The sequence below is a fragment of the Archocentrus centrarchus genome, chromosome 13, assembly GCF_007364275.1.
Source record: "Archocentrus centrarchus isolate MPI-CPG fArcCen1 chromosome 13, fArcCen1, whole genome shotgun sequence".
NCBI classification, from domain to species: Eukaryota; Metazoa; Chordata; class Actinopteri; order Cichliformes; family Cichlidae; genus Archocentrus; species Archocentrus centrarchus.
In genome coordinates this window covers 10981568-11124040 of record NC_044358.1, presented here as the reverse complement: position 1 = coordinate 11124040, position 142473 = coordinate 10981568, and the positions used below count along the sequence as shown (strand labels likewise).

At 44.4% G+C, this 142473-nt stretch overlaps 9 protein-coding genes across 11 annotated transcripts; 6 read left to right on the top strand and 3 right to left on the bottom strand.

Moving 5' to 3' along the window:
* The first annotated feature begins 5634 nt into the window (after window positions 1-5634).
* Window positions 5635-6567, top strand: LOC115790134 (putative gustatory receptor clone PTE03). Its single transcript, XM_030743806.1, has one exon. The coding sequence runs from the start codon at window positions 5635-5637 to the stop codon at window positions 6565-6567; it is 933 nt and encodes a 310-aa protein (XP_030599666.1).
* A 28504-nt stretch (window positions 6568-35071) lies between these two features.
* Window positions 35072-36004, top strand: LOC115790130 (putative gustatory receptor clone PTE03). The gene has a single exon (XM_030743801.1). It carries the CDS (start codon window positions 35072-35074, stop codon window positions 36002-36004), a length of 933 nt encoding a protein of 310 aa, XP_030599661.1.
* An 11351-nt stretch (window positions 36005-47355) lies between these two features.
* On the top strand, window positions 47356-48279 carry LOC115790129 (olfactory receptor-like protein DTMT). Its single transcript, XM_030743800.1, has one exon. The coding sequence runs from the start codon at window positions 47356-47358 to the stop codon at window positions 48277-48279; it is 924 nt and encodes a 307-aa protein (XP_030599660.1).
* Window positions 48280-53611: 5332 nt separating this feature from the next.
* Window positions 53612-66229, bottom strand: pgm2l1 (phosphoglucomutase 2-like 1). Its single transcript, XM_030745165.1, has 14 exons — window positions 65848-66229; window positions 61796-61963; window positions 61619-61725; window positions 60274-60358; window positions 59514-59597; window positions 58462-58658; window positions 57515-57704; window positions 57340-57437; window positions 57065-57245; window positions 56880-56973; window positions 56673-56802; window positions 55158-55347; window positions 54865-54998; window positions 53612-54762 (listed from the first exon to the last, which is right to left on the bottom strand). Exons 1-14 carry the CDS (start codon window positions 65956-65958, stop codon window positions 54660-54662), a joined length of 1872 nt encoding a protein of 623 aa, XP_030601025.1. The 5' UTR covers window positions 65959-66229; the 3' UTR covers window positions 53612-54659.
* A 1127-nt stretch (window positions 66230-67356) lies between these two features.
* Window positions 67357-70992, bottom strand: lipt2 (lipoyl(octanoyl) transferase 2). 2 transcript variants are annotated; one of them, XM_030743477.1, is made up of 4 exons: window positions 70911-70992; window positions 69732-70046; window positions 69520-69649; window positions 67357-68597 (listed from the first exon to the last, which is right to left on the bottom strand). In XM_030743477.1, the coding sequence occupies exons 2-4, from the start codon at window positions 70038-70040 to the stop codon at window positions 68437-68439; spliced, it is 600 nt and encodes a 199-aa protein (XP_030599337.1). In that variant the 5' UTR covers window positions 70041-70046; window positions 70911-70992; the 3' UTR covers window positions 67357-68436. The 2 variants fall into 2 exon arrangements, with proteins under 2 accessions (XP_030599337.1, XP_030599336.1); XM_030743476.1 differs by having other exon boundaries at window positions 67369-68669; window positions 69523-69649.
* Window positions 70993-71906: 914 nt separating this feature from the next.
* On the top strand, window positions 71907-80536 carry rnf169 (ring finger protein 169). 2 transcript variants are annotated; one of them, XR_004020832.1, is made up of 7 exons: window positions 71907-72221; window positions 73540-73610; window positions 73962-74048; window positions 74148-74248; window positions 74345-74438; window positions 76007-79844; window positions 80006-80123. XR_004020832.1 is itself a non-coding variant. In XM_030745075.1 (6 exons), the coding sequence occupies exons 1-6, from the start codon at window positions 71927-71929 to the stop codon at window positions 77126-77128; spliced, it is 1770 nt and encodes a 589-aa protein (XP_030600935.1). In that variant the 5' UTR covers window positions 71907-71926; the 3' UTR covers window positions 77129-80536. The 2 variants fall into 2 exon arrangements, 1 of the variants encoding a protein (XP_030600935.1); XM_030745075.1 differs by having other exon boundaries at window positions 76007-80536.
* Window positions 80537-81550: 1014 nt separating this feature from the next.
* On the top strand, window positions 81551-85019 carry spcs2 (signal peptidase complex subunit 2). Its single transcript, XM_030745292.1, has 5 exons — window positions 81551-81598; window positions 82669-82752; window positions 83432-83592; window positions 84160-84294; window positions 84648-85019. The coding sequence occupies exons 1-5, from the start codon at window positions 81551-81553 to the stop codon at window positions 84832-84834; spliced, it is 615 nt and encodes a 204-aa protein (XP_030601152.1). The 3' UTR covers window positions 84835-85019.
* Window positions 85020-89558: 4539 nt separating this feature from the next.
* Window positions 89559-112933, top strand: abcg1 (ATP-binding cassette, sub-family G (WHITE), member 1). Its single transcript, XM_030744052.1, has 15 exons — window positions 89559-89670; window positions 94478-94724; window positions 101380-101497; window positions 101930-102062; window positions 102144-102194; window positions 102282-102427; window positions 105428-105551; window positions 108476-108590; window positions 108665-108810; window positions 108995-109096; window positions 109754-109922; window positions 110786-110886; window positions 111776-111934; window positions 112022-112140; window positions 112275-112933. Exons 1-15 carry the CDS (start codon window positions 89608-89610, stop codon window positions 112501-112503), a joined length of 2022 nt encoding a protein of 673 aa, XP_030599912.1. The 5' UTR covers window positions 89559-89607; the 3' UTR covers window positions 112504-112933.
* A 10173-nt stretch (window positions 112934-123106) lies between these two features.
* LOC115790128 (olfactory receptor 1038-like) lies at window positions 123107-124054 on the bottom strand. Its single transcript, XM_030743799.1, has one exon. It carries the CDS (start codon window positions 124052-124054, stop codon window positions 123107-123109), a length of 948 nt encoding a protein of 315 aa, XP_030599659.1.
* Window positions 124055-142473: the final 18419 nt, after the last annotated feature.

The window sequence follows — 142473 nt, the reverse complement described above, 5'->3', positions numbered from 1 at the left end:
GTAAGGATCTGGCTCTTTCTCTGCCCCCTCATCGGCCTTATGATTGTGCTATTGACTTGCAGCCAGATGCTCAGTTTCCTTCAAGCCATTTGTATAGTCTATCTAAACCCGAACATGAAGCAATGGAGAAATATATCTGATTCCCTTGCAGAAGGTATAATCAGGCCATCTTCGTCCCCCTTAGGGGCTGGCCTTTTCTTTGTAGAGGAAAAAGACATTACGACCTTGGATCAACTTCCAAGGGTTAAACAAGATCAACTTCCAAGGGTTAAACAAGATCACAATCAAAAACAAATATCCACTGCCTTTATTGTCATTCGCTTTTGAACTTCTGCAAGGAGCTACAGTGTTTTCCAAGCTGGATCTCCGCAACGCATATCATCTTGTCAGGATCAGGGACGGAGATGAGTGGAAAACTGCTTTGAACACACATTTGGGACATTATGAGTATGTGGTCATGCCGTTCGGATTAACCAATGCACCCGCAGTATTTCAAGCCTTGGTGAATGATGTCCTCTGGGATTTCTTTAATCTGTTTGTTTTTGTTTACCTGGATGACATTCTCATCTTTTCTAAGTCTTTGCAGGAGCATGAAGTCCATGTCCGCCAGGTTTTCCAATGCATGCTGGAGAACAAGCTGTTGGTTAAAGGAGAGAAATGTGAGTTTCATGTGGAGTCAGTTTCTTTTCTTGGTTTCATTGTGGAAAATGGACAGATGAGAGCAGATCCCGCTAAGGTTCAGGCAGTTGTCAACTGGCCAGTACCACCCAACAGGAAACAACTGCAATGGTTTCTAGGCTTTGCAAACTTTTACTGTCGCTTTATTTGGGATTTCAGCAAGATTGTCTTACCTTTAACCAGTCTGACCTCTCCTAAAATTCCATTTCAGTGGAATGCTGATGCCCAAGAAGCCTTTGAGATCCTTAAGAATAATTTTGCCTCAGCTCCCGTTCTCATTCAGCCCGATCTTGCCAAGCCAACAAAAAACAGAACTTCACCAAAAGAACTCAACCCTGGGCCACTGGCACAGGATCATGACGTATCATCACACAAACTGGAGTTACCTGTTACTTGATTTTGCTTTGGACTTTTTCATGAAGTGGGACATTTTTCCTTGATGTGAGACCTTTGATAGTTATCGGTCAGGGGTGGTCCCACTGTCCTGACTGCCTCCAGTTTCCTGACAACTTGTGCTTTTTCATACACCCTAAAGCCCGATGGCCCTGCTCTCCTAATGCAAAGCAGTGGTTACAATTCAGATCAGCTAAGGCAACACATTTTGGGCAGATGTTCTACCTTGGTGCCTTTCTTTTCATGTTTCTTCCTTTTAGACATGTTAAGCTGTGTGCCCTTCTGCTCAGGGGTTGGGACTAGTGCTGTTAGTGCTTTAAAGCTTTCCATGGCTTGCGTTAATGCTTCCTCCTGGGCACCGTGTCTTTGAATTGTGTTGTCATTATTAACATAGTTAATGTTCACAACACTTGTTTTTCTTTGTGTTCTTTATTTGTGGTGTATACTTGGGTTAACTTTTGGGCTGAGCAGTGGCCAAGTCTGCGTTTCTGCTCACTTTCTTCTGTTGTTGTCCTGATAACTTGGTGTAACCTCATCAGTAACCTTTGGATCACTTTAGTGGGGACTTCTGTTTAGGAGCCTGTGGGTGAATTATGACAAAATATCTCATATAGTGGAAAAGGAATGTATTTAACACACACAAGAAAAAGAAATATGTACAAAAAACAGACACAGTTCCCGTTTTAAATCTTAGTGTCTGTTTTGTGTCTTTGATTAAGTCGTTGCAAAAGTTCCAAAATATATCAGAATGTCATAGTTCCAGGGACAGAAGAAAAACAAACACATTTCTCCTACTGGCTTGCCAGGTTCTACAGGTGAAACCAATCCAGGGGGGAAAAACTTGACCACTGAGTTAAAGTAGCTGCTTTCATGAAGTTTGAAGATGTATAAGTGCCCGTTAGTGATGTGTCGTTCTGTGTCCAGGCTTCGAAGTGTGTATCGAGTAACTGAGGGAGACTTTTGTGAAGTGCATATCGAGGCTTGTGTCGGTGATGTTCAAAGCCTCGCAAGCCGGCCGTACCATGTGACTGATTTGGGAAACGATTCGCGGGTTCAGTGTGCGATTCAAATTATAAGGGGCAGGGAAACGCTATGGATCCCCCCTCACAGTTTGTGGTATTGGGGACTATTGGCTTGCAATGTATTTGAGCTGATCTTGTTTTGGTGATGTAACCAACTAAGAGGAGATTTTCCCTGTCTGGGAACATCTTCAGCTGATGTCTCCTAATAAGGTGTGCGCATAGTAATAAATTATTACCACAGCTTTATCTGTGCCCTGTGCAGGAGTGCGGCTATATACTTTCTGAGGTGTTTGCAAATTTTTTGCCTGACCCTCATCACTGTCAGCCAAAGCCTTGGTGTGATTGTAATCAGTCTGCGTGTTTTACAATGACTGTCCACTTGATGGCGTATTAGAGTAAATGAAGCACCGTGAAGCTTCGACCCATGGGTTCACTGATTGAATGGAAAGCTTCAATGCTTCATGAAGCTTCATCTCACCAACACTAGTGCCCGTTTCTCCGGCTTACTCCACATGTGCTACACAGCCATCAGCATGGACAGGAAGTGACAGAGCAGACGCTTAGGCTTATCACTCCACCTGTTGGTGGAGTGGCGAATGACAGCCTTCCTCAGATCACATGGGTTACACTATATTTCTTCATCACAGTCAGCCGGTAAGAGTTATCAGGGCCCAAACCTGGAGCCAAGACTGGGGAGGTGGTTTAAGGGGGAGCATCTGATGGCCTTAGCCCAACTGATCAACACCAGGTGATGAGTTGAATCAGGTGTTAGAGGAGGAACAGCTTATGTTCAAAATTTTTAATGACAGACTTTCTAGGTGTAGCCAAGTGGCAGAAGGTTTCCATTTTGTTAGGTTCAGGAGCATATGTGCTTTTTATGGATGATGCAGTTCTGCTGGCTTCATCAGGTGGTAGCCACCAGCTCGCACTGGAGCTCATAGCTCAGGTCTTCTACTGGAGGCCTGGGAGCTTGAGAGTCCTGTGCAGTATCTTAGCTGTTACTAGGACTGTGTTGTTCTGGGCAAAGATCTCGGATGTCATTCTGTCTGTATCTGGAAGTCCCACAGGATCCTGTCTTGGTCATTCTCAACCACGAGTCGGGGTGCATCCCATTATGACTCCTGGACTTCCACCTTTCTTGAAATAAGACAAAATATCTAGTGTTTATTTTGTCTTATTTCAAGAAATCTTACCAAGTGTAATTATCTTACTGCACTGGGAGTTTATGGCCGCTTTTTCCACCGACGATGATCCGGTGTCAGTGGCCAGTATTTGAACCGTTAGGCGGGTTTTCCACCACGAACGCACTCGGTGCTCGGCCAAAAAACGGGTTCAACTAGGGCCTCACAAGCTAGCTGGTCTGGAACCAAGAACGCATGACGAAAGTGGCAGAAGGGCGTGACTCTGCCGTCTCAACATCAAGTTTTCTACCATATTACATGTGTATTACATGAGAAAAGTGAAGCGATTTTCACGGCTGTGAATTAGGTTGGGCTCTAAGGCTGAACTTGCTGCTTTGTATCAGTTCATATCACAGATAAAAGGACACAAAGTGCGTACTTGTCGTCTTGCTCTAATCGCTGTCTGTGTTTCCCTCTGTGCTGCACACAGATGCTGCAGTAGTTTGGTTTGGACCCTAAAATGTATTTGCAGCACAAGAAAGGAGAGCGTGTTCTCCCACGTTTGCACTCTTCGGCTTCCGTGTCCAGACGAGGACCCGCCCACACTCATACGTAAAGGAGCAGTTCACAGAAATACGGTGGAAACGCGGGCCCGTTAAGCTTTTCGCCGGTTCTTTTGGGAACAGCACAGGCACCGGCACTGGAACCCCGACGGTGGAAAAGGGGTATATTTGACTTACTTTGGAAAGATTCAGACTATAATCAAGAGTAAATATCTAGTTTTTAGACAAAACAAGATTAATAATTTTACACATTCAGCTCTGGTTTAGTATATCACTTTCAAAACAAGATCAAAAATACTATTTTGGCTAAGTATAAGATTGTGAGACTTACTTAGATAGTTGATTTTTGTATTGTATCAATCTTATGATTAGAGCTAGTTCCTGTGGTGCCATGATTAGTGCCTCTGTACTTTCTTCCAGCCCAGTTTTGTCCACAATTACACATCGCAAGTATCATTCATGTTTAAGAGTACTTTCAGTACATACTCTTACTTCCTGATATGTGTAGAAATAAGCTGTAATATACAGAATAGATGAAAATACAAAATGAAAGCTACAGGGCCCTGACTGCACAGTTGGTCTTCCAACTGTTGACAGTATGGTTTTTTGTTTTGTTTTTTTTCTATTGTCTGACATGTTTGTGAGGGGGCGTGGCCTCAGTCTGCTCTGTGATGTCAGCAGACATCTCTCTCCACCTGTCCATCTGTTCCACAGGTGTATAAGAGCTGCTGCCTGTGTGGATCAGAAACACCTTCACGCTTCCCTCTGAAGCTGATGTTTCCTGTCATGTGCTGTTGTCTCTTACAGGATGACTGCTGCTTTCATTTGACTCTGTGTATGTTCATTTGTCTTGTTGATGTTACTTGTGACGTTTGTCTCAAAGTACACTTGAGGTTCGTGTTGATGAGGAATCACTGTGCTGATGAACTGAAGTAGTTTTTCTCACTTTTGAAACTGATTTGATTTTGGTGCTCTGACTGATTGATGTTTGATGATGAAACAGATTCTGACAGCAGTGATGATGGATCTGGTTCTGCTTTAACTTCAGTCAGAACAGTCTGACAGTCTCAGAGGGTTTCTGCTGTTTTTCTAATGAGTCGCTTGTGTACAGCTTTAATGCACGGATGTAAAGTGTTTTTCACTCTGCAGGTTTCTGACATTTAAAGATGCTCATCTGTTTACTCTTTTATTTTTAACTATTGAAGCTTTATTTTACGTGTCCTGAGCTGAATCCCTCTTTCACCACCTGATAGTTTAATTACAGAGTAATTTTCAACTAAGTCACTCATAGGATTAAAATCAACTCTTTTTCTTTTAAATCAGTAATTATAGATGTTTTTGTGGAGATGTTAAAATTATATGTTTGTGTTAGCTCACCTGGAATGATTTTTTTTTCATTAGCAAAGAAAACCATGACAAACTGAGGTTAGGCCCTTTTGTCCTTCATGTTTCTGTGTGTCTGATGGTAAGGTGGCACTTGAGTTCATGTTTACACTTTGTCTGCTCATCTATTTTTCCTCTGAGAGCTTCTTGAAGTGTCCAACACAGATTTTAATGAAGCTGAAGTCAGAAAACGTAAAGAACCTCTTTATTGTTGCTGTTGGTCACTTTTATCCAGTACGAGCTTCTCGGGGTATCTACAACTCATTGCTGTTCATTGTGTGAACTTTTTTAGTCTTTCTGAAGTGAAACAAATACAAATTCCTGTTCTTCACTGTAAGATTTGCTGCCTTTTGTCTGTTTTACTTCCCTATAGACAGAATCTGTTGTCAGATTGTTGCTCTCGTTAGGTAATCATTGTTTTGCTGAATATAGACATGATGAAGAGTTAATGATTCTTTAGCAGCTTTTTACAGGATGGAGAATAACTCAGAGATTGTGTTTGTGCTTCAGGGTCTGAACGATTCACTGACAAACCGTCAGATCTACTTTGCCGTCGCTCTGATGTCGTACCTTATCACCGTGTCTGTAAATCTGACCCTCATCATCACCATCAGCCTGGATAAAACGCTCCATGAGCCGATCTACATCTTCCTGTGCAGCCTTTGTTTTAATGGCATCTGCGGGGCTTCGAGTTTCTACCCAAAGCTGCTTCATGACCTTCTGACCAACTCTCATGTCATCACGTACAGTGCCTGTTTGGGCCAGATCTTTGTCATTTATACTTACATTTTCTCGGAGGTCACCGGTCTCACCGTCATGGCGTATGATCGCTACATCGCCATCTGCAAGCCACTGCAATACAGGATGCTGATGACAGCGCAGAAGGTGGCACAGCTTCTGCTGCTCACCTGGTGCTTCTCACTTCTTGAGACGGCTGTGGGCATTCTCCTGACCTCAAGGCTGCCACTCTGTGGCCGCCACATCCCCATGATTTTCTGCACTAACTGGGAGGTGGTGAAGCTCTCGTGCTCTGACTCGACCCTCAACAATGTCTACAGTTTCATACTTGTGTTTTCACACCTGTCACAGACTGGACTCATCATGGTTTCCTATGCATACCTAGTGCGAGCTGCCATCCGATCTTGTGCAGACCGCAGGAAGTTTGTTCAGACATGTCTGCCGCACCTCATCACACTGCTAGTCTTTGCTTTATCGCTGATGTTTGACATCATGTACTCTCGTTACGGTGGTGGTGGCACAGTGGAGGTGCTTCGAAATGCACTGGCTGCAGAGTTCCTGGTGGTCCCACCACTCATCAATCCCATCATCTATGGCATGAACCTGCAGCTGATCAGGTCCAGGATGCTCCACAGGATAGAGAAATTAATAAAAAATAAACCATGTTAGAAACAATATTCCACATATCTGCACATGAATATATAGAATTTGTTGCTGCTCCACAGGAAAGAGACATTCAAAACAAAATCATGTTAATGAACTCAAATATAAGATATATGTAGGAGGATGAAATTATTCTTCAGTCTTCTCTTTAAATCACTTGTAATATGGTTAGAGTGCAGTTAAAAGAAATACTATCCTTTTTTTCTAAAATGGTTTTTCTTCTCAGGCCTTTCAATGAAAGATTGAGTTTGAGTATTTTAGTGTCCTTTGATCAATTCTTTTCTTATAGAACACATTTTATTTACCTTACACTTTTGTCCAATAAAATGCTTTAATTGAAGATGGAAACAAAAATATTAAACACAAACTTTAAATATATTCAATTCAATTTTCAATTCACTTTTATTTACTTAGCACCAAATCACAACGAACTGTCACCTCAAGGTGCTTTATCCTATTATTTTTATCCTCTACTATTAAATTGGGGAGGATCACCATCGTCGGGGACTTCATGTTGATAATTCATCTGACAGTACTGTTACAGTACTGAGTATAGGTGAAGTTGGTTTCAGTGACCATGCCTCTGCCTCTTTTTTTTTTTTGAACATTCTTTATTTAAGAGTATGTGTTATTATGAACCCAACATATGTGCATCTGTACATATTTACCTGCATACACATAATACAACAGAAAAAAGAAAACAAACACACAAAAAAAAAAAAAAAAAAAAAGGAGGGAAAAAAAAAAAAAAAAGGGGGGGGGGGGGGGGGTTAGTGTCTCAGCAAACAATTAACATGCATTTCAGCAACTGAAATCGATCAAAATGGTCCTTGTGGACTCACATGAGGGGTGGGTGAACCCACCCGGCGTCTTCCATAGAGAAGAGGAAGAACAAAACCCACAAAAGGGACTGACACAACTTCTTAGAACCTACATCTTCATCTGTGAGACCATCCAAAGTGGGAGATGGCTGGGGTCCATACTCTTAGAAAGACGTCCATTTTTACTTGAAGTGTTGCCGTTATCTTTTCCATTGTATACACCCCTTTCAGTCTTTCTTGCCATTGTTTAAGGGTGGGGGGCAAAGGCTTGAACCAGGACAGAGTTATCATTTTCCTTGCAACCAGTAGAAGAATCTGTAGTAACTGAACTTCCTTTTTCCCAATATTTCCTCCTGGGGTCAAGCCCAATATGTAATGCAGTGGGTTCAGCGGTAGTGTGAACTTAAAAATTTTTTGAACTTCTGTCTGCACTCCCTGCCAGAATGAGGTCAATGCTGGGCAGTCCCAGAAAATATGAGTGTGATCCCCTATCTGGTTACAATTCCTCCAACACAAATTGTAGCATTCCTGTCGTATTTTGAGATACTAAAGGGCGAATTAAAGAATCTCATTTTCAATTTCCAATCAAATTCCTTCCACCCTGGGCTATGGGTGATCTTATGACCATTTTCACAAACCCTCTCCCACTCTTCGTCTTCAATAACAATGTTCATTTCCAGTTCCCACTTTTGTTTTATATCTAAGGAATTGTCAGAGAAATGCATCTGTAAGTGTCTATATATATTAGACACAATCTTCCTCTTGCTATTTTCCTCTACGCATTTTACCATAAACTTTTCCAGGGGTATTATATTTTGTTTCAAAGTAGGCCATTCCTTGTGTGATAAGAGAAAGTTTCTTAATTGTAAATATCTATAAAAATCTTTAGAGCATAATCCATATTTGTCTTGTAGCTGCTTAAATGACTTAAGGGTTTCTCCATTGAATAACTGGTTGATTCTTATTAATCCCTGCTGTGCCCATCTCTGGTATCCTGTATCCAGTTTGTTTGGAAAAAAGTCAATAATCTTGGCTATTTTCACTATGCGTGATATTGTTAAAGGTGCTCCTATTTTTTCCTCACCAAGGACCAAACCCTGTGCGTACAGATAATCCACTCATTTTCAACTTTTAAATCTTTCCATTTCTTTCCCTCCATAAATGGGATCCCTTCAAGAGGTACCAACTGGCACGCATTATTCTCCAGGCCAATCCAGTTCGTCTCCTCATCTTGTACAAGCCATTCGACCACAACACGAAGTTGTGCTGCCCAGTAATACAACTTCAAATTAGGCAAACCGAGACCACCTCTTTCTCTTGGGCTGAATAGTAGTTTCTGCCTAATCCTTGGCTTCCTCCTCTGCCAAATAAAGTTATTAATCATTTTATCTAAAGTTTTAAAAGCAGAGGCAGGTATCCAAATAGGGAGTGCCTGAAATAGATACATTAATCGTGGGAGTAAATTCATTCTCACTGTTTCTATTCTGCCCAATAAGGACAGAGGAAGAATCTCCCATCTGGTTAGGTCCGACTTTATTTGTGTGATTAGTCTACCATAATTTCCATTAAATAGTTGCGAGGTTTGTGGTGTAATCATCACACCCAAGTATTTAAACCCCCTTTTGGGCCAATTAAAAGTGGCCTCTTTATCTAAACTTTTTGGCCATTTGCCCACCAGCATCATAGCCTCTGACTTGGTTTCATTGATCTTGTAGCCTGAGATTTCTCCAATATCTCTTAAACCAGTCATGAGCCTGGGGATCGAACTCAGAGGGTTAGAAATATACAAAATAATGTCATCCGCGTATAATGAAATTTTATGAGTGACTCCTCCTGCTGTTACTCCATGAATTCTAGAGTCTGTCCGTATGCTTTCCGCCAGGGGCTCGATACTAATTGCAAATAGTAGAGGCGAAAGAGGACATCCCTGCCTAGTCCCTCTTTTTAAACTAAAATTCTTTGAGGAATATCCATTCACCCGTACTTTGGATGTGGGTCCAGAATATAACACAGTAATCCAATTAATAAAATCTCTATGAAATCCCATTTTTTCTAGTGTGTGTCTCAGGTACTGCCAGTCAACCCTATCAAATGCTTTTTCAGCATCAAGGCTGAGAAGCATTGAAGGATCCTGTTTTTGTTTTGCCACAGAGATCACATTTAAGGTTCTCCTAATATTATTTATCCCTAGACGTCCCGTTATAAATCCTGTTTGGTCCGGTTTAATTATTGTGTGGATACATTTTTGAATTCGATTTGCCAATATTGTAGTCAGAATTTTTAAATCACAGTTAAGCAAACTTATTGGTCTGTAGGATGAACAATTTGTGGGGTCTTTGCCTTCCTTGGGAATTATAGATATTATTGCTTCTGACCAAGACTTTGGGGGATCCTTATTTGTGAGGGCATAATTAAATACCCTTTGTAATAGGGGTGTGACTTCTGTTTTAAAATACTTATAAAATTCCCCAGGGAACCCATCTGCTCCTGGCACTTTGTTGTTTTTTAAATTTGTTATGGCTTCCTCAATTTCCTTTTTTGTGATTGGATCCCTCATTGCTCTAGCGTCATTTTCCATTAATTTTGGTAACGTAATTTTACCCAGTTCCTTCTTAATCTTCTCTATTTTATTGTCTATCTCCTCTGATTCATAAAGCATCTCATAGTAAGCTGAAAAAGCTTCTGCTATGTCTTTAGGATGGGACAGTGTTTTCTTTGTAAAAGGATGCATTATCTTTTCCACTGTGCGATCTGCCTGTTTCTTACGCAACTGAAATGCTAATAGCCTGCTAGCCCTATTACCTGATTCATAGTACTTTTGGTTAGCAAACCGTAATGCACCCTCAGCCTTATATGTCAACAAGTTATTTAGCGTTTGCCTGTATTCGCTGAGAGATTTTAAAATAGTTTCATCATTTGTCTTTTTACGTTCTTCCTCCAATTGCTGAATGCGGTTTTCTAATTCTACTTATTTTTTATTGCGTTCTCTTTTAATTTGGGATGACAGAGAAATGAGCTTGCCCCTCATTACCGCCTTTGCAGCTTCCCAAAGAGTAGACACTGATACTTCCCCATTATCATTTTTTTCCATATACTCGTTCCAATCTTTTTTAATTCTTTGAACTACTTCTGGGCAGTTCAGAAGCGAAACATTCATTCTCCACTGTTTTGGTTGTTTATCATTTTCTAAGTTTATTGTCATGACAACTGGACTGTGGTCTGATATTGTTATTGGTTTGATGTGACAATTTATGACTTTATGTACATCTCTCCTTAAGACAAAAAAGAGATCTATTCTGGAATAACTTCCGTGAACCTTTGAAAAAAAGGTGTAATCACGCTCCCTGGGGTGACTTTGACGCCATACATCTATCAGCCCCAATTCTTCAATCAAACTAGGCAATATTTTAGCCTTCTGGGGCACTGGTCTTTGTTCACAAGGATGTTTGTCCATTCTGTGGTTCATCACACAGTTAAAATCACCTCCTGCTATTATAAATCCCTCCGCTTTGGTTGTCAAAAGGGCTGAAATATCCTTAAAGAAGCTAGGATCATCTTCATTAGGCGCATAGATGTTTAAGAGGGACATTTTCACCCCTCTAATTGTACCCACAGCCAAGATGTAGCGTCCCTTTTTGTCTTCATACATGTCTTCTAAGGCAAAACCTAGTGATCTGTGACACAAAATGGCAACTCCTCTCTTTCTACCCCTTTCACATGAAGCACTATAAACCTGCCCCACCCACTCCCTTCTGAGTTTTTTATGTTCTGTCTCATTAAGGTGGGTTTCCTGAAGCATTGCAATAGAACAATTCAATCTTTTCAGCTGGGTCAGAATTTTCTTTCTCTTCACGGGACTATTTATTCCGTTTATATTATAAGTGATTACTGTTAATGTATCCATTTTTGTAGCTTATCCCTTGTAACTGTACTTAATTATAATCAGAGTGAAGTCAAAAGTTGCAATTACATAGAAAATATTGTTTGCTGAGAGACACAAAATGGTAAAGAAACAAAAAAGTTTTCCTGAACATGAAAAACAACTGTGAGCTTCCAATAACCCGGTGGTTTGCCCCTGAAATGAGGTGAACACAAACACAACCCTACAACTAAAGTCAGGGGGTCCCCACCCCCGATCTTCTTTGGGCAGAGAGATGGGGCTCTCTGGGTGGTGTGCACAAAGTGCCTGGGCGATGGTCCTCCAAGATGTCCCCAAGGTATCCTCACACCGCCATAATCGTAAAATTTGCTTCATCCAGTCCTCCTCTTCCTCCCTTCCCCACCGTCCCGTAGCTTATTTTTCAACACTTCTTTTATAGCCTGAATCTATATGTTGAAGTCAATATTTTATGATAAATGACACTCCCTTGCATGTCTAGTCTTATTTACTATTATTCTATTGTTATTGTCTATTATCTTCCTTACTGTTCATCACAAATTTATCTTCTATTTACCTCTCATGCACTTCTAGACTTGATATGGCGATCTCATTCACAGGAAGGGGCTCTCTTCTCTCTGTTATCACCTTGGATAATGGCTCTGATCTCAGCAGGGTTCAGCTGTTGGCTCTTTCTCTTCTTTCCCTGAGTTGTCCATCCGTCTCGTGTCAACTCCTGTTCCAGTATCTCTCCGTCCTCCAAAGATGATTCAATGCCGAGTTCTTTCAGTGTAGAATGCGCTGCTGAAAGTGAGGGGAATAATTTTGTGCCCTCGTTCAGGAAGAGTTTCAGCTGGGCTGGGTATGGTGACTGGGCCCTGATGTTCTTTTCTTTTAGCTTTTTTATTACTTCTCTGACTTTTTCCTTTTCTTCTGCAAGTCCGGTGAGTAGTCATGGTCGAAATAAATCGTGTGCTCTTGGTACCGTATGTTTTTTTGCTTCCAAGCTTGTGAAAGCACTTTTTGTTTTACACTAAAGTCCAAAAACCGGGCTATGATGGATCTTGGTGGCGCCGCTGCGGCTTTAGGCTTCGGACCTGGTGCTCTGTGTGCTCTTTCTAATTTAATAACAACTTCTTCTCGGAACTCTAAAGAGGTGCTCAGGAGGTCTGTGATAAAGTTTATCATGTCTTCCTTTTCCGCTCCCTCTGGAACGCCATACAGCCTGATGTTATTACGGCGGAGTCTGTTTTCCATGTCGTCACATTTAGCCGTGAGGAGAGCTTCTCTTTCCAGCAAATATCCCAGTGCTCTCTCCTGCCGTATGCTTCTGTCCTCCGTTGCACTTACTCTGTCCTCCGCTTCAGTCACTCTTCTGTCCAGCCCCTCCATTCGTTTCTTCAAGTCCTCCATAGATGACTCTACCCGGTGTAAAGAGCTCTTCAGCTCCCGAAATGAGTCAGTGTTTTCCTGCCGAAGTTTTCTTAATTCCATTAGCATCGCTGTTTCCCCGCTGGCGTCTCCCATAGCTTTCAACGGTGTAGCTTCGGCTAACGTTAGCTGCTTGGAGCCTGTTATAACGTCGTCTTTTCTACCTGCCTTCATGTCGTTCTTTTCTGACTTCTGACTAGAACTCCGTATTCTTGAGCCCTTTCCCTTCAGTTTGGTACTCATTTATCACTTTTCATTACTTTGTCGGCTATATGTTGGTGGGTCTGGTGGAACTGCAAGTTTATGCGTCCGTCCTCTTCATATCCTTCCCGGAAGTTGCCTCTGCCTCTTTTAATGCTTCTTCTACTTCAGAGTCTTTTATTGGAGTTTGTGCTAAATGCTGGCGCTTTATTGACGACTCTGTTATTGCAAAGTTTTCTTCCCTTGCTGGGAGGACAGTTCATTCAAATGTGTATGATCCTGTTCCCGCTGCCAAGGTCTCCATCAGGAACATAAAATCCAGGCATTCTGCTTTGAACAAGTCACCAAGGATATAAACTTTATTCAATTCAATTCAATTCAATTTTATTTACATAGCACCAAATCACAACAGTTGCCTCAAGGCGCTTTGTATTGTGGGTAAAGACCCTACAATAATACAGAGAAAACCCAACAGTCACAATGACCCCCTATGAGCAGCACTTGGCAAGAGTGGGAAGGAAAAACTCCCTTTTAACAGGAAGAAACCTCCAGCAGAACCAGGTTCAGGGAGGGGGGGGGGTCATCTGCTGAGACCAGCTGGGGCTGAGGGGAGAGAGACAGGACAAAAGACATGCTGTGGAAGAGAGCCAGAGATTAATAACAATTAATGATTAAATGCAGGGTGGAGTATAAACAAAGTAAATAAGGTCAATGAAAAGAAACAGTGCATTATGGGAACCTCCCAGCAGCCTAGGCCTAAGGGATTGTTCAGGATCACCTGATCCAGCCCTAACTATAAGCTTGATCAAAAAGGAAAGTTTTAAGCCTAATCTTAAAAATAGAGAGGGTGTCTGTCTCCTGAATCCAAGCTGGGAGCTGGTTCCACAGAAGAGGCGCCTGAAAGCTGAAGGCTCTGCCTCCCATTCTACTCTTAAGTATCCTAGGAACCACAAGTAAGCCAGCAGTCTGAGAGGGAAGTGCTCTATTGGGGTGATATGGTACTATGAGGTCTTTGACATAAGATGGGGCCTGATTATTCAAGACCTTGTATGTGAGGAGAAGAATTTTAAATTCTATTCTAGATTTAACAGGGAGCCAATGAAGAGAAGCCAATATGGGAGAAATCTGCTCTCTCTTTCTAGTCCCTGTCAGTACTCTAGCTGCAGCATTTTGGATCAGCTGAAGGCTTTTCAGGGAGCTTTTAGGACAGCCTGATAATAACGAATCACAATAGTCCACCCTAGAAGTAATAAATGCATGAATTAGCTTTTCAGCATCACTCTGAGAAAGGACGTTTCTAATTTTAGAAATATTGCACAAATGCAAAAAAGCGGTCATACGTATTTGTTTAATATGTGCATTGAAGGACATATCCTGGTCAAAAATGACTCCAAGATTTCTCACAGTGTTACTGGAGGCCAAAGTAATGCCATCCAGAGTAAGTATCTGGTTAGACACCATGTTTCTAAGATTTGTGGGGCCGAGTACAAGAAGTTCAGTTTTATCTGAATATAGAAGCAGGAAATTAGAGGTCATCCAGGCCTTAATGTCTTTAAGACATTCCTGCAGTTTAACTAATTGATGTGCGTCATCTGGCTTCATTGATAGGTAAAGCTGAGTATCATCTGCATAACAATGAAAATGTATGCAATGCTTTCTAATAATACTGCCTAAGGGAAGCGTGTATAATGTAAATAGAATTGGTCCTAGCACAGAACCCTGTGGAACTCCATAATTAACCTTAGTGTGTGAAGAAGACTCTCCATTTACATGAACAAATCAGAGTCTATTAGACAAATATGAGTGAGCGTTCAGCAGAACGATCCATGTCGCTGGCAGGTGACGGCTTGCAGGATCTGCTCACGCAGTGTGAGGTGCTTGGCTAGTTGAGTTGGGAAGGTCCGGTCAGAGTGCCACAAGGGCAGTGGTGCACGGGACAGCGATGACGCACAGGCCGGGACCAGCTCACAGACTGGTACCGACCGGAGAAGCCCCGCTCAACCCCAGCATATCCGGACACACTCAACCATAGTGTTTTCACTTGTTGTTTCCTCAGCCTGGTCTGTGCACCAGCTCTAGATCCTTGTTTCTTCTCCAGCCTTGGTGCTTTGCTAGCAGTAAATACTCAGGCGCATCCAAATTTGGAGGGAAAACCTCTACCTACCAGGCCCAGTTAGCACAAGCATCCTCCATATATTTCTTTATGCAGAATAACGTGTGGTGTGAAAACAGTCTTAGAAGTGGAACATTATTTCTAGCTGGCTTAAAAGCTGAAGAGAAGTCTTTATTATACTCTGGCTCAGAAAACACAGTCTCTTTCATAGCCATTTTATTAGCAACAGTGTCAATATACTGAGTCTTAAATTTCTACTCGTTGCAAGAGTCTCACAGGGAAAAACAGCACTCACAAATTGTCCAACGTCATCACACATGAGCATGAAGGCAGTTCTGATCAGTGCCTGAACAGACTGTGCAGTGTAGCCAAGCTAAGGGCTGTGCAGGATTCACAGAAGCGGCGGGCGATGGCTGCCAATGTTGCCGCCGAGAGCTGTGCTTCCTTCCATAGACATATATACGTAGACGCCTCGTTGACTGGATTGGCCCGCTGATGTTACGTAACTGTGTGTCCGCCATATTGGAGGAGGCCAAGCTGCGCTGTGAACTAATACAAGTGAATGGACTGAACTTCATAAAGTGCCTTTCTTAAAGCGTTATTTAAGTTAATGCATTCATTCACACATTCAAATATCCACTAATATACACTGGGAAACTTTTAGGCACAAAAAAAAATGTTGTTTTCAAAATGTCAGAATGGCCAAATACGATCAAAAACAATTCGTCAGTCTTACCTGTGAAAGGTAATCCCATGTGATCCCGTTTTGACAGTAAAATGGTTCGAACTACTCCATACAGCACCAGAGTGCAGCATGTCTCTCGTGTTACGTTGGCCGCTTTTGCCTCCTCCAATATGGCGGCGACGTTGACGTACGAGTCAGCGCTCAATGTGGCGTCTACGTGTATATATGTCTATGCTTCCTCCTGACATGCCCTCGTTCGTGCCAGAGGAAGCAGGACGTGCAGTGGCGACAGGCTCCTCGTCCACATCCCACATTCAAGCCAAAATTGTCGCGGGCGAAGAGCAGGCTGGTGACAATGATGTGGGCAGTGTGATCTGCTGCGACGCCCAGGAGGAACATCCACCCACTCTAATCTCTGACACAACAGGCAGGCCACTTTTCCACCGATGGGGTTCCGGTGCCGGTATTTGAACCGTTCAGCGTTTTTTCCACTGCGAACGCACTCGGTGCTCAGATGAAAAATGAGTTGAACTCGGGCCCCACAAGCTAGCTGGTCTCGAACCAAGAATGTGTGATGAAAGCGGCAGAAGGTCGTGACTCTGCCATCTCAACATCAAGTTTTCTACCATATTACATGTGTATTACATGAGAAAGGTGAAGCGATTTTCACGGCTGTGAATTAGGTTGGGCTCTAAGGCTGAACTTGCTGCTTTGTATCAGTTCATATCACAGATAAAAGGACACAAAGTGCGTACTTGTCGTCTTGCTCTAATCGCTGTCTGTGTTTCCCTCTGTGCTGCACACAGATGCTGCAGTAGTTTGGTTTGGACAGTAAAACGTATTTGCAGCACAGAAACGGGAGCGTGTTTTCCCACGTTTGTGCGCTTCGGCTTCCGTGTCCAGACGAGGACCCGCCCACACTCATACATAAAGGAGCAGTTCACAGAAACGTGGTGGGAACGCGGGCCCGTTCTTAAGTGTTTCGCCGGTTCATTGAAAGCAGCACCAGCACTGGCACGAGCCCCGGCACCTCGGTGGTGGAAAAGTAGCAGCAGAGAAGCGGCAGCTGTCAGAGGCAGTTGCTGTGGGGAGGCTCAGACTCGAGGCTGAGGTGGAAGGGGTCGCTGGGGCCTGTTCCAGCCAGGGTTATAATAGTTAACGAAAACGAATTAAATAATGAAAATTGAAATTGAGAAAACATTTTTGTTAGCTAAAATAAATAAAGATGATAATTAAAAGGAAAAAATGATAACTAACTGAAACTATATTGTGATTTTACAAAACTAACTGAAGTTAAACATGAAATGACCTTTGTTTTCCTGTTTGTAATTTTATTTAAAAACCTTGTGAATGATATGAAATAATTTTTTCCGCTCTAGGAGTTTTAGCTGGGAGCACCATCGGGCAACTGCGTGTATGTGCTCACCTCGCTGGTCCACAAGGTTATGGCAGTGGTCTGATGAAAAAATGTACGGAGCACTTTTCAAGCGGAAAACTGAATAACCTGTTCAGCTCTTGTGAGCAGTTGGTTAGCAGATCTGAGCGAGCGGGAAGGGGAGTGTAGGTGCAGCAACTCCGTGAGGTAGGGTGGTTCAAGGCCATTTAAGGACTTAAAAACAAATAATAGAATTTTAAAATGAACTCTAAAATAAACAGGAAGCCAGCGCAGTGAAGATAAAACCGGAGTGATGTGTTCCTTCTTACGTGTTCCAGTCGATAGCCATGCAGCAGCATTTTGTACCAGCTGAAGATGAATCAGTGAGGGCTGGTACAGTAATCCAGCCTGGTTGTAACAAAGGTGTGGATAACTGTATTAAAGTGATCTCTCGACAAGATATTTTTTATCTTGGCGAGCTGTCTCATGTGAAAGAAACTAGATTTCATTAATCAGAAATCTTGCTCGCTAACCATGTGTCGAGGCCCTTACGCATAAAAGGCAGCCGTATGGAAACTTGTTGGTGCCGGGCTGACCTTAAACAGAAGGATAGAGAGGACTTTTGTGATAGTATAGGATGAACCCAAGGTTGTATTTTTCCTTTTGTAGAAGAGACTTAACAGCAAGATTTCTGTCAGTTCCAGTAAAATCTTCTGACTCCTCATCTTTATTGCCTTGTCTGACATGGACTGCTTTGAAAATGTCTAAATCCCTCTAATTTCATAACCAATCACATTTCTTGGAGACGAGTGACGTGAGAGCGCAGTTCGCAATGTGTTTGGTTTCACCGCAGTGCCGATACGGCCCATTTGTCACTGTCGTTTTTCCCCCCCTTGTGTCGAGGCCATAAATCGAATGCGTGAAGTGTCATTGTCATGGCCGGGGAGGAAACGGACGAGGAAGGACCAACATGAAGGACTCCAGAAGCAAACATAACTAAAAGGGGATTTATTTCAACGGGGAAACACAAATACAAAAACCTTGGAAGGGAGGCACAGGGAGACGAAGGGCAGGCACAGGGAACACAGGAACATGCGGGCACAAAACATCAACGACGCAACAAAGAACACATGGAAACTGAGGGCTTAAATACACAATGGGTAATCAGGGGAAGAGGAAACAGCAGGGAACAACAGGTGAGGCAAATGAAACTAATTACACAGGGGAAGCAAAGCTAAACACAAAGCACAAGGAAATCACATTGGCAAAATAAAACAGGAAGTGATAAACCAAGGAACACGCAGACAAGTCACAACACTGGGAACATGACAAACATACAGGGAGGACAAACTCAGGAAATAAACTATTAACACAAAACGCTGGGCCAACGGCCCAGGACATGACAGTACCCCCCCTCAAAGGCCGGCTCCCGACGGCCAAAACCAGAAACAAAACCAGACAAGGGCGGGAGGCGGGGGACCAGGAAGGAGGGCCCGAAACCAAAACAAAAAACCAGGCAGGGAGCAAACAGGAAGAAGGCCCAGGAACGAAACCAACACACAGGGGACAAAACAAAAACACTGGGGAAGCGCAGGGGCAAGATCTAGAACACGAGGGCAAGGAAGCAGCAATCAAAAGGAACAGAACAAACAAAAGCAACGGCACAAGGATGAACAACAGTCCAAAAACAAGAACAAAACACAGGGATGAGAAGGAAAAAAAAACAAAAAAAAAAACAGGATGAAACAAAAAGCGACGGCACAAGGCCGGAGAGCCCCAATGTCCACACCAAGGGTCAGAAACAATGAACAGAACAGGAGCCAAGACAAAAACAAAACAGCAAACGGCAGGGGAAAAACAGTCCACAGTTCAGGGGAGTCCATGGGAAATCCAGAACAAAAAATACAGTTCAGGGGGCCGCACAGGCCAAGGGGCCACAAAGCAGAGTCTGGATGAGGGAGGCCAACCGCGCTTCCAGCGGCGGCGACGACGACGTGGAGGAGACACTGGAGGCCGGCCGCGCTCCCAGCGGCGGCGGCGACGACGTGGAGGAGACACTGGAGGCCGACCGCGCTCCCAGCGGCGGCGGCGACGTGGAGGAGGAGGAGACACTGGAGGCCGACCGCGCTCCCAGCGGCGGCGACGACGACGTGGAGGAGACACTGGAGGCCGCCGCGCTCCCAGCGGCGGCGGCGACGACGTGGAGGAGACACTGGAGGCCGACCGCGCTCCCAGCGGCGGCGGCGACGTGGAGGAGGAGGAGACACTGGAGGCCGACCGCGCTCCCAGCGGCGGCGACGTGGAGGAGACACTGGAGGCCGACCGCGCTCCCAGCGGCGGCGACGTGGAGGAGACAGGACTGGGGGGCGACCGCGCTCCCAGCGGTGGCGACGTGGAGGAGCAGACACTGGAGGCCGACCGCAGGGCATGCGGCGGCGGAGACGGGCGACCCCGGGCTCTGGTGGGGAACCCTCGGGCGGCGTGGAGCGCTCGGACTGAGCGGGGCCCTCTGGCGCGGAGCGCTCGGACTGAGCGGGGCCCTCTGGCGCGGAGCGCTCGGACTGAGCGGAGACCCCCACCGGCTCGGACTGAGCGGGGCCCTCTGGCGCGGAGCACTCAGACTGAGCGGAGACCCCCACCGGCTCGGACTGAGCGGGGCCCTCTGGCTCGGAGCACTCGGACTGAGCGGAGACCCCCACCGGCTCGGACTGAGCGGGACCCTCTGGCTCGGAGCGCTCGGACTGAGCGGAGACCCCCAACGGCTCGGACTGAGCGGAGGCTAGAGCGGAAGCTGACTGAGGACGAGGGAGAGCGGGCAGCAGCACTGCTGAAGGCCAAGATGCTGTAGAGGACCGCAGTGCCGGCTGGGTGGTCGTCATCCTGGGCAGCAGGGGCTGCTCAGGGGACAGTTTGGGTGTGTCAAACGACGGCTGCGTGGAAGCAGGCCGGGAGACGACTGGCTGCGTGGAAGCAGGCCGGGAGACGACTGGCTGCGTGGAAGCAGGCCGGGAGACGACTGGCTGCGTGGAAGCCGGCCGGGAGCAAGAGAGAGCGGGCTGTGAGCTAGAGAGAGCAGACCGCGAGGAAGCAGACTGCGAGCCAGAGAGAGCAGACTGCGTGGAAGCAGACCGAGAGCTAGGGAGAGCAGACTGCGTGGAAGCAGACCGAGAGCTAGGGAGATCTGGCTGCGTTGAAACAGACCGAGAGCTAGGGAGATCTGGCTGCATGGAAACAGACCAAGAGCTAGGGAGATCTGACTGCGTGGAAACAGACCGAGAGCTAGGGAGATCTGGCTGCGTGGAAACAGACCGAGAGCTAGGGAGATCTGGCTGCGTGGAAACAGACCGAGAGCTAGGGAGATCTGGCTGCGTGGAAACAGACCGAGAGCTAGGGAGAGCTGGCTGCGTGGGAGCAGGCTGAGAGCTAGCTGACACTGGGGCCTGAGAGGGAGCTGACACTACTGGAGCTACAGAGGGAGCAGGTGCTGAGGGAACTGGGACCAAAACCGAAGGAACTAAGACAGGGGCTGAGGGAACTGACTGAGAGGGCACTGAAACAGCTGACACTGGGGACCGAGGAAGAGCTACTGGAACTGACTGAGAGGGCACAGAAACCGCTGACACTGGGGACCGAGGAAGCGCTACTGGAACTGACTGAGAGGGCACAGAAACCGCTGACACTGGGAACCGAGGAAGAGCTACTGGAACTGACTGAGAGGGCACAGAAACCGCTGACACTGGGGACCGAGGAAGAGCTACTGGAGCTGACTGAAGGCGAGGGAGAGCGACTGGAGCTAGAGCTGACTGAGACCCTGCTGCTGCAGCTAACACAGAAAACCGATGCGAAGGCTTGGACCTGGTTGCCCCCACCCGCGGAACAGGAACGGGTGCAGAGGTCAGCCCGTCCGTGGCTGCCCCCACCCGCGGAACAGGTACGGGTGCAGGGGGAGCTGGAGCCAAGGGAGCGGGAGCAGGGTGAGCAGAGGGAGCTGGAGCTAACTGAGGGGTCTGAGACTGCGACTGAGGAGGAGCTGGAGCTACAGCTGACTGGGAACACTGCGACTGAGGAGGAGCTGGAGCTACAGCTGACTGGGAACACTGCGACTGAGGAGGAGCTGGAGCTACAGCTGACTGGGAACACTGCGACTGAGGAGGAGCTGGAGCTACAGCTGACTGGGAACACTGCGACTGAGGAGGAGCTGGAGCTACAGCTGACTGGGAACACTGCGACTGAGGAGGAGCTGGAGCTACAGCTGACGGGGAACACTGCGACTGAGGAGGAGCTGGAGCTACAGCTGACTGGGAACACTGCGACTGAGGAGGAGCTGGAGCTACAGCTGACTGGGAACACTGCGACTGAGGAGGAGCTGGAGCTACAGCTGACTGGGAACACTGCGACTGAGGAGGAGCTGGAGCTACAGCTGACTGGGAACACTGCGACTGAGGAGGAGCTGGAGCTACAGCTGACTGGGAACACCGCGACTGAGGGGGAGCTGGAGCTACGGCTGACTGGGGAGACTGCGACTGAGCTGGCGCTACAGCTGACTGGGGAGACGAGAAGGCTGGAGCTACAGCTGAGGTCTGTGGCGCTGGCTGTGGATGAAGGGTGGTGATGACAAAGTCTTTCACGAGCCCATGCAGAGAGTCCAGCAGCCAAGGATGGTCACACACTAGCCCTTGCAGTTTGGCTGTGATAGCTTTTTGCTCAATCTTGCATGGGTCAGACAGCAGCTCAAAGACCAACGAGTCCACCCACCGAATGATGGTCTGCTTTGCCACCTCAGGGAGGGGAAAAGCAGCGGGGTCCTGTGAACGTTTGTCCTTGTTAGTGGTTTGTTTTGTTCTGTTGGGCCGAGATGCATGAGTTTCTGCCTCCAAAATGTCCACCATCAGGGGAGAATCGATTATCTCTACATCGGCGGGTAGCCAAGAGAGATCTGGCTGGCAGCTGGTGGTGTGAGAAAGCCCCTTATCCCAAACGGTTGTGATACTGGAGTCAGTCTTACTCACAGAGACGGTAGTTTGCGCATGACACGGTGACAATATCCGCGGCGTTATACCGCTCGGGTCTGGGGGGGCCCCCCGCCGATGCTGCCGGGAACTCCCCCTCCTCCGTGGCCGCCGCGACTGCAGTGGAAGGGGGAAGCCAGTGAGTGGAGCCGCAGATGAAGGACGCTGACGGGCACTGTTCTGAAATGCTGGGCCCCCCCAGCGCCAGACGAGTGCCGTTGAAGTAGCCGGAGCTAGCCAGGTCTTTAGTATGGTTGCGTCGTTCTGTCATGGCCGGGGAGGAAACGGACGAGGAAGGACCAACATGAAGGACTCCAGAAGCAAACATAACTAAAAGGGGATTTATTTCAATGGGGAAACACAAATACAAAAACCTTGGAAGGGAGGCACAGGGAGACGAAGGGCAGGCACAGGGAACACAGGAACATGCGAGCACAAAACATCAACGACGCAACAAAGAACACATGGAAACTGAGGGCTTAAATACACAATGGGTAATCAGGGGAAGAGGAAACAGCAGGGAACAACAGGTGAGGCAAATGAAACTAATTACACAGGGGAAGCAAAGCTAAACACAAAGCACAAGGAAATCACATTGGCAAAATAAAACAGGAAGTGATAAACCAAGGAACACGCAGACAAGTCACAACACTGGGAACATGACAAACATACAGGGAGGACAAACTCAGGAAATAAACTATTAACACAAAACGCTGGGCCAACGGCCCAGGACATGACAGTCATATAATATAGGAAAGTCAAACACAGCTGAAATGATGCTTTTCTTCATGCTGAAAGTGGTTGCAGACTGCAGCCTGTAGCATACGCTCCGCTCACTGGTCAGTTATCCAGCAACAAAAGTAGAACATTTTTCAACTTTGTTGTGTCACGTCGTTTCGTCGTGTGTGCACGTGTTCGTGTACGAGCTCGAAATTTCACATGCACGAATGTCGCCGATCGCTTTGCTGGAGGAGGGCAAGCGATTGTCGCCTCATCGCACAAGCTCCATAGGAAATGAACGGAGAGCGAGTGACGTCACTCCCCGTGTGTCGAGCCCCTTACTCCAGGCTGCCTGGAACGAAGAGAGAGGAGGAACGAGGCCGCAGGAGCTGGAACAGACCCTCCGGGCCAGCAACAGGTACCAACCAGGTGTAACGAGTTTCCCATGAGCAGCAGAGAGGAAAGCAGCCAGAAGCCACTCCATGTGTAGGATGAGATATAGTTCCTCCAGTTGGCCCAGCAAGATGTGTTAAGGATGCCTTTAGCCGTACCAGTCTACCGGTGCTTCTCCCACGGGAACGGTGGTGCCTCCTCCGGGCAAGCAGAGCCCGTGCTCAGCAAAGGTAATCCAGAATCTCTGATAGGAACAGCGATAAGATTTTATGGTCACCATGAAAAGACTTCACTTCTGCTAGAAGTCAGAAATCCAGGAGCGTCTGACGATCATAGACCAGTAAGGCATTGACGTAGATATTTTGGGTAATAAGCGTCGATAGCAGCACCAGTGCAAGCAGGGTAGGTAGCAACAGGCAGCAAACCAAGCCTCCCGCCGCCATCTTGACAAAAAAAAAACTGCCAAAAAACTGAGCACAAAGAGTGAGGACCAAAAAAAGCCCCAGCCGGCACCGCATATAAAACACCAACACGTGACCACAAGGTAATTAACACACACAATCCAGCTACACAAGCAGAAATGCGGACATGTCATTCGCCACTTTCGTAGGTTGTGGACATCGGCCAGGCAAAGACCCTGTAAATCTAATTAGCGAGCATCTAACAAAGCTAGCTCTCTGAGCAGCTACGAACAGCATCATGTGGTGGATAAGATCAGGATGCAGCTGGATTTGAGCTTTGTTTCCTTCAAAGAGTTCAGTTTGTTATTGTCAAACATTTGCTGCTTTCTGATGTTATACACCACATGTAGGTGTCATTAATCTGCTGCACTGACACTGGTTCTGTTAACTGTAATTTCCCCATTGTGGGACTAATAAAGGTATTCGTTTACTGGGAGTTTATTAGGTTTTGGTGTTTATGCTTTCCTTTGTGCGTCTCCCTGTTGATGTTCATGTGTGTCCTTAATATTACACACATTAACACATAATGCTGCTATCTTGTCAACAGTTGGTTGTTGAATACAAGTTTGCAACAGTATGTATTGTCAAGATTTTAATTACACAACAGTCACTCTTGCACTTTGAATCTTGAACCTGACAAAGTATGAAAAAAAATGAGCAAAACCAATCTGAAAAGTAACTAAAAATAACTGAATTAGAGGGAAAAAAAAAGTAAAAATGAACTAAAACTAAACTATAATGTAAAATCCTAAAATATTATAACCCTGGTTCAGCAGGCGGGCCCACCCAGGGCCAGGCAAGTGCCGCTGAACTGTGACTGACACCCAGGGGCAAGCCACGGCTCCCATCCCAACATCTCCAGCTCGTAGAAATCGCAGTCCATGGGGTCCATTTATGGTTGCATTGTACTGTTACAGTTAGGCTGTGTGGCAGGCAGGGCTGGATCCCAATGCATGATGCAAGGACATTATGGAACTCAAACAGCTTTATTGCTGAAACTCCTTTGACAATGGCCAAAATAGAAAATCCTCAAACCAAGATCAGACATTAAACCATAATGTGACACACTCGAAAACTAAAAGGGAAGGCGTACACACAGCAGGCAGGGCCCACAGACAACAACACAACAAAGAACAGAGGAAAACCGAGGGCTTAAATACACACAAAGAAATTAGCGAGAATGGTGACAGCGGGGAACAACAGGTGAACCAAATGAAACTAATAACACAAGGGAAGCAAAACCAAACACAAAGCACAGGAAATACAGGACTGAAGTGACAAAACAAGACACAAACTCAGACTTGACACAACATGAGGAATAGACGCACAAGAGACAAAGACAAAGAGACAGACACTGGAACGCAGAGATGCAGGAAGACAAGAACAGGATACAATAACTATGACTAAAAGCAGAATTCAAAACTATAACAAACTGAGAATCTAAACTATAATAAAAACTAAGAAACACAACTGGAGATATAACAAAAAACAGAACTTCACCAAAAGAAGTCAACACTGGGCCACTGGCCCAGGATCATGACATATCGTCACACAAGCTGGAGTTGGACAAACAAACACATTTCTCCAACTGGCTTGCCAGGTTCTACAGGTGAAACCAATCCAGGGGGAAAAACTTGACCACTGAGTTAAAGTAGCTGCTTTCGTGAAGTTTGAAGATGTGTAAGTGCTTGTTTCTCCTGCTTACGCTACATGTGCTACACAGCCATCAGCAGTGGCGAATGATGGCCTCTTCCTCAGATCACACGGGTTACACTATATTTCTTTATCACAGTCAGCTGGTAAGAGTTAGCAGGGCCCAAACCTGGAGCCAAGACTGGGGAGGTGGTTTGAGGAGGAGCATCTGATGGCCAAGCCTTAGCCCAATCAGGTGGTAGGGGAGGAACAGATTCTGTTCAAAATTTTTATGGACAGACTTTCTAGGTGTAGCCAAGTGGCAGAAGGTTTCCATTTTGTTAGGTTCAGGAGCTCATATGTGCTTTTTATGGATGATGCAGTTCTGTTGGCTTCACCAGGTGGTGGCCAGCAGCTCGCACTGGAGCTCATAACTCAGGTCTTCTACCGGAGGCTTGGGAGCTTGAGGGTCCTGTGCAGTATCTTAGCTGTTACTAGGACTGTGCTGTTCTGGACAGAGATGTCAGGTGATCTTTTCCTGGAATCAGTTGGAGCCACTCTCCCAGTGTGGGGGATCACTGCCCCGAGAATTCCGATTCCCAGAGGGATCACTGTTACCTCTACCTTCCACGTCCTCTCTAGCTCTTCTCTCAGGCTTTGGGCTTCTTGTGTGTGTTGCCCTCTTAAAAAGACAGGATTCCATCTTCAGTTCAGCAACTTTTTTTATTCCCGATTCTCTGAATGATTCCACAAAGCAGGCACAAACATGAGCACAGATGAACGAGAGAAAGTAACAAAAAAAAAACATTCCCCAGAGGTCGCGCCGCTCACCAACCTCGCGATAGTTGATGACATCACATCCTGAACTGTGACCCCATAGTAGCAACATTAATCACAGTAATATTTGGCATAACATCAAAATTAAATAGAAATGTAAAATATTTACCTATTGTTTAAATCTGTTACTGCCAACTAAATAATTGAAAATACAAATAAGATTAAAAGGGATCTTTCAAGGTCGCAACACCCTCCCCCACTAAAAAAAAATGTTGCCGAACATTTTCTTAATTTCTTAACTGAACATTTGATGCAAAGGTACATAAACAGGTGAGTATCATACACATCACATTTTTTCTCTTTTACAGGATGATGAGGCTGTGCTATCTTAACAGTCCATTCTTCATTTTTTTTTCTTTCTAATGGTCTCTCATGGCCACAATACAGGATCAAATGTCTACAGTCCATAAGTATTGTAAGGTGCATAGTCCATAGAAGCATTGGTGGGCCCCCCAAATCTTCACAAATGGGACAAGGAAATTACCATTTACACCCAGAACTGTGTATTCACACATTTCATAGCCATGTGTTCTGCATGCCTATCAGTAAGTGTACACATTACTAGTTCTCACTTTACAGTATGTACCACACTACTGCCTTAACTCCAACATGTTAGCTTAGTTCCCCATTTTCTGTACTTATTATTGAAATAAATGTTCAGAAAACCTGTTTTTATATTCTGTGATGCATTTGAATTACCACATCCCCGTGAACTATAACTGTATAACAAATCACAAATAGACTAACTTGTAGTTGTCTTGTATATGTGTGTGTGAGCCTCTATTCAATGTAAAAAGGATACATGGATTATGGTCTGGTTAGCAGGCCATGGCTGGTTCTGGAGGACTCCCTCATACTAACAGGGCAGGTTTCCAGCGGTTGAAAGGTCGGCTTCCCCAGCTGATCATAGGTGTAGACACGCCTGGGCTGTCGGACTCTTTTAGGCCTTTCTCTCCCTGTTTCAGCATCACTCTGTTCATCCTCAAGTTCCATAGATGGCGCTTCATGTTGTTCCTCCACATGTTCCTCTTCAGAGTGCTCCTCAGGTATGAACACCTCCTCAGGTTCACCTCTGAGCATTTCACTCCGGGGGCAAAACTCTTTTGCTTCTATATTGAGGGGTGGATTTGCCCGCCTCACTGCTGCTCACATGTGATTTTCCTCATCACTGGAACTGCCTGCATCAGTGGGGTAAGTGTGCTTGGCTTTATGCCGTCTCCTTGTTCTCTGCTTTGTTTTGTCTCCATTGCTTTTCTCTTTCAGGCTGGGCTCCTCTTGCACCTCAACCAGGTAAGGACACGGCAGGAGTAGGTTTCGGTGTAACACCCGTTGTCTCCCTGTTCCTTGCAATGGCTCAACTACATACACAGGGCTATCAGGTCCTTTCCTTCCCTTGACAACATAAATCAGATCTTCCCAGTAGCTGCGTAGTTTTCCAGTGCCACCTCTAGGCGTCAGGTTTCTCACCAGGACATGGTCACCTGACCCCAGGGTAGAACTCCATGCGTTCTGATTGTAGGTTTTCTGTCCTTTTCGTGCATTTTTTTTCATATTCTGCATCGCAATCGCATAGGCCTCCTGCATGGCTTCTCTCCACTTCTCTGCATAGCCAGTCTGTGACTGGTTTCTTTCCCTTCCCTTCCTGGGGAACATCAGGTCCACTGGTAGTGTTGGTTCACGACCAAAGAGAAGAAAGAATGGAGAAAACCCTGTTGCCTCATGCACAGTTGAGTTATAAGCATGAACCACTTTGTTCAGGTGCTCCTTCCACCTTGCCTTCTGAGACTCTTCCAGTGTGCGCAGCATTCCTAGCAGCGTCCTATTGAAGCGCTCTGCAGGATTAGCCTGGGGGTGATATGGAGAAGTGCGGGAGTGGCGGATACCACAGTAGCTTTGGAGTTTGTGAAAGAGAGTGTTTTCAAACTCTTTTCCCTGGTCGTGGTGTATCTTGGATGGGAAACCAAAACGCATGATAAAGTCATCAAAAAGCTTTTTGGCTGCAGTCTTCCCAGACTTGTCTCTCGTTGCATATGCCTGTGCATATTTTGTAAAATGATCAACAACGACCAGTATGTATTCTTCACCTCCCTTACACCTGTCCAGATGTAAGTAGTCAATGCAGATCATCTCAAACGGTGCGGAGGTCTCTATACTCTGTATAGCTGTTCTGGTTATTCTGTGAGGCTTCTTTCTCTTTATGCAGCAACACACATTTGTGACATAGTGCTCCATCTCCTGTCTCATCTTAGGCCAGAAGAAGCGTTCTCTTGCCAGTGCTACCATTTTATCTGCACCTAAGTGTCCCATCTCCTCATGCAGGAGTTTGTACACAACTGGCTTCAGACAATCAGGAACAACTAGCTGTTTTCGTGTCGCCGTCTCCCTTCTGAGGATACCATCACCATCCATGTGTAGGCGGGGCCACTCTCTGAGAAGCTGTCTGACACCTTCATTCTCTGCCAGTTTGTCTTTATGTTTCATGTGGGCGTGTGTCCTTTTTAAGGCCACCACTCTGTTTATGATGAGGTCTGTGTTTTGAGCTGTCCTCATGTCCTCTGCTGCAAGAGGCTGAAGTGGCTCAGTGATGCTGCACCCTTCTGACAGCACATCTTCGTTACAGGTAACAGCTGATATCCAATTCACCTCACCTATTTTGTCCAGGTGCGGAGCTTTCGTGATGCATTCAGCAGCTTCCTGTGGGCATTCCTCCGTACATTCTTGAATGAGCTCCTCGATGGGCTTTGGTCTGCGTGACAAGAAGTCTGCATCTCTATTTGCTGTTCCAGGCCTGTATTTCAATGTGAACCTATAGTCTGCCAACTCTGCAACCCAGCGATGTCCTGCTGCATTGAGTTTTGCTGACTTGGTGACATAGGTCAGAGGGTTATTGTCACTGTAGACTGTAAAGTGAGGTGCGTGGAAGAGGTAGTCACGGAACCGTTCTGTGATAGCCCATTTCAGCGCGAGGAATTCCAGTTTACCAGAATGTAGCTTGTAATTTCTTTCTGCTGCTGTTAAGGTTCTTGATCCATATGCTATCACTCTGAGTACCCCCTCTTGCCGTTGGTACAAAACCGCACCTAAGCCATCTTCAGAAGCATCTACGTGAAGCACAAAGGGCTTCTCCAAATCTGGGTATGCCATAACAGGTGGGTTGGTCAGCTGATCCACAATTTGGTTCAGTATCTCTTTGTGGGAGGAGGTCCACTGAACTGGATGGGAAGGTGGTAACTGGGCTGATTTGCAGCTACACCCCTTTTTCTTTTGGTTTTGCTTCACCTCAGATTTTGGCTTGGCTAACAGTTCATAAAGGGGCTTGGCTGTCCTGGAGAAATCTGGGATGTAGGATCTATAATAGCTAAGGAAACCCATTAGTTTTCTCACCTCTCGCACAGTGGTTGGTGTCTCGTGCTTCAGTGCTTGAACTGCTTCTGTTTCTTTAGGATTCATCCTGTATCCCTCTGCAGAAATCACACGACCCACATAACAGACCTCACTTTTGAAAAAGTCACATTTTTTTGGTCTCAGCTTTATGCCACACTCTCGCTGCCTCCTGAGCACCTGTCTTACATTTTGGATGTGTTGATCGAAGTCAGGACTAAAGACCAATACATCATCCAAATACGGGACACACACTTCATCTCTGAGGTCTCCCAAGCATCCTTCCATATAGCGTTGGAAACAGGCAGGGGCATTCGTAAGCCCGAATGGGATCCTCACCCACTCGTAGAGTCCCCATGGCGTTATGAATGCAGTGCAGGGTCTGCTTTTCTCACTCATGAAGCCCTGATGGTATGCTTTTCCCTGGTCCAGCACCGTGAACCAGGAGTTGCCTCCCAGGTTTTCCAGAATCTCTTGTATCCTCGGGATGGGATGACGGTCAGGCAGTGTTTTCCCATTCAGTAGTCTGTAGTCTATACATAGCCGCAGACTCCCATCCTTCTTCCTGACACATACCACAGGTGAAGAGTATGAAGAACAGGATTTCTGGATCCAGCCTCGGTGGAGTAGGTCCTGTATGTGCGCTTTAACTTCCTGATAGAGATGTCTGGGGATCGCATTATATGTTCTTTGAACAGGCACATTGTCTTTTAGCTGTATCTCCATCTCCAAATCTTTAATGCACCCTGTATCCCAGTCATCCTTAGCAAAAACATCACACTCTTCCCTGAGCATCTGCTGTACCTGCTGTCGTTGGTCCTCAGATAGATGGCTCAGGTCCACGGGTGGGTCCCATGGCTCACCTCGTAGCTCTCCACTTGACTGCTGTGTGGGTGGAGCAGCACAGCTGTGTGGTGTCTGCGAAGTCTGTTCATCAGCCAGTTTTGTCTGCAATGGGTAGATGGCATCCACACTGTACAACAGGCCAAGTGTGGTGCGACTGTGTAGCACAATGTCATTATCAGTCAGATTCTCAACAGTCACTTCAATGTTTTCATGATCTCCTGGAGGGAGCTTAATCAGCTGTGCTCTAATGGCAAGACCAGATGGCCAGGGTGCTTCAAGGTTTGGCTCTAGCACTACGTGTGATGCACCCACCATACTCTTGTTTAGTCGGCCACACTGCACCCCCATCGCTTTGTTACGGGGGATGGTCACTGGTTGTCTACCCACTCTGGCTACATGGGGCTGATTTTCAAGCTTTGGCTTTTTCAAAACAGATAAAACAGCCTTTGCAGTTCTGTGACCTACCTCCAGTGCTGAGCAAAGTCTCTTAACCATATGACCGGATCGCATGCAGTCTTCATGTGTGTCATTGGTCAGGGCTAATTCCTCAATCACATTAAAGCCGATTATTGGGCGTTCCATATCGTGGCTTGCCACCAGGATGGGGACCAGGACAGGTTTGTCGCTCATTCCAGCTACAGCATCTTTAGCTAAAGTCACTTCAATCCCCATCCATCCCTGATATGGGATGTCAGTTCCATTTGCCGCTGAAAGCTCTAACGATCCATCTTCAAGCAGCTCAGTCACCGGTCTGACTTCCACATCTGGCAAATGTTTTCTTTTCCAGCCCATTCCCACTACTGATACCTGTGAGCCCGTGTCCCACAGTATTGTAGTGTCCACTCCTCCTAGGGAGGCTCGAACTAGACACCTCCTCCCCACCAGTTTTGCAGTTTGCAATTGTTTACCAGTGAGAGGTGCTCCTAGACTGAGAAGATCTGCTTTCTCTGCGCTTTCAGTGGGACAGTGCAGGATTTCAATTTTGCTTGTGCTGGCTCTTACGTTTTTCATTCGGCAACCTGCTGCCCAGTGCTCAGTACTGCCGCACTTGTAGCAATGAGCACACCTTCCATCAGGATTGGACTGTTGACATTTTTGACATTTTCGGCTGTTCCCAGTCTTAGGCTGGGTTCTGTATTTTCCGTTTGGCTCTCCATTCGCTCTTTGTTGAGACTGCGGGCTCTGCTGAAGGGTTGCAATGTGTGTTGTGAGGTTCTGAATAGCTTCACATATGGCTCTGTTACCTTGATCCACTTTGTCCATGAGTGTATCACGTTTATTTGCTTCCCCACCTTTGTTCTTGTTGGGTTTAGACACATGTTCGCATTCAGCTCCTTCATTTTCCTCATTAATTGCTGCCACACTGATCATTTTGGTTTTCGGTGTGGTTAACAGCTTGTTTCTCCTTTCCATTTCCAGACTGTATGCAGCAGTCATTTTCTCCAGAAGAGCTTCATCAGTCACTTTGGGGGTTTGTAAGTGTGGTTTCATGTCTGTTCGAATGGTGTCATCACGAAGACCAGTCATCACTGTTTGAAGGAACTGGTTTTGAATTAGTTCTGCACTGTACTTCAGACCAGACTTGACTCTTTCTGAGGCAAGGACAGTTTGTTGTCTCATGTCCATGGCTCGCATCAGAAACTGTATGGGCGTCTCTTTAGGTTCCTGAACTGCACGTGTGAGGGAATGATACAGCTCAGTGGAATCTTTTTCAATGTAGTGGGTCCGCAGGATTTGTCTGAGGGCTTGCAGCGTCAGGTCTATCCTACTCTCTAAATAACTTTTTAGTTTTGTTCCAGGAGCTATTGCTTGAATAACAGCTTCGACAACTTCTCCCTCATCATATCCTTTTTTCAGTGCCTTTTGAATCTGTCTTTCCAGACTTGAGTATGTTAATTTGTCCCTTTGATTTGGTTCCCCAATCTGTCCAGTTATTTTTAACTCTCTTCTATACAGCGGGTGGACAAAAGAGACATTTTGGCTAGCTATAGCAGCTGTTGCATTCATGGTCAAGTCACTCTCCCTTTGTCCCTCTACATCACTGGGTGCAATTTCATTTTCGGCCACAGGGTGGCGCTTCTGGATGACATTTTGAGGCAAGGGTACTTCACTGTACTCACATTTCTCTTTTAATTCGTCGATTTGGTCATTGAGTTTCAGCAAAACAGACATTCCTTCATCTTCTCTTGAGGTAATATCTTCTCCCTCTATATACTGAAGAATACACCTTCTCAACTTACGTGCTACGTCGCTGTCACGTTCATCTACAGTTAGGCTGAGGGCTGTACACACATCCTTCAGGTCCTGTGCTTTCAGACTCAACAACTTTTCTTCTATCTCAGCCACCAGGCTTTCCCAGTCAGATGACATCTGTTGCACTTCGGCCATGATCAAAACGTTTTACCTTCTTCCTCGGGGCTCTTGGAGTCTGTAGCCTTGGTTAGCAGCTAGTGCTAGCTCGCACCGAGTCCGCATCTGTCGCTCTCTCTCGTCTTGCTTCGCGGTGAAGAAAACACTTCAACCGGGCGGAAACACCAAGTTTATGTTGCCCTCTTAAAAAGACAGGATTCCATCTTCAGTTCAGCAACTTTTTTTATTCCCGATTCTCTGAATGATTCCACAAAGCAGGCACAAACATGAGCACAGATGAACGAGAGAAAGTAACAAAAAAAAAACATTCCCCAGAGGTCGCGCCGCTCACCAACCTCGCGATAGTTGATGACATCACATCCTGAACTGTGACCCCATAGTAGCAACATTAATCACAGTAATATTTGGCATAACATCAAAATTAAATAGAAATGTAAAATATTTACCTATTGTTTAAATCTGTTACTGCCAACTAAATTATTGAAAATACAAATAAGATTAAAAGGGATCTTTCAAGGTCGCAACATGTGCCGTCTTCTTGATGTTGCCATCACTTGGTATTGCAACATCTATCACTACAGCTTTCTTCCTCTGCTTGTCCACCACTCTGGATGGTTAGCCATCGCTAGTTTGTCCACCTGTATCTGGAAGTCCCACAGCATCCTATCTTGGTCATTCTCAACCACCAGTGGGGGTGTATCCCATTATGACTCCTGGACTTCCAGGCCATACTCAGCACAGATGTTCCTGTATACTATGCCAGGCACTTGGTTGTGGCATTCCATGTATGCCCTGCCTATTAGCATCTTGCACCCTGCTGTTATATGCTGGATAGTCTCAGGGGCATCTCTGCACAACCTGCACCTGGAGTCGTATCTGGTGTGGTAGACCCCAGCCTCTATCAATCTTATGCTTAGAGCTTGTACCTGTGCAGCCACGATTAGTGCCTCTGTGCTTTCTTCCAGCCCAGCTTTGTTCAGAATTACACATTGTAAGTATTATTCATGTAGCAAGTACTTTCAGGACATATTCTTACTTCCTGATATCTGTAGGAATAAATTCTAAAATACAGAATTGTTACAATAAATGCTTCAGGGCCCTGATTGCACAGTTGGTCTTCCAGCATTTGACAATACTGTTTTTCTATTGTCTGACATGTTTGTGAGGGGGCGTGGCCTCAGCTTGCTCTGTGATGTCAGCAGACATCTCTCTCCACCTGTCCATCTGTTCCTCAGGTGTATAAGAGCTGCTGCCTGTGTGGATCAGAAACACCTTCACGCTTCCCTCTGAAGCTGATGTTTCCTGTCATGTGCTGTTGTCTCTTACAGGATGACTGCTGCTTTCATTTGACTCTGTGTATGTTCATTTGTCTTGTTGATGTTACTTGTGACGTTTGTCTCAAAGTACACTTGAGGTTCGTGTTGATGAGGAATCACTGTGCTGATGAACTGAAGTAGTTTTTCTCACTTTTGAAACTGATTTGATTTTGGTGCTCTGACTGATTGATGTTTGATGATGAAACAGATTCTGACAGCAGTGATGATGGATCTGGTTCTGCTTTAACTTCAGTCAGAACAGTCTGACAGTCTCAGAGGGTTTCTGCTGTTTTTCTAATGAGTCGCTTGTGTACAGCTTTAATGCGCGGATGTAAAGTGTTTCTCACTCTGCAGGTTTCTGACATTTAAAGATGCTCATCTGTTTATTCTTTTATTTTTAACTATTGAAGCTTTATTTTACGTGTCCTGAGCTGAATCCCTCTTTTACCACCTGATAGTTTAATTACAGAGTAATTTTCAACTAAGTCACTCATAGGATTAAAATCAACTCTTTTTCTTTTAAATCAGTAATTACAGATGTTTGTGTGGAGATGTTAAAGTTATATGTTTGTGTTAGCTCACCTGGAATGATTTTTTTTTTTCATTAGAAAAGAAAACCATGACAAACTGAGGTTAGGCCCTTTTGTCCTTCATGTTTCTGTGTGTCTGATGGTAAGGTGGCACTTGAGTTCATGTTTACACTTTGTCTGCTCATCTATTTTTCCTCTGAGAGCTTCTTGAAGTGTCCAACACAGATTTTAATGAAGCTGAAGTCAGAAAACATGAAGCACCTCTTTAAGTATCTTTAAGTATGAAAAGTATCTACAACTCATTGCTGTTCATTGTGTGAACTTTTTTAGTCTTTCTGAAGTGAAACAAATACAAATTCCTGTTCTTCACTGTAAGATTTGCTGCCTTTTGTCTGTTTTACTTCCCTATAGACAGAATCTGTTGTCAGATTGTTGCTCTCGTTAGGTAATCATTGTTTTGCTGAATATAGACATGATGAAGAGTTAATGATTCTTTAGCAGCTTTTTACAGGATGGAGAATAACTCAGAGATTGTGTTTGTGCTTCAGGGTCTGAACGATTCACTGAAAAACCGTCAGATCTACTTTGCCGTCGCTCTGATGTCGTACCTTATCACCGTGTCTGTAAATCTGACCCTCATCATCACCATCAGCCTGGATAAAATGCTCCATGAGCCGATCTACATCTTCCTGTGCAGCCTTTGTTTTAATGGCATCTGCGGGGCATCGAGTTTCTACCCAAAGCTGCTTCATGACCTTCTGACCAACTCTCATGTCATCACGTACAGTGCATGTTTGGGCCAGATGTTTGTCATTTATACTTACATTTTCTCGGAGTTCACCGGTCTCACCGTCATGGCGTATGATCGCTACATCGCCATCTGCAAGCCACTGCAATACAGGATGCTGATGACAGCGCAGAAGGTGGCACAGCTTCTGCTGCTCACCTGGTGCTTCTCACTTCTGGAGACGGCTGTGGGCATTCTCCTGACCTCAAGGATTCCACTTTGTGGCCGCCACATCCCCAAGTTCTTCTGCACTCACTGGGAGGTGGTGAAGCTCTCGTGCTCTGACTCGACCCTCAACAATGTCTACGGTTTGATCCTCATATTTTCACTCATCTTGGAGACTGGACTCATCATGGTTTCCTATGCCCAACTGGTTCGAGCTGCTATCCGGTCTTGTGCAGACCGCAGGAAGATTGTGCAGACATGTTTGCCGCACCTCATCACGCTACTAATCTTTGCAATGTCACTGATTTTTGTCAGCATGTCCTCTCGTTACAGTGGTGGTGGCACGATGGGGGTGCTGCAAAATGCAGTGGCTGCAGAGTTCCTGGTGGTCCCACCCCTCATCAATCCCATCATCTACGGCATGAACCTGCAGCTGATCAGGTCCAGGATGCTCCACAGGATAGAGAAATTAATAAAAAATAAACCATGTTAGAAACAATATTCCACATATCTGCACATGAATATATAGAATTTGTTGCTGCTCCACAGGAAAGAGACATTCAAAACAAAATCATGTTAATGAACTCAAATATAAGATATATGTAGGAGGATGAAATTATTCTTCAGTCTTCTCTTTAAATCACTTGTAATATGGTTAGAGTGCAGTTAAAAGAAATACTATCCTTTTTTTCTAAAATGGTTTTTCTTCTCAGGCCTTTGAATATTTGAATATTTTGGTGTCCTTTGATTAATGAGTGAAATAATTTTTATAATTATTTTCTTATAGAATACATTTCATTCACCTTACACTTTTGTCCACAGGATTTTGTCACAGGATAGCAAAAATAAGGACAAACTAAACCATGTTCGAAACAATATTCCAAATATCTGCACATATAGAATCTGTCGCTTGGACACAGGATGTTTAGCACCAAAAACACTCAAGTTTCAGTTTGCAGTTTGAGTTCTAGTAGCCCCTCCAAATTAAAATCTACAGCATGAACCTGCAGCAGATCATGTCCAGGATGCTCCATGGGATCGAGACATTCATGCAAAATGAAACCATGTTAATGAAATCAAATACAAATAAGATATGTTTATATGTAGGAGGATGACCTTATTCTCCAGTCTCCTCTTTAAATCAACTGTAACTTTGTTAGAGGGCAGTTAAAAGAACTATTCTTCTTCTAAAATGTTGTTTTTGCTTCTCAGGCCTTTCAATGAAAGCTTGAGTTTGAATATTGAAGTAAGGGGTGTAAATAAGCTGCACAGTAGACATACCATAATTATAACAATTTAAATAGAACTATAGCATCAAGCAGCATATCACATCAATAATCTTCACAATAAGGTGAAGGTGTTGAAATAACATTGCACAGGAGACAGAAATAAAACCACATAGTAGAAGAACAACAAAACCACATGCTGGATGAGTTATTGGAAAAGAATGTGTGTTTTGGTCTGATGTTTTGTGCCTACAGGACCCAGATGAGGACGTTAACTGGTGGCAGCGAAAGGCAGAAGAAGGAACTGATAAGCATGCTACACGTCTCCCACCGTACAAGGCAACATCTTGCATGTTTCAATAACTGTGTAACAGGGTTGTTGAACCCTGTGTATAAAAAGTGGACTGAGACAGAGAGCGGTGTCAGACTTGTGTGAAGCTGCACCGACTGACTGTACTCTGTAACACTTCGTGTGACGTGTGTGGATATTAAACATTTCCTTGATTGTGATCCAGCATCTGACTGGTGAATTTTTCCCAATTAACAAACACGCAGGGGCTCAGGGTGATTCAGGAAGTATGTTTTGTCCCTTCAATATTTAGAGTCCTTTGATCAATGGGTCAAAGAATTTTAAATTGACTTAAATTATATTCGATTAAATTTTCAATTCAGTTTTATTTTTATAGCATCCAAGTCACAACAAACAGTCACCTCAAGGTGCTTTATATTGCAAGACCCCAGCAGAGATTAATAATAAATAATGATCAAATGCAGAGTGGTGTATAAACAGAGTAAACAGAGGTGAGTGATGAACAATCACTGTGTATCATCGGAATCCCCCAGCTGTCATGGTCCCTTCCTGGCTCTCCCTCTCGAGGGGTGGAGCTAGATCCTCATCATCTGACTCACCTGGGAGTAAAGAGACACACCTGTTCTGGCTCATCTGGTCTCTTACTTAAGCTGGCTGGTGGTGGTTAGTCTTCACTGGATCATTGCCATAAACAGTATCTGGAGAAAGGAGTCAAGAATGTTTCAGATGGGATATGTTGATGTGAGCTTTAGACCAGAGGAACATCACGGGAGAGAGTCAGAGTGGGGTTTCTTGTGAACTAAACTGGACCCCAAGAGAAAAGAAGGCTTTCCTGTTTTCCCCCTCGTCCCCTGCACATTGTAAATAAACACTGTCAAATTCTAACCTTGGAGTTCTGCTTGTTAGAGTCCACTAGCTCCCAGCCATAACAGAACGATCCAGCCAAAGAATGGACTCAGCAGACCCAGACCCAGTTCGTCAGGCACTGGCCATCCTGGAAGAGAGATTGGAAAAACACAACCATATGCTATGGCTTATCACTAACCAAATGGGCACAACAACGCAGAAATTCACAGAAATAAAAGGTATGCTTGAGGCTACAGTCTCTGCAGGAACAACCAGCTCTGTCTCTCTGCCACCTCAGCTCCCGCCAGACCCGGTTGGCCCGTGTTTGCCTGTTGAGGCCTCTGAGCAGACGCTCCCCACACCTGATTTCTCAGACTTTTCATCTGATTTAGTGCTCGGTTCAGATAAAATAATTATAGTGGGTGATTTTAACATCCATGTAGATGCAAGGGAACTGGCTTCTCTCAAAATGTAAAGGAGCCCACCCACCACTTTAATCATACTCTGGATCTTGTCCTGACATATGGCATAGAAACTGAAGACTTAACAGTATTCCCTGAAAGCCCCCTCCTGTCTGACCATTTCTAAGTAACATTTACATTTACTTTAATGGATTACACAGCAGTGGGGAATAAGTTTTATTACAGTAGAAGTCTTTGTGAAAGTGCTGTAACTAAGTTTAAGGATCTAATTCCTTCATTATTATGCTCTTCAGTGCCATGTGCCAACACAGTGCAGAGCAGCTACCTAAACTCTGCTCCCAGTGAGGTCGATTATCTCGTCAATAGTTTTACATCCTCACTGCGTATAACTTTGGATACTGTGGCTCCTCTGAAAAGGAAAGCTTCAAATCAGAAGTGCCTGACTCCGTGGTATAATTCACAAACGCACAGCTTAAAGCAGATAACCCGTAAGCTGGAGAGGGAATGGCGTCTCACTAAATTAGAAGATGCTCATTGAAGTTAACTTCAATAGTTACTTCCTCCAAACCAGCGACATGTTTATTAGAGCCCATTCCTACTAGACTGTTCAAAGAAGTCTTTCCAATTATTGATGCTTCTATCTTTAAAATGATCAATCTCTCTTTATTAGTTGGCTGTGTACCACAGGCCTTCAAGGTGGCTGTAATTAAACCTCTACTTAAAAAGCCATTACTGACCCAGCTGTCTTAGCTAATTATAGGCCAATCTCCAACCTTCCTTTTCTCTCAAAGACTCTTGAAAGAGTAGTTGTAAAACAGCTAACTGATCATCTGCAGAGGAACGGTTTATTTGAAGAGTTTCAGTCAGGTTTCAGAATTCATCACAGTACAGAAACAGCATTAGTGAAGGTTACCAATGATCTTCTCACAGCCTCTGACAGTGGACTCATCTCTGTGCTTGTCCTGTTGGACCTCAGTGCAGCTTTTGATACTGTTGATCATAACATTTATTACAGAGATTAGAGCATACTATAGGTATTAAAGGTACTGCACTGCAGTGGTTTGAATCATATTTGTCTAATAGACTTTGTTCATGTAAATGGGGAGTCTTCTTCACACACTAAAGTTAATTTTGGAGTTCCACAGGGTTCTGTGCTAGGACCAATTCTATTTACATTATACATGCTTCCCTTAGGCAGTATTATTAGAAAGCATTGCATACATTTTCATTGTTATGCAGATGATACTCAGCTTTACCTATCAATGAAGCCAGATGATGCATATCAATTAGTTAAACTGCAGGAATGTCTTAAAGATATTAAGGCCTGGATGACCTCTAATTTCCTGCTTCTAAATTCAGATAAAACTGAAATTCTTGTACTCGGCCCCACAAATCTTAGAAACATGGTGTCAAACCAGATACTTACTCTGGGTGGCATTACTTTGGCCTCCAGTAACACTGTGAGAAATCTTGGAGTCATTTTTGACCTGGATTTTTCCTTCAATGCACATATTAAACAAATATGTAGGACCACTTTTTTGCATTTGCGCAATATTTCTAAAATTAGAAACATCCTTTCTCAGAGTGATGCTGAAAACCTAATTCATGCATTTATTACTTCTAGGCTGGACTATTGTAATTCATTATTATCAGGCTGTCCTAAAAGCTCCCTGAAAAGCCTTCAGCTGATCCAAAATGCTGCAGCTAGAGTACTGACAGGGACTAGAAAGAGTGAGCAGATTTCTCCCATATTGGCTTCTCTTCACTGGCTCCCTGTTAAATCTAGAATAGAATTTAAAATCCTTCTCCTCACATACAAAGTCTTGAATAACCAGGCCCCATCTTATCTCAAAGACCTCAAAGATTGGCAGAGGGTGAGTGCTTCTATTGTGGCGTGAAAGTGAACTATGTGAAATCTTGTCAAAAACTGCCAAAAGATCGGGCCCGCCAGTTATGTTGGGGATACTGGTGGGCCAGGTCCATCCATCCATCCATCCATCCATTTTCTTCCGCTTATCCGGGGCCGGGTCGCGGGGGCAGAAGCCTAAGCAGAGAGGCCCAGGCTTCCCTCTCCCCAGCCACCTCCTCCAGCTCATCCGGAGGGACCCCAAGGCGTTCCCAGGCCAGCCGAGATACATAATCTCTCCAGCGTGTCCTGGGTCTACCACGGGGCCTCTTCCCGACGGGACATGCCCGGAACACCTCACCCAGGAGGCAGCCAGGAGGCATCCTAATCAGATGCCCGAGCCACCTCAACTGGCTCCTTTCGATGTGGAGGAGCAGCGGCTCTACTCTGAGCCCCTCCTGGATGGCCGCACTCCTCACCTTATCTCTAAGGGAGAGGCCAGCCACCCTTCGAAGGAAACTCATTTCTGCCGCTTGTATTCGCGATCTTGTTCTTTCGGTCACTACCCAAAGCTCGTGACCATAGGTGAGGGTAGGAATCGCCGTGAATCCGCCACTCCGTGAATCGCCACCTTATCGTGGTGGAGGGGTTTGTGTGTCCCAGTGATCCCAGGAGCTATGTTGTCTGGGGGCTTGTCCCCCTGGTAGGGTCTCCCATGGCAAACTGGTCCTGGGTGAGGGTCCAGACAAAGAGCGGTTCAGAAGACCCTTATGAGCGAAAAAACAAGGGAACAGTTTACCCTGCCCGGGATAGGGTTACCGGGGCCCCACCCTGGAGCCAGGCCTGGGGAGGGAGCTCGAGGGAGAGCGTCTGGTGGCCAGGCATTAGCCCGTGGTGCTTGGCCGGGCGCAGCCCGAAGAGGTTACATGGGCCCGCCCTCCTGCAGGCCCACCACCTGCAGGAGGTGTCGTAGGGGTCGGGTGCAGTGTGTGTCGGGCGGTGGCCGAGGGCGGAGGCCCTGGCGGACCGATCCCCGGCTATCGAAACTGGCTATTGGGTGGGCCAGGTCATAGACAATAATTTCCTACCCAGATTGATGGTTTCTGCAAAAAATAAACAGTCAAAACACATCACATCAAGTCCAAGCGTTGATTGATTCTGGAGCTGAACAAAGTTTCATTGATTATTCCCTGGACAAGCATTTAAGTCTCCCTTTGGAAAAATGAATGGAATCACTCAAAGTCACTACTTTAACTGGAACCCAGCTTCCAGATACAACCTTCAAGACTCAACCCATCTCACTCACTCTCTCTGGTAATCATTCTGAACACATTGTACTCTACCTGTTTGAATCACCACATACACCCATAGTCCTTGGACACCCTTGACTCAGCGTATATAACCCTCACATTGATTGGATTCATAATTGTATATCTGGGTGGAATCTTTGGTGCCACCGGTATTGTTTAAAGGCTGCTATTCCTCAATTGAAACCACCTCTGAAACCCTCATCTGAGTCACCTGATCTGACTTCTGTTCCAGCAGTGTATCATGACCTGGTAGCAGTGTTCAGTAAGGATCTGGCTCTTTCTCTGCCCCCTCATCGGCCTTATGATTGTGCTATTGACTTGCAGCCAGATGCTCAGTTTCCTTCAAGCCATTTGTATAGTCTATCTAAACCTGAACATGAAGCAATGGAGAAATATATCTGATTCCCTTGCAGAAGGTATAATCAGGCCATCTTCATCCCCCTTAGGGGCTGGCCTTTTCTTTGTAGAGGAAAAAGATAAGACATTACGACCTTGGATCAACTTCCAAGGGTTAAACAAGATCACAATCAAAAACAAATATCCACTGCCTTTATTGTCATTCGCTTTTGAACTTCTGCAAGGAGCTACAGTGTTTTCCAAGCTGGATCTCCGCAACGCATATCATCTTGTCAGGATCAGGGACAGAGATGAGTGGAAAACTGCTTTGAACACACATTTGGGACATTATGAGTATCTGGTCATGCCGTTCGGATTAACCAATGCACCCGCAGTATTTCAAGCCTTGGTGAATGATGTCCTCTGGGATTTCTTTAATCTGTTTGTGTTTGTTTACCTGGATGACATTCTCATCTTTTCTAAGTCTTTGCAGGAGCATGAAGTCCATGTCCGCCAGGTTTTCCAACGCATGCTGGAGAACAAGCTGTTGGTTAAAGGAGAGAAATGTGAGTTTCATGTGGAGTTTCTTTTCTTGGTTTCATTGTGGAAAATGGACAGATGAAAGCAGATCCCGCTAAGGTTCAGGCAGTTGTCAACTGGCCAGTACCACCCAACAGGAAACAACTGCAATGGTTTCTAGGCTTTGCAAACTTTTACTGTCGCTTTATTTGGGATTTCAGCAAGATTGTCTTACCTTTAACCAGTCTGACCTCTCCTAAAATTCCATTTCAGTGGAATGCTGATGCCCAAGAAGCCTTTGAGATCCTTAAGAATCGTTTTGCCTCAGCTCCCGTTCTCATTCAGCCCGATCTTGCCAAGCCAACAAAAAACAGAACTTTACCTAAAGAACTCAACCCTGGGCCACTGGCACAGGATCATGACGTATCATCACACAAACTGGAGTTACCTGTTACTTGATTTTGCTTTGGACTTTTTCTTGAAGTGGGACATTTTTCCTTGATGTGAGACCTTTGATAGTTATCGGTCAGGGGTGGTCCCACTGTCCTGACTGCCTCCAGTTTCCTGACAACTTGTGCTTTTTCATACACCCTAAAGCCCGATGGCCCTGCTCTCCTAATGCAAAGCAGTGGTTACAATTCAGATCAGCTAAGGCAACACATTTTGGGCAGATGTTCTACCTTGGTGCCTTTCTTTTCATGTTTTCATCCTTTTAGACATGTTAAGCTGTGTGCCCTTCTGCTCAGGGGTTGGGACTAGTGCTGTTAGTGCTTTAAAGCTTTCCATGGCTTGCGTTAATGCTTCCTCCTGGGCACTGTGTCTTTGAATTGTGTTGTCATTATTAACATAGTTAATGTTCACAACACTTGTTTTTCTCTGTGTTCTTTATTTGTGGTGTATACTTGGGTTAACTTTTGGGCTGAGCAGTGGCCAAGTCTGCGTTTCTGCTCACTTTCTTCTGTTGTTGTCCTGATAACTTGGTGTAACCTCATCAGTAACCTTTGGATCACTTTAGTGGGGACTTCTGTTTAGGAGCCTGTGGGTGAATTATGACAAAATATCTCATATAGTGGAAAAGGAATGTATTTAACACACACAAGAAAAAGAAATATGTACAAAAAACAGACACAGTTCCCGTTTTAAATCTTAGTGTCTGTTTTGTGTCTTTGATTAAGTCGTTGCAAAAGTTCCAAAATATATCAGAATGTCATAGTTCCAGGGACAGAAGAAAAACAAACACATTTCTCCTACTGGCTTGCCAGGTTCTACAGGTGAAACCAATCCAGGGGGGAAAAACTTGACCACTGAGTTAAAGTAGCTGCTTTCATGAAGTTTGAAGATGTATAAGTGCCCGTTAGTGATGTGTCGTTCTGTGTCGAGGCTTCGAAGTGTGTATCGAGTAACTGAGGGAGACTTTTGTGAAGTGCATATCGAGGCTTGTGTCGGTGATGTTCAAAGCCTCACAAGCCGGCCGTACCATGTGACTGATTTGGGAAACGATTCGCGGGTTCAGTGTGCGATTCAAAATATAAGGGGCAGGGAAACGCTATGGATCCCCCCTCACAGTTTGTGGTATTGGGGACTATTGGCTTGCAATGTATTTGAGCTGATCTTGTTTTGGTGATGTAACCAACTAAGAGGAGATTTTCCCTGTCTGGGAACATCTTCAGCTGATCTCTCCTAATAAGGTGTGCGCATAGTAATAAATTATTACCACAGCTTTATCTGTGCCCTGTGCAGGAGTGCGGCTATATACTTTCTGAGGTGTTTGCAAATTTTTAGCCTGACCCTCATCACTGTCAGCCAAAGCCTTGGTGTGATTGTAATCAGTCTGCGTGTTTTACGTTGACTGTCCACTTGATGGCGTATTAGAGTAAATGAAGCACCGTGAAGCTTCGACCCATGGGTTCACTGATTGAATGGAAAGCTTCAATGCTTCATGAAGCTTCATCTCACCAACACTAGTGCCCGTTTCTCCGGCTTACTCCACATGTGCTACACAGCCATCAGCATGGACAGGAAGTGACAGAGCAGACGCTTAGGCTTATCACTCCACCTGTTGGTGGAGTGGCGAATGACAGCCTTCCTCAGATCACATGGGTTACACTATATTTCTTCATCACAGTCAGCCGGTAAGAGTTATCAGGGCCCAAACCTGGAGCCAAGACTGGGGAGGTGGTTTAAGGGGGAGCATCTGATGGCCTTAGCCCAACTGATCAACACCAGGTGATGAGTTGAATCAGGTGTTAGAGGAGGAACAGCTTATGTTCAAAATTTTTAATGACAGACTTTCTAGGTGTAGCCAATTGGCAGAAGGTTTCCATTTTGTTAGGTTCAGGAGCATATGTGCTTTTTATGGATGATGCAGTTCTGCTGGCTTCATCAGGTGGTAGCCACCAGCTCGCACTGGAGCTCATAGCTCAGGTCTTCTACCGGAGGCCTGGGAGCTTGAGAGTCCTGTGCAGTATCTTAGCTGTTACTAGGACTGTGTTGTTCTGGGCAAAGATCTCGGATGTCATTCTGTCTGTATCTGGAAGTCCCACAGGATCCTGTCTTGGTCATTCTCAACCACGAGTCGGGGTGTATCCCATTATGACTCCTGGACTTCCACCTTTCTTGAAATAAGACAAAATATCTAGTGTTTATTTTGTCTTATTTCAAGAAATCTTACCAAGTGTAATTATCTTACTGCACTGGGAGTTTATGGCCGCTTTTCCACCGACGATGATCCGGTGTCAGTGGCCAGTATTTTAACCGTTATGTGGGTTTTCCACCACGAACGCACTCGGTGCTCGGCCAAAAAACAGGTTCAACTAGGGCCTCACAAGCTAGCTGGTCTGGAACCAAGAACGCATGACGAAAGCGGCAGAAGGGCGTGACTCTGCCATCTCAACATCAAGTTTTCTACCATATTACATGTGTATTACATGAGAAAAGTGAAGCGATTTTCACGGCTGTGAATTAGGTTGGGCTCTAAGGCTGAACTCGCTGCTTTGTATCAGTTCATATCACAGATAAAAGGACACAAAGTGCGTACTTGTCGTCTTGCTCTAATCGCTGTCTGTGTTTCCCTCTGTGCTGCACACAGATGCTGCAGTAGTTTGGTTTGGACCCTAAAATGTATTTGCAGCACAAGAAAGGGGAGCGTGTTCTCCCACGTTTGTGCGCTTCGGCTTCCGTGTCCAGACGAGGACCCGCCCACACTCATACGTAAAGGAGCAGTTCACAGAAATATGGTGGAAACGCGGGCCCGTTAAGCTTTTCGCCGGTTCTTTTGGGAACAGCACGGGCACCAGCACTGGAACCCCGACGGTGGAAAAGGGGTATATTTGACTTACTTTGGAAAGATTCAGACTATAATCAAGAGTAAATATCTAGTTTTTAGACAAAACAAGATTAATAATTTTACACATGCAGCTCTGGTTTAGTATATCACTTTCAAAACAAGATCAAAAATACTTTTTTGGCTAAGTATAAGATTGTGAGACTTACTTAGATAGTTGATTTTTGTATTGTATCAATCTTATGATTAGAGCTAGTTCCTGTGGTGCCATGATTAGTGCCTCTGTACTTTCTTCCAGCCCAGTTTTGTCCACAATTACACATCGCAAGTATCATTCATGTTTAAGAGTACTTTCAGTACATACTCTTACTTCCTGATATGTGTAGAAATAAGCTGTAATATACAGAATAGATGAAAATACAAAATGAAAGCTACAGGGCCCTGACTGCACAGTTGGTCTTCCAACTGTTGACAGTATGGTTTTTTGTTTTGTTTTTTTCTATTGTCTGACATGTTTGTGAGGGGGCGTGGCCTCAGCTTGCTCTGTGATGTCAGCAGACATCTCTCTCCACCTGTCCATCTGTTCCTCAGGTGTATAAGAGCTGCTGCCTGTGTGGATCAGAAACACCTTCACACTTCCCTCTGAAGCTGATGTTTCCTGTCATGTGCTGTTGTCTCTTACAGGATGACTGCTGCTTTCATTTGACTCTGTGTATGTTCATTTGTCTTGTTGATGTTACTTGTGACGCTTGTCTCAAAGTACACTTGAGGTTCGTGTTGATGAGGAATCACTCTGCTGATGAACTGAAGTAGTTTTTCTCACTTTTGAAACTGATTTGATTTTGGTGCTCTGACTGATTGATGTTTGATGATGAAACAGATTCTGACAGCAGTGATGATGGATCTGGTTCTGCTTTAACTTCAGTCAGAACAGTCTGACAGTCTCAGAGGGTTTCTGCTGTTTTTCTAATGAGTCGCTTGTGTACAGCTTTAATGTAGGGATGTAAAGTGTTTCTCACTCTGCGGGTTTCTGACATTTAAAGATGCTCATCTGTTTACTCTTTTATTTTTAACTATTGAAGCTTTATTTTGAGTGTTAAAGGCATTAATGCTGCGCACAGAGTTTAGAGTTCTGAGCTGAATCCCTCTTTCACCACCTGATAGTTTAATTACAGAGTAATTTTCAACTAAGTCACTCATAGGATTAAAATCAACTCTTTTTCTTTTAAATCAGTAATTATAGATGTTTGTGTGGAGATGTTAAAATTATATGTTTGTGTTAGCTCACCTGGAATGATTTTTTTTTCATTAGAAAAGCAAACCATGACAAACTGAGGTTAGGCCCTTTTGTCCTTCATGTTTCTGTGTGTCTGATGGTAAGGTGGCACTTGAGTTCATGTTTACACTTTGTCTGCACATCTATTTTTCCTCTGAGAGCTTTTTGAAGTGTCCAACACAGATTTTAATGAAGCTGAAGTCAGAAAACGTAAAGAACCTCTTTAAGTATCTTTAAGTATGAAAAGTATCTACAACTCATTGCTGTTCATTGTGTGAACTTTTTTAGTCTTTCTGAAGTGAAACAAATACAAATTCCTGTTCTTCACTGTAAGATTTGCTGCCTTTTGTCTGTTTTACTTCCCTATAGACAGAATCTGTTGTCAGATTGTTGCTCTCGTTAGGTAATCATTGTTTTGCTGAATATAGACATGATGAAGAGTTAATGATTCTTTAGCAGCTTTTTACAGGATGGAGAATAACTCAGAGATTGTGTTTGTGCTTCAGGGTCTGAACGATTCACTGACAAACCGTCAGATCTACTTTGCCGTCGCTCTGATGTCGTACCTTATCACCGTGTCTGTAAATCTGACCCTCATCATCACCATCAGCCTGGATAAAATGCTCCATGAGCCGATCTACATCTTCCTGTGCAGCCTTTGTTTTAATGGCATCTGCGGGGCATCGAGTTTCTACCCAAAGCTGCTTCATGACCTTCTGACCAACTCTCATGTCATCACGTACAGTGCATGTTTGGGCCAGATGTTTGTCACTTATAGTTACATTTTTTCTGAGTTCACTGGTCTCACCGTCATGGCGTATGATCGCTACATCGCCATCTGCAAGCCACTGCAGTACCGGGTGCTAATGACAGCACAGAAGGTGGCACAGCTTCTGCTGCTCACCTGGTGCTTCTCACTTCTTGAGACGGCTGTGGGCACTATCCTGACTGCCAGGCTGCCACTCTGTGGCCGCCACATCCCCAAGATCTTCTGCACTAACTGGGAGGTGGTGAAGCTCTCGTGCTCTGACTCGACCCTTAACAATATCTACGGTTTCATACTTACGTTTTCGCTCATTTTGGAGACTTTACTCATCATGGTTTCTTATGCCCATCTGGTCCGAGCTGCTATCCGATCTTGTGCAGACCGCAAGAAGCTCATGCAGACGTGCCTGCCACACCTCATCACACTGCTAGTCTTCACCACCTCAGTGGTGTTTGATGTCATGTACTCTCGTTACGGTGGTGGTGGCACAATGAAGGCACTGCAGAATGTGCTGGCTGCACAGTTCCTGGTGGTCCCGCCCCTCCTCAACCCCATCATCTACGGCATGAACCTGCAGCAGATCAGGTCCAGGATGTTCCACAGGATAGAGACATTCAGGAGAAACTAAACCAAATTTGAAACATTACAGATATTGGCACTTGAATATATAGAATCTCTCACATAGACACATGATTTTTAGTACCAGCAACATTCAAATTTCAATTTGTAGTTTGAGTTCTAGTAGCCCCTCCAAATTAAAATCTATGGCACAAACCTGCAGCAGATCATGTCCAGGATACATCACAGGATAGAGACATTCAGGAGAAACTAAACCATGTCAATGAAATCAAACACAAATAAGATATGTTTATATGTAGGAGGGTGACGTTATTCTCTTCAAATCAACTGGTTAGAGTGTAGGTAAAAGAAATAAATCCCATCCTTGTACTGAAACTGTTTTTAAGTTGTTGTTTCTCCAGGCCTATAACATGTTTCTGGAAGAGCATACGTAGGCTGCCATGACAGACGGCTACTTCCGCTGTACGGTTTTATACTTCCGGTTACCCAAAGTCAGAGCCAGAGTTAATGACAAAATTCGGTTACTTTGTGCTGTAACAGGCGGCTTTATTAGTTGGAACATGAGCTCAGATTGTCGGTTGTCACTACATCAGTCTGTACATTATTTCAAATGATTTTATTCTGTAAATTTGTTCTTTTTCCCCAAAATTATACTACCCAGTTGCACATCCTATTACCGTATTTTTCCTTATGTTTTCCTTTAATGTACAGCCTCTTATTTTTTAAAATTACTTCATTTATAGTGTGACACTACAGCATACAGCCTACACAAAGCTTAAACAATGCCTGCCTTCATGTAAACACGTAGCAGTTAGCAGGATGACAGCTGCGTGTCTCCTCGATCACAGCCTTCAGCCAGTCCAGTGTTTCTGTTTCAGTGATCTGAACACTCTGATATCCAGATCAGTGATTTACCTTCCACAGAACAGCTGATCAGCGATACAGGAACAGCTGACTGTCTCCACCACTCCAGACAGTTACACAGGCTGTCAGGTTATTTTTTCAGAGACATATAGTGACATGATGAATACCATACCAAGCCACAGCTAAGTACGTTTGGAGTTGGTTACAAAAAAAAAAGCATTGTAATTGCTCATGGAAACACACCTTTGTCTTTTAATGAGTATAGCCTACTCATTAAATTTGTGTTACAATTGTACAAATCTGGACAGCTGGAGTAGTCTCTTCTTTCTTTTAGGACAAGTATTTGTAAAAACAAACAAACAAACAAACAAAAAAAACACAACAAAAAACAAACAAACAAAAAATTTTCTTGACAAGTGTGGTTGAGCTTGGGGGGGCCCTGATGGCCAGGGGGCCATATGCAGCCACATATGTTGCCTATGCCTTAAGACAATCCACCACATAACAACAGGGCATACCAAGTGGCTGACATAGTATGCAGGAACGTTTGTACCGAGTATGGCCTGGAAGTTAAAATGGGATACAGCCCCAGGGGTTGTTGAGAATGACTGAGCTAAGATCTGGTTGGATTTCCAGATACAGACGGACAAACTGGTGATGGCTAACAAACCAGACATAGTAGTGGTGGACAAGCGGCGGAAGAAAGCCGTTGTGATAGATGTAGCAATACCAAGCAATAGTAACATCAAGAATGAGGAACACAAGAAGCTCGATAAATACAAAGGCATGAGAGAAGAGCTAGAGAGGATGTGGAAGGTGAAGGTAACCATGGTCCACGTGGTAATCGAAACACTTGGGCCAGTGACCCGCAAACTGGGAGAGTGGCTCCTTTAATGGCTTTCAGTTAGCAGCTGTTCCTTGTCAAGAGTTCATTTCTTAAATTTCTTGCCCTCTTTATGTGTGTACGACCATCAGTTGTGTTGGGAAGAGGTAGAGTTGGTGTACAGTGAATAGCACTATTTCAGTAATCCATATTATGGCAAAAACTACTCAAGTAAAGAAAAATGACCATGTAATGTCCATCATGAGTTTGTCTGTTTGTGTGTTGATAACACTGAAGTACTTGCCTGATGAGAGAAGCTTGAACAAATGATGTCCAAGTTGTTTAGAGACTGTGGATTTGCTTGTCCCTCTACATGCAGTGATGTTCCAAAATTGGCAGCTCTGTGCCAACAATATTTGTGCTTCTTTCATAACACACCAACATGCTGGAGACTTGGTGCAGATACCTTGAAGGTCCTGTTGTACCTTACCCAAAACTGCTGGTGTTGTCATCCCAGGAACAGTGATGGTGATCTCCAGGATCCTTGAACTAGGTACTCTCCAAATCCTCTGTATAGATATATTATTGAAGTCTATAATGATCTAAAGCAGATAACCCGTAAGCTGGAGAGGGAATGGTGTCACTAAATTAGAAGATGCTTTATTTTTTTTTTTCCTGCTCTCGATGGAGACAGACACATTTTTCTCTTCTCCCCAGCCTTCCTATCTACCCCTGCTTTTTGCTGCTTTGCTGCTTAGAGCGTCCCTTTACACATCCCGAACTGGAAGTTAAATTATGGATCTGGTCAGCTGGTCTCTCAACACTATTGATGATCAAATTCTCATCACGAGGAGATTGGGAGAAGGGGAACCCTCTTTCCTCTGGCCCGGCTACACACCCAGCTGGTTATGTTATGGATTCCCGTGGGGATGGAAGATAACGTTCCTGGCTGCACTGTGTGGACGTGGCATTTATATTGATACCAGAATTTTTCCTGAATTGGACCTGGGGATACCTGGTTTCTGGGCAGCTGTTCAGGCCCTAGTAAGGCTGCCTATGAGGGATGCAGAAACAGTACGAACTCAATCAGACTCAGTGGAGCTGAATCGAAGTGGATTACATCTGGAGGAGTGTTGGAGTCTCTGTTCTACAGAAAACTTTAAGGTCTGTCAGTAAATAGTTATGACGGCCTGAACCAAAACAATTGCAGTATTTGGAGTTTGGCTCCCAGGCGGCCTTGGATGCTGTCTGTCTAAATCGTCTCCTGGAGATGTTTGTAAACAGATGCTCTTCACCCCCCCCCCCCCCCCCCCCCCCCCCCGCCCCGCCCTGCCCTGTGACCTGTATGAACTGGTATCCTGGCAACCAAGGCTGACTGTACCATCTTATCATGAACATCATCATGAACTGCTGGTCTGGAAGCTGTGTGTCCATCACAGCATCCTGCTCGTCTCCGCTGGCAGCCCCTCCCCTACCCACCCTAGTGCTCTCCAGGCTTTAAATGTGCTGCTGCTTTGCTGAGGTGTTTTTTTGGAACCTCGTAAGGTGTTCATAATGAACACAGTACCAGATGAGTTTTTTTTAACCTACCTATCCCAGTGTATCTCTTTCTGTTTTCCTGCTAAAGGTAGCACCGGTTAAACGGCTGCACGACCTCAGACACCTGTCCCCCTGTTTGTGTTTGCCTCTGTGTTTGTATTTCTTGGATGGGTGTTCTGTTAACTGTAATTTCCCCATTGTGGGACTAATAAAGGTATTCGTATCATATTCGTATCATTTAGCCTGGAAAAAGAGTTTGTTGCTCTATAAAAAAGCCCTCCATAAAGCTAGGACATCTTACTATTCATCATTAATTAAAGAAAATAAGAACAACCCCAGGTTTGTTTTCAGCACTGTAGCCAGGCTGACAAAGAGTCAGAGCTCTGTAGAGCCGAGTATTCCTTTCACGTTAACTAGTAGTGACTTCATGGATTTCTTTACAAATAAAATTTTAGACATTAGAGAAAAAATTATTCATAACCATCTCAAAGATTATTCTTCATGTTCGGCTGCTTTCAGCACTGCTGGTATTTGTTTAGACTCTTTTGCTCCAGTTGATCTTTCAGAGTTAACTTCAATAGTTACTTCCTCCAAACCAGCAACATGTTTGTTAGATCCCATTCCTACTAGACTGTTCAAAGAAGTCTTTCCAATTATTGATGCTTCAATCTTAAAAATGATCAATCAGTCTTTATTAGTTGGCTATGTACCACAGACCTTCAAGGTGGCTGTTATTAAACCTCTACTTAAAAAGCCATCAGTGACCCAGCTGTCTTAGCTAATTATAGGCCAATCTCCAACCTTTCTTTTTCTCTCAAAGACTCTTGAAAGAGTAGTTGTAAAACAGCTAACTGATCATCTGCAGAGGAACGGTTTATTTGAAGAGTTTCAGTCAGGTTTCAGAATTCATCACAGTACAGAAACAGCATTAGTGAAGGTTACCAATGATCTTCTTAGAGCCTCTGACAGTGGACTCATCTCTGTGCTTGTCCTGTTGGACCTCAGTGCAGCTTTTGATACTGTTGACCATAACATTTTATTACAGAGATTAGAGCATACTATAGGTATTAAAGGTACTGCACTGCAGTGGTTTGAATCATATTTATCTAACAGACTCCAGTTTGTTCATGTAAATGGGGAGTCTTCTTCACACACTAAGGTTAATTATGGAGTTCCACAGGGTTCTGTGCTAGGACCAGTTCTATTTATATTATACATGCTTCCCTTAAGTTCAAGTTACTTTATTTTTACCCGAGAAAAAGTCAGCTGATTATACCGGCGTTAATGATTCTATTCAGACAAACGAAAGCACCTTGAGGTGACTGATGTTGAGAATTGGTGCTATAAAAATAAAACTGAATTGAAAAGTGGTGGAACGGGAGGGTCTCATCATGGATGCAGTCAACAAAATGCTGACCATTGCATGGAGATCTGGGTGACTGGTTTGTAGATGTCCTTTAAGATTTGTCGTGTTTTTACCCGAGATAGTCGCCCCACATGGTTTACACATCGTTTTGTTTGTCACAACGTCAAAGGACAAATGTGTCCATAATCGGCTCTTCTCTTTCTCCCTGCTGACATTGGTTACATAACTTAGTTCTATCGGAAGGAACGACCAATCACAGGCTAGATTGTCCTTCCCGAGTTTAGAGCAAATTTGCGCAACTGTGCATTTGATTGGATGTCTTTCCAATTATTGATGCTTCTATCTTAAAAATGATCAATCTGTTTTTATTAGGTGGTTATGTACCACAGGCCTTCAAGGTGGCTGTAATTAAACCTCTACTTAAAAAGCCATCACTGACCCAGCTGTTTGATTGGATGTTTTCCTAACTTGTCCCGCCCTGTCACAAAATTAAATCAGTTCTGATTGGATTTCGTCCCTGCCAAGCATTTTTGTCTCGTTTTCATTCGTTGACGAAAGTGTCAGTTAATTTCGTCATCGTTTTTATCATTTTAGGTAGTTTTTATTTAGTTATCGTCATGAAAAAAAGGTTCGTCGATAACGATGACGAAAGTATTTTGTCAACGAAATTAACACTGGCTCCAACCCATTCCCAGCAAATGTGCCTAATAAAGTGATCAGCGAGCTTATGCAAGATTTGATCTCTTAATGATGAGGGAAAAACAACATGAAGGTAATCAGAGAACCACATTAGGAGCATTATTTTATTTCATTTTCAGCATGACTGAAGCTGTGACAGTGGAAACAGAAATGAGGCGTCACGCTGGCGTCAACAGTTTAACAAAATAAGAGCTTCTGCGTGGAGCATAAACAGCAGCTCCTCCTCCTCCGCTCACATAAACATCTTTAATCTCCTCGAGTAAAAAAATAAATTACCTCCAGCCAACATTCAGCCGAATACCACAACACAACAAAAGAGAAAGAAAACATGCTCGGTCTGTTCGGTTTCACACCAAACGCTCGTGATCATTAAAAATAAATATCAGCAACAACTGATTTATAGTCTATTAATCTATTTTTAAACATAAAAACTCAGAAGCTGGATAAAAATAACCAGAAAATGTTCAGCCTGCAGATACATTTTACAGTCACAGAGGAAAAAATACATTTAAAAGGCTACAAAAAATATTTGGCATTTTTACATAAAAATAAATTAAATAATTTGATTGTCCTAACAGCTGTTTTTTTTTATGCATTTTCATTTGATTGAAATGTTTTGTGCATCAGAAAGTATGGTGGGCTGAAGGCAACTCTGAAAGGACAACCAGACTATTCAGTGCCAACTTCAACTCCCAGACTGCACTGCTCCTGAACTCAGAGGTTTGCTTTTTTGGCCCGTTTCATTTAGTTTTTTGGTCAGATTATTATTATTATTATTATTTATTAATAATCAGAACATGAAATTAATTTCCTGAAAATAAAATTTAAGATGAAATGTTTTTCGTACATAAACACTGTTCAGATTTGTCATTAACGAGCTTCCATATAAGGTCAGACTGCAATGAGATTTTACAGTCACCTGTTACTGCAGCCGCAGTCCCGACAGCCAATCACACGAAAGAATCTGAATACTCGCTCTTTGGTCAATTTACCCATCATGCTCTCTGCTGACTGGAACTAACAGCACTTCTGTTGACCATCTAAAGTTCACGGACACCACAGAGTGAGGCAGCTGCTGCTCTGATTCCCATGACAGGATGTGATGTCATCAACAGGAAGAGGGTATGAGTGGGCGGGGCTAGACCAGGCGGCGAATCAGGTTGTTCTTCTCAGGTTCCAGGAACTCATCCACCAGGGCATCTGTGACCTTCCTGAGCTCCTCCTCCAGGGTGGACACCTCGCTGCAGCACAGAGAGGGTGATGATGTCACCGAGGCCACGCCCATCCAGCACGATGTCATACATACATGAAAACATTATGATGAAGTGACATAACGAGCTGACCTTTGCCCCGGTGTGGCACAGAACTCGGTGTAGTACTTGATTTTCGGTTCAGTGCCGCTCGTCCTCAGCGTGGCCACGACGCCGTTCTGCAGCGTGAAGGTGATCATGTGACTGCTCCTCGACACGGGAAGAACCTGCACAGGAGAATGCACCTGAACACACCTGAACTGAATTGGATAAAAGTCTAAAGGACGTTTTGGAATGTTTTTCGGGACTCAGTGATTTTCAGGGAATCTTCCTCATGAGGAACTTCAGGAAGAACAAAGAGTGTTTTAACAGTTTGCTGCTCTTACGGATCTGAGGTCCGGCTGGCTGCTGTCGTATCCTGTGGTAACATCTCTGACGTGAACGATCTGGACGCCGCCGCACGTCTTCGGGTACGAACCGCTACCGTCAAAGTTTCTGATGCGACCAAAGATCCTCTGGATGGTGGGAGGGTCATTACAGATGACGTAGGAGGTTTTCGACACGTGATGACCGTACCTGGAGACAGAGACGACTGTCAGAATAAGGTCATCACGCTCTTCCATATCATTATTCTTATTATCTCAGCCAGCAGCAGACACGACACTTTCATGTCTCTATCTCACACACACACACACACACACACACACACACACACCCCAATAAATAAAACCAAATAAAAAACAGTGTTTTGTTTAATAAATAAAATGTGTTTAAATTTTTACAAAGTTTCAATTCTTGCATTTTTTTGTTTTTACTTCCTAAATCCACATTTTTTCCTTCTCTTATATGTAAATTAAAGAGCCAACTACCCCATTTTACAAAACCAGCCTGTAACGTTTCATGTTCTAATGTGCAGACAGAGTTCTGTGTCCTTTTACCAAAACGTCCTTCCACTTTTCCACCTGAGCACTCAAAGCACTTCATGCAACACGCCTCACTCACCCAACACTTCTAAATCTACATTCGCACTCCGATCCTGAGCAACACGGGGTTCAGTATCCTGCCCAACGATACTTTGGCATGCAGACTGGAGCAGCCAGGAATCAAACCACCAACCTTCTGATTAGTAGAGGCCCTGCTCTACCCCCTGAGCCACCTCCATCTTTTGTATGCAAGCTCTCCGTAGAGCCAGAAAATGAAAGTTGCAGTTATGTGAAGTCTTTGTTTCCATTTTAAAATTAAATAAAATAAATACATGGGACTGATTTTTTGATTTTCTAAAAGGTTTTGACTGCAAGAAATGTTTTGTTTTGGGGGGGTGGGGGTTGTCAAAGAAAGCTCGTCAGCGCCCCTGATGCAGCAGCAGCGTCAGGCGTTCATGCTCTCGAGCGTTTGCTGCCCTCTGCTGGTGAGATATGTTTTTGTCTGGAGCGTCTGACTCCAGCGTTTCAGCACAATGTTGACGTTCACTGCACATCTCAGGACTTTGGTTACACTGTTTCTGAAATGTCTGGACTTCATAACAGGCAGGGGATTCAAATTTGGTAGAAAATCAATTAATGATAATTTCACAAGTTTGCACTTTGTCTCAGTGTTGTGATAGTGAGGCTTCACGCCATGTTATGTGGCCAAACCGTACATAAGGCCTTATGACAATAAAAATACAGGACAAATTTTTTTTTTTGATTTATTGAAGCACATCAGTAAACTTCATGCCCTGGGGGGGCTTTTACTGAAACTGAGCTCAGCACGCCTGAGCCTAAAAAAAAGAAATAACAGCTCAGCTTCATAAATGCCAGAATTTGTTTCCATGAAATTTACTTTTGAGTAATAACTTGTGGTACACTTTGTAATCCTGGCATTTGGTGGATGATGTTAAATAAACGCCCTGAGGGTCTTACGTTTGGTAGATGTTGTGCAGCTGTTGGTTCAGACTCAGGTTCTTGTTGTGGAGGTAAGCAGCCATTTCAGCCATGACCACCGCTGAGCTCACGCCGTCCTTATCCAGGACCACGTCCCCGCAGAGGAAACCTGAAGAGACGAAGGACATCTGACCGGTTTACTTCAAATAAACCTTCAAATGCATAATTAAATAACAACTTTGTTACCGATCGACTCCTCGAAGGAAAAGATGACTCTGTTTCCTGTTTTGGAGAGCTCGTGGATTCTGTTCCCGATCCATTTAAAGCCCGGTAGAGTTTCCTGTGGAGCACAGAAAGACCGTCATCGTCATCATCATCATCATCGTCTTAATTCCACAGATTGGCGTGTTCATTACACCTGAGCGTCTGACCTCGAAGTGGAACCCTTCGATGCGAGCGAATGCCTGCAGGATCTTTGAGGATACTGTGGTCGCCAACATGTAAACATTCTGAGTTTCTGCTGGATCGGGATGGTTCTCCTTCCACATAAAGAACATCCACCAACCCAGCAGGGCCGCCAGCTCGTTACCTGTGAACACCTTCCAGCCACACCTGCGATAGAGCACATACAGGTAAGTTACACCTGAAACACAGGTAAGCAATCACATATAGCTCTAAGCTCTGAAGTGCCTTTGAGCAAACGCACTCGTCAGACTTCTCTGCTACAGCCAGTCGGTCAGCATCAGGATCCGTCGCCAGGACGACGCGAGCATTTTCCCGCTCTGCCAGCAGAAGAGAAAGTTCCTGAAAAATAAAACATCTGATTAACAAACTCAAGAATTCAGTTGTTGACGAGCAAACATCACGGGAATCTGACCCACCAGGACAGACTCCCCCTCCTCAGGGTTGGGGCAGCGGACGGAGGAGAAGTTGGGGTCGGGGTCTTTCTGCTCTGGGACGGGGATAGGCGGAGAGAAGCCGAACACCCGGAAGGCCTGCTGGACGAAGACGTGACCAACGCCGTGGAAGGACGAGTGGACGAACTTCAGCGGGCACCTGCTGTTCAGATCCCTGAGAGACACCACACAGCAATGTGGGGCAAATTTGTGGAATCTTTGTAACTGCCACATTTTATATTTAATCTTTTCTAGTGTTTCCTTTGGGTTTATGTGTAGTGCCACCTGTCACCACCAGTGGGCGTGGTAAAAAGGTGTGCGCGAAAAGGTTCGAAGAAGGCAGGTAGAAGTAATGCTGCAAGATTATCATCAGCTGGGCAGAGGAGAGAAAGGAGGCTGAAGGGAAGAAATGAAGCCTAATTCCTTTTTATAAGCACACAGCCAATAAAGTCTGTACATGTTTACGTCTGCATTTTGTTATTCAATAAGTATGCAAGTCTTTAATGTTAATATTTGTTCATTTTCTCAAGAGTTCATTGTTATTTCATGTGCTGAATCATTAATAAATTTGTCAGTTTGAAGAAACCAAATGTGTCTGGATGTTTTACTGTTCATGCTCGTGGTCATTTTAAAGGTCAAAGGACGCCATATTCTGATGTCCTTACATGTTCACATCCTTTTGGACAAGTTTGGCAGAGCACCATCGCAGGATTATTCCCCTCCTACCACAGGCAGAAGTTTGCTAGATGATTAAAAAAGTGCTGCAGCACCAAAACGCATCGTTACTGTTACAGGTGATCACAGCATGAATTTATGCATTTAAAAGTGAGACATCAGATATTAGATCAGGCTACGTCACAGATAGTGACAACATGGCGGTTAACCCCCCCCCCAACCCTAACCATATGGTAGTGTACATGCAGTGGGATTACCTGTGGCAGCAGAGGGAGGCGAGTTCATCCATGTAGCAGCTGTTGATCTGGGTCAGGGGGTCAGTCCTCAGGCAGCTGCGATCCACCAGCTTTACATCCCAGCATGAGGCGCTCCAGGGCTCCAGCTCCTCCTCTATACATCGCAGGATCTCTTTGTCGTGAGGTGAGGCAATCTGGGCGCCGTTACACCAGTACACCTGCAGAGGGAGACAGGTAAACAGCTGGTGTTAAACTGTCACAGTACCAGAATATTCTGATCAATCCATTAAGTCAAAGTCAGTTTTCCTGTCTGGAACATTTCTCCCTCCTTTTCAAAAACCAGCTCTCACACACTCTTGGCTTAAACTTCACTGCTTCCAGAACTCACAGCTCATGATAATCACAACCGATGAAAGAAAATATCACAAACATCAAAAACAAAACACAAACAAACAAACGAGGCTGGCTGTAAATGCCCTCCACCCCCTGCACGAGCTCCAGGAGTTTGTGATAGTTCCTGGAGATGTCTCAGAGTTTTTCTTATTCCAGTCTGATTTGCATCTGTGAGGATACACCAGCTGATCCAGAGGTTCACATCCTGAACCGTAGCAGAACCCTGAGAACCCTGAGAAACACAGGGCACAATCCAAACCAAGAACATAGGCAGCAGATTCTTGGATGATGAAAATAATAGTCTGCTGCAGGCTTAAAAATATTTTTTACAGTCTTTTACACACGACCTGAATCTGTATGGACGAATAAACTAAACAGATACATTTCCTGTACAGAGGTCTGGAGCAATAACTGAGGACTGTTCAGCAGGTTTTGTTAAAATCACAAACAAAAACATTTAAAAACTTGAGTTGCAGCGCCGAGAACGACAGACACGCTGACAAAGAGCCGACACAGCTTCCACACTTTTACTCTAAGGGCACAGGTGTGATCACGGCCCGGTACAGCCGCACCAAGAACGCATAACGCTCAGAAAGCTGAGTCTGGAACACGGTCGCCATCTTGGCTACCAAACGTGTTTCCTGCTGAAGCTTCCAGCGTCTCGGCCGTTCCTCACTGACCTTGTATCCGTTGTCTTCTTTAGGATTATGTGACGCTGTGATCATCACTCCAGCTGCAGCTCCCAGCTTCTTCACAGCGTAAGGCTGGAAAATGAGAACAGAGCGCGCTCAGTGTGACCTCAACTTGAATTCACATCAACGAAAGGAAATGATTTATCATGTAGTTTGTAGTCATTTATGGGATTCAATTATTCAGTTCTTAATGTATATATTATCTACCATTATAGCTCAGCTGTGCTCTGTAACCGAGTCAGAGACCGCCGTGAATGCGGCCGTCAGCTGTGAGTCTGTCACAGGCTTTGGGAACAGTTCTGCTCATTTGCCTTCGAGCATGTTTTTAACAGGATCCCAGTGAAAGTGTGTGGGAGCTCTGCAGCACTCACTGGCTTTGTGTCTGTGAACGCATCCTGAATATAAACTCCAGAGTCTGAAGTTGTATTCAAACAGTTTGGATGTCGTCACAGATTAAAAGCATCAGAGTTTACCTGTGACTGTGACGTCACCCTGTGCTAACACTCGCATTCACAAAGAGATACATTTTCCAGATTTTTGGGAAGTGAAAAAATAAAGATGATGTCAGAGAGGTGGGGCAGATCAGGCAGGTATTCAATCAAAAATGAGATCAGGCAACTAATTAAACCAAAGAAAACAAAAATAATGCAGTGAACATTAGTGGCAGTCACACTGAGCACCCAGTTTATGCTGCCGACAGAGGCGACATCAGCTGCCAGCAGGAAGTGATGCCTTAGAGTTTCCTTACCACATACGGTGTGGGGACGAATGTGGAGAAAAGATGCACGGGGACGTCTCTGCTGAGCATCACAGCAGCTGTCAGCTTCGCCAGCCTGAAGCACACACACACACACACACACACACTTTGCAAAGGTTCCCGCTGACTGCAGAATAAAAGCGTGAAAATAATTCATATACTCAGATATGTTCTAAAACATGTGCTTGAACTGGTAGCAGCAAAGTCAGTCAAAGCTCTGATCTTTCCTCAAACTTTAGTTTTGTTATATTTTTATTGATTTTATTTGTACTGATGGATCCTTCTGTGGGGAGAAGAGTTTTTTCCTTGAAATGAAGCAAATGTGGAAGATGCCACCCTGTTCCAGCTGAGAGGCATTTTCATGGGTGCTGGTGCAAAGGTGAAGCCTTGGAAGTGGAGAGAGAAGTTCTTTCTGTCAGCAGGCATCATGGGAAACATGAACTCTCTGCCCAACAAAAGTGATGAGCTGGAGATATTGGTGAAGAAGTATCCAGTGAGTGCACTCTCATGTGTTTTACTGAAACATGGTTGAATTAAAACAGCTCGGACTCTAATGTGGATCTACCTGGATTCACCTCACACAGAGATGCTGAAGCCAGTGGCAAGAAAGAAGGTTTGTGAACCAGAGATGATGTAGTCCTGCACACGTCACTGTCAGGGAGAGGATGTGTTGTCCTGATACTGAATTACTGGCAGTTGGTATGCAACCATATTATGTACCAAGAGAATTCAGTCATAACAACACTTGTGTGCACTCCAGCCAACGCAGCAGCCGAAGCTCCGTGTTCTCCATGAACCTGTTACTAGGATACAGACTAAACACCCAGAGGCCCTCTTCATAATTTCAGGAAACTTCAGCCATGTTTCTCTCTCCTGAGCACCACTTCAGAACACATGGAACAAAGGAGCAATAACAGTAAAAGGGAGAGACAGAGAAAATCCTTCACACCCACAGCCATCGGGCTTTTCAATTCTCATACCAACAGCAGATGAGCTGTGTTTACTGATCCACTGGATCAATTAGGTTATTCTTATTCTAATTTATCTTGAGTTTTGTCTAGAAAAACATCAAAAAACTTAATTAAACATAATTAATACAATTTTTTTAAGTCTGAAAAATGTCAAAAACCAGGCAAAGATGTCAGAAAATATCCAAAGAAAATGTAAAAAAAATAAATAAATAAAAATAAAAAACGTAAAACATTTATTATGACGAGTGTTGAAGTAACGCCTAAAAAAAATTTAGGACATTATTTTGAAGTCTGAGAGATTGCCAGAAATATCAAAATGTTAGAAAATGTCTAAAAATGTAATAAAATATTTTAATAAATGTTACCTCTCACTGCTGCAGCCGCTCTCTTCCTGTCCTCTGGTGTCAAAGCCAACCACCACTCCTCTGCTGCTGAAGTCTGCAAAATACCTGCACAGGTACGAGCATAACCCCTGCAGAGGAAACAGCCCGGGTCAGACATCGGTCTACCTGGGCGGGTGATGTTCCCGGCGTCTCTCTCACCTGTGTGGACTGGATGACGGTGAGATCGTTGATCCGGTTGAATCCCGCTCCCATTGGCGCTCTGAGTCCGGCCGTACCGAAGCTCATCCTGCTGCACAGTCTTGACCTCAGATCATCGAGACAACCCCCCGCCACCAGAGAGTCCACCTGAGCCCGGGTCCGCTGGTTCTGCAGCACAGGAGAGGAAACCCTTCACACCTTTACTCCTACCCAGGATTTACCTGGGCAGGAGTAAAGGTGAACACCTACAGCAGCTTTGATGCCTGATGCACGCCGGATGTTTGGACCCGAGCTGCTGCAGGTGTGGTTTGAACATTTAAATGAACATTTCTGACGCAGCTGAGTTACAGCACATTGGCTGTTACCTTACACACACACACACACACACACACACACACACACACACACACACACACACACACACACACGATCAGTCAGGACTGAATATAAATCAGAGTTTTCAGATTCATCAACATTTTATTCACACAAACACAGTCAGACTGAGAACAAGGCAGCTTTATGCGTCACAGCTTCTTTCTATGAAAACTATCACTGAAGACACCCTTCATATCAGCCCAGACACGGCTGCACAACTCGTGTCTCTGCCAAGGACATCAATATCCCCAGATGTCCTTCTCACTCACGCCTCTCACAACATAACTGCATAAAAATCAGGCAGGAAACAAACTGAAATGAAAATGTAGGATTAATATAAGTGAATAAAATTATAGCCCCTGAGCCAGGTGAGTAACCAAAGGCAGTAAATGTCCACAGGTTCAGGAGTCCTGAGCTCCATAACAGCTGGATGTTTACGGCCCCTCCTTCCAGTATTCAGACTCTGATGTTCCCAGTCTGGCCTGAAGAGTCTGTTCTGTCTGCAGGAGCGCTGACCGTGCTAACATGCTGATTTGGACAAAGTTGCTGATGTAATTTGCTCCTGTGCCTGTTCTACAGAGACGTGTCTAAAATCTACCCGAACAACCTGCATTCAGCTCCCGAGGACCTCAAAACTTTAAAAGCTTTACAGAAATATAAATTTGATTTAGAGAATAAAAAAGCTGATAATTCCCTCAGTTTAACAGCAGTCAGGTCACTGTGGATGGCTTCCACTCGGACTCAAGTTCGCTGACACTCGTAGGTAAATCATTACATTTTTAATAAGTCTTTATAGGCACAGCATGCAGCCATTGTAGGGAAGGATGCCCCACTTCCTAAATCCAGTTACTCCAAAACTAAATGGTTTTGACCGCTCACATCACAAACTGAACATGTGGTTGACCCTGTGCAGTTTGCTTACAGCGCACACAGAGCATGTCTCAGTGACCTTGTTAAGCCTGATGGTTAAACATTTGGAGGGAGGAGGTTCTCATGCTCGACTGTTTGTTGAATATTTTTTAGCCTTGAACACAATTCAGCCTCATATTTGAATCAGGTCTTCAGAACAGTTCGACCTGAGCTACAATCTCACAGCTCTGAATTCTTGAAACAAATCGCTCCCCACAGGGACGCGCGCTCTCGCCTTATTATTTATCCTGTACACCAACACAGTACTGTGCAAAGGTCTTAATAAAAAAATAAAATAAATAAATAAAAACAATAAAATAATTAATCTGACATTAAGGCTGGCACAGATAAATCTGCAGCATGTAACATAAAACCACAGTGCACAGACCCCGAGCACAGACTTCAGTCCACAGGCTCGTACTCCACACAGACGGGTGTAGCAGCCTTTCAAAGGAGGTTACACTCGGGTGGGTAATGAGAAGTGTCAAATACATCAAAAAATGGTGCCTGTGTACTGCACTTTGTGTTGTGGTGGTCACTTCCTGTCTGTGGATATCTGACTTGTACTTCGTTAGAGTCAATGTGAGTGAAAATGAAGTCCTGAATAAAATGCAGGTTGGCAGACCTCAGAGCAGTCAGGACTTCCACTGATTAGCAGCTGATGTCCAGAGAGCAAGAAGGATGGATTTCATTCATGTTTCTCTGCACAGAGGATAAAGATAGAAGTCCAAACGACGGGTCTGAATCTTTTCCAGGCTGCTGACATTTACAGTGGAGTTCAAGGCAGCCGCAACCTTTAAAAAACACACTGCTGTGTGGCAGGGTGACGATGTGGGAGGGGGGGGGGGGGGGTATTTTCAAATCCAGTCCAGTCTGACTGAAACTCGTTTAGTGTAAAGTGGATGTTTTTTGATTGTCTCCTGTCATACAGCATATCTCCAGTTTAAATGGAAGATGTTCACATTAAAAATGGCCAAAGTTTCAAATAATGTGGTCACTAGTTGATAAAGTGCTGTAGTCCATCTGAGAGTGGGATTAACCTTCAGCCTTTCTGAAGCATAACATTAGCGATAGCAAGCACAGACAAATCTTCCTCACAGTCAAACGGTTGTAGTTATTACACAAAGTTGCACCACCTCTTTGTTCTGCAACAGGATGAAGAGACGAGGTGTCTCCATGGTTCCTGCTTGAGTTACTTCAGTTTCAAAACACTTTTAGAGAAGTCCTCACTCTGCCTTCATCTTCTGCAGACCGGAGCTCTCCTTTCATTCATCATTACCCATTCCTAAACTCTAAGGCACCTCTGAGTTAAAAATGTGTGGCTGTTCACCCAGGTGTTACAACAAAGTTCAACATCCAGACGTCCATGAAAAACAGGATGTGCAGGGTCTAGCTGACTGGAAAGTTAGCTCGTTAGTTTCCATCTAAACCGTCTTCTGACCAAAGGATTTCTGAAGGGTGAAGTCAGGCCAGCTGACGTGTCATGGTGCCACTGGTGTAGCTGTGCTTATATTAGCCACAGCTACAGAGCTGGATTATTTTGCTCAATAATCTGATCACAATTTCTCAATAATCCCATTATGTTTTCCAAACAAAAAAACATCTGATTAATGGAGAGCACACAGTATTTGATGCAGTGAGCACCAGATGAAGCACACCATCTCCCATCAAGAGGTGAAGGAAAGGTCTGAAACGCACGTGGCCAAACAGGTTCAAGTTAAAGGACCTCTGCAGACACACAGCAGAGGTCAGAGCCGAGGTTACAGCAGCGCCTTCTGCAGTGTTCATCCAGAAACCTTATCACACATGTATTACAGAGCTCTGCAGATTAAAGCTGTCTGCAGGGTGTAGTAAGGGCCTGACTCTACCACAGACTGCAAGGAAAGGATGGGCTCAGCCACCTGAGCTCACCTACTGATTCCATCATGCTGGATTTTGGGGTCAGAAGTGGCCTTTAGATGAGAAGGTGGAGTGCTAAAACATGGCGATAAAACATGCTGAAGCTGCATCAGGTTATAAAATGTGTTGTGCTGTGGATCTGAGCATCATCCAGCAGCTGACAGTGACCTGGTTCGTGAATTAAAGATGAGGAAGGGATCAATATTCACACATGGATATCCGTTTACTGACCGGAAAGGCCCTTCTGAGTTCATCTGCTCAGTCACGCTGAGTCACGCTGCCGGTTAATCACCCGGTAACACACAAAGCTAATCTCTATCACGACCCGAGCAGACCCGGTGCTCCTGCCTGCCTGCAGCTCCGCACTGCGGCCATCACACACCCTCTGACCCTGGAGAGAGCCTCGCCTCCAACAAGCCCGCTGTGTCAGAATTCCGCTTTTAAAACAGCTCATTTAAATTTTTCTGTAGTATTTAGGGCAATATTTAAATTAGGAAGCATGTCTTGATAGATTTTCTTAACTGGTTGATTCTAGTTGCTCATTCGGCTCACATAGTTTCAACCTAGCGGCTTGTTTATAATTATCATTTGTTATAATTTAGAGCTGCTGCGACACCAGCTTCCCGCCTCCAGCTGTACAAAGTTAGTATTTAATAATATGACGTGCTGCTTCACGAAACAGTTTGTGTGCCGATTTTTCCACACGACCACAATATTCTATAAAATATACCTCCCAAACATGTTTCTGTGACACGTCCCTGCCCAAATGTGGTGTTATGTTAAAACGCCGGATTTGTCAGGGAGTCTGGTGCAGCGTTCCTGCTCCTGGATTTGCTTTCTGACTAACGGGCACAGCGGCACAGACTCACCCTGTCCCAGGCTAACCACTGCTGCACCGCCTTGTCAAGCTTCGGGTCGCCGGTGCTCTGGCACCTGACATTGGCGTTCAGGTCCCCGTCGAGTCCGCTATCGACCTCCATTCTGACAGCTAACGCTCAGAGAGCAGCACGGCCATCTGACTGTCGGGTGAAAGAAGTGGTGTTAGCTCCCGGCCGTTAGCGCCTACGACTCGGACCTTTCACACACACCGCCCGGTTGTTATGGCTGCTGAGAGTGAGCTTTCTCTCTGGATGTCCGTCTCCAACTTCCCGAACCGCGACTAACCATTAGCGACAGTGACGTTAGATCGCCGCTGGAGGTCGACAGAAGCGAGCGACATATTGTCCACTGAGCCGCGGACATACGGCTTCCACTTCCGGTCAGTTATGAAAATAAAAGCTTCATATTGACCGACACGAAAGAACGAGCTCTTTGTTCATGTATCAGCATTTATTCTGTTATTTAAATACGTCACAGCGTTTATCGCCATGTTCAATATGCATTTTGTTTTAAAAAAAAACTGCATTAAGTCTGAGGAGAGGCCTGGGAGCCTGGGAGCTTGAGGGTCCTGCGCAGTATCTTAGCTGTTCCCAGTATTGCGCTCTTCTGCACAGAGATCTGTGCAGAAGAGCGCATGTTGTTCCAGGAATCTGCTGGAGCCACTCTCCCAGATTGGGGGTCACTGCCCCGAGTGTTCCGATTACCACGGGGACCACTGTGACCTTCATCTTCCACATCCTGTTTTTATAAATAGATTGTATGATATGGTATCAGCCACCTCACAGCACTTTATATTGTAAGGTAAAGACCCTATAATAATACAGAGAACACCCCAACAATCAGACGACTGGCCTATGAGCAAACATTTGGCGACAGTGGGAAGGAAAAATTCCCTTTTAAAAGGAAGAAACATCTGGCAGAATCAGGCTCGGGGGGGGGGGGGGGGGGGGGGGGGGGGAGTCATTCTAGTAAACCAGCAGTCTGAGAGTGAGGTGCTCTATTGGAGTGGTACTATGAGGTCTTTGGGATAAGATGGGGCCTGATGTGAGGGGAAGGATTTTAAATTAAATTCTGGATTTAATAATGATCTCAGTGTTTGTCCAGTAATACTTGTGGGCCCAAAGCTCCAGCTGCAGACTGCTCTAAGTTCTGTTTATCACAGTTTCTTTCTACTCTTGGATCTGTATGATGTCACAGAGAGGGACATACCTAAAATGGTAATCACAGATACAGAAACCCAACAACCTGCTGGTTAAATCTCTGTGAGGGGCAGCCAATCACAACAAAATTTTCTTAGTGGGAGGAGCTAAAGTGGCTTGTTTTGGACAGAGGATGAACTGAGGGGTGCACCAAGGCACAGCATCCAATAAAGAAGGATTATTTTGAACTGTGAATCATGCAAAGCTGCTTTGCGAAAGCCCAAGACAAAAAATATGGTGCTGGAGATGATCAGAAACTAAAGAGATTTTTCTTTCATGCCCTGGCTCTGATCATTGCAGTCAATAGCCAGGAAATCTGTTCTGCTCACATGTTCTGGAATGAAATGTTCTGAAAGCCTTTCACTCACACCGAGTGATGTGTGAGCAACCCCCCACCCCCAGAATCCACACAGAAATCAAACAGAGTTGGATGCTGCTGTTGTGTTTCAGTTTAAAAAAAGAAAAAAAAAGGCTTTGGATGAGTTTTTAAATCAACATCCTGATATTTTACTGCAAACCACTATTTAACAGATCACAGTGAAACTAAAAAAATGCTGATTGATTTATTGCAATTGTACTTATTCATGTGTAAATATGCAAATAAAGTTTGAACTCATTAAATATGCACACATGAACCTAAACATCCAGCAAACAAAATGCAGCGGATTAAACATTTTTTTCCACGTTATGAACCTCAAACCTGGAATGGAACATGGATCTTCTGCAGTCCCATACAACAAATCTCTGCTGGGACATTTTTGGACTTTACAGACTGTCAAACACACCTCCTTTCTCCTTTGTGAAGAACAGTTATAAGCACAAAGTGAGATACTGTCATGCAGGTCCAGATTGGAAAGGTCCACGTCTGGACTCGTCGGGTCTGGACGGGATAAACGGGGACAGTTCACACTGAATCTTGAAACCTTTGTTTCACTCGAGAGGGGTTCTTTGATTCAGCAGAAGGAAAAAACAAGTTTTTATGATGGTATTTGACCAAGTTGTAGTGTCAAATGAGGCACCTCTCCAGTGATTTTTCAGGGTTTTACTACAAATGAGCCAACCATGTATTTAAAATGAGACTGGAGAACAATTTTCAGAAGCTAAAAATACCTATGTTCCATCAGGTTTCAGGTCAGGTCATTAATAATTAATAAATACCTTAGAGCTCATGGGATGAAAACACCTCAGCATATCATTAGAACACAAATATGAGCCAGTCTTCACTCCCAAATTTGGATTCAGCTAAATTCAGGAGGTTTGTGAAGGTATGAATTCAGATCTGGATTTAAAGTCAGATATGTGAAAGACATCTCTGATCTCACAGACCAAACTGAGAATAATGTCTCAGCATGTCTGTCGGCTTTAATGAGCCGGGGCCCGTCAGCCGCGGTCCTGGGCGGCCTCAGTCAGCTGACAGCTGAACTGCTCCGTGAAAGCGTGCAGCAGGTGAGGGATGGTCTCCTCCACGCTGACGTGTCTCTGCAGCTCAGCACTCAGCGACGTCACGCCTTTACCTTCAATCCCACACGGGACAATGTGGCCGAACCACGACAGGTCAGTGCTGCAGTTCAGGGCCAGACCGTGAGACGTGACGTATCGGCCACAGTGGATTCCTGAAAACATGACAGCGGTCATCGGGGGGCGCGAAGATACGGGAAGTTAGAATGAAGCTTAAACAGGACATGCTGAAAGAAAAGGAGCTGGGCTGGATTATTACTGCATGTGGCAGCCATAAAATGAAATAAGAACACATTAAGCTCAATGTCCAGCAGTGGATTAAACATGTAAACTGCAGTTTCTTGCCACACGTTACAAACCTCAGACCTGACCTGGAATATGGACCTTCATAAAATGAAGACATTAAAAACAGAGATGATGTATTAGGCCAAGTGTCCTGTTTACCTTTTATTTTTATGGCCAATCCACTATTATCTATATTCTATGAACCTAGCAGAGCCACATGGTTCCAGCCAAACGCCCTCATTTCACCGACACATTTTTATTTCCGAGTAGAAACAGCAACTTTAATGCTCGTTAAGGCCTCTTAACCAGCAGCTGTTTTGCGATAAAGTGCAGCTCGTTTATAGTGGACCTTATGGTTTCAGCTTTATAAAAGGCTTGGTTCTGGCCCAGGTGAATCTATTATGCTGTGGTTTTACTGAGATCAAACTGGACTGAATGCATCAGCGCTGTGCGATTGTTGGGGTTCTCTGCCTGCTGTTGCTGTTGTGGACCAATGCTACATGAATAAAACTGATACAGCACCCAGTGAGACCAGGAAGGGACACAAACATGTCTTCTTTAGTTTGGACTGAAGTTTGTTTGCATTACTCAGCTGTTCATGTAATTACCTAAAGCAGCAGGCTGGAAAACTCATGTTATTTTAAAAAGCAGCCAGACAGTCAGTGAACACGTAGTATGTGATTCAGGCCGTTAACGTGGAGACTTAGAGCAGTGCGGGCGTACCGATGGCGCAGATCTTCTTGTCTCTGACCCAAACTCCTGTGTGAGGGGACGTTGTAGCATCAATGGCGAACCTGTTGCAGAGCGCGATGACGGTCTGCTCCAGCTGACTGACGTACCACCGCACGCTCTGAGAGAACAGAACATGCATTAAAACACACCCAGCTACAAAACAAACAAACAACACACCTCACATCCACACCAGCCCAAACCTTCTTGAAGCTGCCCAGGTTCAGGACCGGATAGCAGACCAGCTGTCCCGGCCCGTGGAAGGTGATGAGGCCTCCACGGTTTGCACGGTGCACATCGGCCCCCAGCAGGCGGAGTCGGTCCAGCAGGGGCTCGGGATAGGGTTTGTGCCGGATCCCGGTGGTGTAGACCGGCGGGTGTTCACACAGCAGCAGAGTGTGAGCGGGGCCGGACTGGTGCCGGTTCACGTAGACCTGCTGCAGACGCAGAGCCTTCTGGTAGGAGACCAGGCCCAGACGGACCACCTCCACCACTGGCCGGCCGCCCTGCATCCAGGACTGAAACCAGATTAATCCAGACTGTCAGTTACAGCAAGTTTTTCATGCCATCATAAGATCAAATAATCAATAAATGAATCAGAGAAACTGAACCCGTTCTGCTCATTTCCATCTTTATGATTTCATTCTTGGACTCGCTGCAGGAGCCACAGTCTGAAACCAGCCCCACCCCCTAAAAACCTGCTGTCTTCTGACTGCAAACCAAAGGTGGATATTTTTCTAACTCACGTGTTTAAACTGTAAGTTTAAAGTTTGCACTATTGAGGGTGTGGCCTCTTTTACTGACAGGTGGATAATGGCACAGGTGTCTGCTAGGCTTCACCTCAGCAGACTGGAGTCCCTGACTTGGAGCTTCTGGACCGTGCTTGTTCCTGTGTTTTAAAACATGTGCTTACACACAGTTGATGGTTTCACGCTGTCAGGAGCAAAGATCCTTCGTCAGCTGATGTGAAACCAGCAGGACAGCAACTGTGGTGTCACAACAAACGGAACATGTATTTTCGTATCCACAGTCTTCCACTTCCAGAACAAGTCCCTCCAAACTCCAGGTCAGAATCTGCCTGAAAACATCGCTGTTTTGAATTTCCTCTCAGTACGGCAGCGATCCGGTGCTCATAATTTAAAAGTTATGAACAGGAGCTGCTCACGGATCATTCGACCGCATCACTCCTCGGAACAGAACCTCAGACAGCAGAAAACCAGAGCTGGACTTTCAGCTCCGACCCGCTCAAAGCGACCCGCACACCTCCGAATGAGAGCGAATCCCTCCGCGGTGTCTCTGCGCAGTTACTTCATAGGTTTATTCATTTATTAAAACCACCACCTGTCTGACTTGAGCACGCGCCTCTCCCGGGTGCTCCTTACCTGCTCCACGTTCCGCTCTTCTTCTACAGCTGTGAGATCGGTGACGCCTTCCGGTTTTTGCAGCGCTCCAGAGTCGCCACTCGCCAACCGGAACCCAAAACCTTTCTCAATAAAACTATTTGTTATAGTTTTATTCACAGCATGTTTTTCACACACAACTATAACTATTTGTTATAGTTTTATTAGTCTCAAATGAATATCATTACATAGGTTGAAGATTCGGCTTTCTGTTAAGGTAATAAAATCTAAATATGTCAAATATATGCTCTTTTTCATTTGAAAATGAACTTACATTTGGAAAATTACAGCCGGTTTCCCTTTTTGTTTTTTAATTATTATTTTATTATTAATTTTTATACTCCATCGTTATTTTATTAATTACCTGTTTATTGTTATTTTCTATTTATGTTTATTATAAGTACCTCTCTCTTGCATTGTGTTTTTAGTGGAACATCCTTGAAATAACACATCTGCCAGCTTTGTTTTTTATGTCATAATTAAAAACATATTGTAACGTTGTAAACACACTTCCACAGTCGGCGATGTTCACAACAAAGGTCGTCTTTATTTGCAGAAAAACGGCTGCTGTAGGCCACAGCCACGCCAACCACAACTACAACAACGGAACAGCAACACACACACACACAGGCAAGCTCTCGGTCTTTTCTCTCTCTCCATGCTGCCTTCACGAACCTCCCGAACAGTCCGAAATCCCACAACATCAACACGCTCACTAACTAAGAGAATCGCTACAATATATTTTATATACGACCATAAAGTTATTTTCCTTTTTTTTTTTAAAGTTGCACTTTCGAAATAAAATGCAGTGAGTCTATGACCCTACTTTATTTTGAAGCACAGACCTGACGTCAGAGGAGGCTCGCGCCGCTGTATTCCAGCGGCTCAACGGTTGGCGGGCTGCACGCGCGTCCGTTCCACTGAGCTCGCGCTATTTCGCGGCGCAGGGCGGGGTTTGTTTTGAGAGCGGACCGGAGAGAGAACACTCACCAGGGAAGATGGCGACCGCAGGGTCTGCCGAACGGCCCGGGAGACCGGCCAGCGCTGCGGCCGCCGGCACCTCCCGGGCCAGGCTCGTAGCTCGGTGCCGGTCGGGGTCCAGCCCACCGGAATACGAATCCAAGAAGTGTGCGGCGTGCTCGAAGCCCGGCGGCAGCCCCGCCGGCGGACACCTGGCCTGTCCGCTCTGCCTGGCCAGGAGACACTCCGGCAGCGAGGAGCGGCTCCGCGGGAGGAGCGACACCGAGAGTAGCAGCAGTAGGCCGCGCAGGAGGGACTGCGACAGCCGGAGAGGTCGGTGTGCTTCCCGTGGAAACTCCAGCTCACATTTCGCTGTATCAGCACTGCCGCTGGGTGTTTAACAGCAGGAAAACAGCGGGATTTAAAATTATATCAACTTTAATAAAGTTTAATTTGAGCAGGAGCAGGTTTTCAGTATTTTAAAGGTTCAGTGTCTCATACTGTGTAAACTGGAGGGTTAAAATCACCGGTTTCCTTACGGAGTTTTGTATGGAGCTACAGATCAATCACACAGGTCAGCCTGTGGACACAAATCAATCAGAAAACCATGGAAACGACCCCCAGAGGACACGTGACTGTGCTCACAGTGACCTCACTCACCTGAGTCATAGGTATAGGCAGCAGGGTCACATGTCACGTTTCACTGTTCAGGTCTGCAGATGGGGGAATGTGTCCAGACATGTACAGCTGGAGGAGGAGTTCAGTTATTGCAGTACTAGTACTACTGCTTGTACTGCCTGTACTCCCTGTCCTCAGTCATCAGTTACTGACTGGACCTGCCTAGAAATCATTCAGGCACTGGTTTTATAATTCATACTAATAGTGGGTGATATAGCAGGACACAGCAGGAGAGACAAATACTGTAAGTACTGCTTAACCTGTACTGACCACTGAACAGTTGTTCTTAAATAAGAGTGCCTCTGTGAGACTCACTGGCTTCACTTCTCAGTATATTCAAAACTCTGGAGTTTTTTATATTTTTTGGGACCAAGTCAGATGGTGCTGGTGGTGACAGTGATGTTATCGTCACTTTTTGTGCTTAATGTTTTATTTATTGACTAAATACTTAAACTATTAAAGGGAACATTTGACATTTTAAATTTTGGGGCTCTACTAGAGCAGCTTTGCATGATTCACAGTTGAAAATAATCCTTCTTTATCTTATACAGGGCTAATGAGATCACAGGGATCCAACAGTAGAGCAATCAGTGATGAACTGAATGTTTAGAGCACTGGAACAGCAGGTATATGACAGGAAGTGAGGAGAAGTGAATGTTCCTAGCAAATAAATGTACTTTCTTCAATAACTAACCTGTTTAATTTGGATTAAGGCTTAAAGTTTGGGGGCGTGGCCTCTTTTTTTTTTTTTTTTTTTTTTTGCCACAGCGGCATTTATCAGCAGTAGAGGGAGACAGGAAATGGGGGAAAGATACATGGGAAGACACGCGGTCAAACTGGTGACAGGCCGGGATTCGAACCTGTGCCACCCGCACGGCACCGTGGCATATGCCTGCTCCACCACTGAGGAACTGGACCACTGGACTGTGTTTTTTTTTTTTCCTTAAATTTATTTTCTGCTGTGTTTCTTCAGAGTTCTTCGTGTCTCCGGCGCTCATCCCAAAGTCTGCAGACGTTCCTTCGGGCCCAAGTGGGAAACACAAGGTGAGTCGGAGGAAAGCAGGAAAACCACACGAGCAGCAATTGCAGTTTCTTTGTTTTATTCCGGGATCGCCTCGGAGTCATTAAGCTCCTTCACAGCCTCGGACGGCTGAATGTTTGATTGTTCAGAAAGAAAACCGCTCCACTGGCGTTAATAACAGGGCTTCTGTATGTTACAAATATCAAACTGGGAGAGCTTTGGCTTTAATTTGAATAAGTTTTAACTCAGAGCTTCGATGCACCCTAACAGACACTTTATTCTTCTCGTGGAGAGGGGAGAAACAGTGTTTGTGATTTCTGGTCCATTCTGTGTTTTGATGGTCTAAAATGAATATTAAACTCTCTGTGTTTCAGCTGCTGCTGTGTGATGACAGAGATGAGGCGAAGAAGAGGAACTCTCTGATCTGTAAAGACGAGTCAGTCCGTCATGATGACGAGCCGGTGAGTCCGATTACCAGCTCTGGTTCCAGGTGCTTCACTCTGAATGTTTTCATCCTGCAGCAGCTTTCATAAAATAGTTTTTTTTTTCTCTCTTCTCAGGGAGTCCTGTCTGACTCAGAGAACGAGGAGCCAATCAGCAGGAGGATCAGAAACATCTCAGCCTTCATCAGGAAAACCAAAAACTCATCAGCCTTCACTAGGTGAGCATAACCTGTCCTGTCCTATTCTTATTGCAGACAGTGAACTAACCACAGAATACAGGTATGTGACCTCTGACCTCTGTGTTTATTCTTTAGTGGTTGTCAGAGGAGTAGGAGCTGCACTGACCCTGTGGAGGACAGAGGAGGAAAGATGAAGATTGTCACACAGCCTGCAGCCATGGTGGACCAAGTACGTGAGTGGGTCGTGGTCACATGTTCAGTTTCCAGTCAGATATCCACAGATTTCATGAGTTTTGAGTACTCATGACTGTGTCTGTGCGGGGTTCAGAGAAAGGCTGTGTTAGGTAATTGCATGGTTCAGGTCCTGGTTGAGTTAGGTTCAGCCTGCGATGAAAATTACTGATCAGAAGAGTCTTCAGTGTTTACCAGTGTGACTGAGAGAGAGAATCCTTTGTGATCCACATCCTGGGTTCTCAGTGTGAGCTGCCACCATCAGGCAGAGTCCAGCAGTTTAAGAACTCTCTTTAAGCGATAAGGTGACAGAGGTTGCGCTCCAGGACAGTCCATGCTGAGTGATGTTTCTGGCTTTGTTTTGTTTCTGCTGTCGGTTGGTCTGCAACACCACCTGTCAGCTGCCCATAACACACATTGACTCATGGGACTGTAATGACTCATGTGATAGTGGAGTGGGGCCACAACTCACCATACATACCCACAGAGTCATAACTCCCTCCCTCAGACCTGCTTCCATTGATTTTCAGTGCAGTTCTTGTGTCATGTGGCCTACCTCAGCCTTTCCTCTGTTTCCCTTCCTTAAGAATGGCTTACTGACGGCCGCCATTCCAATGAGACCATTTCTGATGAGGCTTCAGTGAACAGTAGATGAATCAGCTGAAGGTCCAGATGCATCTCTCAGCTCCTGTGTCAGAGCTTTGCTGGATTTCTTCCTGTTTCTTAAAGATGTGATTTTCAGATACTGTTCATCTGTTGTAGAGAAATTTTTAGGCGTTACACTTCTTCTGTCCCCCTCCATTGTTCAATTTCCTCATATTTAATAGAAAATAATAACGAAAATTATCTAACAGCTCTTTGGAAATCACCTTGTTGGTGCAAAAATACTATTTTTATGCTGTTAAACTTGTGTTATCTTTGTTGAAAATGCCAAAGTGCCTAAAGATACAGTTTAAAAATGGTTCTTTGCTCAGTTGTGTGTTATGTGCAGACTCAACACTGGTTCATCTCTGAGTTTGGAGCCTTTTTTTATTCCTGAATGATTCACAGGTCAGAGTTCAGAGGCTTAACCAAAAAAAACATTTGTGTGAAAATGGTCAGGTACGAGGACTGGACTGAAAATGAGGGAAAAAGCAGCCAATGTCCAAAGAAGAACTTTGAAGGAGCTTCAGAAAGCTGGAGAACTGTTGCTCAAGAGCACTTTAAAAAATGACAGGAAAATCTGGCTGCTTGGAAGTAAAACATAAAGAAATGAGACTTTTGCACAGTACTGTGTTTACTTTGCATATTTCTAGAAATATCTAAGTCCCAAAACTGAAAATTAAAAAGCCCTACCCAATAAGGACTCAAATATTTGTTTAGCCATGCCTGGAGTAAAAGGTATTTACAGTTTATTGTTTTATCAATAATAAAACAGAAAATAAAAATTAATTCTGTTTCTATCTGCTGTAACATCAGCTGCTCCTGCTTTTGTCCTTTGTTTAAACACCTGTATGTAGCTGCTGGTTTCCATGTAGAAAAGTTCTTGTTGTCACATTTTACTTATGTTCTTCTGTCATCCGTCAGGTTGGTATCAGCCACAGCTACGCAGCAGGAATCCTCCTCTCGTCTGAGAACAGCCGCTCTGTCTCCGCCCCCATCACCGCTCCTGACCGGAGGCTCACCTGGCGAGCTGTCCTGACATCATCTTCCTCGGCTCTCCTGTGCCTGCCTCCCCCCCGTCCGGAGCGCTCCATCAGCCCTGAAAGCAACGACAGTATCTCTGAGGAGCTCAACCACTTCAAGCCCATTGTCTGCTCGCCGTGCACGCCACCCAAACGCCTCCCAGATGGCCGCCTATTGGAGCCCACCATCGTCAAGTCTACGCCCAGGAATCTGACTCGCGGCCTGCAGAAGGCCACCAGCTATGAAGCCAGTCCTGCTGTCCTGCAGAAGTGGAGGCAGATCGAGCTGGACCGCCAGAGCCTCAAAGTGAACTCCAAGGCCACGCTGACGAGTCCTGTCTCTGAGCTATACCACAACAAGGCTAGCGGCGGGGGCGAGGACACAAAAACGCACCAGTCCCCTGCAGGAGATGCAGTGATGTCCATGAACAAGAGGAGGCTGCTGTTCGACTCTCCAGCTGGAGACACAGACAACTTCCAGAAGCAGTCAGTGAAGATTCGGGTGCCTGCAATCCGCTACAGCAGTGAGACGACTTTCAGAGGAGGTTGTGGCTTTGAGCCGCCAGCCGGCACTCCTGAGTCCTGCAGCACGGGGGCGCTGTTCAGTCGGAAACAGTCGTTCTCACCATACACAAAGAACTCCGGTTTCCAGTCATGTAAGTTAATGCCAAAGGACTCGCAAAGTCCTAGGAAGGAGTCCGACAGTAGCATCCATAACCAGACTACCTCAAGGAGGGGCAAGAAGAGGAAACAGAAGACCAAACACCTGGACTCAGGCCGGGATTCAGACCTCAAGAGGAGCCGCCCTGTGAGCCAGGAAGCCTTGGACGAACGGTACATCTGTCAGATCCAGCAGGAGCGTCAGGATCGAGCTCTCGCCCTGAAGCTGCAGAGACAGTTTGACCGCGAGAACCAGAATCGCAGGAGGAGCCCCGACAAGTACTTCCTGCGGTCCTGGATGTCCACTCAGAACCGCAGGAGGCGTGGCCTGAGGAGGTCCAGACGAATCAACAAGAAGCACTAGATGGACAGGAAGGAGCTCGTATATGCAAAGACACAAAAGGCGAAGGTTTAACGAACGTATGAATGTTTTCACTCGTCTAAGAAACGGGTTTATAAATCCTGGAGACGTTTCTTCCAAACACCAGCAGATCACCAAAAAACTAAACTCACTCAGCTGCAGAACAACCCCTGCATTCATCATCAGATTGAACGTCCTGAAACCTGGAAGTGTTTGCAGTTTGATGAGTTAGTACTCTGAGAGCCACAGACAGGCTTGTTCTGAGTATTTTTACAGATTAAATGATGATTGAGACTTTTCTCTTCCGCTGGAACAAGGAAGCCCTTCGAAGGTTCAATGATGATCAAGATGTGGGCAAATAAAATGGTTGGAGACCCCGGGGGCAAAGAGGTGTTCGTGTTGAGCTTCCAGGATGAATGTCAGGAACTGAAGGTTCCTTCTATAGATGTACCGATGTACGAGCTGAACATCTGCTTGGTCCTTTGATTTTGTATATGAAACCCGAATTGACAAAAAAGTTAAAGTATTTTCTATTGCAAAAATAGATGATTGTTATCTGGCTTTGGCTAAAACCTCTTCCTTTATTGACTTTGAGTGTCCCCTGATTGTCAGAACTTTGAAGAAAACTTTCCAAAATTCCACACTCATAACGTGATAGCTCAGGCCTAGGGACACATCTCGTCGTTCATATGTATACATCGCTTTCTACCTGACGCTCACTCCAGGCTCCAGGTGTGTCGGTAACTCTCCACCCTCTCAGTCGGTGACCTGTTGCTGCTCCAGGTTCCTGACATTCATTGATATTTGATGGTCGCTGGTTTCTTTCTGCTTTAGCCCTCAGTGGGTCAACAGGGGTCAGCAGTCAGGGACTCAACAACACATCTTTGCCCCGGGGCTGCTGCAAATTAACAGTTTTATCCTCGTGAGAGCATCCAGACGCTCAGCGGGTTCATCAGTATGCCGAAGAGTTCAAAGTCCAGCTGACCTGCGTGTGTTCAGACTACAGGAGGAACCGGGCTCTGGCCTGGTTCTGACAGTGTTTATCACTCTGATCATTCTATCATAAGGAGGTATTCATGCAGACTTCTTCCAGCAGCTGAGGCTGATGGGACATAAATTTCTCCCAGTACAGCTGCTGGTTTCATCTTTGTCTTCCAGTCTGGACGTCGGAGCCACTGAGGCTCATGGGTACTGCAGTTTTTAGAACCCAGTTGGTTTGGAAGGATTTCTACCTGAACACCGAGGGGATCAGGAGACTCACCTCGTTATTCTCCAGGAGAAAGGAGCCATGTGATTGGACGAGTTTTAATGGCCTGTGATGTCAAAATGTGTTGCTGTGCTCAGACCAAACATGAAGTTTTGTCTCATGTGAGCGTTTATTGACTATTTCACATCCCCTGATTATTCACCCCTAACAGCCAAAGTCCAACCAATCACTGGACTCAAGTTACATTCAGATATTTTACAGGAAGTCCTACGATTTCGGTCCTGTAAATTCTGTTCTGTCTGTATAAATGTTGAGTCATACAGCTTTTGTTGCCCACAGATGCATTAGTAAGCTTGCTGATTGTGGGCGTCGGGAGAATCTAATCATAGTCTTGATAATTATTCATTAACAACAGCCAACTTGCAGTTACTGAACTTTAAAATGTGTTGGATTTCTTTGAAACAGATGAGGGAGGTGGTGGGTTTTCCGTAGGGAAGTCTAGCTGACGGCCAGTCAGCAGCTGGGTTAGATCGAGAGACGAAGGCCGCTGCCACCGTCAGTCATCCTTTGACTTCTTTTCAGAGAGAATTTCCATTATTGGCGTAAGCTGAACCAATCAGTGAGTGAATTCAAAATTCAGTGCTGAGCCCTGGCCCCCTCAGAATCAGCTCTTTTCTTTCTACAACTTTAATATATTTAATGGAGTCGTGCAGACTTTTACCTTCATACTGTGAATATTTTCAGAATTCCAAATTTGGTGTTTTTATATAATTTTCCCATTTTTAATCTATCATAACTTCATAAGTTCATGAAAATTTCAGGGTGTAAAATGCTTTTAAGCTGCCACCAGATCAATTTCACACCCACTGCAGGGTCACAGACTGAGGACTGTAAAATAAATTAAAAAACAGCAATTACAATAGGGCCTTCCCACGCGTCATTCTTGGGCCCTAATAATATGATACTTTATTTTTCACTAAAGCTCAGAAGTTGGGCGGACTTGCATCGCCTGTGACTCAGCTTCGTGTTTGGTCTGAACTCACCTTTAAACTTTAAGTATTATGAAGGAACCACATGGCTTCTGTTTGCGGGTCGGACCATCGCAGCACTTACTGGGAGCTTTTTCAGTGGAGATGATGGAACAGCGATCGATCTGCTTCATCTGTCTGCTGTTTTGTAGCTCCTGATGCACAGAAGCGCTCAGCCTGTTTTCCTTTGAGTGAGCTCCTACAGTGAGATCGCGTCAAAGTCCAGAGGTTTCTGATGAGACATGAATCTGGACTTACTGACTGAGGAAAGTGTCTGAAGTCTAGTTTGTCATCACCTGCAGACGGTGCAGCCGTGTGGTTTCTTAACAAGTAGGTTTTTTTTTTTCCCTCTGAACAGCAGCCCCCTCCTCAGCTCTGTTCATGTTTCACCCCGAATGCGCCGCCACGCTTCGTTCACACTGTACGCAATTCCGAAAATTTGCTCCTGGCAGGCTGAACGAAGCTGAGAGGACGGGTCACTGTGGTCAGTATTATAAAAGCCATACTCACACTATTAGATTGAAGGTTAGCAAAAATAATCTTATGATTAACTCCCAAAGTTTGAGGACTTGACTGATTGATAGATGATGAAAATAATCACAAAAAGTAATAGTAATAAAAGTAATCCATCCATTTTCTTTTCAGGGTTGTGGGGTGACTGGAGCCTATCCCAGCTGTCACAGTGCGAGAGGCAGGGTACACCCTGGACAGGTCACCAGCCTCTTGCAGGGCTATAATATAAGTTCAATAAAATGTATCCAAATAAAAAAAAATATGACTAAAAGACACTAAAATAAATGTGAGGGGATGGACAAACTGAGGAAAGATCCATTAACAGTTTGTGATGCTGCAAATGAAGAAGAACGCTGCTGACTGTCATAAGGACATGTGGGATGGGCTGCTGTAGTTATCCTCACTGCCATAAGGGGGAGCCATAAAAACACCTTCCCCCTGTACAGCTGTTATGGGGGGGGGGGGAATCAGACCAAACAGTTTCTGTATCTGGCTGTAAACATGTTTATTTCTACTGTAAAGTTGTAAAATGTCTCCCTGTGGAGCCTCTGCTGGACATGAACTGCAGCTGTTGTGCTTTGGGTTGATGACTGGGTTAAATGATGAAAATGTCCCTGATGTTTCCCCTCTGATGTGAGTATGGCTCCCCCCCCCCCCCCCCCCCCCCCCCATTCCTGCTTCCTAAATGATTCCTTGTCTTTCTCTTCATCATCATCAGCTGTTAAAGTGTAATTTGAAGTCTTGATGGAGCTTTTTTTTTTTTTTTAACTTTCCATCACTGTTACACACATCTGTTTTTTTTATCCTTCAGTCAATGCAGAGGGTTTTGGTGGGCGGATGAGGTCGGGGGTCACGCTGAGTGCCAAATCAGCAGACAATGTTGATCCTTTATAACTGACTAGTTTTGTATGAGCGACTGCTGGAAGAAAAAGTAAAGGAGTTGAAAAATCTGCCAGCTTGCTTCATGTCTTCTTTTCACTCGGTATTCTAACTGCCAGGTCTCACCGGGACGTCCTGCAGCTCACCAGTGATCTCTGATGGTTAGTCAGAGAAGGAGCAGGGACTACTGGAGTTTCAACAGAACGTGTTCTGTCCAGAAGAAACGCCTGGTTCAAGGTGATGCAGTCAGGTGCTGCTCCCAAATCAAAATTGAGGATGCTGTAAAGCAACTTGTGGTGTTGTGAAGTCCCTGATGCTCACAACTGCAGCAGAAATCAATAAAAATCTAGAAATGGAACATCTGCTGACTTGAGCCCATCTATCAAGAACATAGACAAGCTCCAGAGCACCCTCTGCAGGACAGGGAGTTAGAAAGGCAGGAGAAGGATGAAATCTTTAAACTGACACTTTTTCAAATTAAACTTCCTCCAATTACTCAGAGGTTATCAATATATGTTTATGTAAACTTTAGGAAATAAAAGACCCTAGTAAATTTGTGAAAATTACCAGGGTGCCAGATTTTCTAAATAAAAACCTCCTTTTAATTTTTAGTTTTGTGACGTAAGCGTCAGCAGCAAACGGAAGTTAATTTTTATTTTTAACGTGAGCGCGCACGCCGCCGCCTCGGTTACGTTTGCAGACGAGGTGACGACACACACATCGGGGCGCTCTGATTTCTGTGGGGACCCAATCAGCTGCGTCCAGGTCACAGGAGCCGTGTTTGTAGCGGAAGAGAAGATGGCGGCTGCAGCTGCGGGTAACAGAAAGAGCGGGCTGCTGGAGAAAGTGAGTAAAGTTTGAATGGTGTGGTTAATAGCTGCGGGAGGATCTTTGTCCCGGAGCTCAGCCTGTGGTCACCCGGCCAGAGCGCTCAGCTCGGCTCTGAGCGCTCCGACCGGGTCGCCGAACCCGGCCAGCGGGCTAATGCTAACGAGCTAAAGTGGACACATTTGGAATGAAAATAAAAACAAGATGATGATGTTGGTGGTGGTCAAGCTGCGTGTTTAGCCCCGCTGTGGGAAACTAACGGTTAGAGGTCACAACGCAGCGCTTTGTTAGGTTTCCTGCCTCCAGCTGTTAAAAGCTGCACCAGCCTGCACACCGGAAACAACCAGTTTAGGGAAACTTGCACGTTTAAACGCAGTCAGGTGGAGTCTAATAAAGAAGCTGTGATGCAGATGATCGGCCTCAGGCTTACCTGTGCACGGTCATAGTAACACGTGTCAGGCCGGGAAGCGTGCTTGTACTTGACGCGCTCAGGTGTGCTTCAGGCATGCAGCAGATAAAACCTAAGGCGTGGACGGCTGTCACAGGTGTCCTGCACGCATCGTCACCAGGTGGCGCTGCGCGTGATAGAATCACTTTTCTTTAAATGGAGCACCTTTGTAGATCGCCGTTCTCGTTCTCTTCAGCGGTCGTTCTTGTCCTTCACATTTTTAATGTGCAGCATATCTTTAAGCTTTTTTTTTTTTTTTAATTCACCTTCAACAAACATTTTCACCTTTTTTAAATCGCGTATGTGACACGGATCCTATGTGGGTCAATCATTTGTCCACATCAACAGTATGTTGAGGATCCAGAGTCGATCCCTGAGGAACTCCAAACCTCATTTTAGCTGATAAATATTTGAAGGCTTCAGAAAAGCATCCCTCTCAGTGTGGACATGAAGCTGAGGATCAGGAGTTTTCCACAGCGAGTACTGGAAACCACGCAGCAGCAGATTAGTGACCGACCTCGTGCTGTGGACGGACCATCTCAGACGTTCTCTGTGCTAAAGTTTGAAATCCCTTGGTCAGGAGATGGTTTAACATGTAGATGGAAGCTAGCGAGCTAACTTGGTGTGTTTGATGTTTTAGTGGAGGATCGATGAGAAGCCAGTGAAGATCGATAAATGGGATGGCGCAGCAGTGAAGAACTCTCTGGATGATGCTGCGAAGAAGGTTTGACACATTATTTTCATTCATCTTTTAACAGCAAACAGACGTACAGAAAGGCACAGTGCTTTTTATTAAAATCACAGCTGTTTTTTCACATTTATTCCTTATTTCCAACATCTCCTGTTTTATGGTTCAACTTCTTCTTGTTGATATGTTCCAACAGTTTTCTGTGTTTCAGAGCAGAAACCCACAAATGTGAATAACTCTGGTTTTAATTTTAGAGTAGGATGGTTTCAGTGTTTCGATGTGTAATTTGTGTAGAGGGAAATGTTTTGGGCTGAAATGATTCAGTGTTTTCTTTTTCCAGAATAATTTCCTTGATCAGACTTTAGAGTGGATGACATCATTCCAGCAGGAAAGTTTGAGTCGAAATGATCCTGCATAAAAGTTTAACTTTGTTTTGATGTCTTTTACCGTTTTCACACAGTCAGAGATTCGCACAGTTAAAGTCCAAAACCTCGTGGCCCATTTAAGCTTTGAATGATGTGTGAATATGAGCTCTTCATTTTTAAAAAAAAATTCATTATGATGAGCTTCATCACTGAGGGTTTCATAAATACATATGATGAACAGCTGCTGTTTAAGTCTCTTAGAGGTTTAGCTGAACTGTCTTCACGTTAAGTTTTGAAGGTCTTTGAACTGCAGAAAAATTAAATATCTGCAACCTGCTGCGCCCCTGCAGGTGTTGCTGGAGAAGTACGAGTACTTGGAGAACTTCCAGCTGGTTGACTGCCGCCTGTTAATCTGCACCGTTTCCTGTATCTTCGCCATGCTGGCTCTGGTCTGGGACTACCTGCACCCCTTCCCCGAGTCCCGGCCGGTCCTCGCCTGCTGCGTCATCTCATATCCTTGTGCACAACTCACCTGGACAGATATTACCTGTGTTTAACTACAGCTGTGGCTTTACAAAAAGAAGATAACTGCCTTCTCAAATGTCTCACAGTGTGTTAAATATTGTCACCCTCCTAAAATAATGGCCTAAGTCATTTTTTTCAGGTTTTCAGAAAACACAAAAAAATGAAACAAATATTCAGCTGGGATATTGCGTATCTCAGCTGCCATAGGCCGAGAGGTGGGGTACACCTGGACAGGTCGCCAGCCTGTCACAGGACTAAAAACTCAATTCTGCAACAGATCAAAAAATGTTTCAGTCCGTAAGTTTTAAAAATTATTTGAAATCTAAATTAAAAAAATCAGTGCTCTAAAATATTTTATCACTTTATTAGAAGTTAAATTAAAAAAGGGAAATCTCTAAAAAAAAAACATGAGGAATAAAACCAATGAAGTTTTTAAAAATCAAAGCCTTTGATTTTTAAAAATGTGTAAAACATCAGTGGAAATATGTAAACAGATCAGTGATGATGATGATGATGACGACTGTGTTGGCCTTCCCTGACTCGTCTTCCTCACGTACTTCATCATGATGGGCGTCCTGACGCTGTACACCTCCTACAAAGAGAAGAACATCTTCCTGGTGGCCATGCAGAAGGATCCAGCTGGGATGGATCCAGACCACATCTGGCAGCTGTCCTCCTCCCTCAAACGGTCAGTGAGAGTGTACGGGAATCAAACCAGCAACCCCAAACAAGTCGTACATGCTTAAACTGACTGCAGGTTTTCTTCTTTGATCATCGGATCAGTTATCTGTGATGGATTCAGAATGAACTGATCAGTTTGCAGAGGCTGGAAGCATCTGTAGCTTCAGGGTATTTGTTGCTTCTCTTCGTCTGATTGGATAAAAATGAGTAACTTGGACTGTTGCTTCAGACTTTATTTGGAGCTGATGAAGTTTGTTACATTTTCTTTCCATTTTTTTGGACACAACAAAACTGTTGCGTCACTTAAAGGTTAGTTGATGCTACAGAACCCTTGGTGCTGACTCAATCTGTGTTCTCCAGGTTTGATGACCAGTACACCCTCCGAGTGTCCTTCACCGACGGGAAGTCGAAGAAGCCGAGGGAGATGGAGTTCACCCAGTCTGTGTCGACGTTCTTTGATGAGAACGGGACGCTGGTGATGGACCAGTTTGAAAAGTATGTTTCTAAACTGCACGACGCGTTGGCCACGGACAAGAAGACCAAATAAAAGTCGGGAAGCTGACATCATTACATCACCACATATGACTCTGAGCAAAGGTCTGACTCATCTGTTCGCTCCTCAGAGTTCACTGGTTTCAGCTTGCATCCATCACAGGAAACACTTTCACATTCACAGCATCTGCTCCATGAGAAAAAAATGAATTGTGTCGTATTAAATATGTGAAATCTGCAGTCTGCGCAGTCTTTGTTTTGTTTTTATTTACCACATTAATTTACCATTTGCTGGAAATCTCCGAGATCTGAGAAACCTCTGAGTCAGTCAGCACCTCTCAGCCATGGCTTCTCTGGTGGAAACCTCCAGATAACATTCCTCTGATGTCCAGCAGAAGCTCCAAAAGTGCGTGCAGACTCCCGACTTTGCAGCACAAATGAACATTCTTTTGTGTATATGTTTTATTAAAGCTTAAATTTGGTATTAAAAGGCCAGGTAAGACAGTAAGCTGCTCAGTTTTCCTGCTTGGACTTACTGATGGCTCTGGGTGCTACCTTCTCTTCCTCACATCAGGTTTCAGATACCCATATATAGCCTTCATGATCCACATACCGTCCAGTTCAGTCTCATCTGGACTAGATCAGCCTGTCGGGATGCAATCATGTCGTAACGACTTCTGCCTCAAAACTCCCAAAATAGAGTAAAAGTCCGAATAATCGGGCCCCGCCTCTGAAGTGTCACTTTGAGCTCCGTTTTGCAGCCGGGCTTCAGATTAGGGCAGTGATGGATTCTCTGCAGATAAACTGAAACCAGTGAACTTCACAGAGGACGGAAACCAGAGTCAGATGTTCAGCTTCACTGTAAAGGTTTTATTTTCTTATCACAGGTCGAGCTAAAGCTCGGTCACTCACAGGTGTTCTCAGTGTTCTGTCAGCAGGTTAAAAACATTTCAGCAATTTAAACACATCCAGACCTGACTCGTTTTTCCCAGGTCTAAAAGTATTTAAGTTCAGTGACATGTCAGCAGAGGTGGGAAGTAATGAAGTACAGATACTTTGTTACTGTACTTAAGTAGATTTTTCAGGTATCTGTACTTTACTTTTTCTGACTACTTTTTACTTTTACTCCCTACATTTTTACACAAATATCTGTATTTAATACTTTTTCAAACAGGCTCGTTACTTTATGTTTAACATGTCTGAGAAGTTTTTATTTCCGGTCACTGCACCGCCAAGCGTCAATCAATCTGAACCTAAACAGAGGAATAAGGGACAATCCTACTGGAGTATCCTCCATCACCAGGACTTATTGCATACAAAGAGATTAAAGATGCAAACCCATATAATTCCTGTATCATTTATAGCGCTATAATCAGGGGTTGCAGTGGGCCGGACTGAGTGCCAAAGTCCGTAAGTCATGCTCGTGGTACTTCCAGCATCTTAGCTAGCCCTACTGAAGAGGAGCGAGCATAAATATCAGCAAACACACAAAGTGTGTGCAGTTTGTCACACAGTGTGTCTGCTAGCTAAAAGAAGAGCTGCTGTATTTCAGGGAGAGCAAAGAGAGAGAAGTTCACTCAGAGATGGAGAAAGAGGACAGGAGAGGAAGAAGAGAGGTTAGAGTTAAAGGGAAGGACTGCAAAATAAACTGAAGTATGCTGACTTTGTGTAATTCAAAGATTGTATGAAAATACTGCAGTTTACTGTGTGATAAACAGGTCAGCTTGTTGTACTGTATTTACAGTAAAGCTCTGTGTTGGTGCACAGAGGCTGTGTTCATGGTCAGAGTTACAGGTTACATCAGTGCAGCAGAGATGAGTCTGAATCAAAGCTGCTGATGCTGAGATTCATTCACTGAATCCAACATTTCTACAGCCTGTATGCTGTCAGTGTAGGGGATGGAGATCAGCTCAGAGAGCTGTGAAATACTGGGTTACATCTTTGTGAGTTCAGTTCTTCCACACAGAGCAGTAAACCTCAGAGCAGCAGCAGCAGGTCAGCTGATCACAGCCTGCACACCAACATCATTTACTGCAGCTACAATAGAAAGCTGTGATTCTTCTCCCCATGCAGAGCCACTACAGCTGATCTTAGGGTTCCTCCACCTTCTGAATCCCACTGTAACCCCTGAGGATCCTCATGTTGGTGTTTAGGTGGAGGCACAGTCACCCTCTACTATGGAGGACACAGAGAACAGAGCTGTGTTTAAATTCCCTTTCACAGTTTGTGTCCTACATAACAGATTCAAGCTGAGGGCATTCATTAGGATTAAAATTTAGATTGGAATAACGTTTGTATTCTCATGTATTATTTTATATTATGTTAATGTAACAGGTTTAGTTAGCTTTGCACAAAAATACCTTTACTTTCTTACTTTGAGTACATTTCAGAGCCTGTACTTTTTTACTTTTATTTAAGTAAAGAAGTTGAACCAGTATCAACTTTTATCAAACTTTTATCAAAGTATTTTTTAACACAAGTACTTGTACTTCTGCTTAAGTACAGATTGTCTGTACTTTTGCCACCTCTGCATGTCAGTGGTGGGCGGAGCCTTGTGAAAAGGGTCACATAGGTGGGAAAACGAGCAGCTGATGACGGCTGATGGCTTGAAAATGAAAACACAATTTTTTTTTTTTTTTTTTTGTCAGTCATTTTTACTCTGTGATGTTAGAACCGTTTAAACTTCAGCTTCATCAGCATGTGTCTGTGGGTGACTGCTTACTTACAACAGGAAGTGGACAGAATGTTAATCAGACCTTTATTTTGAAAGTTTTTTTATTCTCAGAGCCTTACTCTGTAAAACAAGTTTATGAAGAATATTAAAGTTGGATCTTGTTACAGAAGCATCTGGATGTTGGACTGTGTTTGTTTCTAAGAGTTTCACCTTGAGTTCAGCTCAGTCAGCTCCCACAGGTTCACCTGCCGCTGAGTTACAAACCAAAGGACGTGCATCTCTGAGGAACTCATGGAGTTCATTCCTCTCGAGCTGTTAAGTCGGCTTTAAATCCAGCTTTGCTTTAACCAGTATAAACGCAGTTCTGCACGAACAGGGTCACCTGATCACCCTCCACCTGCACCTCAGCAGCCTCAGTCTGAGTGCAGCTTTGGTTTGTATGAGGGAGGTGGATCTTGTCCTTATTTTCTTCCCACGTGATGATGTTTGTGTTGCAGTACTGCAGCACAACCAGCAGATGGAGCACTCAAACTGCCATTAGCTTCCAAAGGGAGCAGCTGTGCTTCCTTCAGACCACTGAGCTCTCCTTCAGTGTAAAAGATCATCAGAGTTCTCATACCTTAATCTGTGAGTTCCTTACTGTTAATCAGTGGAAGGACTAATTGCAAAGCACTGGGAGGAATGCATGGTTATTGATAAGAATGATTTACATTAAAAAAAATAGCATCTGTTTTGTTTCCTTTAGTTGTAGATTCACCCATTTAAATGTGACTAACCTGAATCAGTTTATCAAATGAAACTTGAATAGATCAGATTTTTGGTGGAGATGTGTCAGAAAATAAAGCTCTCCCAGGTGATTCTGCAGCCACAAACCTGTTCGCTGAGTGTGCCTTTGGACGCTTACGCTGAAGCATCATCCAACAATGCTTTCATTTCAGTCTTCTCTGTGATGTGAGACCAACCAAACCTAAAAAACAAAGCTCCTTAAAAGGGTTCATGACCTCCATCTGATCTATCCAAACACCATCTGCATGTGAACGTAGCTGAGAGTGGGTCTGACTTTAAAATCCAACTTTGGCTTCAACAACAACAAACTTTTGTTAACAAAATTGTTCCAAAAAGAACAGCTGTCATCTCCGGGTGCTTTCTGACTGAAAGACCGCCTGGTACTAAGAGGTGTTTAAGATGAGGCCTGATCATCCAGTTTGATGAGAAGGCTATAAATTAGCTGAGACTCCCCCCCAAAAACCTGAGGCTGAGGCTGCAGTCCAGGATCAATGCTGAAGTCTTTCAAATGTGGAGACAAAATTAGTGTGTTTGTGCGTCTATATTTGAAAGTTTTTGTTCTTGATTTTTGTTTTTGACTGCAGGAAGGTCAAACTGACAACACAGAAACTTCCAGAGCTTCTTTGCTTCATTTTTAACACAAGTTTTAAACTTTAAACCCAAAACACAGTGTCAGGTTAAAGTAGATCATTTCTGTAATTCTTCTGTGTAACGCTGTATAAATGAAATTGAACTGAACCGAATCTACAAGCTCTGGGGCTTGTTGAAGACTTCATTTCACCATCGTTTCTACCTCGAGTAAGATCCTATACACGGTTTAGCCCGTGAGCCAGTCAGAGCCCCGGTGTGGACTAGCAGAGAGGAGCTTCCGAGTACTTTCAGATTTCTAAAGTCAAGCATGGATTGTTTGATGCCAAGATGATTAAAAAATGGGCGTCTCACTGACTTCAAAAACCTCAAAAACTTTCATGTCACTTGGCAAAACTTTTCACGGTTTACAGATAAAAAAGAGATAATGCTGGCACATCATGTTACCAGTTTTTAAATGATAAACACCAGAGAGAACACAATCTGGATTAAATTAAATACAACAGTGCATAAAAACCACACTAGCTTTGGTGCTTTAAATGCACATCTGATTTAATTCAATGACACAGGCAAAAATATTAATCCACCAATCAGTGACTTCAGCAGGTGTGCTTTGTTTCCTTCTCTTGCTCAGAAAGAGGGGTGGGGTCACTGGGCAGGGGTGTGGTTAGTGCTTGGGGGTGGGGCCATGAGTCCTGCTGCTGCTGGCTGGCAGTGAGGCGCTGATCAGATGTGTGTGACGGAGGTGTGTGTGTGTCAGAGTGCTGCTGTCTCTTGGCCATGGCCTGTCTGATGGCCGCCTGGTCTGTCCACAACCCCACCGTCACCAACTCCATCATCATGGTGAGTACAAGGACTCATACTGGCACTCATGCTGGGACTCAGACTGGTCACATACTGGGTTCCAGCATTAAGATATGGTGTGAGACTTCTGAGTCTCCTGCTGGTTTTAAGTAATCAGATTTCTGTATAAATACACCCGTGTGTTGTGTTGTTAGCTGTACCACAGCAGAGCCAGCTCTGTGAGATACTGGGATGTTTTTTAAAGGAGTTCACAGTACTCCAGCTCCACCAGAGGAAAGATCTGTGCAGCAAGCAAAGCATTGAAGTCAGCTCCTCGGGGAAGAAGAGGAGAGTCGTCCTGCTCCTGAAGATATGAGCAGATCTTCATAGTTTGTGCTCATGATGCTAAAAATGCCCTGTGTTTTCAACATGAATCAGATGCTGCGTGTTTATCCTCAAATAATCCTCGTTTTCATGTTAACACACTGATGGGACACTGTGTTATGTAGTGCTGGGGTGGCAGGTGTTTAGTACCTTGGATGGGGATTTTATCTTTAATGCTGTGTCCACCTGTCCAGATGGAAATGTTTCTCAGTGTGGTCTCCAGTAAATGATGAGCACTGGAATGAAGTGACACAGCAGAAGTCAGTGGAAAATCACAGAACTGTTTTGGAAATAAATACCAAAACAGACGTGCTAAAAACTGGTTGAAACTTCAGTGACTGATTTTAATCATGCACAGACCGGCCTCCATAAACCTGCACTGGGGCAAAGACTGTATATAACAGATGGGAGTAGCCACACTGAGATCACATTTTAAACCCTCAACTTTAGCGTTTGACCACCACAGTTTTTTGTTTGTTTGTTTTGTTTTGACCCAGAAGTGACCATTTTTGTATGAGAGTGTCGAGTGCGAAGTTATCAGCTAATGTTCTCTATCTTCATCGGAACCTGCATCTACAGACTGTATGGGCGCATCACACAGACACAGATACCTGCTAATCAGTGCTCAGTAACAGCCAATCAAAATCCTTTCACTGTGCGTCACCATCCACCTGTCAGTCAAAGAGGCCACACGTCTAATAATGCAAACTTTAATCCAGGTGAGTTATGAAGCAACCCCCCCCCCCCCCCCCCCCACCCCCCCCATACAGCTGTTATGAAGGGGGAAATTAGCTACAGAGACCAAAGCAGTTTCTGTATCAGGCTGTTTGAAACATGTTTGTTTCTGCGGGAAAGTTTTAACATGGGGACTGACTCACTGTGGCGCCACTGCTGGACGTCAGAGGAACTGCAGTTGTGATCAGGACGTCCTTGTGGTCCATCATAATTTCTGCGAATGGCTGTGATGATATGACAACACAGTTTGGGGTTGGGGCAATCAAATTTCAGATTGGGTGGTGCCTCCTGTGCCCACGCCCCCTACTGGTTTTATGGTGGACATATGCTGAAGAGTTTAGATAGTTTAGAAGTGCTCACAGTGGTAGTTGTTACACTGAGTGGACCGATGATGGGAGGATAGAAGGTGAAGACTAGAGCCTTAGTCACACATACTGGTGAAGTACTTAACATATGTAAGTACATTTACTTAATACTTACTTTTTGAGTGTAAATTTGAAGCATTTTTGCTTCAGTCTTTTCATGCCTTCATCTATTATCATCTACTACCTTTACCTGATAGATTAACTTATTTTATGAAGACACTTGCCCAAACCATATAAAACTTGTAACAAAAGTTTGTCACAGTTTTAAAATGCTACTGTTTATGCACCTGAAATGCAAAATATGTTTTTCTAATTGTTCAGAGCAGCTGTGATAATATTTCTCACTACTTTAAGAATTTTTACAAATCAGTCAATCGATTAATGGAGAAAATTATCGTAATCAGCATATTATACTTACGTTTACCTCACATTTTCAGTGCAGCAATTTTCTTTGTACCAGTACTTCACTGGGTGTGCTTCGAGTACTTTTAACTGCCTTCACTGCTGCACATTGTACACAAAAACCCCCATGGAGAAATCAGCTCCAGTTTTCTCTTGAAAACGTGATAATCAGACCTTTGTTTAAGGAGATGTCTCAGGATGGAAAACTTTTCTATCTGCTGCAACTTTCTAAAGTTAGGAAAATATACTGATTATGTAGTTAAAAATATATTAGTGGGTGGATTTTCCATATGTTATGTGTGTTACAGTGCACACATACACTGCTTGAAATCCATAAAAAGTGTTACTTCCACACAGAAAAATGGTCAGAATGTAAGAAACTGATCGTAACCCTGTTTATGCAGCAGCAATTAGTCGACTGACATAAAATTGATTTTGTAATTTTTTTTAAGCAAAAAAAAATTATTTGGTCTCTACAGCTAATTCCCCCTTCATAACAGCTGCACGGGGAGGGGGGAGGGGGGGGGGGTTATAACTCACTTCTTTAAATTGGATTAAAGTTTGCATAATTAGGGGTGTGGCCTCTTTGACAGGTGGATGGCCACACAAGTGAAGGCTTCACCTCAGCAAACTGGAGTCCCTGAAGCAGACCTCTGGACCTGTTGGAGCCTTGTAGAGCATTTTTGCTGCACTTATAATAATACAATAGCATACAACAATACAACAACAATAGCATGGCTGCTGTGCGCTTCAGTGGACTAACAGACTACCCGAGAAGGCGGAGCTCCAGTTTGCTGAGTGAAATTTGAGGATTTATTAGGATGTTACTGATCAGCAGGTATCTGTGGCTGTGTGATGCTAGCTAGCTGATAACTTTGCACTCCATCATCTCTTTTAAATATGGTCACTTTCTGAAAACAAAAACCAGCATGGTGGCATCCACAACTCAAATACTGACGTTTTATCATACAGAGTGCAGAAACTATTGATGTCATGGAGGATACGCTGATCTTTTATATTCATTCTGTGAAGACACTAAAATGATTTCCTGGACTGAAACTTAGATATTGGTCCCAATGGTAAATAAATCAATGATGATGGTAACTATGGTGACCATGGTGCTGGTTTTGCTGAATCACAGCAGCAGTCTGCTCGCTGCTCTGCCGCTTAGCTTAAATCCTGTGCTCAGCCTGTTTTTCCGCTCTCCACTGACCAACAGTTACCTCCTGCTCGGAGAGGCAGATTAGCGCCTCATATGGGGATAGGTCACTCACACATCATCCATCCTTCAGGAACAACAGCAGACCAGCTGATGGGTAATCTGACAACATCCACGTCTGTGTCCAGGCCTGCAGACAGCCTCAGCCATCCTCAGGAAACCAACTCAGAGCGCTACTTTGATTTTCTCTAACGGATGCATGAATATGTAAAACCCACATGACAAAGACTTAGCTCTGCAGGGTTTCACTCTGACAGCAGAATCACAACCAGTGGGCTCCTCAGTCCTTATTTTAGAGGCAGGACAGAGGTTTAAAACAACATAACGTCACTTCACTCCCAGAAAATACCTTACTTTATGGTACTTTATTGTACCTTTAGGGGTATAGCGGCTTTTAATTGGGTGGTAACCTCTAAGGTACTGCTGCTGTACCCCTATGTTTGTATCTTATACAGAGACCAGTCCAGTGGAATTAAAAAAGGTTTGAATTTGGGTACCATGGTACTACTGGCTTATTTTTATTACTTTGTATATTTGGACCCAGATTTTCTTCATCTTGCTGACCACTCAAAGGTTTATTTATTTCACACCTGCACCTATGGCCAACTTACATTCATTAGTTAACCCCTCATGCATGTCTTTGGGCTGCTGGAGGAAACCCACCTGCCTTGGTGAATTTTATCTTTTCAGCTCCTCTTCAACCAAAAGATGCTTCAGGGTGGTTTATGTTGTAAATACTGCACAGTATTGTTGTCATATTTTTCCATTTGTCTTTGCAGCTCTCCAGAAAAAAGCGACTTTCTCTGCCCCTTGCTGTTCAGCCAGTTGCTTCAACATGAAATAAAAGCGATAAAATACACCGTCCGTCACAATCCACCAGAATAAACTGTTTATCTGGCTCATTGTTTAGTTCTTCTATTGTCTCATTGTGAATACAGCCTGAGATTAGGGCGTGGACTATAGAAATGTGTGAGAGGATCATGTAGATGAGAACCTGTGATAAATATTGTGAAAAGGATCAGCTTTGGTAAGGAATGTTACTGGGATCTGTTACCTTTTAACATCCACCAAGATGGTGGAACAACTTAGGGTTAGGTTTTATTTTAGTCACACACTAAACAAGCATAATTTTAGATACTAGAAGATGTTACTTTTCAAATTTGGCCTTATAGTTCTTCTGTTAAATGATTTCAAATGTATTAGCAAAATAGGTAAAAATTCTATACAAAGGGGTAGATGTGACCATAACCCAAGATAGGTTGCAAGTCACGTGTAGATGACAAGAACATAAGGATGAATGGAGTATCCAGTGCTGTGAAAGCTCGCTGGTAAACCTCTGTCAACACTGAGAAGTCTCCGAAAGTGTCTCATTGTTTGGTTGTTTGTAACCACCAGTTAAAATATGGGTTAGTAAAAAGCTACTTGGATGGTGGATGGACAGACAGAGGATGGCTGTAGATGGATGGACAGAGGATGGATGGAGATTTGGTGGATGTCAAGAGTTTAAAAGACTCTCATCATTGGTTAACTGAGCTGTTGTGTTCTCTGTGCTGTTCCAACATGGAATGATCAACGTTCATGTGTTTCCATTTAGGAGCCATCTTTTGGTGGATGGCCTGTTTTATTTGTTGTGCTGATGAAAACGTGAAGTTTTCTGAGGGACCTTTATTGTGTTAACAGAACTGAAGCAGGTCTTCTTGCACATATTCTCAGACTAACTGTGGTTGTTTTAAACACTCATTCCCTTTAATCTCACCTACAGAACACCAACGGGCCCCCGGACCTGATGTTGGATCCCCGGACGGTGTGTGTTTGTATGGATGAGGTGGTCAGCAAGCGGCCGACAGGCAGCCAGCAGACACCACTTCTGCAGGGACACCCGAAGAAGGTGGACAACAACTTGACGGAAGCCCAGAGGTTCTCCTCATTACCTCGTAGACCAGCGGTCAACATTGAGTTTAAGGATGTCTCCTACTTGGTCAGAGAGGGACCCTGGTGGAGGAAGAAAGGTACGGAACCATAATCGATGTGAATGTTTAGGTTTAGGATGTACTTAATAAAAGAGAAACACGCACATCCAAAAAGTTTAACCAGGGTGCTGGATCCAAGCAAAACTCAATGAAAAAGGAGGAGGTCCACACACCAAAAAGCTCCTTGAGAATTTTTAAGTAACGTTTATGGCTGGAATGCCCTTCTTCAGACTGAAGAAGGGCATTCCAGCCATAAACGTTACTTTATGGCTTCTTCAGACTGAAGAAGGGCATTCTAGCCCGAAATGTTACTTCTTTTAAATACTGATGGATTAAAAATTCTCAAGGAGCTTTTTGGTGTGCGGACCTCCTTTTTCATTAGGTTTAGGATGTAACCTTGAAGCCAACTGTAAATCTGAGTTTTTGGAGTCGACTGCAGAGGGTCACCTGAAGCTTGGACTTCTTGGATGGTCTGTTAGTACAATGAAGCGCCATATTATTGGTCAGATAATCTGATTACAAATGATCCAAAAGGCTCCAACAGCACAAACACGGGCCTGAGATCCAGTTCAGGGACTCCAATTAGCTGAGGTGAAGCCTAGCAGACAGTTAGCAGTTACAGCTGCCTGTGTCGCCATCCACCTGTCAGTCAAAGAGGCCACACCCCTAATAATACAAACTTTAAGCATTAATCCAATTTTAGAGAGTCTTGAGATTGAACAGTTTTTGTATTTTATGGCTTGGAATTTTCTCACTGGCACCCAGGAGTGAAAGTAAGCCGGTACGGTCTGGTACTGCACTGGTACGCAGTACCTGGAAGAGGGGGAGCACCTGTCTGCTGTAAAGCCGTCACTCATAACCAGTCACAGCTGCACTTTTGGTCAGAATAGATCTGCTAGCAATAAGCAGTCTAAAACACGACTTAATCAGTTAATAAATAGCTTTTTTTTTCTCATTTTAAATTGTTTCTGAACTGTTCGTGTTGTGCTGGAGCTTCAGTTCTCCAGCTTCTCTCCCCTCGAAGCTGGAGGCTTTCGTCAGCTGCCTTTAAAACGTTCACCGCTACGTTTAATGTCAGTCTCCTCGTTACAAAATACCCCAATTAAAAGCAAACAGATTAGCTAATTGTGTTTCATGTAATTTTGCTCAATTTCAACAACACAGCACAGCTCGAAAACACTGCTTATGACTGGAGATTTCATTTATGCTACACGAAAGGGCATTTACCTCAGTGGTTGCCAAAGGACATTGAGGTTTGAGAAAGTTTGGTGATTATTTCTTTTCATAAGTTTTGTATTGGTGGACAGAGCCAGATTGCGTGGAGTTGTGTTAAGTGTGCAAACATCTCAGTTCCTTAACAATTGAAGAAAAAAAAAAAAATATATATATATATATATATTGTACATCATTGTACATCCTGTATAATGACAATAAAGGCATTCTATTCTATTCTAAGGTTACCATCCTAAACCTAAATGTGTGTGAGACAGAGAGTTCATAGAGGTCATAGGGTCATCAGTGATGACTTACCCCTCACATGGTTAAATTCACCCATATATTGAATTTTTCAGATTCACTGTTAAAGTTCGGTTTTGCTTCATCAAGCAGCAGTTAGCTGTGTGTGAGTTTGGCTGCTGTGTGTTTGTGTGCATGGTGGATTATCAGGCTGTAATCTGTTAATCTCAGTCGGGGTCTCCGTCTGTAAATAGTTGCAGGTCAGATTAGAAGAAGCTCCGTAACTCGCTGCCTGAAAATAAAGAACAAACTAGAAGAAAACAAACAGTGATGTTGATGCTGCTCTCATCTGAGCTCAGGTGTGCCAGCAGGTCCATTTATCAGTGAATCCCTTCCCATGATGCACTGTGTTTCTTCTTCACTCACCTCTTTTCTCTCTGTTTGTACCCCACTCTGCATGTAATCATTAGTAATTATTAATCTCTGTCTCTCTTCCACAGTGTGTCTTTTGTCCTGTCTCTCTCCCCTCACCCCCAACCAACCATGGCAGATGACCCCCCCTCCCTGAGCCTGGTTCTGCTGGAGGTTTCTTCCTGTTAAAGGGAGTTTTTCCTTCCCACTGTGTTTCCTTCCCAAGTGCTTGCTCATAGGGGGCGTCATCTGATTGTTGGGTTGTTCTCTGTATTATTGTAGGATCTTTACCTTACAATATGAAATGCCTCGAGGCAACTTTTTGTTGTGAATTGCTGCTATATAACTAAAATTGAGTTGAATTATTTAATTAAAAACAACGGTTGAGCTACATCCGTACCCTCACCAATGGTCACGAGGGTAGTGACCAAAAGAATGAGATCACAGATACAAGAGGTGGAAATGAGCTTCCTCCAAAGGGTGGCTGGCCCCTCCCTTAGAGATAAGGTGAGGAGTGTAGTCATTTGGGAGAGGCTCAGAGTAGAGCCACTACTCCTCCACACTACAACGAGCCAGTTAAGGTGGTTTGGGCATCTGACTAGAATGCCTCCTGGGCGCCTCTTGGGAGAGTTTTTCTGCGCATGTCCTACCGGGAGGAGGCCCTGGGGCAGACCCAGGACACGCTGGAGAGATTATATCTCTTGGCTGGCCTGGGAATCCCTCTGTGTTCCCTGGATAAGCTGGAGGAGGTGGCTGGGGAGAGGGAAGTTTGGGTTTCTCTTCTTAGGCTGCTGCCCCTACCAAAATCTTGTATACCAAAGGATACCTAAAAAATGTACAGACAGCTTTGACCAAAGAGGAAATAGATGGTGTCTGTTAATCCAGTAGAAAGCTGCACAGAGAGAGGGATTGTGGGAATTCAACCAAAACTGAAAACACTACAAGATGCTTGTTGCCTGACAGCATGAACAGAATGTCATTAAAAAAAAAACAGGTTTCCCAGACTCTCTGCAGTCCTGATTCAGCATCTTGTAGAACCTCCTTTAGCATCAATAAGTTCCAGTGATGGTTTCCTGTGTAATTTTATCAGTCTCTTGTCACTGTAGAGGTGTCTTGGCCCACTCTTCTTTACAGTGTGGCTGAAGTTCATAATGCACCGCTCTCTGAAGGTCCAACCACAGCATTTCAGTCAGGCTGAGGTCTGGACGCTGACTGAGCCCTTGCAGCACCTTGGTTCTCTTCTTTTTCAGCCGTTCTGTTGGAGATTTGCTGCTGTGCTTGGGATCATTGCCAGGCTGGAAGACACAGTTTGGTTCAAGCTTTAACGGTGAGACAGATGGCCTCACATTTGACTCTAGAATACTTTGGTATACAGAGGAGTTCATGGGTGACTCAGTGACTGCAATGTGCCCAAATGCTCAGCCCTCCACCACTGTGCTGACATTTGGTCTGAGGTGTTTGTGTTGATGTGCTGAAATTGGTCTCCTCCAAAAGTGCTGCTGTGCATTACAGACAAACATCTCCACTTTGGTCTCATCTGTCCAAAGGACTTTGTTCCAGGAGTCTTGTGGTTTGTTCAGATGCAGCTTTGCAAACCTAAGCCATTTTGTCATGTTCTTTTTAGCGAGAAGAGGCTTTCTCCTGCAGTCCTTCCAAACAAGCCACACTTGCTCAGTCTTTTTCTAATTGTACTGTCAGGACCTTTAACCTCTAACGTGCTAACCGAGGCCTGTAGAGTCTGAGATGGAGCTCTTGGGGGTTTTTGCATGGTCTGAGTTTGAAGTGAATTTACTGGGATGTCCAGACCTGGGAAGATTGTGACATTGTGTTAAAACACAGCTGAATGCTCCACAACTGCAAACTGCCAAATGTCTGCTTTTATAGAGGAGCTCACACTGCTGATGATCAGTTAATCAGTATATTTGATTAGCTGCACCTGGCTGCTACAGTAGCAGCATCCATAAATAGTAACTGCTTCTATATATGGAAGCGGTAAGGGTGTTCTTAGTTTTTGATTGAACAGTAGGTCATCTGCTGATTGGTGTTGGGCAGGAAAGGGAACATCATGGTTCTGTAAAGCTCTGCCCTGCTGGGACCTTTGGCTGAGTTCCACATTAAACGTTAGCTGTTGTTTTCCTCCCTCTGATTTTCTCTCTGCTGTTTTGTGTCTGTAATCTGAGGCTATTGGAGTCTTTAACAGATCGGGTTTCCTCGGAGATAGCAGTTAAACTCTTTGTTCAGATTAGAAAAGCTGAGTTTCACTGAGAACATTTCACACCTGCTCAGGTATGATTACAGGCGGGAACACGACGCCACCTCAGGCCGCACGAAAACGCTGTGCTGACAGAAGGGCGATGTTTCTGTTGCTGTCTTCAACACTTTAACTGATGTTTTCCATCTTAATTTCACCAACATTTTGACACATAACTTTTTATTCAATCCGTAAAGTGTTCGGCCTCTTTGTGATTGATAGTTACCCACAATGCCTTTCAGCCCAGCAGAAGCTTTTACTGTGTGATTTCATTTGCTGAAAAGATGAAACAGAAAAGCACACATGAAGATGTGAGCAAAGATACTTTGAAGAATTTTTCCTACAGTCGATGTAACAGGACAAGTATCAGACACTGACACTGTGGGTTTTCCTCAAGTGCTTATCTGTCAGCTGACAGACTGAACTCTGAAGCTAATGAGGTTACAGCAGTTCATCTGAGTCATTACAAAATGAGCTGCTGCTCTTCATCAGAGACAAATGTCTCTCAGATTTTACCTGACAGGCGGCACTGAGGGGGAAGCCCTGCTGTGTTTCTCAGCAGCAGGTACAGACGGCTTTGGACCCACATTGTTATTCACAGCAGCTCCAGCTAATCAGCAGGAATCTGTGCAGAAATGACTGAAAGTTTCAAAGTTACAATAATTAACAATATGTTCTTTGTTCAGTGTTAACACTCAGAACAGATAAGAACTGGAAAAACACGCTGACAACCTGATCTCTCCTCAGAGCATCTAGCCAAACCTGGGCCGTTAATACAGTTAAACCTTAAATGAACCTTGATTTCATTTGCGTCTGTCTTAAAGAAGATTAAACAATTAAAATTTTTATTTGCATCTCAAAATAAATGTGAAATTTTAACACTTAAAAATACATATGAGGCTTGTAAGAGACATGCTTCTAATTTTTGACTCAAATCTTCTGGCCTTTGAGAACCTGCTTTAAAAATGAAGCTCTTTATTTCTGCTCCCATCACAGTGAAAGTAGAACTCGTGCCATCTGGACTGTTTCTACTGACTTTTAACTGGGTCTGTCCATCCATCCATTGACCTAACTGCTTTCCTAAGCTTTCCCAGCTGTCATGGGGTGAGAGGCGGGTACACCCTGAACAGGTCACAGACATTAAGTATGACGACACAAAACACCTGTTGAAGAGCTCCTCACTGACTTCCCAGTGATTTGAGAACATTTAAAAAGTCTTAATAATCACTTTTGATGGCTCCCTGGCAGCTGTGTCTCTGACCTGTTAGTTCATTGTGAGCTGAACTGGATGAGCTTACAGCTAGCATGTCACTTCAGGCACATTTCGGATGCCACGTTTCCACATTTGAAACAGTAAAATGACGGCATAAAGATCAGCTGTGCTGCTAAATCAGTGTCAGAGCGTCTTCCATGAAGCACATATAGTGCAGTGTGTATCGCTGCGGTGGAGGGTACTGTCGGTCAGAGAGATTAAATCTGATTCTCTCCGATTAAATCTGATAATCTCATTAAAGAGCGTCCAGCCTCCATCAGCAAATAAACACTGCAACCGTTACTGCAGGCCACCTTCATCGTCATCCTGCTCCTCCTCATCCTTTTTGGTTTCTGTGGTAACACCATTTCTATAATTAATAGAATGATTTTTTTTTCCCCCATTTGTTTGGTTGTTCAGTGTGTGCACACAAACAAATCAGACACATGACAGTGTGTTCACCTAAAACATCGTTTCACAGATGCATATTTGAGTGGCCACAAGCAGAGACTGGCCACCCTAAACGAGACTCCTGCATCTCACTGAAAGACTCAGAGAAATGTGAGCTGCTGGAGACCCTCAGAGCTGATTCTGTGGTGGAGATCACTGCATGGGCTCAGGAACATGTCTGAGAACCATCAGCAGCTCATCACTGCATCCACACAGGAAGCTCAGACAGAGGAACGAGATCCAGAAACACCTCCACCTCCTCTGAGCTCATTTCAGATGGGCTGAGGCTGAGTGGAAAACTGTGTATGCTCTGACCAATCAGAAGTTGAGGCTCTGTTTGGAGATCATGGATGCTGTGTCCTCTGGACTAAAGAGGAGAACCATCCAGCTTGTTCTCAACACAGTTCAAACAGCATCCCCACAACAGCAACATCTGCTGCCATCCAGACAGACTGTTCCAGAGGAGCTCTTTCTTATTCCAGCAGCTGATGAACAAACCACACCGAGCTCGTACTCCAGCTGCTGAACTGACCTGAATCCAGAGCATCACCCACTGAAAACATCTGGAGCTTCATGACACCAGAAATAACACAAAGCATTTGAGAAAAGCAGGACTCTCCATGTTCTGTTTGCATTTTTACACACTGTCACAACCTTTTTAAAAGTGTCTTGTACAGATAAAAAAAGAAAACAGTGCAGAGCCGTTAAAGTCTCAGGGTTCAGAGCAGCAGCTCGTGCTTGTGTGAATCTCAGCAGATTAATGAGAGAAAAAAACCTCCAAAGTGATGTGAAATCTGAGCCGTGTACTCGAGGACAAAGAGCTGCTCTCTGAGCGGCTGGGAACCTGCACACTAATTGTTTCTGTTCCGACTCAGGTTACAAAACTCTGCTCAAAGGGATCTCTGGGAAATTCACCAGCGGGGACCTGGTGGCCATCATGGGGCCCTCAGGAGCCGGGAAGTCCACCCTCATGAATATCCTGGCCGGGTACAGGTGGGTTCATCCATCAGGGTGGAGAATGTGTGAATGAATGTCAGTGGTTTCTGCCTGAGAGAGCTGAGAGTGACATGATGATTTTATTAACAAATAAACCTTCATGATGAAGTTATGTTGATGAACTAGTTTGAAAATGCTTTTACAAAACTTCTGAGCTGTAGATATTTGAAAAATGTTTTCTAATCACACTCAGTTTACACCTCACTTCTTCAAAAGACACCATAACAGATCCTCCGTCTCCATACTGAGAGTTTGCTTCTTTTACATATTTTCTCTCTGCTGTTGCAGTTCTTTCACTGTGTCAGAGTGTTAATAGAGTGCAGGAGATTTAGGCCATAAGATTCCACGTGCACCCGGTGAACAACATGATCCATGTTGCTCTCCGAGCTCTGGAGTGCATTCACAGCGTGCGTCTGTCTTCGTGTACAGGGAGACGGGGATGAAAGGTGAGATCCTGATCAATGGTCAGCCCAGAGACCTGCGCTCCTTCCGGAAGGTTTCCTGTTACATCATGCAGGACGACATGCTGCTGCCCCACCTCACCGTACAGGAGGCCATGATGGTATGCTCTCCTAAGCCTACTACAGTGTTCAGACTGCATCTGAGTGCTGAAGTGCAGACTTGAATCTTTTTGTTTGTGCAGGTTTCAGCCAATCTGAAGCTGCTGGAGAAGGTGGAGGCTCGCAGAGACATGGTGAGCTCTGATCCCTGATAGTTCCTGGTCTCTCCCTGATCTCAGAGTCTAAACAGCTGAGCTGAACTCACGTCTCTGTTTGTTCAGGTCCGGGACATCCTGATGGCTCTGGGTTTGCTAGACTGTGCTAAAACCAGGACTTCTCACCTGTCGGGGGGTCAAAGGAAGAGACTGGCCATTGCTCTGGAGCTCATCAACAATCCTCCGGTTATGTTTTTCGATGAACCCACGAGGCAAGAAAATTTATTCGATTTATTGAGTTTTTATTTTTTTGGTGACCCACAAAGTTAGACCAGTTTCCTCTGAGTTCAATTCGATTAAGTTTTACTTTTAAAGCACCAAATCATAACAACAGAAACCCATTATTCCTACTGTTCTCAGCAGGATGAGGTGGGCTATCCCACACGCCTTTAAAAAAGGGATACCATGATAACCCCGTGCAATTTATTCCTTTACATGCAAAGATATTATCCAAAATAATGCAGGCAAACATAAATCATAGACAATAATTACATTTTATGGTTTCTTGTTCAGAAGTGGGGAGAGAGTGGAGCAGGTGACCGACAGATTGATGGATGCTGTACCAGTCTGTTTTGGTGAAGTGAAAGCTGAGCGTGAAGGAGAAACTGTTGATTCACTATCTGATCTACAGCTCAGCTCTAGAGCAGATAGTGAGAAGTTTGGTCCTTTAGGAGGGGCTCAGAGTAGAGCTGCTGCTCCTCCACAGGTGAGGTGTTTGGGGCATGCCCAGCAAGGAGGAGACCCTGAGCAGACCCAGGACAAGCTGGATAGATTCTGTCTCTCTGCTGGTCGGAAAACATCTCAGTGTTCATCCAGATACAGTGGCTTACAAAAATATTCATACCCCTTGAACTTTTCCATATTTTGTCACATTACAACCACAAACATAAATATATTTCACTGGAATTTAATGTGAAAGTCCAACACAAAGTGGTTACAATTGTGAAGTGTAACAAAAATTATACATGATTCAAAACATTTTTACAAATAAAAAACTGGAAAGTGCAGTGTGCAAAAGTATTCAGCTTCCTTTTCTCTGAGTGCAACCAGCTGCATTCAGAAGTTGCCTGATGACTGCTAATGACTAAAAAGAGTCCACTTGTGTGTAATCTAATCTCAGTACAAATACAGCTGCTCCGTGAGGGCCTCAGAGGTTGGTTAAGAGAATATTGGGGAGTAAACAGCATCATGAAGTCCAAAGAACACAGCAGACAGGTCAGGAATAAGGTTGTGGAGAAGTTTAAAGCAGGCTTAGGCTATAAAAAGATTTCCCAAGCTTTGAACATCTCACGGAGCTCTGTTCAATCCATTATCCAGAAATGGAAAGAGTACGGCACAACTGTAAACCTACCAAGACAAGGCCGTCCACCTAAAGTTACAGGCCGAACAAGGAGAGCACTGATCAGAGATGCAGCCAAGAGGCCCACGGTGACTCTGGACCAAATGCAGAGATCCACAGCTCAGGTGGGGGAATCTGTCCACAGGACAACTATTAGTGGTGCACTGCACAAATGTGGTCTTTATGGAAGAGTGGCAAGAAGAAAGCCATTGTTAAAAGAAAACCATAAAAAGTCCCGTTTGCAGTTTGCCAGAAGCTGTTGGAGACACAGCAAACATGTGGAACAAGGTGTTTTGGTCAGAGGAGACCAAAATTGAACTTTTTGGCCAAAATGCAAAATGCTATGTGTGGCAGAGAATTAACACTGCACATCACTCTGAACACACCATCCCCACTGTCAAATATGGTGGTGGCAGCATCATGCTCTGGGGCTGCTTCTCTTCAGCAGGGACAGGGAAGTTGGTCAGAGTTGATGGGAAGATGGATGGAGCCAAATATAGGAAGAAAACCTGCTGGAGTCTGCAAAAGACTTGAGACTAAGGCGGAGGTTCACCTTCCAGCAGGACAATGACCTAAACATAAAGCCAGGGCTACAATGGAACGGTTTCAAACTAAACATATTCATGTGTTAGAACGGCCCAGTCAAAGTCCAGACCTAAACCCAATCGAGAATTTGTGGCAAGATCTGAAAACTGCTGTTCACAAACGCTCTCCATCTAATCTGACTGAGCTTGAGCTGTTTTGCAAAGAAGAATGGGCAAAAATTTCAGTCCCTAGATGTGCAAAGCTGGTGGAAACATACCCTAAAAGACTTGCAGCTGTAACTGCAGCAAAAGGTGGTTCCACAAAGGCTCAATACTTTTGCACACCACACTTTTCAGTTTTTTATTTGTAAAAAATGTTTTGACTCATGTATAATTTTCTTTCCACTTCACAATTGTATACCACTTTGTGTTGGTCTTTCACATTAAATTCCAGTGAAATATATTTATGTTTGTGGTTGTAATGTGACAAAATACCGAAAAGTTCAAGGGGTATGAATACTTTTGCAAGCCACTGTAAGTGGTGGAAGATGGAGGACATGAAAGGTCATGAATCCAGGCCAGATATCAGACCTCACCATTGCCACTGCAACCACAGTCATGGTGGTCTGTTCTTAGCCATTAATAAAACACACAGGGACCAAACATGACAACAAAGATAAGAACAACAATAACTGATAATAAACCAACAACTTAATATATTACAGTGTAAGAGACCACCCCACGTGGATCACTACCACACCTAACCCGACCTGATGTGTCGCTGCAGGTTTAAATCTTTGCATTAAGGCAACTTTTGAATCAGCACAGCAGTTGTAGGAACATTTAAACTCATTTTAGTGTCATTTTAAACTTTACACAACACGTGACATCATGCTGTTAAACACCTACAGAGTGCAGCACAGTTAATGGTCACTGTGGCTCAGGCAGTGAAGCTCACTGGAGCTGACTGTAGTTTGACTCCTGCTCCATCGCTCAGCTTTCTTTCTTCCTTCTCGGTTCCCCCAAATCTGAAATGAATGCAGCACCATCGAGCTCAGCCAGGCCAAAGCTGAGCAGTCAAACATTCAGCCTCTTTTATTTGAATGTTTCAGACTTTTGTTCAGCAGCTTTTGTTTGATCGGAACACGATCTATACTTTTCACAGAGTTTACATGTCAGATCGTCTGCTGGTTTAGTGTAAACAGCCATGTTTCTGTGTTGGACTGCTTTTTGCTCGCCAGTGTCCCAGAAAGGTCCCAGTGGGTTCTTGACTCCTGTCAGTATCAGTGGATCTTCTGTGTGTTGGTCAGTAAAACAAACCCACACCTCTGTCTGCGTTTCTGTCTCAGTGGTCTGGACAGCTCGTCGTGCTTCCAGGTGGTCTCTCTGCTCAAAGCTCTGGCTCGAGGAGGACGGACGGTCATCTGCACCATCCACCAACCAAGCGCCAAGCTGTTTGAACTCTTCGACAAGGTGATCCACCTCCACACACAAACCCAGCAGCCTCAGCCTCTCCACCAGTATGTCCTCTTACATTGACTCATTGCACCATCTGGTGGTGCAGATTGGTATTACATGAAAGTGTGGCTGTTAAAACTGTCTCAAAACAATGCATACGAGTCACAGCATTTCTTCACACTCTGATGATTTAATTCATTTTGAAAAGTTTTTAAGAACAAGCATTTACAATAAAAAGCTGTAAAGTTAGCACCCAACTGTTTCCCAGTAATTAAAGGGTTACATTTCCATCAGTGGGTTCATCTGCTAATCTGAAGGTCAGCAGTTCGAGCCCTGGCTGTCCCAATAAACATGTCAAAGTAACCGTGGGCAAGTTACTGAATCTCAGACCAACAGAGATGCATCCATCTGTATGTGACTGTGACAGGATAAGATCCTTCATAAGGGATACAACAAAACTTGAGTGATAAAAGTAGCGGCTTGTGGTGTAAAGGTGCATTGAAGTGGACATGAAACTCTACATGTATGACAGCTAATTTACAGCAGCGTGGTTGGTTGGTCGGTCGGTCGGTAGGTTGCCACAAACAGACTTGCATCAGCTTATGTTAACTAACTAGAGACAGAATCGATACCTCAGTGGAAAACAAGGAAAACAAAACTAAAAGCAGTCTGAGGGGGGTCACTTTGTGCTGACCCCTGGCTGCAGCACTGAGTTTATGTTAAAAACAAGGATATACTGTCCACTTTCACGCTGTGTGTCTGAAGCAGTGGGTGGGTCTTCATTGTTGGCTAGCTGCACTGATACAGGAGAATCCACCGGTTAGCTGTAATGATCGTGTCTGTAGAGCACTTTATTAGAGTACTGAGCAGCAGAAGAGGGAAGTAACAAAGCACAAATACTTTGTGACTTGAGTAGGATTTTCAGGTATCTGTACTCTACAAATATCTTTCTACTCCAGCAGCCTCATTACGTTAGGTTTAACTCATGTGAGCTCAGCTTTTATTCGATGTCACTGCGTCTTCAAATGTCAAACCGATCGGAGTTTAAACGGAGGAACAATAACACAGAAAAACATTCCTATTGGTGTGTCCATCACCGAGGCTTATTGCATACAAAGAGATGAAAGAGGCTAAAACACATCATTTATGCATCATTTATGCATCATTTATGCATCATTTATAGCGCTGTACTGTTAAAGTGAGCCAGCATCAAGATTTTTCAGTGGCAGCTAATTTCAAATGCAATGTTTCTAACAGCTCAACAAATATCAACAAACACACAAACTGTTGATGTGCAGTTTGCACACAGTGTGTCTGCGAGCTGAAGGTCCAGCTGCTGTTTTTCCCAGAATGAGAGAAGTTCTGATAACCTGGACATTTAAAGCTAACATGTAATGTCCTCATTTTTAAATCAGATATTGGATCTGTATATGTGCACATGGCAGTTGTGTTCATAGTCAGTTACAAGTTACATCAAGTGTAGCAGAGATGAGTTTGAATTAAGCTGATGCTGTTCAGATTCATTCACTCAGTTCCACCTTTGTACCAACTGCCAAGATCGCTCATGAAACACTGGCATCTTACTGAAATCAATTCTGTAAATCCACACAGAGCAGTAAACCTCAGAGTTGAACAGCTGAGTACATTTATTAGAATTTGAATTTAGTTTGGAAAAACATTTGTATTCTAATGTAATATTATTTTATTGTTACATTAATTTAGCACAAGGTTCATTTAGCTTTGCGCAAAAATACAAAAAAAATGCCCTCCAAGGAGTTACTTTTACATTCTTTGAGTACAGAGCCTGCACTTTTTCACTTTTACTTGAGTAAAGAAGTTGAATCAGTACTTCAACTTTTACTGGAGTATTTTTTTTAAAACAAGTATCAGTACTTCTACTTAAGTAAAGAATGTGTGTACTTTTGCCACCTCTGCTGAGCGGGGCAAGCAGCTAGCACAGTAGATGATCAGTGATCAGCACTATTTTATGCAATAAAAGTCTTTTTTTCCAAGCACATCCAACCAATTCACAAGAAATCACTACATGCCCATCACAGCACAAGCCTGACTGGGCTTCTCACTGAAGCATGATCAGGAATCCTGACAGTAATGAAGTAATCCACCCAGGGAGAAGATTTACAAAGTGACCCCCTCCGGCTGCTTTTTAGTTTTAGTTTCTTGTTTTCCTCTGAAGTATCAGTTCTGTCACTAGTTAGCTAACATAAGCTAATGTAAGTCTGTTAGTGGCAATCAACCAGCCGACCGACCGACTGACCCAGTGACCTCACGGCCTGTGCTGAGACAAGATGGCGCTACACATATTCTAAAAAGTTTAAATCCAGCTTCACAGACAGTTAATCTGTGACAGTTTTCAGAAAGCTCCATGCTGTAAATTAGCCTTCATACATCTAGTGTTTCATGTCCACTTTAAGTGACCAGGTAAAAAACTGAAATTGTAAAAAAGTGTTTTAATGTTTCTTTGCCAGACATAAACGACAATATCATCAAAGGTTGTATCGTCCAGTGGGATGAAATCAGTTTCCTCCTGGTGCTCAGAAGAGACGGAGGATTGTAGAGAGAACAACAGGAGGGATTTCTGAGCGACCTTTTGGGTTTTCAAACGGGACCTTTGTGTTTGTTCATCCCTGAACAGAAACTTCATGAATGTTTCGACAGTTTTTGATTCATGGAGGTCTTTAGGGACATTTCCTAGAACATGGAACTGGTTCTGTTCTGGTTCCCAAACCTAAATCTGAACCGTTCTGCATGCTTCCTCCAAAACAAAAAGATGTTCAGGACCCAAAAAGTTGGTGGGGAGCCACAAAATGGTAGGAAACGTTAACACACGTGACTGATCAGTCCAGAACTGAATGTGTTGCACTGAAGCAAACACAGAAGTGGTTTTAAAATCAGACCTTGTGTGTGTGTGTGTGTTTCAGCTGTACGTGCTGAGTCAGGGTCAGTGTATCTACAGGGGACAGGTGTCCAGTCTGGTTCCCTACCTGAGAGACCTCGGACTAAACTGCCCCACCTACCACAACCCCGCTGACTTCGGTAAGAGGTGCCCGGTGGAGCTCTTCCTGCTCTGCTGTCACCGTCTCATGCTGACTGACGTCTTCTCTGTGCAGTGATGGAGGTAGCGTCCGGAGAGTATGGGGACCAGATGATCAGGCTGGTGAGAGCCGTCCAGGAGAGGAAGTCTGAGAAGGACTATCAGACCGAGCTGAACGGAGACACGAGCCTCCACGCCTTCCTGTGGCAGCGCACAGAGGAGGTAAAAAACGAACACACCCTCTACTGTGACTGGTCCATGAGAGCCAGGTTTTCCTGTTTACCTGCTGTTTGTTTTCCTCCTTCAGTTTCTATATGATGACTAAAATCACAGCAGTAAATCAATTAATTGATTAATGGGTACTTTTGATAATTACATAAATCAAACCATTTCTCCTCCATCTCAGGAGAGCTCATCATCTGAAGGTTGTCACAGTTTCTCTGCCAGCTGCATGACTCAGTTCTCCATCCTGTTCAGAAGGACCTTCCTCAGCATCCTCAGAGACTCAGTGAGAAGACCCCGCTGGACCTTTAAGTCTTTATTTAGACACTGATGAGACAGTTTGATGGATCATAGCTGCAGAAGTTTTTCCATCGCTCAGAGCTGAACGGCATTCCTCTTTCACCGCTCAGAGTTTAAAATAATTAATTATCATTAATCTATCAGGAGAATTTTGGGGCATGTTTTACAGATAATTTATTGGGAATTTTACTCATAATTTCCTAAAACAGCTCCGATCTAACTGTAAGTTAAAGTGGGAAGTTCTGCACAGGAAGTTAGTTATATTGATATGGCTGATACAGTTATGAAGGAAATAAATACAATAGATGCAACATGTTTCAGACATTTTGTTTGACTGAAGGATTTTATGAATATTTCAGTTAAAATTTAGTAAAAATCCACAAACAGTTTCAGTCTCTGTCAGACGCGCGTTGTGATTGGTCTCAGAGAAAGTGACATCATTTCATTCATCATTTTATTTATTGGTTTTCATTAGTTTTTTCCCAACTTTAACTTAAAAAAAACTGTGATGAAAGTTTCCAGGATAGTACAGAGCCTGTAAAATAACATGTAATGTTTTCACTGTACAAGCTGTATTTTCAGTTTGGTAATATTACTGTGTAGCATTGTAGTATGTAGTAAGATGTTGTCATTGCTTGAGCAGGTGCTGACTCACCTGAGGATCTCGTCTCACATTGGGATCGGCGTTCTGATTGGTCTGCTGTACCTGGGAATCGGGAATGAAGCCAAGAAGGTTCTGAGTAACTCAGGGTTCCTCTTCTTCTCCATGTTGTTCCTCATGTTTGCTGCTCTGATGCCCACGGTGCTCACATGTGAGTCTGTATGAAGCTTTTATGCAAATTTACCTGCACACAGGTGTTATTTGTTTGGCTCAGAGCTGTAAATTAATTGGTATAAAAATGGACATTGCAGAGTTGAGCTGGAGAGCAGCTTTTGCTGATTTTATTTCAGGATGTGTGACATAAGCTCAGCTCTCAGATAAACTGTTGGAATAATCCTCCTTTAGCTCACACTGACCCTCAGTTCATCCTCTGTGTGAAACAAACTGTTTTAGCCTCACACCCGTAAAGACAACTTTGTTCTGATTGGCTACCTCTTGTAAACAGAAGGTCTGAACATCAGGCGCGTGAGGCTTCTGAGTCTGCGATAACCTCTCTGACATCATAGAGCTCCAGGAGTAAAGCACAGTGTGATAACTGAGTGTTTAGAGCTGTGGGCTTACAGGGATTACTGCACATACACTGAGCTCATTATCGAACCTTTGAGCATGTTTGATGGGACCCTCCAGCACGGGAACAGGAGCTTCCTGACGGGAAACGAGGAGAAGCAGAATCCAATCATTGTAAACACTGACTTCTGTCTCACAGCGGTGGCTTAGATGTACCTCCATCACTACCTCTGACTTCTGACTCATTACCGCTCCGGCTCACATACAAAAAAACCTTTATTGATATTCTCAGGGGCCAGTCCCATCCAAGCTGTAGTGGGAATTAAAATCCTTAAACTGAAACTCACAAGTATCAGGATTAATAAAGCTAAAATCAGGGTTGTGTGTGTGTTAAACATTAGCTTTAGGGTATTTTACCTCCAACAATCATTCTTGGATCTGCTGTAAGACAGTGTTGGAAGAAAGAAGAGTTTTGTTCATCTCTGCTGCTGTGTGTTTGTGCTTCAGTTCCTCTGGAGATGGGCGTTTTTCTGAGAGAACACCTGAACTACTGGTACAGTCTGAAAGCGTACTACCTGGCCAAGACGATGGCTGATGTCCCCTTCCAGGTAATAAGACAACTTTATAAAACAGAGTTGCCGCACATTTGTTCTTAAATGTGTGTTTTCTAAACAAGACATTTGAAGACGTGACTTCAGAACCAGTGTGTCTGTCCACTTACTTTTGAACTGTAGTAATCTGGACTCTGCTCTGGCTGGTGATACTTCCAGGTGATTTATTAGTGTGAGATCCTGAGTTTGCCCCTGTGCTGCTGTTATAGAGATTCAGGGAAATGATGAGTCACACAAACAGTGAAGTGACAGCAAAGATTTCCAAGGAAGCAGATTTTCACACTACACCACCTCCGTATCAACACCCATTGGTTCCTGGATTCTGCCTTTTGGTGCCTCAGTGTTAACTTTTTAGCCAGAAACCACATCATACTATCTCTCTCTCTCTCTCTCTCTCTCTCACACACACACACACACACACACACACACACACACACACACACACACACACACACACACACACACACACACACACACACACACACACACACACCAGTTACATCCAAATAAAATCTGAGAATTTCACTCAATAAACTGGAGCTCTTCCTTCTTGGATGGTCTGTTAGTCCAGTTAAGCCACAGCAGCCATATTATTGGTCAGATAGTTGCAGTAAAAAGGCTCCAACAGCACAAACAGGGTCCAGAGGTCCAGTTCAGGGAGTTAGCTGAGGTGAAGCCTAGCAGACAGCTAGCAGCTACAGCCACCTGTGTCTCCTCAGCTACAGAGACCAAAGCTGGTTTTGTGTCAGGCTGTGAAAATTTGAAATGAAATTCTGTTTTTCTGAATGACAGCTTCAGCTTCACTTAACCTTACAAACCAAAAACAGAAACCTGACACTATGAAACCCTCTGAACTGCAGCCTGTCTGCATTTCTGTGTTGTACAGGTAGTATTCCCGGTGGTGTACTGCAGTATTGTGTACTGGATGACAGCTCAGCCTCCAGACGCCGGCAGGTTCTTCCTCTTCCTGTCTCTGGGGATTCTGACCTCTCTGGTAGCTCAGAGTTTGGGTCTGCTGATCGGAGCTGCTTCCACCTCACTGCAGGTCTGTTCAGTTTCCTCCCTCACCTGCATGTCAGCTCACAGGTGTGTTTCTGTGTTGACATCACTCAGGTGTGTTTGTTTCCTGCAGGTGGCCACGTTTGTGGGTCCGGTCACAGCGATCCCGGTTCTGTTGTTCTCCGGGTTCTTCGTCAGTTTTGATACCATCCCCTGGTACCTGCAGTGGATGTCCTACATCTCCTACGTCAGGTGGGGTGGCCTGCTTGATGATGTACCTGCAACACTTTTACTTCACATGATAAACTGGAGAGGCTTGAGAGTGGGTACTGCTGCATGGAGGGTGGCAATAAGTTGAACTCTCTGAAAGTGTTTCTGTGTTTCAGGTACGGGTTCGAGGGCGTCATCTTGTCCATCTATGGTCTGGATCGAGAGGATCTTCAGTGTGATGAAGGTGAGATGTGTCACTTCCAGAAGTCTGAGGCCATCCTCAAGGAGCTGGACATGCTGGATGCCAAACTCTACCTGGACTTCATCATCCTCGCCATCTTCTTCTTTTCTCTGAGACTCATCGCTTATTTTGTCCTCCGGTACAAGATCAGCTCTGAGAGGTAGACCAGGACTAGGACCAGCAGGACGAGAAGGGGGCAGAGAGCGAGCTCCTGAAGGCCAAAGAGTAGCTGTCTAGTTTGTCTACCTGTGAACCCTGAATCTACTTTGGCTCGCTCTTAAAATAAAAAAGGCATGACGAAGAGACGGCCTGTAGACGTAGCTTTGGTCTGGTCTCATCGAGGTCCTGTAGGACCAGGAGCTGGTCTTCTGGATCCTGAACGTTTCACCGTGCCACATCGTGAACTGATATTTACTTTTCAGAATAAAAGCCTCTGCAGTTGCGGTGTTTTTAAAGAGTCTCAAGATGAGGCCATTTTTGCTTCTTTAGTTAATCACTGAGATCAAAGGTGAAAGCAGCATGAGCACATGTGGACTGACAGACTGCGTCTCAGACTGTTGATGAATAAAGACGCATCATTTCCTGAACAAACACTCGAGCTCCCGGTATGTTCTTAATTTTAAAGCGCCCTGTGAACCTCTGCAGATCCACCAAAGGAGATGATTGAGGAACATTTTTCAGGGCGATTTAGATTTCCAAAATCCAGGAAAAATTCAGCCACGTCGATTCAGGATGATCTTTTAGCCTCCCTCTGAATGTTGCAGCAGCTGGTCTTCAGCAGTGCATCTCTACATCTTTTCAACCTCTTAACATCCACCTGTGACCTGTAGACAGTGACCTGTTTAGGGCAGAGTTAGGTTCACATCTATGCCGAAATGCCAAGTGAAAAACAGAAGCCAAATGCATGGAAGAGACTTGATTTCAAAGTTAACATCTTCTAACTTCTGAACGTTTGCCTCTTTTGGCTAAAATGAGACCTGACCCTAATCCTACTCTGGCTGCTGGTGGAGGTTAACAGGCTAAAAATGATTAAAAATCAGACACATTTGCGGCCATAGGTCCTCGCAGCCAGAATAGAAAGCCTCTGGAAAGTAGGACGCCCCGAGTGGGAACTGTTTGGCAGTAAATCTACATGATTCAGATATAAATGTTTTTTTTTTCATTAATTATGAAGAAAAACAATCCCCGGAAACCTGTATGAGCACAAAATAGTGCTTCTGTTTACCTGTACAAAAATCATATTAAAGAAATGTATTATCAATTTTTGTGTCAGAAAAGATTTACATCTACTTCAGTTTATGCATTCAGAGCTTTTACAATCAAAAAGTGGGTAATAGAACAGGAAATCTGCTTATCACAGTTTGAGCTGAGAATTATGTCGGTCTGCTAACAATCCCAGAAATGATCCACAGGATATTGTGAAGGGCGTATAAAAACAAACAAAAACATCACTTCATTAGGAACGTTTTGATTTTAAAGGAAATTTCAAAAACGTGAAAAAATGAAATCAGCTCTTTGTCATGTTAATGTGGGTTTTTCCAGAGAGATGATCCAGAGAGCTTTTGTTAAAGATATTTACAGTCTAAAAGCAACAGCTTGATGAGAATGAGATTTTATTACTGCAGCATGATGCTGAAAATTCAACCATATCAGCACATGTGACATTAAGCAGAAAACACATCATTAATGAACATTTACATGATCTGAGTCACTGTCAGTAACACTGAGCTCTGAATGTGTTGAACTGTGGAATGGTATCATCTCCTTTCCTTTGATAAAGGATGCTCCAGTGTCTCCTCTGCTGAAAGAGGTCATAGAGGAAGCTTCTTTCTTCAGTATTTAGAGGTTTCAAAGAGCTCTGTGGCTGCAGACACTTCGGGAAGTTATAAGCCCACTGAGGAAATCTGATTATTGGGACTGAACAGAGCGCATCTCGCTCAGCTGGGATGTGTCTCTGTGACCAGCAGGTGGAGCTGTTTACTTGTAAATATAAAGGAGCAACATGACTACAGAAATTAGCATCAACTCAGAGGACCTTTGAAGCCTTAAACAGGGTTTTCAGGAGAGTAAAAGCATTACAGCTTCTCCTCAATAACAAATGAAATGAGGTTTGCACAGTGTTGATCCTGCTGATATCTGCATTTCAGCTTCTCACATTCATTTTACATTCTGGAGTCTATCCCAGCTGTCAGAGGGTGAGAGGCAGGGTACACCCTGTACAGGTCGCCAACCTGATTCAGGGCTAACACAGAGAGACAGACAACCATTCACACTCGTGGGCAATTTAGAATCACCAATTAACCTAACCCCAGTAACTGCAGGTCTTTGGACTGTGGGAGGAAACCCGTATACCTGGAGAAAAACCCACACAGACAGGGGGGAACATGTAAACTCCACACAGAAACTTTGGGCCAAGGTGGATTTGAACCCAGACTTTCTAGCAGTGAGGCAACAGTGCTAACCACCACATCACCATGCTGACCATCTTTAAAACGTCAGTGATAAAATCAGGCATAAAATCAGAGTGAGTCAAAAAACAAAATCAGTTTAAACTCAACCTTTAGATGCAATGGCAAATGGCTGGTTTTTATATAATGCTTTTCTACCCTACATTAGCACTTAAAGTGCTGATGCAGGGCATGCAGACCGGTGCAGCAGGGATGGAACTACCAACCTTTCAATTAGCAGATGACCCACTCTACCTCCTGAGTCATAGCCATGAAAGCAGAGAGCATACATAGAAGGACTCAAACATAATTAGATGGCTCCTTTCTGACCAATTTAATCGTGTGCCCTGAACACATCTAGGAGGTTTTTATGGGCATAATGTCATGAAACATCTGTGGAAGGCAGGTAGAGGACCCCAATGCAGGACTCAAGAAACAAAAGCTTAACTTAAACGCCAGCTTTTATTAGCTGGAAACCAAAACACTGGGTTAACAAACCCATGATCATGACACAGAACGGGAACAGTGGCGGCAAAGACTAACTCGAGCAGGCTGGTGAGAGGAATCAGCGCATGGCGGATACATAATGGACCTGTCACTGCAGAATGTGAGTCTCACAAAGGCAGGATTTTACCCATTGACACTTGTGAGTGCCAACGGGTAAAGAGTCAGTGTTTGATTTTAAAAAATGGGCAGATTCTCTCCGTTACGTCTGTCTATGACTCCCTCTTGATCTCAAAATGCATGTCTCAGTCACGTGTTACTCACTGCTAAAATTAAACCCACAAGCTTCACTGGTTCCCGTGCCTGTATTGATCATTTAAATATTTGAGTGCTCAACAAGAGTAGAAAAGTGCCATATAAGAACTCGTCCATTTACCATTTATATTTAGCAACCCAAGCCGATAGCAGTGAGGTGGACCCAACCGAAGTCAAGCTGACACTCCGGCGCTTGACACAGCGGCTCTGCAGCCACTCTACATGTGAAATCAAAGCTTTTATTGGTGTGTGCCAGCCGATACTTAGTGGAACCGAACCCAGTGAATCCACAAACTAGCAAAAATGAGTTGCAGAGAAACAAGCTTAGGGCTCACACTGATTCAGCGTTATGGAGAACTGTGTTTTTCATGTGCTTTATACAGTAAAAATTGTCTAAGTTGAAGTTGCACAAACTGGATTTTAGCTCTAGTCAGATGGCTTCTGCAGGTCCCGATTTTTCCTAACATTAATTCCAATAAAATCATCACCTAAATAAGTTGGATTTTCGCCTACCTCAAATGAAAAATCTATTTCCATTGCAAAACATTTCCAATTAAATGTGAGCCATATGAGTTTAACACTAAAGCCCTCCTCAGCTCCCGTCCGCCCGCTTCCATGCATCGGCTCGCTCATGCACAACTACACACACTAACAACACCTGGAGACGCTTTAGTGTCTATACCAGTTCATTTCACCGGAGACAATTATGCCAAGCACAGGAGGCAAGTGTAAGCTAAAAACTTGCACTCACGAGCAAAACTATGAGATTATAAAATTTGTGAAAGCAAATCCAGAGATGAAGCAGAAGCCATTGCTGCAAAATTCTATATTAGATTCTATATTATTTCCAAGTCGGATGAAATTCCATGGGCCATTTGACTCCAAATTAGGTGATTTCTACTGTAATTGTGTATTATTTTGAAGGCATGTTTATATGTCACCATGGTAACCGGAGCGCATTGTGGGCAGAGAGGATGTTATTCATATTGTGGCACTGCTGACAGAGTTGCATACAAATACACAGTGGATTCATGTTTATTATTATACTTAGAAAATATCACAATTTTGATTATGGTTGTATCATTTATTTTACCATATTTATCCGCCACACCTTAAAGGCCGGTCCAAGTAAATATTGTCTAACACTAAACTGGTTTGTGGCTCAAAAAAAGGTTGGGGACCACAGCAATAGGCCATGGATGGAAACAGGAGGAGGGTGTTCTGGTGCCAGTGTACTTCACTGGAGTGCCAGTGCCTGCGGAGCTGTGAGATATCACACGTGTACTTTTCAGACACTGAATGCATCTTACTAAGCAAATGTCTGTGTATAGAGAATGAATGTAATGTACAGACATTTCTGCATGCAAGGCATACAAATGTAGTTAATGAGGGGGATCAGGATGACTGAAGACAAATCCAAAAGATTTATTAAATGTCCTTATGGTTGAATTGACTATGGTGTTCATGAAAATTGCTGTGAAAATAAATTATTAACCAGTTAACTGACAGCAGCAAAATCACCTGAAAAAACTACATAACGCCGTCTGGTTATTATTTACTCTGGAAAACCCATTTCTGGCCCATTAACTGGCCACATCCTGTCTGCAGGACGTATGAAGTGCATTTTATATGGCAGGCTAGACCCTTCCATTTTGATTGACACCTCATTTGGCCAATCATATTAAGAAATGGGTTTCACAGAGCCAGTAATAACCAGATGGCGTCATGTAGCTTTGTCAGGTGATTTGGTGTGGACAGTTACCTGATTGGCCAAAGGAGGTGTCAATCAAAATGGGAGCTTCCTGTTCGTCAGGAAGTCAGTGATCCACCTGCAGATGGGATCAGGCACGTTCATCTGGGACAGCTTGTCTTGGAGGAGATCGGGGATGATGGTGTTGAAGGCAGAGCTGAAGGCCACAAACAGGATCCTGGCGTAGGTTCCCTGGGAGTCCAGATGCTGTAGGATGAAGTGCAGAGCCAGGTTGATGGTGTCGTCCACAGACCTGTTGGCTCTGTAGGCAAACTGCAGGGGGTCCAGAAGGGGAGCTGTGAGGGACTTGAGGTGGGACAGCACCAGACGCTCAAATGACTTCATAACCACTTCATAGCACAGTGTCTCAGTGTGGCAGGTGAGACACCATCTAGCCCTGGAGCTTTGCGAGCTTTGACACTCCTGAACTGCTTTAGCACCTGGTCTTCCTGAATACAAAAGACTGTGGGGGTGGGGGAGGACGGGGGCTTTGGGGTAGAAGTCCTTGGTGATGTTGTGGGCTCCACTGAGGTGTGGGGGGAGGAGGGGGACTCTGGGTTAGAAGTCCTTGATGATGTGGGCTTTATTAAAGTCCCCAAGTACGATGATAAGAGAGTCCGGGTATGTCCGCTCCATGCACACAATCTGCTCTGCGAGTGTGCACTGGGCCTTGTGCACGTCCGCATCCGGCGGGATGTAAACAGCAGCCAGAATGACCGAAGTGAACTCCTGCGGAGAGTAGAACGGTTTACGGTGAATGAAAAGATATTCCAGCGAGGGAGAGCAGTACTTAGCAATCATTGTCTCATCCGTACACCAGCCACTGTTGATGTAGAAGCAGACTCCTCCACTCCTCCTCCGCCTTGCCGGAAAGCGCAGCTTGCCGGTCTGCGCGGAGGAGATGAAATCCCTCCAACTGGAGCGCACAGTCCGGTATTTCCTCACACAGCCACGACTCTGTGAAGAATAACACACAGGATTTGGAAAAGTCTCTATTCATGCTCCTGATCAGTGTCAGTTTGTCCATTTTGTTTCTAAGTGAACGCACGTTGGAGAGGAAAATCCCAGGTAAGGCTGTGCGTAATCCGCGTCTCCTCAGCCTCACAAGCACGCCTGCGCGCTTCCCTCTCTTTCGGCGTCTCACTTTCCGGGTCAGGGCGTGTAATAAATCCGCCGCAGATGCTACAAAACAGGCAATAAATCCAGAGGTGTTGTGGTCCTAATGTTCAAAAGCTCTTCTCTGGTGTAAGAATACCCAGAAGAGTGTCCAGACACAGAAATAACGCACAAAAACAGACAAAACAGAGCGCAACGAAGTACTAGGGCATCCATTCGCGGCGCCATCTTGGAATACAAGATGTGTTGTAATTGAACATTGTTATTACTCTCTATCACTATGACTTTCTTCCTCTTCTTGTCCACCACTACTGTGTCCAGTTGGTTAGCCATCACAAGTTTGTCTGTCTGTATTTGTAAGTCCCACAGGATCTTAGCTCTGTTATTCTCAGCCACCCGTGGGGGTGGATCCCATTTTGACCTCAGGACTTCCAGGTCATACTCGGCACAGATGTTCCTGTATACTATGCCAGTCACTTGGTTATGGTGTTCAATGTATGCCCTGCCTGCTAGTGTCTTGCACCCTGCTGTTGTGCTCTGGATTGTCTCAGGGGCATCTCTGCACAGCCTGCACCTCGTGTCCTAGCTGGTATGGTAGACTCCAGCCTCTATCAATCTTGTGCTTAGAGCTTGTTCCTGTGCATGATTAGTGCCTTTGTGCTGTCTTTCAGCCCAGCTTTGTCCAGCCATTTGTATGATTTTTTGATATCAGCCACTTCTTCTATTTGCTGGTGGTACATGCTGTGCAGGGGCCTGGCCGGGCCCATGATGGTTCCTGTTCTTTCTCGGGTTTCTGCTGCCTGAGGTACTCACTAACGTGATCCTTTGGGGCCATCTTCCTGATGTACTCATGGATCTTTTTTGTTTCATCTAGGACAGTGGTTCTGACACTCAGTAGTCCTCTGCCTCCTTCCTTCCACTTAGCGTACAGTCTCAGGGTGCTGAATTTGGGGTAAAACCGTCCATGCATGGTAAGGAGCTTTCTTGTCTTGATTTCGGGGGCTTCTGTCTCCTCCTTTGGCCAGTGCGTGGGTGTTGATTGCCCGGATCTTGTTCTTCCCACTCAGCTGACTCCTCAGGACTTGCCTTACTCTTTGCAGGTACTTGGTGGTTGCAGCTTTCCTAGTGGCCTCTTCATGGTTCCCATTTGCCTGTGGGATTCCAAGGTATTTGTAGCTGTCCTCAGTGTCTACAATGTTACCTTGTAGTAGTGCAATCCCCTCAATTCTGACTATGCAGAACAGCAGTGGGGATATAACATCTCATTGTTTTGAAGTTGGCCTCTAGTGTTCCCCACATCCCCACTGAGTTCCTGATCAAGGCTCTTAGGGTCCTGTTGTTCTTCTACAGTTCTAGGCATTCCAAGATCCATGTGTCTTGTAATCAATTCAAGTGGTGCACAGGTTGGTTGATGTTCAGTTCAATTCAATTCAATTCAATTCAATTCAATTCAATTCAATTCAATTCAATTCAATTCAATTCAATTCAATTCAATTCAATTCAATGCAATTCATACAGCACCAAATCACAACAAACAGTCAAGGCGCTTTATATTGTGGGTAAAGACCCTACAATAATTACAGAGAAAACCCAACAATCGAAGCGACCCCCTATGACCAAGCATTTGGCAACAGTGGCAAGGAAAAACCTTCAGCAGAACCAGGCTCGGGGGGTAGGGGTGTTCAGGCTTGGCCCCTTAGTTCCAGTGAAACAAACTCTAAATGCTTCAGCATACCAAGACACGTTGCATGTTCCCAACTCTGTGGGAACAGTTTGGGGATGGCCCCTTCCTGCACCAACATGACTGCACACCAGTGCACAAAGCAGCTCCATAAAGACATGGATGAGCCAGTTTGGTGTAGAAGAACTTGACTGACCTGCACAGAGTCCTGACCTCAGCCTGACAGAACACCTTTGGGATGAATTGGATTGGAGACTGTGAGTCAGGTTTTCTAGCCCAACATCAGTATCAGATCTCACAAATGTGCTTGTGGAAGAATTGTATATTATATAACATAGCTATATCTATCTATGTTATATCTCTTGGCTGTTCTGGGAACTCTTCAGTGTGCACTCGGATGATCTGAAGGAGGTGGCTGGGGAGAGGGAGGTCTGGGTTTCTCTGCTTAGGCTGCTGCCAGCCGAGCCAAGCAGAGATAGGCAGTAGGGACCGCCACAGTCTTATTGGGCTATGATCCTCCTACCAAGGAATCAGAGCCTCTTAAGCAGGTACAACCTCCTGTCCCCAAACCAGGGAAGCCAAGGAAATTCTGCCTCTTTTGCAATAATGTTGAGCAAAATTTCAGTCAGAGCTCTGATACCAAGAAACTCAGTAAAGAGCAGACAGTTGTCTGGATTGAAAGAGGCAAGTGGTGCTTGAGATATGGAACAGATCATCCAATAGAGCAATGCTACCTGAAGGCTAGCTGCCAGCTATGCAATCAGGTGCACCTGGAGGTCCTCCATGAAGTTAATGCATCGCGGTCCACTAGCTGAGAGACTGGCAGTGGATGCCATCCAGCCTGTGACTTACTACCTGGATCCTGCCCAGGGGAGTAGCTGGGTGCTACTAAAAATGGTCAGGATGTGCCTCTAATGGCAAAAGGAAGATAGAGATGTAGACTATACTGGGTGAGCCAAGCGTACGATCCTTCTTCACAGAGCCACTCAGGAGCTGGGCCTTCAGAGACCAAATGAAGAGTTGACAATTTGAACCATCCAGCAAGATGTTAGAATGGTGGTGGGACATTCAGTTTCCTCCTTGATATCCTCCATTGCTGACCCTTGGAAACAGTTCCGGGTCCACAGTGTTCACCACTACTAAGCTTGGACTCTCCAAAAACTCACATGCAATTGATGCACTGCAAAAGACCTATCGCCACCTCTGAGATCTCCCCCTGCATTCATTCTGTCATGTGGATCTTTTGTTGTTGATTGGCTCTGACTACTCACCTCTCCTGACTTCAGTGGAGCCTGTACATCTGATTCCGAGAGGGGCACCAGCCTGCACTCAAGACACGACTTGGTTGGACTCTTCAGGGTCTGGCCAAAGTTTTGCTCATGAGCACCCTGACTCTCTGTGACAAACTCCTCAGTCATGTGACCAAACTTGTGTCAGGACCTGGTATATACTGCACCACATGGTTCACCACAATGGTAAGAATCACACAATCATACCAGCCTAAATGAGGATCTCCTCCCTGGACCCACCTTGTGCTCTATGCTCCTGGGTGTGCTACTTCGCTTAGTGCCCCACTGTTGTGAGTAGTGAAATCAAGGGGATGTTCGATCAGACTTGCCTATGATGCAAGACAAGCCATTTCTTCAGGTTTTCTGGAGAAACATAGATCAAAATTGACCCCATAATGTCTACGAATGGCGGGTGTTGCCTTTCGGGACAACATGCAGTCCAGTAAGTTTTATTACAGTAGTCTTTCTGAAAGCACTGTAACTAAGTTTATGGATGTAATTCATCCATTATTATGCTTCGTACCAACACAGTGCAGAACAGATACCTAAACTCTACTCTCACAGAAGTCGATTTTCTCTTCAGTAGTTTTAAATCGTCATGGTTCAAACCAAGTTTTAAATCGAAAGATTTAATTGAAGAGTTTCAGTCAGGTTTCAGAATGAATTACAGTACAGAAACAGCATTAGTGAAGGTTACAAATAATCTTCTCATGGCCTCTGACAGTGGACTCATCTCTGTTCGTGTCCTGCTTGACCTCAGTGCAGTATTCAGTACTGTTGACCATAACATTTTATTACAGAGATTAGAGCATGCCATAGGAATTAAAGGTACTGTGCTGCAGTGGTTTGAATCATATTTATCTAATAGACTCCAATTTGTTTGTGTAAGTGGGGAGTCTTTTTAATGCATTAAGGTTAATTGTGGAGTTCCACAGGGTTCTGTGCTAGGACCAATTTTATTTACACTATACATGCTTCCCTTTGGAAGTATTATTAGAAAGCATTGCGTGCATTTTTATTGCTAGGCAGATGATACTCAGCTTTACCTATCAATGAAGCCAGATGACACACATCAATTAGTTAAACTGCAGGAATGTCTTAAAGACGTTAAGGACTGGATGACCTCTAATTTCCTGCTTCTAAATTGAAATAAAACTGAACTTATTGTACTCGGCCCTGAAAAGCCTTCAGCTGATCCAAAATACTGCAGCTAGAGTACTGACAGGGACTAGAAAGAGAAATGGCCTGCTTCATTTTGTCTTTTCAATTGTTTCATATTGATAATATTATTCAGTGTATTAATAAAACAAAATGGCATGACTTATTAAGATTTTTAATTTTCCCTTATCCATATTTAGTGTGTTTGTCAGTGACAGTGAGTAAAGTGCTGCGAATTTCCATTTGGTAGATGTAAAATGTGATACAGAGTATAAACAAAGCTAAAAATCTTTATCTTTTGCAACAGATGTCCACTGTGTTTCTCTTTTTTGCTACTTAAACAGACATTAATTTGGTTTAAACCATTTATAAGTAAACTGCTTAAAGACTCCTGCGTTGAATTTCATTGCATAAAATGCCAGATGTTTTTATTAATAATTATAATATAAAATGCCTTCTGTTCTAAATGCATTAGCTTTCAGTTTCATGTTTCAGTTTACTGAGAAAGAGACATTTTCATATATTTATTGATTTAACATGTTTTTAAATAGTACATTTCAGGGTAACTTAAGCTTTACTGCACCTACATGAAATATTAGAACAGAGCACATGTTTATAAACATTTCTGATTTTTGACATTTGTATTCCGTACATGATTGGATTCAAAATCGGTTGCATCATGAAAAAATACAGAGACATGAAGATTCGCAGTGCGCTGGGTAAGCTGGTCATATCGAATCTACTCTGAAACATTTCAAAGCAGCAACCAAAGGAAAAATTCAAGAGTGACACAACCTGAGGTGTGCAGGTAGTGATACTTTTTTGTCTCGCCTCTTTGGAGCCAGAAAAACACACTTTCAGGATTCTCATGTAAGAGAACAGGACTGGAAGAAGAGGGACAACGATAGAGAGAAAAATATCAAAAATCCCATAAAAATTATTCACGTTTGTGTCAGAACATGCCAACTTAACAACTGGATAATTCTGACAATACAAAGTGTTTAAAAGATTTCTACATGGGGTCAGACGCAGGTTTAAGAATATATGAATAATAATTTTCACAAAACAATACAACCATACCGCAGTAATAAGAACAGCTGTATTGTTAGATGTCATTTTTGTTTTATAATGTAGAGGAGAACAAATAGCAAGATATCTGTCATAAGACATGACAGCTAATTTTGAAAATTCTATACTTGCATATGTGTGTAAACAGAAAATCTGCAGGAAACACAGAGGAGCAGAAATAGTGTGAACATCAGAGAGGATCTGAATCAGGAGGAATGGAAACAGCCCTGTACTACCATACAGCTCATTTACAAACAGGCTGCACAGAAACATGTACATAGGTTCATGTAAGCTTCTGTTCACACAGATAATCACAATCAGTGACGTGTTTACAAAAACTATAACAAAGTAAAGCACCGAAGTCATTGTGAAATAGAAATATTGTAATTTTCCAACATTTAAATAAGCGCCAAGAATAAAATAAGAGAAAGTTGTTAAATTAGACATTGCTGTTTGTTTTTTGTGACAAAACAGAGTCAGGATGCAAATATTAAAAAGTCTGTCTCATTGCTTTACATTCAAATAAATAATGTTAAAAGTTATCATACTGGAAAAAAACATCACATTATATTATGTGTTTATTGTTGAACTTTTACCTTATGCTGCTTCATAAGAGAAGGAGAATCTAAATGAATATGATGACATGAAGTGCAAACACAAAATTCCATACACCCTCTTCATGCTATGACATGTAGAACCATGATCTGGTTTATATCTTTTCAGGCTGGTCCTATGTCATTAGTATTAGCAGCACCAAGGCCAGTCACAAAAGGTTTCACTGTTGACACTCCCACAATACATGACTGTGAACAATTAAAAAAAAAAAAGAAAAGACAAAAGACCAACAAAGTCCAAAAAAATAGGCCTTTCATGGGGTCACCCAGGCCAAGGGGCTAGGCAGGGGAGACCTAGGGGCCTTTTTCCACTGACCCAGTGCCGGTGCCAAGTGCTTGATCCGTTCAGTGTTTTTTCACCACAAACTCACTCAGTGCTTGGCCGAAAAATGGGTTCCACTCCAGCACTGCAAACTAGCTGGTCTGGAACCAAGAACGCATGATGCAAGTAGCAGAAGGGCGTGACTATCTCAATATAAAGTTTTCTACCATTATTTCACTGCAGGGTGTGTATTACATGAGAAAAGTGATGCAATTATCATGGCCGTGAATTAGGTTGGGCCCTAAGGCAGAATTTTCTGCTTAGTATCAGTTCATAACACATAAATGGATGTAAAGTGCGTACTTGTTGTCTTGCTTTTAATCAGCCTTGGGGCCAGCAGCAGAAACAAAGCAGTTCAGGAGGCTGGCCACGGGGCTAGCGGCAGAGACAGAGGTGCTCTAATAGCTGGCAGAACCCCCTCAGGTGGCTTGGCAGGAGGCTAGAAGAAGGTGGAACTTCTCCAGTGCCCGGCAATGGAGAAGATTCTCTGGCTTGGGCTAAAGACACTTGGGCGGAATGGGACTCATCGGCCCTGGACTCTCTGGACATTCAGGCAGAGCGGGATGCTCAGATGGCCCTGGACGTGGGTGGCTCTGGCAGTGGTGCAGGTTGCTTGGGTGGCTCTGGTGGTGGTACAGGTTGCTCTGAAGACTCAAGTCAGGATGAAGATGGAAGACTCTATGGGTGCAGTAGCTGCAGACACAGAAGGATGAAGAGACTGTGAAGGCATAGCTGCTTGGTTGACTGTGATAACTGGTAACCGTGAAGGCACCAACTGGGACTACTTAGGAGGACCCACTGCTGCTGTTCCACGGCCGCCTCACTTGTGGAACAGGCATGGGTGCAGGAGTGGGCCGGGCCCTGGCCGCCTCCACCTGCAGAACAGATACGGATGAAGGACTTGGCTGTGCTCTGCCCACCCTCACTCTGGGAACAGATTTAGGTGCAGGGAGATCAGGCACAGGAGATGCTTCAGCTTGGGCAACTGTTTCTAAGGGGTCACACACAGGTGCATAGCACACAGTTTTATGAGGAACAGTCCTCGAAGGAACAACAGCAGGTAGACAGAGGTGTAAAGTGTTAATCATTAAGTCTCTTACTAACCCATGCAAGGAGTCCAAAAGCCAACCTAGGCCAGAAACCTTTGAAGCCTGGAAGTGCCTCCTGGTATTCATCACAGGGACCAGTTAACCATTTGTTACACAAAACATTAACTGTGTGTATTATGCCCTCTCTCACCTCATTTGATGGTTACAGACTGCTGGGTCCCTTACAGGAAAACAATTAGGTGTCTTAGAGGGGGCAGACAGTGGAACAGAACTAGCACCAACATGAAACACAGTTAAGGAGTCCAGCTCAACAGGATAATTAACAGTCTTTGGTTTTTCTGGTGAGAAAACAGAACATGAAGCATCTGGAATTTCAGGTTTGAAATTTTGACAAGGAGCGGCATTATGGTTCAAAACAAAACCAGGAGAGTTTGAAAAATAATTCACAGCTGCCAGCTCGAAAACAGAGTTCAAAGTCTTATTGTCCATTGGTCCCTTAAGAAAAACAGCTTTCTTAAGGGAGCATCTTAAAGCATTGAGTCTGTTGTGCTTTCTGAACAGGGAGAATGCCAGAAGGTGTCAGGTGGGCCAGCATCAGCAGACATGGGTTGGGCAGAGGGCTCCAGCTACCATGTGGAGCGCCAACCACAAATACCTTTGCCTCCTGGAAAAGGGAGGTCGCAGAAAGTGGCATAATGCTCCAATTCCCTCCTTCGCCACCACAAGCCCTTCTTCCTTGGCCAAGGGGCTGTCTGTAGAGGAAGTGAGGAGCTGGTGAGGGAAGAGGCAGGAGGATGAGCTGCTGGTGACAAGGTGAACCCATCCTGCCTTATATAGGCTCAGAACATGGGAAAAGAGGTTAGTTGTCAATACAACAATGAAGGCTTGCCTCACATTAAATTGGGGATGATGGAAGCTTTCTGTTTGAAATTACTTTGAATCAGTATAGACCTTTGGACAGGATAATCATGACGATTCAATTCAATTCAATTTTATTTATATAGTGCCAAATCATTCGCCCATCAGTAGGGGTGAGATCACTGAGGTGGTTAAACAACTCCTTGGTGAAAGGGCCCGTGGGGTGGATGAGATTCGTCCTGAGCTTGTGAAGGCTCTGGATTTTGTAGGGCTGTCTTGCCATGTTGTGTGAAGATCTGGGGCGGTGCTACCGGATTGGCAGACTGGGGTGTTGGTCCCCATCGTTAAGAAGGGGAACTGGAGGGTATCCTCCAGCTATGGGGCGATCACACTTCTAGGCCCCCCCAGTAAGGTCTATGCCAGGGTGCTGGAATTGAGGGCTCATCAATTAGTTGAACTTCAGATTCAAGAGAAACAATGCGGTTTTAATCCTGGTTGCAGAATACTGGACCAGCTCCTTACTGAATGCTAAGCAATGACAGCAAATTAGGGAAGGTAACTATGTCAGCTGATGTATGATTAAAATGGGTTACAGTAAGTAGCATCAAGTCAGCAAATGTGCAGCGTTAATTTCATTCACAAAATATTTTTGTCATAGTTTTCGTCAACGGCCCTTTTTTTCATGACGAAAACAAGATGATAACTAAATAAAAACTACCTAAAAGGATAAAAACGACAAAATTAATTGACACTTTCATCAATGAATGAAAATGAGACGAAAATGCTTGGCGGGGAAAACATCCAATCAGAACTGATTTAATTTTGTGACAGGGCGGGACAAGTTAGGAAAACATCCAATCAAACGCACAGTTGCACAAATTTTCTCTAAACCTGGGAAGGACAAACTAGCCTGTGATTGGTCGTTCCTTCTGATAGAACTAAGTTATGTAAACAATGTCAGCAGGGAGAAAGTAAAGAGCGGATGTATGGACACATTTGTTCTTTGATGCTGTGACAAACAAAACGGTGTGTAAACCATGTGGGGCGACTATCTCGGGTAAAAACACGACAAATCTTGAACGGCATCTGCAAACCAGTCACCCAGATCTCCGTGCAAAGTTCAGCATTTTAATGTCATGCAGGGTAAAGTGTTTGTCCCAGTTTAGCGTTTGTGTTCAGAGAAAATCTCCACACCGCGGTGGATTAGCCTTTCCTAATCTTAGTCCTGAACACTGCCCTGTACCTTTCAGAGCGTCCTGCTGTAAAACGCTCGGATTATCTCAGTAAGGTGGTGTTAATGATCAGGTGTGTGGGAAGCAGGTGAAACGCTAATGTTAATATTATTAATAATATTCCATAACTTTTAATAAATGTTTAATTTTGTGTAAGTGTTTATAATGACTAATTCAAGGGAACTGAAGAAAAAGAATTTACATTTTACACCCTTTATATTTTAGTCGACTAAATTAACTGTAGATTTAGTCGACTATATTCTTACGATAATTTCATTGACTAAAATTAGACTAAAACTAAAACTAAGCAGATGACTAAATTATGACTAAAACCAAATTACATGTTTGTCAAAAGACTATGACTAAAACTAAATCAAAATTTGCTGTCAAAATTAACACTGCTAATGTGTGTTAAATAATATGCTTGAAGTGATACAAGTTACAAGCAGGAGGAGAGCGGCCCAAAAGTGTGAAATATTATTAGTTCTGTGACACAAAATAAATTCATAGGATGATTTCAGGTATCTGCATATCTCTTCTGGCCTTTGCAGGCTCTGAAGCATTGCATACATTTTCATTGCTATGTAGATGATACCCACCTTTATATATCCCTGAAGCCAGATGACACATCAATTAGTTAAACTGCAGGAATGTCTTAAAGACATAAAGCCCTGGATGACCTCTAATTTCCTGCTTCTAAATTCAGATAAAACTGAAGTTCTTGTACTCGGCCCCACAAATCTTAGGAACGTGGTGTCAAACCAGATACTTACTCTGGATGGCATTACCTTCTCCTCCAGTAACACTGTGAGAAATCTTGGAGTCGTTTTTGACCAGGATATGTCCTTCAATGCACATGGTGATTTGGCACTATTCAAATAAAATTGAATATCATGATGTTGTTTGTAGTTTCAGAGCCAAGACTGGTGTAAAAATAAAACCAATAAAACCATCCAGCCATCCACAGGGGTACACCTGGGCAGATCACAGTGCATCACAAGGCTAACACAGAGAAAAAAAAAAATGATTCACACTCATATTACACCTACAGCCAATTTAGAATTAAAAATAACTTAACATGCATGTCTCTGGACTGTGACAAGGTTAGAGAACTAAGGGTGAGATGTTTGGACATGTGACAAGGAGGGATAGTGGCTATACTGGAAAAAGGATGTTGAATATAGAACTGCCAGGCAAAAGAGTAGGACCTCAGAGGAGGTTCACGGATGTAGTGAAGAGGACATGTACAGGATTGGTGTGAGAGAGGATGATGCTAGTGGATAGGGTGGAGGAAGAGGATCTGCTGTGGCAGCCCCTAAGAGGAACAGCTGAAAGATAAAGAAGACCATGACTTTGCACTGTGGGAAGAAGTGGGAGTATGCAGAGAGAACACATGTAGGCACAGGAAGAACAGGTAATTTTCACGCAGACCTTCTTGCAGTAAGACAGTGCCAACCACTTTGCTGGCTGATATTTCCCACTCCATTGACAGTCAGAGTAAAGTCCACTTCCACACAGAACCATCTACCACAAGATTTATACAAGGATGCCAAAATTGGCATAGTGCCAAGAAGGAGTTTGGAAGTAAATATGCACCATGGCTGAAGTGCACCAGTCTGTCTGGTGGCTCTTTGCTGCATCTCTACCCCTCCTTCCTGTCTACTCTTGTGAACAATCAAGTAAAGGTGAAAATCCCCCAAAATAAAAAAAGTTAAGAAAAGAAACAGAAACCGGAAAGTTGCAAGGTGGCAAAACTGCAGCAAAACATGCCAAGAAGGTCCTGGGGTCTACCTGGGATACATTTCATGGGCCTCTTTGTTTGGAGTTCCACAGGTAATGTGTACCTCGTATTTGTGGATTTCTACTCTCGCTGCATTAATTCATCCTATGCGAAAAGCCACCGCAGAGAGAGTTCCAAGGTACTGACCTAGGGTAGTTACCAAACTAGGGCTGGTAAACTTTTGGGTGGCACCTGAGGGTGCAGGGGAGGACAAGAAGGTGGGCCAATGATCTAGACTCGAACTTTGGTCTGTATTAGCAGATGAACTGGAAGAACTCACTGGGTTTTGCATATCTTCAATAAGGAGAGTGACATAGATGATTTCCTGGGATTCCCTAGATCAACATCGGAAAGAACTGAACTGAGGGGAGTTAAAAGGAAAAAAATATATACACACAAAGAAAAATACAGAAAAAGTGCTGCATACATCAAGCTTTCTTCAAGGAGAGGGCAGTGTAGTAATATGCCATGAATAATGTGTTTTTTCTTTAAATAAATGTTCATCTCTTATCTACATCATACCTTCTTATTTGCTGATGGAATTCCAGAATCATCTTCTCTCCTTCTATTAAATATGAGCTGTGTCCAAATTCAGGGACTGCATCCTGTGAAGGACCCGGCCTACGTAGACCAGGTCCTTCACAGCCCACGAAGACCGCAAAGGCCGGAAGTGAGCGGCTGTGAAATTGGACGGTCTAGCCTTCATATCACCATTGCCTGCCCTCACCTAAGCGTAGCTCATGTCACCTAGCAACCGTGACAATGCGAAGCACAGCTGTGGAAAAGCAGCTGGTTAAACGGAAAATGAACTTTTGCTCCTTTTTGCTTTTGCTCCCTCTTTAATTAAAAATTAGCTGTTAAAACAAGTATAACACATGTCAACATCAAGGAATACCATCCATCCATTCGCTTCCGCACATCCTGTTAAGGGTCGCGGGGGGGCTGGAGCCTATCCCAGCTGTCATAGGGCGACAGCTGGGAATACAGATGGGTAAATGATTATTTTCCAAATATATTAACAGCTCTCTAGTTAGACATTAATTTTGAATAAAACTATCCAGTTATGATGCTTAACTTTAATTTCAGCCAAACCGTTTTGCTCAGGAACAAATGAAATGCTGAAATAAACATCAGCCATTAGAGATCATCTGAGTGAGTTATATCTGTGTTTAACTTTCACTCAGTGGTGAAAGCCAGTGGGGGTTTGAAAAGGATGTGCCGGGAGTTGAACGTTCTTTCCGGGTATAGCGAGCCTCGATAGCCCGGTCAGCTGACAGCTAGCGAGGCGAGCTGGTAGAGCAGCGGCAACGGATATCTCCGAAAACATCAGAGCACTTTTTTCAATTAAGCGATATCTTGATAAAACGAGCTGATATTTGAGGATTACACATTTACATTCTCACCTGAAAAAAGATCTTAAAAGTTTATTTTGTGTGACAGAAAAAGTCATTTTTCAAACTTTTTGGCCGCTATCCTCCGCCATTGCGTGTTTGAGTTTTAATGCGCAATGAATCATGGGATATGATAGGCCACGAAGGATACGCAGGACCCATCCTTCAAGTTCAGGAAAAGAAAGACGCATTCGTCGACCGCATTTGGAGGAGTCTTCGAATTTGGACAGCTTTTGACGCCTGACTGTGATGTAATTGGTCTACAAATGCGGCCTTTGAAGGATGCAGGCCCTGAATTTGGACAAAGTTCTGGTGGAAAAAGCCAAAATGGCAGCTTACCACTGGAGAAGAGGCTGAGTCTGTCTTTGACCTGTTAGGTCAGTGCCTATCCCTGGCCCTGCAATTAGTCTTTCATATAGCAAAACAACGAGACTCACTTATTCCTCACTTTAAGCCTTTAAAACTCTAGAACTGGAATAAATGCAGTTTTAAGGAAGTTTTCAAACCTTCAGACAGTCTGATCGTGTTCTGACACCATTTCTTCACACGGTGAAATTAAATTGTGCTAATAAACATTTTGAAATGTGCAATAGAGTCTAGAAATGTAAAGTTTAAACCTGTGGAGCACCGAAATCAGTCTTAATAGATAAACATCATGGTCCACACTGACGTGCAGTCATATTCCTCAGATTAAAATGGAGGGTCTGCGCTTTATTTACTGGTTGCCATGGTGACTCTCTTAGTGAAAACTCAGAGTTTAAAGTCAGCCTCGGGATTGGTTAAAGCTGCTTGAAGAGGTCCCAGGTGTCTTTTGTTGAACTTTCAACTCTTTAAATTGGGTGATTGCTTAGACCCCCCCCCCCCCCCCCCCCCCAAAAAAAAAAATTAATTAATACAAATAAATGAATACATTTTCTTGGATTAGCTTAGTTTTATGTTGTGTTTTCAATGCTCTGTGTTACGCTGATAATCATCTTGTGTGTATTTTACATCCCCTAAACTGTAGTTCAGGTTTGGTGGTTGAAGGTACAGCATGTGGGTTCATGGTGGAATGGTGGAAACTATGATAGCACTGTGAGGGTGCCTGACTTCAGCTTTTTGGATGGTAGGCTTTAGATGAATGTTAAGTCTGATTTATCATAGATCTGATTTCCAGTTTTATATATTTATTACTGATATGTTGAAAATTATGACCTAAATTGTAATACTGGTTAAACTGGAAAGTCAATATGAGGAATCTGAGAAACTTTTGCATGAACTAACTTTAATGAGTAATTAATGTAAACCCTTCAGAGACTGAACTGCCCTCAATTCTTTAGTGAAGTTAGATCACTGTGGCTCATTAATGAAGTCCCTGAGGTCAAAGGTCATCTCAGCGAGTCATTATGTTTGCCCATGAGGTATCTTCACATTAGCTACAGTTTCCACTAATTCCCTCTGAAGCAAATCACAATAAGAGCTGTAAACCTGAGAGACCAATCAGCCTGAGCAGATCTCAGACAGGTCCCGAACGGACCAATCAGTGTGAGTGGACCTCAGCTCTGGCCTCAGTGGTCCACTGAGTGCTCAGGATGGTAATGACCTCCCCTCAGACCGCTCTGTAACAACATCTGTCAGGATGGACAGACACGTGGGACTTTTGTTTAGCAGTGGAACACTTTAGTTGCATTTCTCAATAAACTAACTGGATATGAAATGTAGATCTGAGGCTGAATCTGAAGGACTTCAGTAAACCTTTGCAGCACATTTTGAAATTAAAGTGTAATGTATCAACAATGAGTGATAAAAACTTTCCACAGGAAAAGTTAGGTGCTATTCTGAAGTCTTTAATTTCCTCCCTTCAGTCCGGTTACCATCCATTACCTTCAGTCCTTTTCTTCTAAAAATGCTTCTCATATAGCATGTTATTATGTTTTAGATACTTGCATGCTATATGTATCCCCGATCAACTCAGTGTAGACCAGAGTTATTAGAGTTTATATTATAAATTAGTTTCCAATTTTATTTAGCTTATTAGAGGGAGACGGGAAACAGGGGAAGGATGTGGGCAAAGATACGTGGGCAGATTGGCGACAGGCCGGGACTCGAGCCTGCACCGCAATGCGGCATATGCATGTGGTTGCCGGCTTCACCACTGAGCCACTCAGGCGCCCCATTTTTATTTAGCTTTAAATAATTTAATCTACATTCATGTTATTTTTAATTACTTTCTAGAGTGAGTTGGCATGTAGTGGGTGGTTTCTGTTACATTTTAAGATTCTAATACCTTAAAAACCACAGTACTTGCCACACAGATAAATCTAAGATATTCTTATATGATTAGTCTTAACTTAATTTTAGTTCATTATAACAATCTCGGTAAATGATTGAAAGCTTGTGAGTTTATTCTTGGGTAAAAACAGCCCATGGTCAGTATCATGAAAAAGTTAATTTATTTCAGAAATTCCATTCAAAAAGTGAAACTTGTATATTATATTCATTCATTACACACAGACTGATATATTTCAAATGTTTCTTTTAATTTTGATGATTATAACTGACAACTACTGAAAACCCCAAATTCAGTATCTCAGAAAATTAGAATATTAATTAAGACCAATACAAAAAAAGGATTTTTAGAAATGTTGGCCAACTGAAAAGTTGGGGCTCCTTTTGCCTGGATTACTGCAGCAATGCGGCGTGGCATGGAGTCCATCAGTCTGTGGCACTGCTCAGGTGTTATGAGAGCCCAGGTTGCTCTGATAGTGGCCTTCAGCTCTTCTGAATTGTTGGCTCTGGTGTATCTCATCTTTCTCTTCACAACAGCCCATAGATTTTCCATGGGGTTAAAGGTCAGGTGAGTTTGCTGGCCAATTAATAACAGGGATACCATGGTCCTTAAACCAGGTACTGGTAGCTTTGGCACTGTGTGCAGGTGCCAAGTCCTGTTGGAAAATGAAATCTGCATCTCCATAAAGTTGGTCATTAGCAGGAAGCCTGAAGTGCTCTAAAACTTCCTGGTAGACGGCTGCATTGACCTTTGACCTCAGAAATCACAGTGGACCAACACCAGCAGATGACATGGCACCCCAAACCATCACTGACTGTGGAAACTTTACATTGGACCTCAGCCAGCGTGGATTCTGTGCCTCTCCTCTCTTCCTCCAGACTCTGGGACCTTGGTTTCCAAAGGAAATGCAACATTGACTTTGATCAGAGAACATAACTTTGGAGCACTCAGCAGCAGTCCAGTCCTTTCTGTCTTTAGTCCAGGCGAGACGCTTCTGACGCCGTCTCTGGTTCAAGAGTGGCTCGACACGAGGACTGCGACAGCTGAAACCATGTCTGCATACGTCTGTGTGTGGTGGTTCTTGAAGCACTGACTCCAGCTGCAGTCCACTCCTTGTGAATCTCCCCCACATTTTTGAATGGGTTTTGTTTCACAATCCTCTCCAGGGTGCGGTTATCCCTATTGTTGGACACTTTTTTCTACCACATCTTTTCCTTCCCTTCGCCTCTCTATTAATGTGCTTGGACACAGAGCTCTGTGAACAGCCAGCCTCTTTAGCAATGACCTTTGTGTCTTGCCCTCCTTGTGCGAGGTGTCAAAGGTCGTCTTTTGGACAACTGTCAGCAGTCTTCCCCATGATTGTGTAGCCTACAGAACTAGACTGAGAGACCATTTAAAGGCCTTTGCAGGTATTTTGAATTAATTAGCTGATTAGAGTGTGGCACCAGGTGTCTTCAATATTGAATTTGGCCGAAAATGCAAACCCAATTAAACCCAAAATATCCAAAAAAATCACTGGGACGAGCAGGTTCCAGTGCAGGCTGTTTATTAGACATATTAGTTACACAGAACACAGACAAACACGCCATTCATATCTTAAAGATGGTAACTGCTCACTTGCCTTTGACCCCTCCTAATTTACATAAAGTCTCAACTCATGAAACTTGAATCCCAACCAATTGTCTTTTGGTTACACTACACCCACTCTAAAGTCACATGCTCAAGGGGTGCACAAGTCACTGGGGTAGCTTTTGGTTTATGACAGTTAAAACAGATGTCACTAGCATGAATCTTTTTCCTTGAGCATCTGCTGGGATAGCACCACGAGTATCCCCCACTTAGCCAAGTTTTATCTCTCCCCTTCTCGCTAAGAACACAAGGGGGGCCTACAGAACTCCATTTTAGGAATGTACCTGTCATAAAACACTGCTGAAGTATAACATGGGGTTACAAGTGTCATGAGGAACAGTGCTCACTCTGGCAACTCTCCAAAAGCCTCAAACACACACACATCAGATCAAACAGGTCTTCCCCTCACCCCAGCGACCCAAAGAACATAAAGCGCTCAATGCGTTGGTGTGTGTGTGTGTTCGCCAGTCTCTTACTTTCCACAGGCCATAAAAGTGGCGCCTGGTACCTAGGATATGAAAATAATGACCACACGTACTAGTATGAAAGCAATATAAGGTATAAAAATAGTATCAGCACAAGTAATAAAAGTAATTTTTTTACTTTTATTACTTGTGCTGATACTATTTTTATTATTGACTTATATACAAATAACAAGTGCATAATAAATGTAGATACACCCCTATATATATGTTGATTAATAAAAGTAACAGTCACCCAGTAGATGCCTGTAAGAACAACACCGCCAGTTGACAGTGAGAAAAGCGGTGTGAAGTATTGTGATAATGGATGAGTCCCTTCTAGCAGTGGCAAAGATTTTACACCAGATAACAGCAACTACAACAGTCTGACCCCAGGGGACTGTGGCAGGGACTACGCACCATCACGGACTACAAAGCACCACACACACACCCGGTGAGTGCCGACGCTTCTCTGGCTGATGAACTCAACATCTTCTTTGCGCGCTTTGAGTCGGGAAGCCGACAGCCCGCTGCGCTCCCGGCCGGAGGGGCGGAGACACTCACTGTGACGGAGCGCGACGTGAGGAGGGCGTTTAGACGTGTAAACACCAGGAAAGCGGCTGGACCAGACGGTATTAGTGGACATGTCCTTAAGACCTGCGCTGACCAGCTGGCACCTGTGTTTACACTGATATTCAACCTCTCACTGAAACTGTGTGTGATTCCCACCTGCTTTAAAAAGTCCATCATAGTCCCTGTCCCAAAGAAACCACACCCCAGCAGCCCCAATGACTTCAGGCCCATAGCGCTCACCTCTGTGGTGATGAAGTGTTTTGAGAGACTCATCAAGACATTCATCACCTCCTCACTGCCCACCACCCTCGACCCACTACAGTTTGCATACCGGCCAGACAGATCCACAGATGACGCCATATCCTTCCTCCTCCACAAGACCCTTTCACACATAGACACTGGTAAGGGGAACTATGTGAGAGTGCTGTTTGTAGATTACAGCTCAGCATTCAACACCATAGTTCCCTCCAGGCTGGTCTCTAAGCTGATGGACCTGGGCCTGGGCCCATCCCTGTGCAGGTGGGTTCACAGCTTCCTGACCAGCAGACCACAGGTGGTACGAGTGGGTCACCTCACCTCATCCTCCCTCACCCTCAACACTGGATCCCCCCAAGGCTGTGTGCTCAGCCCTCTGCTGTACTCACTGTACACCCATGACTGCGAGGCCACGTCCGAGTCCAACGTCATCATCAAGTTTGCTGACGACACTGCTGTTGTGGGACTAATCTCTCACAATGAGGAGACAGCCTACAGGAGAGAGGTCTCCCGCCTGGAGAACTGGTGCCAGGAGAACCACCTCCTGCTCAACGTCAGCAAAACGAAGGAACTGATCGTGGACTTCAGCAGGAAGCAGCAGAGGGACTACCATCCACTTGTCATCAGTGGTGCTCAGGTGGAAAGAGTGGACACTTTCAAATACCTGGGAGTGACCATCTCACAGGACCTGTCCTGGACTCATCACATAAACATCACTGTGAAGAAGGCCAGACAGCGTCTCTACCTCCTCAGGCGGCTGAAAGACTTCAAGCTCCCACTCAAGGTGCTCAGGAACTTTTACACATGCACCATCGAGAGCATCATGCGTGGGAGCATCACCACCTGGATGGGAAACTGCACCAAGCAGGACTTCATGGCCCTAAAAAGGGTGGTTCGTTCAGCTGAACGGACCATCAGAACCACCCTCCCCAACCTGCAGGACATTTACACCAAGCAGTGCAGGCTGAGGGCCATGAAGATCCTAAAACAGCCCAGCCACCCCGGACACTCTCTCTTCTCCCTGCTCCCATCAGGCCGGCGTTACCGCTGCCTGAGGGCTAAGACTGAAAGGTTGAAGAAGAGTTTTTACCCACAAGCCATCCGTCTGCTCAACTCTGAGCCCTAACTGGACCATTATTGCACAATGTAAATATTATAATTTATAAAAGTGTGCATAGTGTATAGTATATAGAGTATAGTGTATAGTGTGAATTACTTTTTTTTAATTTTTATTCTTCTTATTTATATGTGTGTGTATATATGGTTGCAGGTACAAAATACATTTCACTGTGCATTGTACTGTGTATAACTGTGCATGTGACAAATAAACACTATCTTAATCTTAATCTTAATCTTAAATATTCTTCCTGATGCAGTCCTCCCCATTTATCTGGGCTTGTGGCAAACACTGAGTATACTGGCAAGTCTCTAGTCTCAAGTCTTTATTGTATTGAAACAATTTCAAAGTAAAGAAATGTACTCACATCCTTGTGAAGACGTTCCAGTGTCTGTGTAATTTCTTTAACCCCCTCATTTGACCTGAACCACTAAAGAGACAGCTGTCCAGATGCTCATAGAATGAAATGAGGTTCATCAGCCATGCGAATTACTTGAGGAGCTACAGTGGCTTGCAAAAGTATTCATACCCCTTGAACTATTCCATATTTTGTCACATTACAACCACAAACATAAATATATTTCACTGGAATTTAAAATGAAAGACCAACACAAAGTGGTATACAATTGTGAAGATATAAAATAAATAAAAATAAAAAACTGAAAAGTGCGGGGTGTAAAAGTATTCAGCCCCCTTTTCTCTGAGTGCAACCAGTTGCATTCAGAAGTTGCCTGATGACTGCTAATGACTAAAAAGAGTCCACCTGTGTGTGATCTAATCTCAGTACAAATACAACTGCTCCGTGTCGGCCTCAGAGGTTGGTTAAGAGAATTTTGGGGAGTAAACAGCATCATGAAGTCCAAAGAACACAGCAGACAGGTCAGGAATAAGGTTGTGGAGAAGTTTAAAGCAGACTTAGACTATAAAAAGATTTCCCAAGCTTTGAACATCTCACGGAGCACTGTTCAATCCATTATCCCGAAATGGAAAGAGTACGGCACAACTGTAAACCTACCAAGATGAGGCCGTCCACCTAAACTTACAGGCCGAACAAGGAGAGCACTGATCAGAGATGCAGCCAAGAGGCCCATGGTGACTCTGGACGAAATGCAGAGATCCACAGCTCAGGTGGGGGAATCTGTCCACAGGACAACTATTAGTCATGCACTGCACAAAATTTGGCCAAAATGCCAAATGCTATGTGTGGCAGAGAATTAACACTGCACATCACTCTGAACACACCATCCCCACTGTCAAATATGGTGGTGGCAGCATCATGCTCTGGGGCTGCTTCTCTTCAGCAGGGACAGGGAAGTTGGTCAGAGTTAATGGGAAGATGGATGGAGCCAAATACAGGACAATCTTGGAGGAACACCTGTTGGAGTCTGCAAAAGACTTGAGACTGGGGCGGAGGTTCACCTTCCAGCAGGACAATGACCCTAAACATAAAGCCAGGGCTACAATGGAACGGTTTAAACAAAATGTATTCATGTGTTAGAATGGCCCAGTCAAAGTCCATACCTAAACCCAATCGAGAATTTGTGGCAAAATCTGAAAACTGCTGTTCACAAACGCTCTCCATCTAATCTGACTGAGCTTGAGCTGTTTTGCAAAGAAGAATGGGCAAAAATTTCAGTCATTAGATGTGCAAAGCTGGTGGAGACATACCGTAAAAGACCTGCAGCTGTAACTGCAGCAAAAGGTGGTTCCACAAAATATTGACTCAGGGGGGCTCAATACTTTTGGACACTGTGCTTTTCAGTTTATTTGTAAAAAATGTTTTGAATCATGTATAATTTTTGTTCTACTTCACAATAGTATACCACTTTGTGTTGGTCTTTCACATTAAATTCCAGTGAAATATACACTGCTCAAAAAAATAAAGGGAACACTCAAATAACACATCCTAGATCTGAATGAATGAAATTTTCTCATTGAATACTTTGTTCTGTACAAAGTTGAATGTGCTGACAACAAAATCACACAAAAATCATCAATGGAAATCAAATTTATTAACCAATGGAGGCCTGGATTTGGAGTCACACACAAAATTAAAGTGGAAAAACACACTATAGGCTGATCCAACTTTGATGTAATGTCCTTAAAACAAGTCAAAATGAGGCTCAGTATTGTGTGTGGCCTCTACGTGCCTGTATGACCTCGCTACAACACCTGGGCATGCTCCTGATGAGGTGGCGGATGGTCTCCTGAGGGATCTCCTCCCAGATAAGGACTAAAGCATCTGCCAAATCCTGGACAGTCTGTGGTGCAACGTGATGTTTGTGGATGGAGTGAGCCATGATGTCCCAGAGGTGCATATGGTCTCACACGGGGTCTGAGGATCTCATCTCGGTACCTAATGGCAGTCATGCTACCTCTGGCGAGCACATGGAGGGCTGTGCGGCCCTCCAAAGAAATGCCACCCCACACCATTACTGACCCACTGCCAAACTGGTCATGCTGAAGGATGTTGCAGGCAGCAGATCGCTCTCCACGGCGTCTCCAGACTGTGTCACGTCTGTCACATGTGCTCAGTGTGAACCTGCTTTCATCTGTGAAGACCGGGGGCCAGTGGTGAATTTGCCAATCCTGGTGTTCTCTGGCAAATGCCAAGCATCCTGCAGGGTGTTGGGCTGTGAGCACAACCCCCATCTGTGGACGTCGGGCCCTCACACCATCCTCATGGAGTCGGTTTCTAACCGTTTGTGCAGACACATGCACATTTGTGGCCTGCTGGAGGTCATTTCGCAGGGCTCTGGCAGTGCTTCTCCTGTTCCTCCTTGCACAAATGCGAGGTAGCGGTCCTGCTGCTGGGTTGTTGCCCTCCTATGGCCTCCTCCACGTCTCCTGGTGTACTGGCCTGTCTCCTGGTAGCGCCTCCAGCCTCTGGACACTACGCTGACAGACACAGCAAACCTTCTTGCCACAGCTCGCATTGATGTGCCATCCTGGAAGAGTTGCACTACCTGAGCCACTTGTGTGGGTTGTAGAGTCCGTCTCATGCTACCACGAGTGTGAAAACACCACCAACATTCAAAAGTGACCAAAACATCAGCCAGAAAGCCTAGGTACTGAAAAGTGGTCTGTGGTCCCCACCTGCAGAACCACTCCTTTATTGAGTGTGTCTTGCTAATTGCCAATAATTTCCACCTGTTGTCTATTCCATTTGCACAACAGCATGTGAAATTGATTGTCAATCAGTGTTGCTTCCTAAGTGGACGGTTTGATTTCACAGAAGTTTGATTTACTTGGAGTTATATTGTGTTGTTTAAGTGTTCCCTTTATTTTTTTGAGCAATGTATATACACTTCATCGAGAACAGGTACATCGCCAGGCCAAACCCCAATCACAGTCTCTGTCTCAGATATTTGAAAGGGAGGGCGGATCCTCCGTGAATCGCCAACTTATCGTGGTGGAGGGGTTTGTGTGCCCCAGTGATCCCAGGAGCTATGTTGTCCGGGGACTTGTCCCCCTGGTAGGGTCTCCCATGGCAAACTGGTCCTGGGTGAGGGTCCAGACAAAGAGCGGTTCAGAAGACCCCTATGATTGAAACAGCAAGGGAACAGTTTACCCTGCCCGGAATAGGGTTACCGGGGCCCCAGCCTGGAGCCAGGCCTGGGGAGGGAGCTCGAGGGAGAGCGTCTGGTGGCCAGGCATTAGCCCGTGGTGCTCAGCCGGGCGCAGCCCGAAGAGGTTACATGGGCCCGCCCTCCTGTAGGCCCACCACCCGCAGGAGGTGTCGTAGAGGTCGGGTGCAGTGTGTGTCAGGCGGTGGTCGACAGCAGAGGCCCTGGCGGACCGATCCCCGGCAATCGAAACTGGCTATTGGGACATGGAATGTCACCTCTCTGGTGGGGAAGGAGCCTGAGCTAGTGCGTGAGGTTGAGCGATACCAGCTAGATAAAGTTGGGCTCACCTCAACGCATGGCCTGGGCTCTGGAACCAGTCTCCAGGAGAAGGGCTGGACTCTGTTCCAGTCTGGAGTTGCCCTCGGTGAGAGGGAGCAAGCTGGGGTGGGTATTCTTGTATCCCCTCGGCTTGCTGCCTGTATGTCGGAGTTTACACCGGTGGACGAGAGGGATGTTTCCCTGTGCCAAACCACAGTTTGTCCATAACGAACACCATGTTCGAACATAAGGATGTCCATAAGTGCACATGGCACCAGGACACCCTAGGTCGCAGGTTGATGATCGATTTTGTAATTGTATCATCAGATCTGCGGCCGTATGTTCTGGACACTCGGGTGAAGAGAGGAGCTGAGCTGTCAACTGATCACCACCTGGTGGTGAGTTGGATCAGGTGGCGGGGGACGATGGTGGACAGACCTGGCACACCTAAACGTATTGTGAGGGTGTGCTGGGAACACCTGGCAGAAGCCCCAGTCCGGGAGATCTTCAACTCCCACCTCCAGCAGAACTTCGACGGCATTCCGAGGGAGGCTGAGGACATTGAGTCCAAATGGACCATGTTCCGCACCTCCATTGTTGATGCTGCTGCTCAGAGCTGTGGCTGCAAGGTGGTTGGTGCCTGTCGTGGTGGTAACCCCCGAACCAGATGGTGGTCACCGAAGGTGAAGGGAGCCATCAAGCTGAAGAAAGAGTCTTATCGGGCTTGGTTAGCCTGTGGGACTCCGGAGGCAGCTGACAGGTATCGGCAGGCCAAGCAGAATGCAGCTTGGGCAGTGGCCAAAGCTAAAACTCGGGTGTGGGAGGAGTTCGGTGAGGCTATGGAAAAAGACTTTTTGACGGCATCAAAGCGATTATGGCAAACTGTCAGGCGACTCAGGAGGGGAAAGCAGTGCTTCACTCACACGGTTTATAGTGCGGGTGGGGTGCTGCTGACTTCAACTGAAGCTATAGTCGGACGGGGGAAGGAATACTTCGAGGACCTCCTGAATCCCACTGACACGCCTTCTGTAGTGGAAGCAGAGTCTGGGGACGAGGGAGATGACTTGAACATCACTGGGGATGAGGTCACTGAGGCAGTTAAACAACTCCTTGATGGCAGGGCCCCTGGGCTGGACGAGATTCGCCCTGAGTTCCTGAAGGCTCTGGATGTTATAGGACTGTCTTTGTTGACACGCCTCTACAACATCGCGTGGAGATCTGGGGCAGTGCCATTGGATTGGCAGACCGGGGTGGTGGTCCCCATCTTTAAGAAGGGAGACTGAAGGGTGTGCTCCAACTCTCGGGGGATCACACTCCTCAGCCTCCCCGGAAAGGTCTATGCCAGGCTGCTGGAAAGGAGGGTCCATCCATTAGTCGAACCTCGGATCCAGGAGGAACAATGCGTTTTTTTTCCTGGTCGCGGAACACT

What these genes read in the sequence shown, in the direction of transcription:
- LOC115790134 (XM_030743806.1), top strand. Translation starts at nt 5,635, where the DNA reads ATGGAGAATAACTCAGAGATTGTGTTTGTGCTTCAGGGTCTGAACGAT.
- LOC115790128 (XM_030743799.1), bottom strand. Translation starts at nt 124,054, where the DNA reads ATGTCTAATTTAACAACTTTCTCTTATTTTATTCTTGGCGCTTATTTA.
- spcs2 (XM_030745292.1), top strand. Translation starts at nt 81,551, where the DNA reads ATGGCGGCTGCAGCTGCGGGTAACAGAAAGAGCGGGCTGCTGGAGAAA. An exon ending in AGAGCGGGCTGCTGGAGAAA is followed by an intron (nt 81,599 to 82,668) that starts GTGAGTAAAGTT and finishes TTGATGTTTTAG; the next exon opens with TGGAGGATCGATGAGAAGCC. An exon ending in TGGATGATGCTGCGAAGAAG is followed by an intron (nt 82,753 to 83,431) that starts GTTTGACACATT and finishes GCGCCCCTGCAG; the next exon opens with GTGTTGCTGGAGAAGTACGA.
- pgm2l1 (XM_030745165.1), bottom strand. Translation starts at nt 65,958, where the DNA reads ATGGAGGTCGATAGCGGACTCGACGGGGACCTGAACGCCAATGTCAGG. An exon ending in TTCCTTCGAGGAGTCGATCG is followed by an intron (nt 56,803 to 56,879) that starts GTAACAAAGTTG and finishes TCGTCTCTTCAG; the next exon opens with GTTTCCTCTGCGGGGACGTG. An exon ending in TGTGCCACACCGGGGCAAAG is followed by an intron (nt 54,763 to 54,864) that starts GTCAGCTCGTTA and finishes TCTGTGCTGCAG; the next exon opens with CGAGGTGTCCACCCTGGAGG.
- abcg1 (XM_030744052.1), top strand. Translation starts at nt 89,608, where the DNA reads ATGGCCTGTCTGATGGCCGCCTGGTCTGTCCACAACCCCACCGTCACC. An exon ending in AATATCCTGGCCGGGTACAG is followed by an intron (nt 101,498 to 101,929) that starts GTGGGTTCATCC and finishes CTTCGTGTACAG; the next exon opens with GGAGACGGGGATGAAAGGTG. An exon ending in TGTGGCAGCGCACAGAGGAG is followed by an intron (nt 108,811 to 108,994) that starts GTAAAAAACGAA and finishes CCTCCATCTCAG; the next exon opens with GAGAGCTCATCATCTGAAGG.
- LOC115790129 (XM_030743800.1), top strand. Translation starts at nt 47,356, where the DNA reads ATGGAGAATAACTCAGAGATTGTGTTTGTGCTTCAGGGTCTGAACGAT.
- rnf169 (XM_030745075.1), top strand. Translation starts at nt 71,927, where the DNA reads ATGGCGACCGCAGGGTCTGCCGAACGGCCCGGGAGACCGGCCAGCGCT. An exon ending in GCCCAAGTGGGAAACACAAG is followed by an intron (nt 73,611 to 73,961) that starts GTGAGTCGGAGG and finishes TCTGTGTTTCAG; the next exon opens with CTGCTGCTGTGTGATGACAG. An exon ending in CTGCAGCCATGGTGGACCAA is followed by an intron (nt 74,439 to 76,006) that starts GTACGTGAGTGG and finishes GTCATCCGTCAG; the next exon opens with GTTGGTATCAGCCACAGCTA.
- lipt2 (XM_030743476.1), bottom strand. Translation starts at nt 70,040, where the DNA reads ATGCAGGGCGGCCGGCCAGTGGTGGAGGTGGTCCGTCTGGGCCTGGTC. An exon ending in ACCTGGGCAGCTTCAAGAAG is followed by an intron (nt 69,650 to 69,731) that starts GTTTGGGCTGGT and finishes CTGTTCTCTCAG; the next exon opens with AGCGTGCGGTGGTACGTCAG. An exon ending in CAAGAAGATCTGCGCCATCG is followed by an intron (nt 68,670 to 69,522) that starts GTACGCCCGCAC and finishes TCATGTTTTCAG; the next exon opens with GAATCCACTGTGGCCGATAC.
- LOC115790130 (XM_030743801.1), top strand. Translation starts at nt 35,072, where the DNA reads ATGGAGAATAACTCAGAGATTGTGTTTGTGCTTCAGGGTCTGAACGAT.